The sequence below is a fragment of the Mus musculus genome, chromosome 5, assembly GCF_000001635.26.
Source record: "Mus musculus strain C57BL/6J chromosome 5, GRCm38.p6 C57BL/6J".
NCBI lineage: Eukaryota > Metazoa > Chordata > Mammalia > Rodentia > Muridae > Mus > Mus musculus.
The window spans coordinates 35,891,906-36,016,928 of record NC_000071.6 but is presented as its reverse complement, the minus strand read 5'-3'; the positions used below and the strand labels follow the sequence as shown (position 1 = coordinate 36,016,928).

The 125,023-nt window shown below is 49.0% G+C and overlaps 1 protein-coding gene and 1 pseudogene across 4 annotated transcripts; both read right to left on the bottom strand.

Moving 5' to 3' along the window:
* Positions 1-13,005: 13,005 nt before the first annotated feature.
* Positions 13,006-123,610, bottom strand: Afap1 (actin filament associated protein 1). 4 transcript variants are annotated; one of them, XM_006504098.3, is made up of 18 exons: positions 123,389-123,606; positions 81,249-81,377; positions 80,797-80,891; positions 71,633-71,741; positions 68,683-68,894; positions 65,895-66,074; positions 55,082-55,183; positions 54,643-54,724; positions 48,210-48,359; positions 42,330-42,541; positions 40,292-40,437; positions 32,623-32,740; positions 29,608-29,874; positions 27,261-27,375; positions 23,224-23,388; positions 20,782-20,972; positions 19,247-19,411; positions 13,006-17,230 (listed from the first exon to the last, which is right to left on the bottom strand). In XM_006504098.3, exons 2-18 carry the CDS (start codon positions 81,373-81,375, stop codon positions 17,204-17,206), a joined length of 2,463 nt encoding a protein of 820 aa, XP_006504161.1. In that variant the 5' UTR covers positions 81,376-81,377; positions 123,389-123,606; the 3' UTR covers positions 13,006-17,203. The 4 variants fall into 4 exon arrangements, with proteins under 4 accessions (XP_006504161.1, XP_030110659.1, XP_030110660.1 ...); XM_030254799.1 differs by lacking the exon at positions 71,633-71,741 and having other exon boundaries at positions 123,389-123,607; NM_027373.2 differs by lacking the exon at positions 29,608-29,874 and having other exon boundaries at positions 13,007-17,230; positions 123,389-123,610.
* Positions 98,728-99,032, bottom strand: H2af-ps1 (H2A histone family, pseudogene 1; annotated as a pseudogene).
* Positions 123,611-125,023: the final 1,413 nt, after the last annotated feature.

Here is a 125,023-nt window from a genome sequence, read left to right as displayed (position 1 = left end):
ACACACACACACACACACACACACAAACATGGTCCATGTCTTAGTCAGGGTTTCTATTCCTGTACAAACATCATGACCAAGAAGCAAGTTGGGGAGGAAAGGGTTTATTTGGCTTACATTTCCATACTGCTGTTCATCACCAAAGGAAGTCAGGACAGGAACTCAAGCAGGTCAGGAAGCAGGAGCTGATGAAGAAGCCATGGAGGGATGTTACTTACTGGCTTGCTCAGCCTGCTCTCTTAAGAACCAAGACTACCAGCCCAGAGATGGTCCCACCCACAGGGGGCCTTTCCCCCTTGATCACTAATTGAGAAAATGCCTTACAATTGGATCTTATGGAAGCATTTCCTCAACTGAAGCTCCTTTCTCTGTGATAACTCCAGCTATGTCAAGTTGACACAAAACTAGACAGTACAATTGACCCCTTGTCAACTTGACACACAAACACACATCACTAGTAAGCCTCAACCCTTACATTCTTACTCATCCCCAAGGTCTAAATAACTTTAAACATCTCACAGTCTTTACATATTCTTAAATTTTCAATCTCTTTAAAATATCCATCTCTTTTAAAATCCAAAGTCTTTTTACAATTAAAAGTCTCTTAACTGTGGGGCTCCACTAAAATATTTTCTTCCTTCAAGAGGGAAAATATCAGGGCACAATCAAAAGCAAAAATCAATCTCCAACCATCCAATGTCTGGGATCCAACTCACGATCTTCTGGGCTCCTCCAAGGGCTTGGGTCACTTCTCCAGCCATGCCCTTTGTAGCACACATGTCGTCCTCTAGGCTCCAGATGTCTGTACTCCACTGCTGCTGCTCTTGGTGGTCATCTCATGGTACTGGCATCTCCAAAACACTGCATGACCCCTTCAGTCCTGGGCCATCAATTGCAACTGAGGCTGAACCTTCACCAATGGCCTTCCATGGCCTCTCACAGTGCCGAGCCTCAGCTGCTCTGCGTGACTCCTTCATGCCTTCAAAACCAGTACCACCTGGGTGACTCTTACACATTACCAAGTCCAGCCACAGCACAAGGTACAGTCTTGGCTATCTCTGGAACACAGCCTCTGTGCTCTCAGAAAACACTTCCCAGAAGATGTCACCTCAATGATGCTGGTCTCTTCTTAATCACCACTAATTTCTAAGCTCCAGCTAACCAGCATCAATAGTTCCAGTAATGCAAAGTTTTTGCTTTAGTAGTTCTGGTATCTTGTTAATCACAGATGATTCTTCAGCCCCAGCTAACCAGAACTACAGAATCTTCACAAAGTAACAATGGCCCTGAAAAGAGTCTTTTAATTTTCCCTCTGAAATTTCACAAGCCAGGCCTCCATCTTTTGCACTGTTCTCAACATTATCTTCCAAGCTCCTACACAACATCCCACAGAGCTCTTAACACCGAATGGATCCAAAGTCCTTCCACAGTCGTCCCCAAAACATGGCCAGGTTGTCACAGGAATACCCTATTCTGCTGGTACCAATTTGTCTTAGTCAGAGTTTCTATTCCTGCACAAACATCATGACCAAGAAGCAAGTTAGGGAGGAAAGGGTTTATTCAGCTTACACTTCCATACTGCTGTTCATCACCAAAGGAAGTCAGGACTGGAACTCACACAGGTCAGGAAGCAGGAGCTGATGCAGAGGCCATGGAGGGATGTTCTTTACTGGCTTGCTTCCCCTGGCTTGCTCAGCCTGCTCTCTTAAGAACCAAGACTACCAGCCCAGAGATGGTCCCACCCACAAGGGGCCTTTCCCCCTTGATCACTAATTGAGAAAATGCCTTACAGTTGGATCTCATGGAGGCATTTCCTCAATTGAAGCTCCTTTCTCTGTGATAACTCCAGCTGTGTCAAGTTGACAAAAAACTAGCCAGTACAGTCCATATCTACCTTAGTGTGAAGACGTGGTTAGTTCCTCTATACCACATGTACCACAACCTCACTACACATATACCATACCATACACCCATGCATCAGGGAAAATGCCAGCCTAGGGGGTTTCTGGGTTCGTTCCCTGGCACAGACAGATAACGGAACTCATCAGAGAGCAGAAGAGCATGCCATGGAGAGAGTGAATGTACCTTGTGAGGGGAAAGACCTAGGGCTGGGAGTCCCTAAACAAACACTGAGTTGGGTGTTTTCTAGGCCCCTTGGTTACTCCCGTTTACTTATTGGTCCTCCTGTGCCTTCCCAATGTTTCTTCTCACAATGAATTCTGGGAACAAGAAGCTGCCATCCCAGAGAGCCTGCTCTTGATTTATCAGTTTACTTCTGGCCCTTTAACTCTCTTTCATTTCCCGCCTCTCAGAGATGTTCAACAAACGTTGGCGTGGTGGGAGAGCAAGGACTTCTCTGCTTGCTTCACGCTGAGATGAGGTGTGCCTAAGGAGGTGTCAGTCCAAGAGAGAAAGGGTTTATGGCCTCCCTGAACAAGAGAGCAGGTGACTGACTCCCCACAGATATGCCTCACAGTCCCCTGAGACCTAGCTGGCCTTGGACAGGGGGAGTGGTATTCTCCTTTTAATCCCTCTGACCACAGTGTTCCCATAGACTCCAAGGATGGTCAGTAAACATCTATATCGTCACACCAGTCTGGCACTGTGAAATGTTCGGATAAAACTTGAGCAAAAAACCTAACATTTCAATAAGCTTGGATTAGACATCAAATTTTGTTTCTTAAGGCAGTCCTTGTAATTGTTACAGAAGTAGCCCAAGAACTTGATTGATTTAAGCAGAGGTTTGAACTGTGACATTTTAGATACACCTTATATAATGTTCTCAGACCATCATAACTTGCTTAAGCTTTCTTTCCTACTCTGGAAAAAAAAAAGGCATCTTCTGAGATGCAATGACATGAACAGAGAGAGCAGCAGGCAGCAAGCCCTTCTGTGACAGCCTTGCAAGGTGACACAGCCAATGTCATGGCAGTTACCTGGCGTAGAAGATAGTGTAGTTTAACAACCCCTTAGTAAAAGGCAGTAGGATCCAAACTGCATAGGTAATACATTCATGTTACCCGTGTATATACTATTAAACTATGGAGCGTGTTAAGTTCCCAGGTAAAGCCTATAGAAAACACAAGACAGTCTTCACACAATACTTAGAGTGCTCTGAATGAATGTAAGGGGCAGATAGAGCTAGAGTTTTATATTGTGAGACAAATAATAGGCACAATGCCTTCTCTCTTTGGCTTTTTGTGGTTCTCTATCCCTGGCACAGAGTTGGAGGGCCATCCCGACTCAGGAAAGGGGGTTTTAAAGGACATTGAAGTAAAACAAGCTTGTGTGCAGTGGGAACCCAGATTCCATCTCCAGAGGCAGATTGCAATGAGCTTAAACAGTGCACAGCCATTCAATGTAAATACAAAAGTCATTTGTTCTTAGATAGAGACTCGCTGTTGAATCCAGTAACAGCTGGTTGGACTCAAAGCACCAGTCTTCCTTATAACCGGTATAGAGCTACCCAGGTGAATTTTATCCACTGGGAGCAGAGGTTGACACGCTTTAATTTAGACTCTAAACTTTAGGGTCTTTAAATTGTATGAGCTTGTGGATTAGTGGCAGTGAGTACCCATACCCAAGAAGGAGGATCAAGCTGACAAAAATGTTTGCTGTTACCAGTGTCTAACTTAAGTCCCCGGCTAGACTTGGGGTCACCAACTGCTTGGAGACCTGTACGACCCTCTGTTTACCTTCAGGTTCCACAAACACAAAGGTTCTGTGAATATAAATAGGTCCAAATTCTCCCACCATCTCCTGCAAGGGAAGTACCTCAGGGGATATTTGGGGTCATGCCTATTGTACAAAATAAAATCAGGTTTTCTTGTTTGAGGATCTAAGAATCTAATTCTGCCCAGTATTTTGAGAAGGCAACTAAGTAGTAACTGTGGGCAAATCTTAGAAGCAATTTGTCCCATCTGCAGTTAGTTAGAAGAGAGGGAAGTTTGGGGTCAAGGTGGCCCTCTCTGTACCCTAGTCTGCCACCTGGTCCGCCACCAGGGAGCAGCTAGTGCAGTCTAGTCTGTCCCAGGAAGAGTCTGGACTCTGCAGTCCACACCAACCCACGATTCAGTCTGTGCCATCTCCTAGTTTATTCCTTTAGTTTTCAACAGGCTCATCCTGTCCCTCACAACAGGGACTTGGGCTCAAGTCCCTGTAGCTTCACTGGTATCCAAGACATCTGATGTCACCAGTTCCCAAGACACTTGATTTCCCATAAACCACCCAGGCTGCTAGAGGCCCAGAAGCCCCACCTACCACACCCAACAAGCAGCTGTTCACTCGTCCTGTCACCCATTGTCTTAGTCAGGTTTTCTATTCCTGCACAGACATCATAACCAAGGAGCAAGTTGGGGAGGAAAGGGTTTATTCAGCTTACACTTCCATATCTCTGTTCATCACCAAAGGAAGTCAGGACTGGAACTCACACAGGTCAGGAAGCAGGAGCTGATGCAGAGGCCATGGAGGGATGTTACTTACTGGCTTGCTCAGCTTGCTTTTTTATAGAACCCTAGACTACCAGCTCAGGGATGGTACCACCTACAGGGGGCCCTCCCACCCTTGATCACTAATTGAGAAAATGCCCACAGCTGAATCTCAGGGAGGCATTTTCTCAACTGAAGCTCCTTTCTCAGTGATAACTCCAGCTGTGTCAAGTTGACATAAAACAAGCCAGTACACCCACGGTGAAGACATTTCCAGTGATCACCAACTCAGTCATATTCACAGAAGTGGAGACAGAGCAAATGCAAAAGGAAGGCAGGGAGTCTCCAGCCCATTCTTGGACTTACCCATCTATCAAACACCGGTCATTTGCAGAAATCCGAGACACTATGAACATTGCCTATGTTCTGACTCTGGGAGGCTATTTTGCCATCTACTCTGCTCATTCCCCAGCAGAAACTGGCTATTGATGTCCACCTTCCCTATCACATCTCCAAAGAGAGGTTAGATCCTCAGCAAGGAGAGCCTAAAGCCACCTCTGATGGCACAAAGGTTATCTAAGTGGGAGGAAGAGTGGTCACAGTGATTCCCAAGAATCATCAGGATAGACAGGCCTACAACACTTAGTGGACATCTGAAGTGACAATATCCTCCAACCTCGACAGATCCCCTGCTGCAGTGACCAGGCCAGGGACCGGCTCAGAGCATGGTATCTGGGGTAATAAAGCACTGGGGGATACTGCCGGTGTGGACTTAGATGCTGCACTCACAGGGCCTAGAACCAGCCCAGATGCTCTGAGCTCTGCAGCCTGACTGCGGAGTCCCAGAGCCTAAGCCTTTCTTGTTCTCTTCGACTTTCTAGCACCTGTCGCACCTGCTCCCTTCTGCTGCCTCTGAAGGTGCTTCAGTTTTTGATAACACATGACAGAAACGGAAATACCTAAGCACAGGCCCTGGTAACAGGCTGGCCAGTTTAACTCAGTAAGCAACTGGTCCATCTAATTCTCAGTCCATGGCAGAACCTGCTTACAGCCCTGGGGACCTCCGACCGCTGGTTGATATCTCCCATTAAAGGCCACGGCTTTATCCTCCAGTTTATATTTAGACCAGGTCTCTGTGCAGAAAACTATCAGGTGTTCTTTTCTTTAGGCCCGTGGAATGAAGAGTTCCTAGTGTAAGGGGGCCTCTGCTGCTTCTGACCCACCTGTAGACATATTGAACCATCTTCCAGATCTTCTTTGTCGCCCTCACCAGGCTGTGTCCTCTGGAGATTTTACCAACACGGACGTGGGCACCTGTATTCCTGGCTTCCTTATTAATGACCATATTCAGACTGACTGTCCTCACAGATGTGCCCCTTACTAGCCGTGCCCTTAATGAATTATTAATCTCATCTTGTCTGCATAAGCTGCCTTAAAAGTTTTGAAGTGTTTGACCCCTTTCCTTAAATTTATAATCTATAAGAAAGCAAGACGAATTCCTAGTGAACAGTTTGCACATAGTCTGGAGAATACCGAAGGCTCTTTTTCCCCAGACTGTTTATGCCATAGCAACTGGAACGTGAAAACATCAGTAAGTGCCCAGTGCATGATGGGGCAGAAACCAAAGCAAGTAGCAAGGAGGAGAGAAGAGAAGAAAACAGACTTGGAGAGTCTGGGCTCAGAGAGAGGCACGGAGACCTAGGGGAGCCCTTGTCTTCAGTGGGTTGATCCTTCTTTGCCTTAGCTCATACCACACCACACATTACACCACAGCCACACTCCATATGCCATTTACATCATTGCAAACACTACACACCACACAAACAACCACACCAAACACCTTGTTCCAAAATAGAATACATATACTACAACACAACACAATACACACACAAGCACAAACACACACACACTCAACACTCACACCATACTGAAACATACATACCATACCAAACACTACACACTAAAATACAACACACACATGCTACAACACAACACACACATATACTGCAACACATCCACACCATATACACCACACCAAGCATAACAGGCACACCACACACACCATAAGACACATACAACACTATACATATAGCACCACCCACACCACACCAAACACACTACACACCACACACCACAACACATATACACACCCCAAATGCCTCGAAAATTGTGGCCCCAGGGCAATGTGTCCCCCAGTGGGTACCTGAGCGGAAATAAGACAGGTGGAGGCCTGGCACACGTTCATGTACACACACTGCCTCTCATGTTCTCTGGGTCGCAGACATTCTCTTCTGAAGAGTTCGAGGAGAGCGGGGTAGGGTTCAGATCAAAGTCTTCAAAATGTCCTCCAGGACGCCTCTGACCTTGAGTTGCCCCTCTGTCTGGGTGCCAGGCTAGAGCAGGGCCAGTGTGAGACCAAAGCCCTGACCTTGAAGGTAACCTCAGGCTGGGGAACAGGTTCAGGAACAGGTGCTGGTCCCGCAGAGGAGCTGTGTTTGTGCTGGGTGGGAGCTTAGGGCTGAACTTGTAAGGAGGCCAAAGGCCAGAGGGGCTTGTGTGTGTGGTGTAGGTGCTGAAGAGGGAAAAGGGGTGCTTTCCAGCACATCCTCTCCCGCCTGGACTACAGCCGCAGCCCCTGGGCTACACACTGATAAGGAGCTTCCTGAAGGTGTGCCATGGGCCCAGGGTAGGCTGCGGGTGTTCCATAGGTATGTCCCCTGGGAGACATTGCTTCCTGAGAAGCAATGCTTGGCAGAATGTGCCACTGTCCCAGTCATCTCCCGCAGTCTTTTGAGGTGCACTCAGAATGTGTGTGGGGGAGGAGTGGGGACCAGCTCCCGGAAGAGGCAGCAACACATGGACAGATCTGTGGACAGAGTGGCTGCTTGTTTTTGCTGAATCAGCACTTCAAGCATCACTCCGTCCTGAATGCTTAGTCACTAAGTCCAAAAACTGGTGGCCTCCAGCTTGGTATCAAAAGCACATAGGTAACGGAAAGGCAGAAACTTGCAGTGTCATGAACAGATTATACTAGAGCCAAAGCCTATCCTTGGAGGCCCAGGTTCTGACAAGTCAGGTAAGTTTGCCCAGTAGGAACACAAGCTGTACTCAAGGGCTGCTGGCTTCCTTCTAAAAGGTGAGTTGACCAGCCAGGACTGTCTGGAAGACCATTTGAAGGCTTGTCAGATGCCAGAGAAGTGCCTAGACTTGGTCCCAGAGCCATCGTTTCTACACCTCATGCTGTGAAGCCTCCGGAAGATGCTATTGCCAGACCTAGGGGTGTGAAGGCACACTTATGAACACTGCTTGTAAGGAAGATAGTTCCACCACCTGCCTCCAAGGGGAATCGTGGAAAGCTGGCCACAATGGCCCTTATTCCAGGATAAGAGAGCAGTGTCTGTAAACACCTGGGCCATGGAGCGAGACTGGTAACAGCCACCAGCAGAGGACAAAGTCACTGTATGAGCATGACAGGAGGAAATGAAATACATCAGTAGAGATCAATGTTCAGACCCACTGGCTGGCCTGGTCCGGTCTGAGAGTAGGAACCTGCTACTTACCCACCCTGTCACCTTCTGTCACCATTCTTCCTCCTGGATACAAGATGAAGCTGTATTGCAGGTGACCAACTCCCAACTGCACACCCCTGGGCCACTCAGCCTCTCACAGCTCCTCCAGCTCTCACACCTTGCTGTCATAGTCAGGGTTTGTATCTGCACAAGACATCATGACCAAGAAGCAAGTTGGGGAGGAAAGGTTACACTTCCACATTGCTGTTCATCACCAAAGGAAGTCAGGAGAGGAACTCACACTGGGCAGGAAGCAGAAGCTGATGCAGAGGCCATGGAGAGATGCTACTTACTGGCTTGCTTCCCCTGGCTTGCTCAGCCTGTTCTCTTATAGAACCCAGGACTACCAGCCCAGGGATGGCACCACCTACAATGGGCCTCCCAACCTTGCTCACTAATTGAGAAAATGCCTTACTGCTGGATCTCATGGAGGCATTTCCTCAAGTGAAGCTCCTTTCTCTTTGATAACTCCAGCTTGGGTCAGGTTGACACACAAAACCAGCCAGTACACTTGCCTGGGCCCTTGCAGCTCTAGCCTAGGTGCCCAGGGCTCAGGTGCCACAGGGCTTCCTACCCATTTCTAACTGTGCTCCCAGGTCTTAGACGAGGCCTGGTAACTTACTGAGGGACAGGGTTCACAGGGAAGGGAGATTCTGTGTGGGGGCATCTGTAGGCACTCAGTACCTATACCACCATGCAGACCTGTACCACCATGCTCCTTCTGTGAGAGCTGTGAGATGCTCATCTCCACAGAGAGGCATCCATGATTGCTCTGCCTCATATCAGGATCACTAATCATGGAGGTTCCTCAGGGACAGCAGCCACGTGTGGTTATGTTCAGTGGAACTTGGTGGTGATGTTCCCTCGTCTATCACAGGTATCCCAGGCTCAGCATGCCTATGGCAGTTGGCCCAGGCCAGGACTTTCTGGCTTGCCACTGGGCTAATGGCCGCATTGGCAGCCTGCAGCTGGTGTCACTGTGGCCCACACGTTCAGCTCTGCTAATGACTTGCCCAGATTTTGGCAGTATTGGGCTCAGGAGGCAGTATTGAGCTGTGCCTGCCAGCATGACAATGACCGGGGCAATGACAAATCAGCCATAATGACAGCGTCAGTCTTGGCTGCGCATCAACTCCAGCACATGGCGCACCTCACAGCTCACAGGACAGTTCTGGCAGTGGCCCTGAAGCAGATGTGCAAGCCATTCCACGGTGGAGCGAGACCCTTAGCCACGGTGCCAGCCAGATCTAAGAATGCTCAGACCACCCATGACCACAGCGGGTGACTGGCATGGTCACAGCAGGGACCAGCATGGGAAACAAGTCCTCACGTCATAGTAAGAGCACCAGAGACTCCGAGTAGTGAAGGTGACGCAGTTAATTTTATGACCTTACAGAGTTGTGGGTCAGCCTAGAGAAAGGGCTAGAGTGGCTGGTGCACAGATTTAGTGAAAAAAAAAAAATGGTAGTCTTTATGTTTCTCATCACAGTTCCCTGCCCCTGTGAATGCATTAGCCGAGTTCTTCAGAGAGGTACAAACTTCAGTGATCTAACATAATCCCTACCCCAAACTCCCAATCCTCCTGAATCCCACGATTCCCTTGTTTCTGCTCCATCCCATAGCTGCCTGTGACTTTCCAACCTTGGATAAACTGAGAGCAGAGCCAGGCAAGCAGGCACCAGCTGGGAGCTAAGGAGGACAGCGCCCAGCGCCTCCTGTTCCTGCAGCTGCCTCCTGGGCTCTGGGCTCTAGATATGCCTCAATCTTAAAGTGGACCAGGAGGAGTTGGTCCTTACATTGGTGGGACCAGGGGAGGTAAGAGATGAGAAGGGAGAGAGAGCCCTGGGCAAGAACTAGATCAGGTGAGGGACATGGTCCCATAGGCCCTCAGGTCAAGATGGGAAACTAGGAAAGGAGCCAGGACCTTGTGGCTGCAGTGAGAGTGTGCTCTGAAGACAAAACCACTGGGACTCACTTCTGGCTGAAGAAAAATGTCACTGAGTGCCTAGTTTGGGGCCTGTCAGGGTGCTGAGTAAGAGACAGGCACGGTCAAGCTCAAGAGAACAGACAGTGTGGAAGTGGAGTATAAAATGCTGGAGCCCCACCAGTGCCTAATGGGCCCATGTGCTGCTCCTGGGGAGAGGGGTAGGCTGGGACAGGACAGCAGCCAGCTTACGAGTGAGTCACACCACAGTGAGGCCACGGAGATCAAGTGTGGTGGAGCCCAGAGCAGAAGGTACCCATCTGCAGGACAGGGCAACACAGGCAGATGTGCTGGGCCCATTCCCAGGACAGGGCAACGCAGCCAGATGTGCTGGGCACGCTGTATTCTTAGGAAAGTCAGAAGTGAGGTGGGGATACTGAGGAAGCAGAAGACAGGAAATTATCTGGGGAAGAGAGAAAAATGGCCATGGGGGTGGGGCAAGCAGGAAAGTCGGCAAAGGGAGGAGGGCCTCTACAGATTTGGATCACAGAACCGAGTGGAGACCACCCTAACTATGGTGTTCTGAGCTGACAGAGTGGTGTATGTGTGTCCTCAGGCTACTGAAAGGCTGCAGCACCTCCAGACTCCATGCCTTCTTCCCGTGAGGTCTAGAGGGTTTGATCAGATCACGTGGCCAGCACAGGAAGCCCTTTGGTGTGTTTTGGTGCCTTCTGCTCCGCCTGTCAGCTATAAAGCAGGAGTACTGCCTCCAAATATAGACATAAGAGACAAGATGGCCAGCGCACCCGTAGACAAGAACTACCAAGGGTCCCCGCATCTGGTACAAGAGACAACCAGAGATGTTGTCATGGTACAGTGTGCCTGGACCATGCAGGGTCAGCAGCAAGCATCGGGTGGAGTGGTCCAACCTTAGTTCTAGGATGCAGGCAGTGGGCTATGATAATGAATTGCAGTTTTCCAGGCTGTGTGAGTTCTTTGCCCTCCCTGTGTGTCAGCAGTCCTTGTCCCACCCTAGCCATGTATCTCAGGTGGACATACCTGCAACCAATTGTGCACTCTGTAAGCCCACTAGAGGGACAGACTGTGATCTCAAGGCTGCTGGGCATTAGACATCACCGCTTTGTAGGTCCCCTACGGGGTGTGATATGAGCTTGGCCCAGTGACATTCTAAGGCAAGCCTATGCTGTGTAGCAAAGGGGATAGAAGCCTCTCTCATGCGTATAGATTTGGGAGTGGTTTCCCTGAGCTGTGCTGTCAGCCATTCAGGTGCCTCCATGATCCCTTAATCTCCCTTTTCAATCATTCCAGATACAGCAAACGGATTGGGCATATTGGTCTTATTAGACCCCCACTTTGCTCCTCAGAGATCCAACCAGCAGTATGTCTTATGTGTAGCACTCAGCATCACATCTGGCAGACCGCTGAGGCAAACATCCCTTAGAAGCAGGGGGCACAGGCTCTGGATTGGCCAGTCTGCACAAGAACAGTCACTTGGCATTTCTAGAGACAGGTGGGCCTGAAGAGAGCCACACTGTGGGCCAGCTAGACTCCTAGAGGGGAGGCTTGCACCCTAGGCAGGAAACAGCTGCTCTGCTCTGCCTGGTGCTTACGAAGGGTCCTTGTTGGGGCATTCACCATGTTCCTGTACTGCCTGGCTCCCACCTTCAGCTCAGGAGGAATGCATACCTGTCTCCTCCCATGGAGCCTCTATCCCAGATGTGCCTCCCACCTGAGCTCTTGACTGCCTTCCCATGAGGAGAGAGGTGTTTTTAAACAGCCTTATAAAACCCATGTCTCTGTCACAAACTTCCCAAGTCACAGACATCTAATAGTGTTTCCTGCGGAGGCTCCTGCTGTGCACCTAATAGGCTCTGTGACAGCGGGTTACAGACTATAAGCCACAGCACAAGTACCCTAGGGGGCTCTGTGGCCAAGCACTCAGTCATCCTCTGCTTTAAATGACACTGAGGAGACCCCTCATTCTCATCCAGCCCACCGGGACTCCAAAACCAAAGACATCACTTAAAAACTGGCTCAGTGACACTTGGCCAATGCTTAGGTCTCAATGGATGACCCTGGACAAGTGAGGGTAGGTTCTTCCTTCTCAGAGCCCCAGGGGCCCCCACAAACTGAATTTCTCTGATGAATAGCTCTGTGACCTCACAGTTGCCCTGAAGTCTGGGTCCCATCTCCAGATCCAATGCAGTAAGATCCTCCATCACCTGTGATCAATGGCTGGGCTGCGCCCATTACCCAGTACCTAAGCCATGAGTGGCTCGAATGGACCTCCAGGTTAACCCATGCCCCTGAACACCACCAACACATACATCCCTTACCACACTCCCCAGAAACTCAGACCCAATGGCTCTCCATCCAGATGCCAAGCCCAGTAGTAGGTCCTAGACTCAGCTCCTGCTGGACCTATCATGCTCTCTCCTCTGGGCATCCTTCAGGGTAGCAGTCCCCAGTGTGGGCAGGACCTCCCTGGGCAGGTTCCCACCTCTGCTCTGATGCTTGATCCACCAGCCAGCCATCAGCTGGCATGTGCCCGTGGAAGCCCTGAGAAACCATAAAGGCTCCTCTCCACTTGACAGGACGTCCCACAACTTCCCCAGGTCCACCCCAGTCCACCTCAACCCTCTTCTTATGGTCTCCCTGTCTCATGTTGGGCTGTAAGCAGTCATAGCCTTTATTTAAATGCCACTGCCTAACTCAAAGAACCCCCCCACACACACAGAACTCTACTAGGCTTCAAAGCTGCTGCCTCATCTACAGTTTCTCAAATCTCCATGCAACGTTGCCCACCAGAGTGCATCTGTGTCTGCTGGTACCCTGAGAGCAGGCATCCAGGGGATTCATTCTGTTTCCAGCGCTTGGCACCAAGTTGGGAGGTGAGGAGGCAGTGATGGTGTCTACTGAGTTAAATACTCAGGTCTCAAACCACTCGGAGAAATCCCCAAGGTCCTCTAAGACAGAGGGTTTCCTGTGTGTTACCCTCCCTGTGCACCGGTGAGATGCAGCCCCTCCCACCTGTCGAGCGATCAGAAGTGACGACTCAGACAACTACGGACATCTCCTGTGCCATGAGCCACTGTCAGGAGGACATGAGGCTGGGCCACACAGCACAGTTTTATTAATACACAAACAAGTTCCGCCAATGGGCGCCAGTCAATGGGTACACAGTTAAACAACAGTAGAAAAAAATCAGTTTGTAGAGCAGAAAGGTCGGGTGAAGGGACTATGAGATGGGGGACGTGGACTGAAAACTAGGATCTTTCATTGCAAGTCTCTTTACATAAAAAAAAATTTTACTTTCTGAATTAAATACATTGAGCTACACAATCAAGATATATTTACAGTCATTTCAAATGGGCTACCAACATAGTTAACTAAAACAAACAAACAAACAAAAAAACCCCAAAAAACAAACTTTCTCTTTTCTTTGCCTGTGTCTTTCCAAGATTATTTTAAATATGATTTTAGTTTTTTTTTAAAAATACATTAAGGAAATAATTACATTCATAACGTGAAAACATTTTACAACTTAGAGCCACGAGCAATTGATTTGGAATATCTAGAATGTAAAAAAAAAAAACAAAAAACTGGTGTTAGAATGTAGAGTAAACCTTTGTTAGAAAATCAATTATCATATTAAAAACAGCTTTGGTCCCTATGAATTATGAACTAAAGACACCACTTTGAAAGGCTAATCCAATCTGGCGTGTGGGAAACCCAGGTTTCCAGAGACCACAGTGGTGTGTCCCCCCCTACTGGCAAAGGGTATTCCTCAAAACTGAGGAGTGGGCTTCCCACGCCAGGACCATGGCCATGGGGCTGGGCGGTGTGCGTACAGCACAGGGGGGTTATTTTCAGTTTATTTCACAGTAGAAACCCAGCTCTCTGGTGTGACTAGTAGTAAGTCAGTGGGAAGAAGACCCAGACATTCAATTGCTTCTATAAAAACTATGTCATGAATTTGAAATGTTTCTGACTCAAAATTACTTTAGAAAAGAAAAATGGAGAGGAAGATCACTCATTTTGATGTTGCCTCACCCATAGAATGGACCTTGCAGGTGCTGGTGAGAGTAGATGTAAATGACTTGGCTCAAGTATCCCCAGAGCACAGGGTGGAGGTCAGTGACAGGGGAGGCTGTCCCTGGCCTTTGGGAGGAGAGGCCAGAGACACCCCTGCTGCTGCCTGCTGGTGAATTCTACCTGGGAACTGCAGTCCCCCACATAGCAGAAACCTTCCTCCATGGCCTCAGGGCCTGGGACATTGCTTTCCAAAGCAGATTTTCTAAAAGTCCCATCAGCATGGACATGCGGACACAGAAACAGCCAAAATTGGGGTAGTGGACAGATGAGGAGGAAGGGTGGGTGAGGCAGGACCAAGGCATGCATGGGGAAGGGACTGGACACTGACACACGAGGCAGGGGAGCAGCAAGCATTCTGGAAGAGTCCATGTGACCCAAGCTCATCATTGCAAGAACACTGGTAAATGAGATTGTGTGACACTGAGGGTCCCACCCCCATGCCCAAGATAGGGACCATAGCAAGTCCCCAGGCCAGCAGGATATTTGTAAGCAAATGGTTAGTTAGTAAACGGGCATAAAAGTAGAGGGGTTTGCCTGACGGTGGTGGTGCACGCCTTTAATCCCAGCACTTGGGAGGCAGAGGCAGGCGGATTTTTGAGTTTGAGGCTAGCTTGGTCTACAGAGTGAGTTCCAGGACAGCCGGGACTACACAGAGAAACCCTTTGTGTGTGTGTGGGGTGGGGGGATAAATAAATAAAAAAAAAGTAGAGGGGTTTGTGAAAGCTGATGACAACTTGCCAAATTGTAACAAAAAGTAGACCCCTAGAAACATTGTGGCCTCAGACAAAGAGAGGAGGAGCAACTCCCATGATCCAGAGGACCTGATTGCTCACAAAAAGGGTTCAGCCCTCTGCTTACCGGGCTCCACACAAGGCAAACCTGTGTCATCGATGGCTGGGGTCATGCTAGTGGCTTTGGGAGGGTCATAGAATGAGAACACTGAGAATCCTGACAGGATCATGGGTGCCTAATATGTACATATATAAATTAAAACTCTATTTATTGAACATATACAAATAAATAACTTATTTTGAAACAAATGCTCTCTCAACTAGCTTTCTGACCAAATCTAAGAACATTAATGGGAGCCCAGGATGTTGGAGCCCTGTGTTGGGAGCCTTACCTTCCCCGGGACCTACTTTATATGGCGCTGAGGAACTTACAGTTCCTCCACAGTTGAATGGATGACAAGGCTGGGTTTTTCAGCACAAATTAGGAACACCAGGAGCCTAGAACCTGCTGTGTCTTCATCAGGATAAACTCATCTGAGGCTTATTTGCTGGACATGATACTTCACTGTGTCCCTCTATGCTGGCCAGGGTTGGCTGTTAAACTGGACATTTTCTCCTTGTTTTGGTAACAATCAAAGCCTGGAACAGCTTTCCTGGCAAAGCAGGCTGCTATCAGAGTGGCCAAAAGCACTGCTCTGAGACCCAAAGCAGCAGAAGTCTACGGCACATTAACGTCTCTTCCCTTTCAGAGCATGGAATGGTCACAGCTCCCTGTGATGACCCAAGGGGCTCCATGAACAGGCTGGCGTGTGTGGAGGCTGCATCCCTCATCCTGGTCCTACACAGTTTCCTGGCAGAAACTAGCCCACACAGATGCTGGTATGAGGAATCCTAACTGCCCTTTGGAGGAAGGCACTAGAGCAAAGCACCATTAGACAGCTGGCAAGTGTCTTACACTGGGCTAGTCTGGGACAGACTTTCAGCTAAGCAGCTTCCATGTACACTGTGATGTCCCTATACCCTGGTGGCCACCTTGCTGCTCTTTGGTGACTCCAAGGTAGCTGCTTCAGGGCTCAAGCACAGAGCATCAATCATGGCCATGAAGGCTGCCCAGAGAAGACCCTAAAGGCACCACTACGGAGAGCCTGGGAGACTCCTTATGTGTGTGCTAAGGACATTCTGGGCTGTGATGGGAAGGCGTGCCCTTGGTACAGCATCACCAGGTTCTCACCCATGTATAACTGGTCCTGTACAAGTCTGCAGAGATGCCTAACTTCCAGGTCACTGCCTGCATCTACCCATGGTGGAAAGGTTTGGACTGTTACAGGGAAGTCCAAAACGCCAGTTTGACACTCAACCCCCTAGGGTAGAGGCTAGCCCCATGAGCTGTAGACAGCACATCCTAAGCAGCTGAACTGTCCTACCAAGTGCACAGGGGTGAGCGCAGGAGAGTGGGAGGGCCCGCACAATCCGAACCTCAGCATGGGAGTGCATCCATGATGCACAGCTTCAACTGTAACTGGAGGAAGGTGCTCTGGAAGGATCGTCTCTGTTCAAAGATGGCCCAGGTTAAACTATAGGTTCTAGACCCCACTCTGTTAAATCCACAGGCAGATGGTGGCCAATGTGCTTCCTGGGCTGAGGAGTTCCTGCCCGGCAACCCAGGAAGCTGGGGTCTCAGGCCAGGAGAAAGGGGCACATGCTACCCAACGACTGAAAGCTCTGTGCTGACTCTCAAAGTACATCATAAACTGGGAGGAAACAGGGTCTCTGAAAAGTCCCTAATGTCCAAGCATAGCACATGAAGAAAAAAAAAGAAAAAAAAAAAAAAAGGAGGAGGGGAGAGGCATTTTCTTTAAAAGCAAACATGAAAAAACACTGGTAAAAAGAATGACAACTTCTCTATCCTGGTGACAAAAGATTTTTGTCCAAAACCAAAACTGAATCTTCACAGCCCTATTTCTCATGGCTTCACCTCCATTGACAGGGGACAGGCGGGAGGGGGCGGGGTGTGCAGAGACACAGGAGCTCATGCTGCTGCAGAGTAGGACCCTCTGGCAAACAGGGTGAGGTACGCAGCTCTGACCGCACACGGGGAAGGCTCAGGCCACCCTGTCTCACAGGGGTGCACGGTCCATGGGCTGGAGCTGAGCTGAGATCCCCAGAACCGCCCCATCTGCTAGAGGGCACCTCAAAACAGCTTGTCAACCCCTTTCATTTCTGCTTCTTAACAAGTAAATTTGGACACCAAAGTTTTAAAGTAAACTTTCCTAAAGGGCACCGTCATACAGTAGAAAGCGTGCACGCAAGCCAGCCAAGGGTCAGCGTCAGACTCGTCCAAACTTCTGTGGTCATGTTCAGGCCACTCTGGGAGGCACACGTGTCACACGCGAGGCTGGTGGCAGTACACAGTCTCTGGGCGTGGCTGGGCTCCCTCTATGTCCCATTCTTCAGCTCCCACTCCTGGAGAAGAGAGATGTGTGAACGCAGACAGTTTGATCCTGGCTACCACGAGTTGCTATGGCCCATGAGCCTTTGAGAGCTACACAATGTCCGGGCTCAGCCACAGAGAACAGAATGTAGTAGCCAGCCAGAGAGAAACCCAATCCAAATACCCAACAGGAGTAAGTAGGTTAAGTGTGGCCCCTCCAGACATGGGACACTTAGCAGGCAGAACCGGGAAGGGAGAGCTGACTGCTGGGATATCATGTGAGTAAGGACTACATATCCTCTGAGTCTATTAACATGGAAGCCCGAGGCAGTCAAGTTCACAGAAACAAACAGAATCATAGTATGCATCTGGGACAAGGGAAGAATGTGGTATTGGTGTTTTGGTGTTTCATCTAGCAAAATGAAGTTCCCGAGGTGGGACACGCATGGGGATGCCCTATTAATAGGTCAGGTTAGTTTTGCTTCTTTTACCACCAGAAAGTGGGGGACGGGTGGCTGGATGGGTGAAGTGGACACAGCCACTGCAGGGGGCGGGGGTGCAGCATCAGGGTAGTGGGCCTTGCACACTGCCCTCAGACATGGGGCTCTCAGCACCTATTCTCAGGAGGTGTCTGGGGAGGATGAGACGGGGACCTGGCCAGGCATTTTCCTCTGCAGAGACAAGCCACCAGTCCAGAGCTGTGGCACGTCCCTCCCTCCCTGTCCCAATGTTCCTGATTCTGCCAGCTGCTCCATTAGGCTTCTTATTTCTGCCAGTGCGATACCATTAGCCATTAATTACCCGTGAACTTTTGATTCTAGAAAAGTCAGGAGAATGTTTAGCCTAGTCAATATGTCCCCCACCCCAAACTCACGGGGCCCCTCTGACACTAGGGCCATTCATTCTTCTCAGGTCCACTCCTGAGGCTGTGTCAGAGATCAGCTGCAGTGACAAGAACCTCCACACCTCTTGTCTGTGGACTGGCGACAGCTGGGACCAGACGCCCTCCTGTGCTGTATGGGAACTGCATGAAGCTGTCTGTCTCGAACTGACAGTCATAGGCTTCGTGTTCTCCATCAGAAGGGGACAAAGCTGAACAGCCAGAGCCAAGGGAGCTTTTCTTTCATAGCATAGCTCAGCTTCTCACCCCTCTTCTCTGATGGTAAAGATACCGGGAGGGGACTCATGCAGCTCCTTTCTAGCATGGCTTAGACAAAATGGTCCTCTACATAGGAGAGTCTGACTATAGACTAAGAAGCCTGCGGGATGTGCAGAAAAGCCACTGGAATGTCAGCTCAGTAGCCTTCTCCCAGTCAACGTGAAGCCTTCCAGAAAGCACACTTGCTGGGGAAGCACACACACTGTGGGGCTGGGCTAGCACAATAGCTAGCAGGATCCCAGGACACCCTAAGAGCATCGCAGAGTCCTTCCCCTACATGCAATTTGTCCAGGGAGGGGCTGGGACTGCTGAACGCTCAACACATCAATGTCAGCACTACAAGGCCTGGAAGTCCCCTCCCCAGGCCAGCTCAGTTCCACCTGCTGCTGCTTCCATTCCATTCCACCCCATTACAGCCGCTTCCGTTACCATGGGCAAGAAGCGCTGGCTCTGGCCATCTAGAAATTATGCTTTGAGAATCCCTAGGGTTTGATCGTGACAAAAGTTGTTGGTGGCTCCTCTTCCTGACTGCAGGGAGTAAAGGGACCCTGGGTTGACAGCCAGGGTGCTGGGGACAGCCTAGAAAAAAAAATGTTTTTTTTCTGGCTTTTTCTTTCCTTGTTGGAGAATCACAGTAGGTAAGTGCTAGAAAGGATATCGGGGTCACTTGCCCAGTCTGTATTGCCCAAAGAAGACAAGCCCAGGGAGTGGGAATCTTGCTCATTTCTGAGGTGACCTAGAGCTTTGGGGGGCTCAGATTTGGTGGCTATCTTTGAACCCCAGCCTCTGAGGCTGTTGGGGGACAGCTGGAGGAGTACTTGCTCAGTACCTCTGGCAGGAGACTGAGTGCCAAGTGCAGTGGGGTACCTGGCCCTGCCAGGGGTCTCACCTTGGCCTTCTGCAGCACGTGGCCACGGCAAGGGGAGCTGCCTGAGGACGGCTGGCTCTTCTTCAGGACGGCTGCACTGTTCACAGGCAAAGGCCCCTCAGCATCGCTTGTATCACAGCTGGAGATGGGAGAATTTTCCAGAGTCCGATGCCGAAACACAGGAGACTGTTAATGAGAGGAGAGCCCTGTGTGAGGGGCGTTCTCAGCCACTGGCAGTTCTTGGGGAGAAATAGTTTAGTAAAACAGAAATAGATTTGGAAATGGGCAAAACTAGGAAGAACCAGCACAAGTTGCGCCTGATCCCAGGGGCACTTTCAGAGGGATGGAAGACTGAGAGGCCAGATTCCAGCCCACACTCCTATCCTCACCTCCTCTCTCACCTGTCCATCGATGTGGTGCTTCCTAAGTTTGTCAATGTTTCCTGGAGCTGCCTGCCACTGAAAGGGTCAGGCCTGGTAGCAGAAGCTGCCAGTAGCAGGCAGCATTAGCCTGGCATCCCAGGACGATGAGCAGCCCCAAATGACACTGGGACTGTGACCACTCCCACTGTGGCAGATGCTGGAGAGAAATTTTTGGAAACCTCAAAATGAAAACAACTTATCACCTTGGCTGCCTTGGGTCTGATTTGGCTTGCAGGCTCTCCCCCATAGGATCGCAAATGATCCTTTGAGAAAGCGCGGTGCTGTGGAGACCCTGTTATCATCATATGACTCAGAATGTCGGAAACACACTTGGGATGTGCAGGGTGTTGTTTCAGAGCAATATCAGCCCAGAGTTCCTGTGAGGGCCCCTGACTGGAGTGCTCCCAGCTCAATGTTTTGGCAGCACAGGCCTTTCCTTAGACATCTTCAGAGGCCATGGCGACTCTGGGTGGGTATGGTCACTAGTGTAATGACAGAATAAAGACCCATGTCTCTGGAGAGGGGAAGGGCAGAAGGTGTCTGCAGCAGCAGAAGGACCTGTCTAACAAGCCACTCCTCCGAGGATGTGGTCTGCCTACAATTATACGTAATGCTGTCACCAATGCAGAAGGCAACCCCACTGCACAGAGAGGAGTCTCAGGAGATACAGGAGGCATGGGCAACCATTCCTGAGCTCCTGAAGGCCATGGGACAGATAGGGACAACAGCAAGTCTCAGTGGCTGAGTCAGGTGACAATGAGGAGCCATGACTAAAAGTGAGAGCTCAGACTTGACAGGTGACTCCCTCATGCCCCATTTGGGGTACAGATTATTATGTTGCAGTCTGCAGCTTCCAGACACCGGCAGCGCTGTCAGGGTGAGAGCAAGTTCCTGCCTGACAAACTGGTGTCGAGTCAGACCAGACCAAAAGGTAAGAGAGTTGGCCTTTGTCACCTGACCATGCAGAGGAGGTCTCAGTACTGGCCTTTAAATACTCTGACAAACACATGAGACATCAGTGCCTCCAAATACTCAACATAGTGGAAACATTAGGCTGATACCATGCACAGTGGTGAACATGCTGTCTGAGAGAGCATGGAGCACTTCTGTGGGCTGTGCCTTCAGGACACTCACCTGTGGACTGGATGTCCCTGACCTGGGCTCGATGGCCAGTCCTAGGGTGACGCCACCCGCCAAGGCCTTCTTCAGGCTCTCCTTGACCTCGGTCAGCTCCAGCTCCAGGCTGACACGCTCCGCCTCCCTCTGCTTGCACTCTTCCTCCAGCCTCTTCAACTTGTCCTCCAGAGCTGCCTGGGTCTTCCTGCCTGAAATTCCGAGGACACATGGTCACCTCAGAGGGACCAACCTAGCTGAGTTCTGCTAGGCTTCCCCACAGTACTCCAGTCCAGCTGTTCCCTGCAGAACCCGGACCCTTTCCTATTAACCGGTTACTGTATGAGATTAGGGCCAGGGGTCAAACATAATCCTACACAGCCCAAGGGGCCTCATGACACTCACTTAAATTCTACCAGTTACTTGTGGACTATTGTGATGGTTTGAATACGCTTGGCCCAGGGAATGGCCCTATTTGAAGATGTAACTTTGTTAGAGGAAGTGTGTCCCTGTGGGGGTGGCTTTTTTTTTTTGCACATTTTTTATTAGATATTTTCTTTATATACATTTCAAATTTCAAGTGCTATCCTGAAAGTTCCCTATACCCTCCCTCCACCCTGCTCCCCTACCCACCCACTCCCGCTTCTTGGCCGTGGCATTCCCCTGTACTGGGGCATATAAAGTTTGCAAAACCAAGGGGCCTCTCTTCCCAGTGATGGCTGACTAGGCCATCTTCTGCTACATATGCAGCTAGAGACACGAGCTCTGGGGGTACTGGTTAGTTCATATTGTTGTTCTACCTATAGGGTTGCAGACCCCTTCAGCTCCTTGGGTGCTTTCTCTAGCTTCTCCATTGGGGGCCCTGTGTTCCATATTATACATGACTGTGAGCATCCACTTTTTTTGGTTTTTCGAGATAGGGTTTTTCTGTGTAGCCCTGGCTGTCCTGGAACTCACTTTGTAGACCAAGCTGGCCTCAAACTCAGAAATCCGCCTGCCTCTGCCTCCTGAGTGCTGGGATTAAAGGTGTGTGCCACCACGCCCAGCTGGGGGTGGGCTTTTAAGGCCCTTGTCCTAGCAGCCTGGAAGTCAGTCTTCTCTTGCTTGCCTTTTGAAGAAGATGTTAAACTCTCAACTCTTCCTGCACCATACCTGCCTGAGCACTGCTATGCTCCCACTTTGATGATAGTGGACTGAACCTGTTAGCCAGCCTCAATTAAATGTTGCCTTTATAAGAGTTGCCTTGGTCATGGTGTCTGTTCCCAGCAGTAAAAACCTAAGACAATTATTTATGCTGCCATGGTCACAAAACATTGCCCATATCTCTGCAGGCCTTGGCATATAGTTCTCCAAGATTTGGCAGTAAACTTGTCTCTTTGAAATTTGTTGTGATGACCAACATGGGCAGGAAATGCACAGAGATGGACAGAAAAGACAACTGAGTCAGGGAAGTGGGCAAACCAGAGGACACAGGAAGCCTGGCTCCCACAGATGCCTTTCTGCTTCTCTGTCCTGTGACTCGACACAGGCAGGTAGAAAAGCTGCCATTACACACCATGCTCCCTCCCTGTCATAGATCTGGCCACCCCTCTCAGGCAGCCTGTTATGGACACCTTGCCCAACCCACTCCCACAGATTATCCTAGTGGACCCATCTTCACCTCTCTTCTTGTTCTCTGTCCCCTAACTCACTTTCCTGAACAGCCACAATTCAGACAGAGTTCAGTTCTGGTTAACTATGATGGGCATATGCACCAGCCTCAGCCCACACTGAAGCCTTCTGGAAGCCAGTGACCCCTCTGGGCTCCCCCATCCACTGCATAGCCCCCCTTCTCCTCAGCTAGTAGAAGTTAAATACGAAAAGCCTTGCCCCAGTGGGGGCACTGGCCAGGACCAGAGGGAGGTGTTAGCTTCCATCCTGGATCAGGAAGTCTGGTAGGAGCAAGGCCTAGCCTGTGCCTGGGCACTTCCCGTCTCTAGGCACCGCTACCCCAACAGCTGTCCTTGCTCACTGCCCCTCTTTTGTGATCACTACCATAGACCTTTCCTCTGGTTCTCAAACCCAGGTACAGCCTTGCTCTCCCCAGGCCCGTCTGAGAATAGAGAGCTGCTTGACCTTGGCAGAGCTCTGAGAAAACGCCTCAGCTCCCTTGGCTGCTTCCTCCACAGAAGCCCCACTGAGTCACCTCAGGCAAGGAACAAAACCTACCAGCCTTGGCTGTCAGTACCTGAGACTGGAATTGCTGGAATCTCACTGTGCAGCTGGGGTCAGGGCACAGTCCCTGACTATGGTGGCATCACTGAATCAACCCTGTGCTACCCTGGGCTCCCCCTACAAGGCTAACACCCCAGGAGGCAAGGCTAAAAAGGCAGCCTTGGCCCATGGAGCTGAGGGTGAGCTGAATGGAATCTAGAACTCCAGCGGGCACAGGCACGTGGGCCATCAGGGCCAAGTCCCCCATACCTGCATTCACTTCGATGGCGGCCCTCAGGTCCTTCCTCTCTTTCCGCAGCTGTGCCAGCCTGTTCCGTAGGGCCTCTTTCCTCTTCAGCAGCTCTTCCTCTTTGGACTGTAACCGCTTGGCATCTGCTTCTACCCGGTTCTTCCCATATTTGTACTGCTCAGCATCTGAGCAAGGGAGCACAGGGTTAGCTCAACCAGAGGAGTCCGGGTGCCGATGCCTGTGAGCTGTCCCAGGCTAGTCCTAACAGCCTAGCAGGCTCGGAGCGGGAACTCTCGACTTGCCTCAACTCCTCTAATACTTTGATCTGCATGTTTACAGAGACAGAATACTGAGGAGTCCCTTCAGTGTTCCTCCCCATAAGGCGTCAGCCTTCAAATAATTGTCAATAAGGCTCAGAGTGGCGATTCTGGAACCTGGCAAGGCAGTGACCTGGATAGTTCTGTCAACCTGATACAATCTAGAACCATCTGGGAAGAGTGTCGTAAGGAGGAATTACCTAGAACAGCTTGGCGTGTCGCTATGTCCTTGAGGGAGTGTCTTGATTATTGCCCCCTGCATTTTGACACCCTGACTGTGGGTGGCACATATCACCAGGCCCTGGAATGTGTGCCAGGGCAGAGGACTGGCTGAGTGCTGGGCATCAGGGAGGTAACCATAGATTTCTTCTCTCCACTCTTGACTGTGGGTGAGAAGAGTCTGGCTGCTTTAAGCACCTGCCTTGACTTTCCCAGATTTCCCAGGTAACCTGTATCTGTAACCTGTATCTGTAACCTGTAACTGTAACCTGTAACTGTAACCTGTAACTGTAACCTGTAACTGTAACCTGTAACTGTAACCTGTATCTGTAACCTGTATCTGTAACCTGTATCTGTAACCTGTAACTGTAACCTGTAACTGTAACCTGTAACTGTAACCTGTAACTGTAACCTGTATCTGTAACCTGTATCTGTAACCTGTAACTCTAACCTGTAACTCTAACCTGTAACTCTAACCTGTAACTGTCAGCCAAAGAAACACTGTCTTGCCTACATTGCTTTTGTTGGAGTGTTTGTTACAGCAAAAGAAGTGAAGCTAGAACGGCAACCTGTTACTGTGGAAAACAACCTCTAGAGGGTCTGGAGGGATGGCTCCATGGCTAAGAGCACTGGCTGCTCTCCTAGAGAACCAGAATCCACGTCCCAGCACCCACGCCAGCTCACAACCACCTGTAACTCCAGTTCCAGGGCATCCCACACCCTCTTCTGCCCTCCTTGGTCACTAGGCATACCCATGGTGCACAGATATACATGTAAGCAAAACACACAGAAAAAAACAAAGCCTCCTAGGGTTCATGTAGTCCTCTCTATAAGCAACACCTCTCTTCACCCCATGTCTGTTCTTAGCCTACCCCTGGCCTGAGATTTTGGGGGAGGGGGAGCTTCTCCAGCAAACAAAATGACAGAAAGGCAGCACAAGTTGCTTGGAGACCCACTATTTAGAGGACAGTCTTGGAACCCCATAACCTAGAACGGATCTCTTCCTCAGTTTCTCCTCCTGTGAAATGGGGACAAGAGCAGGCTGTTCACAGGAGGCTGTAAAAATTCAATTAATATTTATAAAGCACTTAAAAGAACTACCCAAATGAGTCCTGTACAAGTAGCTGTTAAAATTTAATGACTGAACAGTGAATTCGTAAATAAGTAAATGCATTGTGGGAAATCCAGAGTCCTGGACACCAGCACATAGCGGTTCACACAGTATTGAACCCAGGCCCCACCCACAGTCTCTTCAGCCAGTGTGGGATGCCCTGGAACTGGATTATAGTTTCAGGTTGCAGTGTTATTGTGGGGAAGTCAAAGCAGGAACTCAGAGCAGTCAGATAGGAGTTTAGGAAAAACCTCCCTGGAAAAGATGGTGAGGTGCAGGAGATGCTCACATGACTGGCCAAGGCCTGCTGACCCCGAGGTTGCTTCTATCATCTCTATAGTCACTGTACACCCACCAGCTCTGAGGGTAGCTGGACCCTGCCTGCCAGTCTGTCGCTGCCTATGTGCATGTCTGTCTGTTTCAGAGTAGAAGCCATGGAGGGACAAGGACTGGTGTGTGTGTGTGTGTGTGTGTGTGTGTGTGTGTGTGTGCACTGCGCTGGTTGTACCATCTCTTCTTCAATAATGTGCCCTATTCATGGAGATGTGTGTTCTTCCCACATCCAGTCAGCACTCCTTCCCTCACCAAAAACACCTCCACAGAATGACATTGCCTGATCCTCAGCCCAAGAATTATCACCCTGTCCCGAGAAACCAAGGCACTCCCAGAAAATTCCATGCTAAACTGTGCAAACGCCACTGTCTAAACCAATATGTCCCCCAACAAACCTACAGACGGCAGCTTATAAATTTCCCCGTCATTTGGTCCCCATGCAATAAACTCTATACAACTGTAATGCGATCGGCTGAACTCTGCAGAAGCGAGGGATGCAATTATTTTTCTCTTTTGTTTCCATTAGATGTCACCAAAGTTAATAAAACATTCCCTACAGAAGGTCCCACCAGATACCAGGATAAATCATCCATAAAATAAAGCGAGCAGAGGGCCGTGAGAAACTCCAAGCTGACGGCGCCCGCGTGGGATTCAGATCTTGCTTAACAAGGCATTTTAAGCCGACGCATCCCTCTGGCTCCTGCACCTCCCTGAATGAACAACACTAAGAACAAGAGTGTGAGCACACCCAAGACATTGGGGAATGAAATTACAGAGAGAGAGGGCCAAGGGAAGTCGGTGACAATGAGGAGACCCAGCCTGATGGGCTCCTGACATGCTTATTTGAAATGCAGGTTTGAAAGCACAGGTGTAGACAAACTCCTCTTGAGAATTCACAGGTTCCCTGGGGCTGAAGCAGCCAAATGTCACAGAAGTCCCAAGGCTCATCCATGCTTTGACCATGGAAAAAGACAGCCTTTCTGTGCCCTTGTGCACTCAGACCCTAAAATGGATGCTAGTCCCATGTAGGTCTGAGGCCTTTTCTCTCCGTAGGAACGGAAGTTCCCAGGTGAAGTCTTATCCACGCTGTCACAGAAGGCGATCTGTTAACTGCATGGCTGCAGACTGGAAGGCTCAAGTAGGAATCCCAAGTAGCGGTGGCATGTCATGATTTGGCATGGACACTCGCTTGGCCCAGACTGATGGAGGAGCTCCAGGACCTGCAGAGCCCCAAGCAGTCCTTATGATGCCTGCTTTTCCAAGCTGGCATGCTCTCCTCACTGCATCCCCAGCAACAAGTGAGTACCCTGAATGATTAAGTCCCGTGGGCTGGCTGGCTGAGTGGTAGATCACCCAATGTACCTGGGCAGGGCAAATGCAAACTCAAGACATCAGCACACCCAGATCTCGCTGCTGTGATGGAGGGTGGCTGCTGAACTCTCAGGCAGGCTGTGTCTCTCTCTGCCTGCTCTGTATAGCTGGCTCTGCAGTCTGAAAGCCTGGCTCACGTCCTAGCTCAGTGGCTGGCCTGTGGTGAGACCTCTGGCTTTCCTGCACTACCTGGGGCTCATCCCTCATTTGCATAACAGGGTACACAGCATCTACACTGACTACACAGCTGCCAGAGACCAGCAGGAGTGGAAGGCGTTGGCTATGCACTGTGATCTGCATAGAAGTAGAAAGACCTCCTGTGCCCTAGAGCATTTGGGGGCTTTGGTTGAGGCGCCCAGCATCACCATCCCCACTGCATCAACCACAGCGGTTGACTACCTGCACATCTGACAGACGAAGGGGCTGTATTCACAGTTTACACGATTGGTCAATGGTGTTCTAGAGACACAAATAGAGTCTCCTGGACCAGTGCCTCATGGTTGAATGTCATCCCAGGAAGCCAGGCAACAGTTACAGAGGTTGGGCTAGAGATCCTGGCAGGTAAAGATGGGGGAGGGGGAGGAATGCATACTGTCCCACCTCCCAACCCAGCCCCAAGGCCGGCATCTTCTGCAGAAATGACTCAGTCAGCCTCAAGTCTACAAACTGCACCAAAGCGGAAAGAGGAGCCAGAGGGGAAACTCACTTGATGCTGTCCGTTTCACACCACCTGCAGTTTCCACCTTTTTTTGCTGACTGCTGGGAGCCTTCCCCTTTACAGGAACCCCATTAGATGACGCTGGCGGTTTTTTGTTCTTCAACTGTTGAAACACACAGAGAAAATGAAAAATAATCGAACAAAAGCACCCTGTTGCCCAAAGTTATTTCTTTTTAGTCTCTGACTCTTAAGTACAACCTGCTGGCATGGTCCCAGGACAAAGGAAACCAATTGGCTTTCTAGTCACTGTCACTGGACTTCCTTGTGGTCCCTTTGAGAGCTAGGATGCTTCCCAGCACTGAAGGCTGGGTACCCAGAGCTACCAGGAAGTCTGCAATGGGGGGGGGGGGATGCTGTGTTTCTACTGGGGTCTTAAGTGCTGATAAGAAAGCACCTCTGAGTGACCATGTACAGGCATGCAGCAATACCCTCTGAGAACCTGTGACCCTGTATTTCTAGAGCTAAGTCACTTTTCCATAAGAAGACTTTTCCTAGGGGAAAGGCGTGGTTCTGCAGGGAGGTTCTTGTCCTTAAATGAATGATATAATAATGAGATTCATAACCTCCTTCCAGATCAGATGGTTCTGAGGAAGGATGTAAGAGACACATATATAGAAATAGCATAGGGCTGGAGAGATGGCTCAGTGGTTAAGAGCACTGACTGCTCTTCCAGAGGTCCTGAGTTCAATTCCCAGCAACCACATGGTGGCTCACAACCATCTGTAATGGGATCTGATGCCCTCTACTGGTATGTCTGAAGACAGCTACAGTGTACTCACATACATAACATAAATAAATCTATAAAAAAGAGAAAAGAGATAGCATAAACATATACAATGTAAGCCTTCACCAGCTATAAGCTTTAAAAATATTCAGCAGTCCTCTGCTCACCCAACTTCTGCAAGCCACAGCTCCATATCCGGCAGGTGACACTGCATGATAGGCATTGAGCTCAACATAGAGGGAAACTTGACACCCAGGCCCTGTCAATCTCCTCCGTCCCCCTCCCACCGCCTGCCTCTCATGTTGGAGGTCCAGTGTAGAGCTGCATAAAGATCTAGCTGCAATTCTGGCTTGTCATTTAGGAGACCCTGAGCTAGCCCTTGGAAACTTTCTGAACCTCTGCTTGCTCACTTAAAAATATAAAGACTCTGGCACCTCCCACAGGGCTCTAAGTGGCACTGAACATCCATGCACAAGATGGCTTCCAGGTGCTCTCGGGATGTGTGTGCTCTCACAGCCGACAGGCTCCCAAAAGAATGGCCACACAAGGATGTGACATGCAAAGGCACTAGAATTCAGCCTGGGACCGTTTTCTATTTGAAACAGAGACTGGGGTAAGCAACAGTGAAAGCACCACCCCATGCATCACGTGATACCTGACCAGCAATGGGGCAACCCCAATGCACAGGTGGCAGGCTTACTAATAAGTTCACCAAAGACAACTACGCCACCAGCGAACAGATTGATACACGGGTAAGACACAATGGCTAGATCTGGGCAGGGATCCTTGGGAAACTGGTAGAGGCCAATGGTGCTCAAGCAGTCACTCAGCCGGGGGTCCACATCCCTCCCATTAGGAGTCAGACTCTCCTGGGGGTGGCATCTACATAACTCAAGCCTTCTGTGTCTGTTGTGACAAAACAATGTCTGGGGGTGTGATTGTGAGTCACTGCTACCCGGAGGCCTAGGACTTTAGCTGGTGTCTGCTATATTCTCAAAAATGCTCAAAGAGTATAGCAGAATGTAGAAAGCCTGGCCTCTTGCTCTCTGTTTTCAGAGTGTTCTTAAATGAGGCACCCAGGACTCCAGGAAGAGTATATAAATGAAGAGCATACATGGTTAAAAATTCATGGAGGGAGTTGATGTCGCCTCAGAAATGTTGGTGCATGCCAAAGAGTGGGCAAACAAGAGTTTGAACCTCAGGCCTATCTGCCACTCAGAATCAGACCCTTCCTGTCACACAGGTGCAGGGCACACGTCATCCTTTTCCTGACGACCCTCTGGCTGTCATCATGGTGCTGGTCATATTTACACACAGGAAGTAACCACTCCCTGGGGGCAGTCCTTGCTAACTTATACCCAAGGTAGAACATAGTAGAGAAACCTGGCATTCCAGAATTTTCTGGAAGTGACACGGCCTCTTTTTATAATCTCTGACATAATTCTCAAAATGTACTGGGGAAACTTGGAAGACAATCTGGGAGCCGGTCACACACGTTCCTCAGTGGCTAACTGTGAATTAGGCTATGGCTGATGACTATGTGACACTTTGGTGAGCACGTGGCCTCTGCAGGGCCACTGATGTCGGGGAGTTTGGGAACGTAGTCTGTACCTGGGAGTGCAGCCCGAGAGATGCCCTCCCCACAGAAGAGGTGTTAGTGACAGATGGGGAGCAGGGTGGGCTGCAGGAGGTGGGGGATTTGTAGTGGTTAGAGGACAGCCTGTCAGTGGGTGGCCGAGATGCCCTCCGGTCAGCAGGAGAGGAGCGAGCAAAGATTGTCGGCGATGGCAAGTTATCGTAGAGGCCCGCGTTATCATAAAGCACCTCTTCCACTGGGCCTCTGCTCACACAGCCAGGAAAGCCGCCATCCATGTCCCACTGCAACACACACAGCCTGTTTGTTAGTGGCCAGTGGAGAACAGAGATCAGCACAGCGAGATGTTAGCAGCACCCCACCCCCCAACACGCCTCATGACGTCGTGCGCACGCACGCGAATGCGCCTCAGCTGTGGGCAGCTTCGTTAAGAGTCCCTTTGCCTTTGGAGTCATAGGAAGTTTTCTCTGTGCTTAAATTGTTCCCAGAGTCATTGGATCATGATGTTTTCATTTTGTTTTTCAAAAGGAAGAGTGCCGAGCTGGCATTACCAGCTCTAGAGACCTGGGGTTTGAAAGTTCCCTAGTACATAGGAAGTGACATCAGGGCAGGGCCTGGAGCTCCGTGCTGCACAGGACGGTGTTTGAGATCATGGTCATGAGCCATTGTGCTCCGCACACACTGGCTGATTTATTACAGAGTCCGCTTGGCAATCAGGGGAAACTGAGGCAACAGCATCTCACACAACTAGGGAGAGGCAAAGCTGGCCAAAGTCAACATCATGGCCACACACTGCTCTCAGAGAGCCTCAGGCTCTGATAAAGGGACAGGACCAGAATAAAGAGCACCCCGGGCTGGTCCATGCTGCCCTGGGGGCCAGCAAAGTCACCGCCAAGGTCAGCACAATCTAAGTCCCTCACTTGAGCATCTGAAGAGAATGTCACAGCCCAAAGAGTGTGCTGATGGAGCCGGGCGTGGTGGTGCACGCCTTTAATCCCAGCACTCGGGAGGCAGAGGCAGGTGGATCTCTGAGTTCAAGGCCAGCCTGGTCTACAAAGTGAGTTCCAGGACAGCCAGGGCTATACAGAGAAACCCTATCTCGAAAAACCAAAAAAAAAAAAAAAAGACCATAAAAAAGAGTGTGCTGATGGAAGAAGCCAAAGCAACCCAGGATGCAGGGTGCCCCAGCCTTGCATGGGACAGTGGCACTGTGCTAGCAGATGACCTGAACAGAGAGTTAACCGCTCAAAGCCACGTCACAGGACCCAGGGATTCCAGAGCACAAGCATGGAAGTATAAAGAAACCCCACATAGCCAGTGCCAGATCCCTTTAGGCTTTAAAGGTCTTTGTAAATTGCCCTGCGATATAAAAAGAAATATTAATTCATAGATTCTGCCCATCTCAGCCTGTTCTTTATGCTCGCCTTGTGGCGCTCCCTCCTGCCAGACTATAATTACAGCTCTTTGTTATAAAAATAGGAAAGGCCTAAAACTCCCAGGGTGGGGGTGTCTCCTCTGCAGCCACATCAGTGTCTATTTTTGTGATGCTGGGGACAAATGAGCAGCCTAAAGCAACGTAGAGACGCCAGAACGAGGCGCTTCACGGTGACAGTCACACAGGTCCACAATGATCAGTACTTGACTCTCATTTTCCTAAAATAGCAAGGATGGAGTCACATGGAACACTTTGTAAACAGTGACAGAAATCCCACAGAAGTTTCTAGAACATGTGTGCAGAGCCCTTTCTTTAAAAAAAGAAAAGAAAAAGAAAGGGGACGCAGAATGAATTGAATTTTGGACACACTGAAGAAGAGGTCATAAAGCTTAGACTTTATGGAACCTGGAAATGAAGCCTCCAAAGTGAGGTCACGTGGTCGCAGAGGCCTGCACACAGGAAACAGGCTGAGGAAGCCTGAGCAGGGAAGCCCTGAGGACAGCAAAGGGCAGGACACAGGCACTATGTCTCAGCTCCCAAGGCCCAGAGCACACGTGGAAGGAGGATTCCTCAGTGTTGAGCTGTTTCTTTCCATGAAATAAACATGGAACCATGGGTGAGTCTGGGGAGAAGCACTGAGTGAACCTGAGCCAGCATGGTGTCTGGACTCTCCATGTGACAGGGACAAGTGGGCATGGGGTCCCCGCAGCATCGTTCATCTCATACTTGTGTGTGTGTGTGTGTGTGTGTGTGTGTGTGTGTACACGTGTGCATGTATGTGCATGCATGTGTGTGCGTGGTGCATGGATACGTGGGGGTGTCTGAGGCCACAGGCTGGGAGGGGCAGCTCACCCTTGAGGGAAGCCTACATGTTGGGGTACACAAACAGAACTGACCCAGTGCTGCTGGTATCTGCACAGTAAGGGGAGGCCATGCCCCACCTTGAAAATGATGCAATAGCCAGAATGGTATAGGTGGGGCTGGGGCTAGGGCCCACCATGACACAAAGGCAGGCTGAGAGTCCTGCTCACAACCCTCACCAGGCACAACCCCTCCCTAAGATCTGTCCACAGGACCAGTAAGGACGAAGTCTAAAACCTCACCTATGATGGAGGCACCCCTAAGAAGCACACTGGCTCCTCTCAGCACAAGGCTCCCAATGCACGCTGCCCCACACCTGCTCACTGCACAGGCATAGCCAGGAGCCAAGCGAGGGCACAGCAGGCAGCCACTGTGCGGCACTGCTTCCGGGTGATGGCGGCTGCAGCTGTGTTGGGTGAAACTAATCAGGGTCACTCACACTGCACTATATCTGACTTAGTCACGCTGTAAACTGCAATATTCTTCCAGCTCCATCTATTATTCTAATTTCATCCACTGTCCTCTAGCCAGCCTCTTGCGTACTGAGATGTAACTATTGATGATAGATGAGCTGTCTACGAGGGGTCACAAGACCTGATGCTCATGTCAGAGACCAAGGTTTGGGAGGAAAGTGGTTTAAAGTGGTTTAATTCCCCATCTCATTGGATAGAAAGTAGACACCCCAGGACAGACTCAACCAACCAAAACTGACCATTGGCTCTTGAAGGACACTCACCGAGCCGTTGACACAGGGGACGTCATCATAGTGTAGTGCTGTCCCACTGGGATGGGCGTAGCCGTTGGAGAGGCTCCCCAGGTATGGGCTAGTGGACACTGCCCGCCTGTTCATAAAGCTGAGAGAAAGAAACAAGACATGTCAGTTATCCAGCAAGGCCTCTCTGTACACTGATGCAACCAAAGGCTATGTCAGGCTCAGGGGCAGAACGCTTAGGCAGCGGCATCTTAAAGGGACTGGGGCCAATCCTCACCCAGAGCAAAGACAGGCCCCAGCATTGACTATGGATACCATGTATAGGGACATACAGCAGCACCTACAAGTGGAGGGAACTGGACAGCCACCATTGTTTTCCTATTTCATCATGGCGGGGAACGCTCAACACAGGGAGGGCACAGCAGTTCTTTCTGACAAGTGTGGGCCAGGTTTGTTCTGTCTGCAGTCTGGCCATTCCCAAAGGCAGGGGAGGGCATGGTCTACACCACTACCTGGCCATCTCTGGGATGTTTGCGGCTGTTCAGCAAGCACTCGTGGTCTCTGGCAGCCACACAGCGTACCTTCAGCTGGTCCTGGATCTGCTGCGAACACTGTGAGTACCCAGGCTAGGGCTTCAGAAGCCCATGCTGCCGGGATACGCGAGATACATGATTGGGTTCCTGTTCTTGGCCAGAGCCCCTACATCCTTGGAATTCCCTAATGGTAACAAGCCACCTCCGCCCATCATAACGAGCGGCCGTCCGTCCTGGTAAGCCACAAGGATTTGGGGATAGAGGTGCCGGTGGCCGAGGAGACAGCCCTATGATCACAGTCTGGGACTTTCCACTACGATATGACAGGGCGGAAGAGCTTCTGCAATGAAGACAGCAGGAAGGAGATTCGCCCAGGGAAGGCACTATACACAGAAGGGTGCACCCAGAGAGAAGATGTACCCAGGAAAGGTGTTCACTCTGGGAGCGCACTGTACTCAGGGAAAGCATTGTACCCAGGAAAGCCTCTGTACTCCAAGAAGGCGTGTACCCAAGGAAGGTGCTAGATCCAGGGAGAGGGCGCTGTACCCAGGGAAGAAGAGGAAGCCCTGGTCTTCCATAACTCACGCACTGCCCCTCCTACCCAAGAGCTCCACACTGGTGGATTCCTAACACACCAATGACCTAGCAAATGAACCACTTCCTGAGGTCTAGGGAGGTCCATGGGGTTGAGAGAACCTCAGGTTAACATCTGTTCTGTAATTGAGCATGGGTGACAAGCTGCATTTGTGAATGACATCTGAAGGGGACAGAGCTTTTGATCTTCAGGACAGGGTCAAAGCAGTGGCTCCCTGCTGGAGTCCACAGAGAACGAGGGTGTCACCTGCTGTGAGAAGACCCAGACCTGGTGGCCACAAGGGCAGAACAAGAGTCTGCACCTCAGAAAGGGGCAGTTTGCCTCTCTTCTCTGCCCTTGCTTCTCAGAGACTCAGAGCACACCAGCCTGATGCATATCACTACCTCACTACCCAGAGGAAGCTTCCAACGTCACCAAAACAATGAAGCAAAACACTGTCCAGGGCAGGCCACCTGAAGCAGACTCCAGCTCTGCCCCTGGCTCGTCCGGCTTCCTCCTTCCTTGCCTGCATGGGGTCAGGAAGGTGCTGGAGCTCTTCAGCCCCTTCTGCTTTTCACTCTGCCCACTCAGAGCATGGCTCCTCCCAACAGTGTGCCCCGGGGAGGTGGGATGAGGGTGCCCTTCCTTGCCGTCAAGAATCCCCTTCCCTCCGCAATGCTGACTTTCATTTGTGTCCCAACCTAGCCTATTCTGTCCCTGCTCCTTGCCTGCCTCTCCTCACTAGAACACAAGCTTCTGGGTGTACTGTCACCCCAATTTCCAGAGCACGAGGAGAGATGAGCTGGCCTCTTAGGAAGCTGGGCTTGTTTCGGGACAACTGTAAAACCCCAGGAAGAAATAAGCAAGATAGCATTTGCTCCTAACTAGGGAAACTAAAATCACAGAAACTTAACCAACAAATGTATTTCCCCCAAAATCGTTTCTCTGGGGAAAGTAGCTTAGGGCAACACGGCCACTCCTGTGGCTCTGCACACCCTAATGGCCACACTCTCTCACAGTGCATTGCTGCCCCCTGCTGGAAGAAGCTGGAAAGCATGGCTCCCCCAACCCTTTCTGCAGATACAGCATCTTACACTTCCTAGCTTATGAACATTGATTTAATTATTCTATGCTTAGTCTTTAGCAAATCAAGTGTAGGGAAGTTAAATGGACAGGAAGGAGGAAATTCAAGAAGAAGATATTCACTAGCCACTTAGGAGTTCCTGCGTGTTTCACATGCGCATTCAAGGCATTGACTGAATGTCTCAGTTGAGGACAGTCCGGGAACAGTTGTGAATGAGACGTGATACATGGAAGAATGGCAGGATACCAAGTGTGCCTTCACCTGCCGGCACTGAGCACGGCTACTGCTGACCGCTCAGTGTGGCACGTGTGTGCACAGAACTCTTTCTCCTCCACATCGCAGGAACTACAACTTGCTCTGCAGCGTCAGGTTCTGGCAACCTGTCCAGTACTCACACTTATGCACAGATATCAGGAAGATCAAAGACAGTCAGCAGAGCCCGGGTCTCTAACTGGGCATATTTCTGATTCCGTCATTGGAGATGTTTGAAGGATTTGAGAATCATGACACACACACATCCTTGTTGGCAGAGGCCTTCTCCACTGGCCAGAATATTCCAACGTTTGAGGGCGGGGCACAGGCCAACTCACATGAAGCCAAGAATAATAAGCAGGGGCTTCCCACTCCCTTCTGGCACTTTTTCCAAAGTGACTTTCAGCCAAGTGTGTAAGTACAAATGAGTCTGACTCTAAAACATAAGGCCATCCCAGGGAATGCTATATGCAAATGCAGGGACCTGCAGATGGTGGCTGGAAGGTGGCTCTCCCCACCCTGTCCCGCTCCAGTCAGTCAAAAGCATATTACCACCACCATGCTCTGCTGGGCCTACAGTGGGCAACACTTGGGAGAGCTTCAGGGGATGATGTCCTTCTGTCACATGACCCATGGCCTTTGGTCAGCCTCGGTGTCCAGCACCATTTACACCCCAGCATGCCCATCTCCCAGGACAATCCCACAAGATGTTTTTTTCTCTGTTTCTTGTCCCTTTTCAATACCTTATTTTTCTCTTCCCTTCAGTCAGACACAATTGCTGATAATTCTTATAATCATTTGGCAAAGATTCACCACACAGATGCCAAGTTATAAAAAGCGAAAAATTAACTAAATCCTGGGCTATCTATCGCTGGCAAGCCACCATATTTTGAAGGCCGTTTCCTTGTTCAGTCTCCTCTCTATTAAGTTTTACGGGAATGTTTGGCTAGAAAACTAAAACATGAAAATTAACTTTATTGCTAGCTGACATCCCTAAAAAGATTTTAATGAGGTAAAAAAAAAAAATTCCTAGGCTAAGTTTATGGCATGTGCCTTTTTAATGAAGAGTGTTCGTTTCGATACAGTGACTTGCATTCCTTTCTCCAAGATGTGACCACCCTACATTTGGTTTAAATTAAAATTCTGGTCAGTTATAAAGGAAAAACTGAGCCGTGTGCGGAGGCAAATACTTTTTCACTGAGGGCTTCTCCTAAATGTGGTAATGTTTGCTAGTTAGAGTTAACATTCTGTGAGTTTTGTTTTGAGGATTTTAGTAATTTCCACATAAGTACAGCTAACAGCTTAATCTATCAGGCTGTGGAGACATCACAGGATGGAGTTGCCCGCTCGAGTGCCTGCCTTGACATCCATGGTCAACTGTGAGGTGAGACTCCAGGCTGAAACAAACCCCTTCCTTCTAAAGCCGCGTTTGGACATGTTTTATCATAGAAACCCTGAGATAGTTCTACATCCCAGTTTTTTAAAACTGGCTTATTTGTGTTCCTGGCGTTCAGATTTCTTTTAGATCTATGCATACTCTAATATGCCTTTTGTCAAATGTTTAATTGATAAAGTTTCCCCCCCCCCATTCTGTAGGCTGCTACTTTGATGGAGTCCTTTGCCATACAGAATCTTTCTCATTTAAAATATCTACAGGAGTTAAGTAGCTTTCGAGGGACTGGGGGTGGGGGAAGGAACTATCCCCAAAAGGGGGGGGGGACAGGATATAGAGCTATAAAGTGGCACTAGAAAAAAAGAATTAAACAGGGAGGGGGAAGGGAGGGGGAAAGGAGGGAATATGGGAGAGATTATTAACACTAAAGCCTTTTGAAAAGCCACATGGAAACCTACTACCATAGAAGGTCCCTGAACTATAAAAGGAATTTAAATGGAGACACCATAGAGAGACAATGCACCAACTACACATTTTATGCCACCAAGTAAAACCCCCATTTGCAGGAATGGGTCACATCTTACTGAGTCATTGGCCAATGGGGTCCCATAGCCACCCCAATGTTAGAGGCTATTGTCAATGTTATCGGTTCCCTCCACAACCCAATGGTAAGACACTATTGCTGAAGATACCACTGACTTAGCCCATCAAAGCCAGAGAAACAGAACTGGTGCCCAACAAGAATTTTTACTGCCACTGACTAGTGTCTGTAGTGCTGGGAGGTACTATACACTACAGGAGGAGAAAAATTAACCATTAATATAACCCCGTTACAAACCCTATGACCCACAATAGCAATTATGCTATATAGTATAATATATGATTATATATTATGCAAAGACATAACAGTGCAATAGTGGCACAAATGTTATGGTCGAAGCCAGCCATTCTTTGCCTGACACTAAGGCACACTCCAAGAGATGGGACTCATACCTAACACTGCTAATGTGGCTAAAAACCTGAGACTAAATAGGCAGTAGGGGGAGACCTACTACTATTATTCTGATAAAGAAACATAGCAGTAAAATGATTCCTAATGACATAGTGCTGTTCTCAAAGACCAGAGCATTGCTCAACCCTCGTCAGAGAGGCCGCTTCTTACAGTAGATGATAATGAGCACAGATCTACAACCACATATGTAAGGAACAAGAGACTTTGGAGACTCAATCCTAGCCCCTCCCCTCAAGGTTCAGGGATCTATGAGGGAAAGGAGGCAGAAAGATTACAGGAGCCAGAAGTGGTAGGTGACTCCAAGGAAAGAGTGTATTCCAGACACAACAGAATGGATACACATATGAACTCGCAGAGACTGTGTCAGCCCGCACAAGATCTGCACACGTTGCCAGTGACAAGATCCCAGTACTGAGAGGGGGAAATAGACACAAAGTCCCACCACAAACCAAGAAGCTATTTGTGCCAGGCATAGTGGTGCATACCTCTGATTTCAGCACTCGGGAGAGAGAGGCAGTTGGATCTCTGTGAGTTTGAGACCAACCTGGTCTACATAGTGAGTTCTAGGGCAGCCAAAGATATATAGACTCTGTTTCAATCTCCATCTTCCCAAAAGAAGCTATTTGCAACTAATACCTGTTAGAAAGGGCAGCGTCCACTTTCTCCAGGGGAGAGTCAGCAGGTACATCAGCCACAGTCTGGGCCTCGCCCTATGCCCAGGAGTGGCTGCCAACACAAACGGATCTTAGGCTTTTTCATGTGTGCTTTTTGTTGTTGTTATTGTTATTGTTGTTGTTATGGTTTTGTGTTTTTTGTCTTTTGGGGGTTTATTTTCTTAGTTAAAAAATTATGTTGAGGTGGGGGAGGATCTGGGAAGAGTTGGGGGAGAGGAAAGGATACAATAAAAATATATTGCATAAAAATATTTTTTTAGTATTTTTTTAAAGGGGGGGCAGATACAGGGAGTGACCTAAGTGTCTGGGTGCATGCTGGCATGTCACAGCTGGGCCCAGGATGTACTGTTCAGACTTCCTAGTATCAGGGACTCGTGTCTGGCCCCAGCTCTTCCATGAAGAGTTCCTGCCCACTACCTACTGAATTTATAGAAAATGTGAGAAATGTACTCATTTAAAAACAATAATCACGAGTCTATCATATTTCATCACAGTTAATGCATACTTGTGTGTGCCTGTATTTGAGAAGCCTTCCCAACATAAATAAAAAAGGTGCCACTGATTTTTCTGGTGGTGAACATCTCTCTGAGATTGGTAACTGGGTTCCTACTTCTGCTTCTGCACCCAGCGGTCACGCTGTGCTACCTGGGTGACATATGCGGGGAAATGCAGTCTACAGGGATGTGAAGCTGAGAGGGAGGGGCACATACCCACAGCCTCCCAGGTGGCCGCAAACAGTCTTAAGAAGTAACAGTCCCCTAGTTAGACTCTCTGACACGGAGGCCACAGGCTGACACTGCCCTGGGAACGGGCCTCCACCTGTCACCGTCACCACTGTGTATACCAGTGATTCCACTGTGTGATTCTGCCACTCTATCATCAGTAGGAAGCCATTGAGTGCACGGTGCTGGTACAAATGTGGAATCCACCTTCTGAGTAACCCTCCCTTCACTGGCTCAGAATTTGCTAATTGCTAGGGGCAGTGGGTCCATTCAAAGGTAATGTGTGTCTGGAAGGCCCAAAGACTATCAGTTACCCTATTTCCTTGAGACGTGGTCTCATGTATTCCACGATAGTCTTGAACTCACCATGTAGCCAAAGATGAACTTGAACTTCAGCTCTTCCTACCTCCACTTCCCATATGCTCAAATTAGAGATGTGCACCAGTTTATCTGGTGCTCGGGACTGAACTCAGGGCCTTGGGCATGCTTAGGCAACTACCATACTGACTAAACTACATCCCTAGCCCATTGGTTCTCTTTCAAGGTAAGCACTAGGCTGTTGGGAATGTCCACCAGGTGCACTGGAACTCTTCCTTGTGCCTGACACGTGGCTCTGCACCCCTGGGTCATGTGGGGCTCACTGTGGCACACTGTGGCCACTGGAGTTCTCTAGCCCAAGGCCACCCCAAATATAGTCAACATGCCCTACTTCCATTGTGTGTAAAGGGAAACTCCGGAGACACAGGGCTGTGCAGAGGCCTGTTCACCACCACAGCCCGGACAGCAGTCTGTCAAAGCGGTGAGAAAGGAGAACACATCTCAGGTGACCATGGAGAGAACTTTCACCTTAGAGCACAGCTGGCGATGCTGAATGTCCACATGGGCTGTGGACCCCACGGGATCTGCTGCTACAAACCCCTCATGATTACTGGGCTCCTGGAAGTGTCCTGGCTCAAAAATATGCTTTTGCCCAAAGTAGAATTATTTGTCACAACTTAAATTTAGAAAGTGCTGCCCTGACCGCTTTTGCAATCTTGGGCCTTGTTTCAGCAGCATTCAGAATCTTCTCTGCTTTCTAGAAGACGCCTGTCACCAGTGGGTGGGAGACCACAGCTGCCCACGGGACAAAATCAGGACTACCCACTCATTGGTGTAAATAAAACTGCCATGATCCCTTATAGTCTCTGGCTGCAAGGGCAGAGCTAGGCAGATGTCGCAGGAGTCCTGGGGTCCATGAAGCCATCTTCAGACAAGTTAGCCAAGGCCACTCTAGCAGAAATTCCAGAGGGCTGAAATGACCAACATCAGGGTCATCAGGACCAGCACCCCACCAAGGAAAAGTCCCTGGGTGAGCTTCTGGTCTGCGTGGTCACTGAGCACCTACTGTCAAACAGAACAAGAGGAATGTGACCGAGTTCAGGCCTGCCGCAGGCCGTGCGTGAGTCTTACCAGAAGGTCTGTTTCGCCGTCTGGATGACATTTGCTGACATCTCCACATCGATGTAGTCGTAGTGCAGCGCTCCTGGGTCCGTGGAGGACCCCGTCTCAGCCAGCAAGATGCCAATCCACCTGCCCATGTCTTCAGACGATGATGCCTGTCACGGGGAAGAGAGACAGAGATGCGTGACGGGAAGGGAAAGAGAACACAGAGTACCTGGGAGAGAGTGCCAGAAAAGAGATTCATAAGAGTAATTACATCGGAGCCACAGCAAGTTACAAAGTGTGCTGGCTGCCTGGCCTGGAGACCATGCAGGTGGGCGCTCTACCCCATGACTCCCAGAGGTCCTAGCCCAGCCTGTGCTGCAGCGGGTGTGGTATGTGGCGGCAAGCTTGCTTCTCTTATCTGGATACTATTGAAGACAGCTTATCTTCAAGTCCACTGCATCTTTGCAGGTGTGACACTTTTCTGTAGTTTTGACTAGCTCTGTGTTTACTGTTTTAAAGACATCTGTAGGTGCCAGACCTTATAGCTTCTTTAAAGTTTTTTTTCCATACTACCTTTAAAATTATCCTTATTAAAATTTTAATCCATCCTTGTTAAGTGTTTTTGTAGGCAGGTAACAGCCCAAGAGAAAAAAAAATAGACTTGGCTGCTTGCTGTCGGATCAGTGAGAGCTAGGGTAGATACAGCATCCCAGAACTGGATGAGATATGCATTTTTGCACGGCAGCCACCAGGGGGCAGTCATCCTCCTCGTCCCTGAGACTATCTGGGCCAGTGAGTCCTATAGAGATAATATAAGGTCCGAGACAAACCAAAAATAAGCCAAACAAAAACCTACTATGAAAACAATTTTGGAAATAAGTACCCACATGCTGAAATTCAAGATGTTGGCTGCGTGCCTGGACACCTTGACACTGCTCAGAGTCCCATACCCACACCACAGCCATTTAAGATTGGGCTCTGCGTCTGGTGGATGGCATGTATGTCAGCCGCTGATACAAGCCTAACACAGCCTCACTTCTGCTGACCTTGTGGCACGAACATACTGACATGAACCCTGGAAAACATAATTCTTCACGTCTGTGAATGTATGACATGTGTGTGTATCTTAATCATAAGAAGGAGAAAGGAGAAAAGGGGAAAAATAAGTCTGGATTACTGTCAAGTAGAAAAGACCAAAATGGAAGACTGGTGAACTATCCTATAAAGCAGCCAAGCAGACAATAAAGGACATAAGTAGCCACAGGCTTGCTCCTCACAGACCCTACCACAGGGTGTCAGGGGCCCTAACATGTGGAGAGCTTTCCAAAGGACAAGCGAAGGAAACAGTCCTATGTACCTGAGTAGCCTATGCTTAGAAGAAGTATTTTAATGGAGATTTTTTTTCCCCCACAAGGTATTGCCTGCCTAGGCACTTTGAAAAAGTGGGCTCAACGGTTAACGGTTAAGGTGGTTAAGGTGGTGAGTTCAAATCCCAGCAACCACATGATGGCTCACAACCATCCATAATGAAATCTGATGCCCTCTTCTGGGGTGTCAGAAGTCAGCTATAGGGAGCAAGCAGGGCCAGAGTGAGAAGAAAAAGTGTCTGAAGACAGCTACAGTGTACTTACATATAATAAATAAATAAAAATAAATAAATCAGAAAGAAAGAAAGAAAGAAAGAAAGAAAGAAAGAAAGGAAGGAAGGAAGGAAGGAAGGAAGGAAGGAAGGAAGGAAGGAAGGAAGGAAGAAAGAAAGAAAGAAAGAAAGAAAGAAAGAAAGAAAGAAAGAAGAGAAAAGGTGGCCTGTTATTTGGAGCTAGGCATTTAGCTGTGGCAAGCAAAGTTGTCATGCATGATGCTCTTGGAAGCCTGTATCATCCATGACTCTCCAAAAGAGAAACCCTGAAGACAACGTAAAACAGAATTAGCCAAGGGAGGGAAGGGGCTGGATCAAAATCAGTCCCTACAGGGAGCTAGGGTCTTCTGCAGAAGACCTAATCATGCTGTTGACAGAATCTGTGTACACCTCTCTGGATAGCAGCCCCAGGGAAGCCCATACCTCTAGAACAGCCACCTCCTGTCCGTTTCGAAGCAGCCGGAAGGTCAACGGGTGCTTAGAATCCAGGCCCGGGATCACCTCGCAGCCACGGAGGGGGATGGAGACGAGGTGGGTCTTCAGGTCAGCCCTGTCCTTGTGGAGAATGAGTTTGCTGTCCTTCACTCTGCACCAGCGCTCCCGCCAGCGGCTGTTAGAGAGCACATTCAGGTAGCCTGCAAGGAGAGGATGCCACAGCTCAGGCTCCCGAGGAAGCCACGTCCCTTGTCTGTGGTCTTTTACAGAGTGCACGAAACACACGCTCACATCCAGGTTTTAAATGCTCATAAAGAGATAAGAGTCATTATTACACAGCTGCCTTTCAACGGGACCTGGAGGCTCTTCCCCGGACAGAACCCACTGCACGGTATCAGGACCAGTTTCATCTCCTTGGTGTCTACACGGGAACCAGGAAACCGCCTTGAGACAGTGACAGTGGACATGGGGTGGCGAGGAGGGGCTGACAGCTGCCTGCACATAACGGAAGAGAAATCACATGCAAGACGACCCAGCTGCAAACGCTGTAAGCAGAGCACGGGAGACAGAAATAAAAGTATCAGAAGATGAAAACTCTCCAGGAAGTGGGAGGCCCGGGGAGTGGTAAACTCCCCAGCGCTGGATATGTTCCAGCAAATGACGGAACGTGGCTGGTATGAGCTCCCCACCCACAGCCCAAGGCCTCCTCCTGGTCTCTATGTCCCATCCCTGCTTGGGGAAGCCAGAGTTTCATCTCCTGGAGAGACTAACCCAGATGAAAGCTGACTGTGGCATCTGTGGCAGTTGTCCTACTATGGCCTCCAACTGTCCCACTGTGCGCACACCATCTCTCCGAGACTAAGAAAGGATTAGACAGGGAAAGGGTGGCCAGCGGGTAAAAAGGAGGATAGTGGAGAAGGCTAGGTGTCGCTCAGCTTCTTCCAGGTCTTGCACACATACGTACTCAGACCCTCAGTGCTCAGATGAAGGTTTGCACACCTCTGATGAGTTTTTCTTCAAGATATATTCCCAGTGAGTACCCACATATGCAAAATGTGAGTCCTTCTCTGGCTGGGGGCCTCCTGAGTCCACACACTCTTAACACTCTAACATGCATCTCTTGCCTCGTGAGGCGAAGAATCTCTGATGTCACAGACACCAAGACAGAAGCCTGTGAGCACCAGAAAAGGGGACTCTTGTGTTCAGGCAGCTTCTAGACATTTTTCTTCAAGGGCCATCTAGGAAGGAGAAGGAAGGCATCTTCAGATGTGGGGTGCCCTACCAGAGGCCATAGCCAGACCTGATGCCTACATAAAATCAAAGACAGATAAGGGGGATTGTTCCCAGTACAGCTGCAGGTTTCGCTTGAGAAACCGCAGCTAAATGATATTATTCTTTTTAAAGGCTTTTAATGTATAGATGGGACTGTTCTGATTCATTACTGTTTTAAAAGGAAGAAGGAAAGCCCTGCTTTAAAACGCAGTCAGACGAACATCTTACTAGAACTGTTTTGAAGGCTATCAACAGCAATCAATCACGCAGAGAGCCAGGCACTAGACCTCTCTGAGTAGACGTCACCTGTATCAACAGAGCCTAAGTGTTTTCTGAGCGCACGCCCACAAACAGGATGGCAGGAAGGCCTGAAGTAACTTGATCTATTCTGGAGACATGGATCACATGTGCATGGGCTCTTTAGCCACTGTTACAGAGCCACTCTGGACGGGGAGTGGAGGCACATGCCTGTGAGCCCAGCATGCAGCAGGGAGGCTCAGAGAGATCATGAGTTCAAAGCCAACCTGGGCTATATAATAAGACCCTGTCTCAACAACAACCAAAACCAGAAACAAACAAACAAACAAAAAACTAACCAGTGTGGTAACATATATTTTCAGTACTCGGGAAGTTGGATGCAGGACATGAGTTCAAGATGAATCTGTATGACACATGATGACCTTGCCTTTAAAAACAAAAAAAGCTCTGAACTCTAGGGCATATGGGCTTCATGAAGCTGCCAGATAGGGAAAAGATGCATCGTGTGTGAGTCGGCTGAGTTGTCTGTGACTGGGCCTAAGCAAGGATTAGAGATCTAGTGGCACAAGACCCTCCAGTGACCGCACTGTAGAGAGCCTCAAGCAGATAGTCTCAGACGCCAGCCTGGACAGAACTGACAGCAGCACCAGCCCACTCCTCGCTCCTCACTCCGGATGGAGTCTGCCCACAGTCATCAGATGCTGCCGCTTTCCCAACATTTCAGCCATAGAAGGATGATTGCATGAGACAGGTCCTCCCTTAAGTTAAAGCATGACTTCATGGGACATTACCATATTTTAATACATTCTTGGGATTTAAGTTTCAGAGAGAGAGAGAAGCAGGAAACTCAGACATGTTCACAGCTGTGTTTGTCAACAGGCCCCCATGGCACCTCACTTTCTCAAGAAGTGATTCCCAAGTTTTCATTTTCTTGGGGAGGGAACACAGAGGTGAATAAGGTCAGGCGGGGATCTGCCAGATCTTCCAGCTAAAGCAGACATCTGCCACCAGAGGGCGGCAGAGTGCAGCCAGGACCTTAAGACCTGGATGTGGACGGGCTTGGAGGCTTCTGGGGAACAATTAGATGAGGGATTTGTTGTTTGATTTTTCCACTGGTTTTTATTCTTTTTCTATTTTTATAACCCCACTTATATTATAGTAATGTGCTAATATATCTTTAAAACTGGGTAATTTCAGTTTAATATTTTGAGATTCTTTCCACTCCAAATTCTACAGAAAGAAAGGCAAGATTAAACAAGGTCTCGTTTGAATTCTAAAGTTAACTCTACAGGCCTCAGAGTCTACCTTTTTCACCCGAGCCTGGGCAGGGCTGAGTGTGCAGATGTGTTTCGTTGACTTTAAAGCACAGCAGGTAAAGAATAGACAGTGGTGGTAACACAGACCCTTAGCCCCTGCCCAGTTCACCTCCCATGTTCACAGAAACCAAGGAACCGTTGGAACCCACATCCCAGACAAGCAGCCCGAATCCCCAAAGCAATGAGTGGCCTTGCCAGCATCTTCTGGGCCCTGCGCTGAGTGATGGTGACACTGCAGAGCAGTGTCATAATCTAGCAATGCAATGAGGCTTGGACCAGTCTGAGCTCCCAGGTGGACAGCAAGAGGAGGCCTTTGTGCTTGTACCTAGGATGATGTGACTAGTATAAGGCACCTGTGTGGGGCAGAGAGAGGGTAGACAGACAGGAGGAGGGCTGGAGGGAGGGTACATTTCCAGGTCTCACGGCTTTGCTTATAGAATAACAAGAACCCTGGGACTTTGTCAGACCATGGAAGGCCAGGAAAAAAAAATCATCTTGGGTTTGGAGTCTTGGTGTGTCTCTTGGGTACATTACCCGGAGGGCTGCAAACAAGCTGCCCAGACCAACACTAATGCATCCCTCAAAGGCCTCTCAAGGGATGAAGATGGCACCTAGGGCCACCCAGCTACCTCTGCAGCTCTGCTCCCCACCCACGAAAGCCCTGCAAGAGCACCCCAGGAAACCACAGCACCCCGTCTAGCTTAACCAGACTGCAGTGCACAGGTGTGCACCAAGCTCAGCTCAGTAATTCCCGGGACCCTTTTCTGCCTGCTCAGCTGCTCTGCCCTTCTGGCCCCATCAGCTTAGCACTGTCTCCCAGCAGCTGCAGGGGCTCAGCTTGGCAGGGTCAGTCCCCCCGGGCCCCAGTCCAGCTCCCTTCCTCTGCTGAGAGCCCTGCAGCTGCTCTGAAAGGCTGAAAATGGCCATTGTTCCCTGTTCCCCTAGAGACACGTACCCTTACCTCTGGTCTGGCAGAGAGCTGCGTGTCCATTTTAGAGTTGTGCGGACAGAGGCCATTGTCTCGGCAGAAGCCAGAGCTGTGACCAGCAAAGTCTCAGGCCCCTGCTCTCAGGATCACCCAAGCTCTCAAGAAACTGACTAGCATGGAGACAGTAATGCTGTGGGCATCTGTGGGCAGGCCTGCAACGCTGTGCTCTTCTGATAAGGAAGTGCCATGACTTACAGGGAGTCAGAGAGTATTGAGGAGTGGAGTCACCCGCTTGTGAGGGCAGGGGCCACCAATTCTGCTGAGGCCCGAGACTCATGACTTCTCTGAGGCACGCCATTCTCCTCTGCAAGAGGAGGGCCCAGACTGTGACCTCTGACCTGCCTTGCCATGTTAATTAATACACAACCATTCCTCCTTAAAGCATTTCTACCTCTAGTCTTGAATCCCGGCGCTCAGGAGACAGATGCAGCAGGCAGATCTCTGTGAGTTCAAGACCTGCCTGGTGTATATGGTGAGACCGTGTCTCAAAAACAATAATTTCTTATTATCTCTAACCTAGATCAGTTGAAAAAAAAAGCAGAAGCTAAACTCTCCTTAACTCCAGACTGCTGTCATCTCAAGGGCTGATGACAAAGGCAGGAAGAAAGACTATGTCCCCAAGAGCTCCAGGAAGATGGAGAGGTTGGCCAGGAGCAGTGTGGCAGTGTCCCCAGCCTCTCCCAACTCGGTCACAGCTTTGTCCAGCTGTCTGCACTCCAGCCAAGTTCTCTCCTCATAGAAAGGAATATGACATGGAGACCTTCATTACCAGCTGACCTGAGTCTGTCCTGTTCCCAGCAACTACTTGATGATAAATAGTCCAGGGATCTGGGGTGCACGTAGCTCCTGGTACCTATGGATGCTATTATTCTTTCCTGACTCGGAACCCAAGGAGGGGAATCAGTAGGAAAGAGGGGACTGTAAACAGAATGACTCTGAAGGAAGCGTGTGTTCACACTGATGGGAAGCAGGCTCTGAATAGTAATCTACAAGGGCGTATTCCTGGTCTTGTTTTGTTCTGGTATAGGGTCTTACTATGTTGCTGTGGCTGGTTAGTACTCAGTACATAGCCCAGGATAGCCCAGACTAGTCCAGTCTAGCCCAGAATAGCCCAGGCTGGCCTTATTGGCAATAACCCTCTATGCTTCTGCCCCCTTGGTACTAGGATTACAGGCATGTACCCTCATACCAGGTTCCATTCTTGGTACTAGGATTACAGGCATGTACCCCCCATACCAGGCTCCATTCTTGATATTTTTAAGGAAGGAAAGGGCCTGGAGGTAGGACACTAGCCTAGAGCATCTCTAGTACTATAAACAAATCAAAATCGAAAGGCGAACATTCCTTTGCATTTATGAAGTTTTCCTCCTTGAAAGAGCTACTCAGTTCCCCTAAATGTGGCTACTAGGACTGTTACAGTGTGGTGTTGTTACCATTCTTGTGGACGCTGTACCCAACAGCCTGCCCACAGCCTAACTTAGGTGCCATGATAGCACCCTCCACTGCTTTGCTCTCCACATGGTGGGCACAGCTGGCTGTTACATACGCATTCCTCTGGTTCGTGTCCCTGGTTGGTTCCTCTCTTTAGCCCCTAGCCTAGACACCAGGCAGGCAAGACTGGCTTGGTGACTGCTATAGACCATATGCTTTACCCAATCTCTGACAAAATAGCATCACACACACATACATACACACACACTGGGGGTGGGGGACAGAGACAGACAGACAGAAGACAACACTGTGAACATGAGATGACCACACAGCTCTGTCTGCAACTTAAGTTCTAGGTGTGACCCAAAGGAGACTCAGTTCTAGAGCTTTGGCCTGTTTGGTGCCTGTGTCCAAGTCTGGAAACACTGGCGAGAACTCGGGGAAGAGACAGAGAACATTGGTATTTACCTTGAAAAAACCATGGACCAGCATCACAAGCCCTTGGAGATACTTCTATTACTAAAGGCTGAAACTGCTCTCCACACTTCAGACAGCCCCAGAGCACACCCAGGGATAGTCTGCTGACACATGGCAGGGTCTTACCACAAGTGGGCACATCCTCCTCTGCTGATGATGTCTGCTCATCTGTGGATGGCTTCTTCTTTCCCAGACCGATGATCTTGGTAATTTTCTTCCCAGTGACCTTGGACACAGTCCCCTTGGCCTCTGACTTGGAAGGTTTCTTCCTCTTTGCTGTCAACACAAAAGTGTGTCTTAACCATTGGTGTTAAGTGGGAATGTCACAGCGCTGATCGCCAGGCATTTCCTCCTCTCCAAACTGTCACTCATCGTACACATGAACACCTGTGACGAGCCAGCTGGGGATCCAGATGCTGGGGCAGCAGAAGGATATGGCTATACTCAGGAAGCCCGCACTGCAGAGAGGATCAGGTATGAACACATGTGCATACAGGCATGTGAGCATTACCATCCATACATGACGTACTCACGGCAACAAAGGATGGCAAAACCCACATGGAGATACGAGTTACTTGGAGAACGGATGAACGGGTGAATGGTCACACAGAGCCTGCCCAGGGCAGAGTTGACTGCTCAGATGTAAAGAATGAGATATGCCTGTCTCAGAGGAAGCAACTCCCAGGCTGACACAGATCATCAGTGTGTTAAGATGCAGGGGCCCAAGGAACCAAGGGGAGCTAGTACCACTGCCGCAGTAGCATGGTTGACAAGGGGCAGGTCCTTAAGAAAGGGAGAGGAATGTGGGTCCTCATTGGTGGTCTATCCTGTCCATTTTGGACACTACGCTGAGCTTCTCTGTGCAGAGCTCTCAGACGAGAGCCTACCTTTCGATCCATCACCTCACATTTTAATCAGGACAGTGATGGCTAGGAATGATCTGTTAGCATATAAACCTAGAAACATGCTGTACAATAAGAACTTTTGTCTTCTGCAAAAACCAGAAGACCTGAAAATCCTGGACTCCCATATGCAGTATCTTGGTGCAGAGTCCATGCCAGTGATAATGACTCCTGGTTCTGGCACAGGGCAGTTCTCATCTCTCTAGACCAGGCCACAGAGGGAAGCTGACTGTGAGCTGGTTTCCTGAATTTGCTCTTACTCAGACATGTGTAGCCCTCTCCTCCCCTCAAGGTTTCATCCATGAGTTGAGCTGAATCACAGGATGAGACTCAGACAAGTCAGAATGGATGCATAAGGGCCCACTCGGAGCTGAGGGACCTGATCCTTCTACTCGAGAGCAACTCCGGGCAAAGGCTAGTCAGCCCATCTCGGTCTCTTAAGAATGTCAGTCACATGCTAGAGCTGGGTGTGAGGCTTTCCCAAGGGTCTCCTCCACTGGAACACAGCCTCCCTGGGCTGCAGTTCTACATCAAGACCCATGCAGCATCACCTCGCTCACTACACACCTAGTGCAACCCTTCAGTCCTTTGGGACAACACACAAACCCTTTTAGAATGCAATGGGCATCCAGGCTCCTTTTCCAGGAACAAGTGAACCCAGCAGGTCCCATGGAATCCTTCCAGAGACAGAACACCTAGGAGCATGGATTAAGTTTCAGAAGAATTCCCCAACTCCTCCCCTAAACAAACGTGCTCACTCTCAAGGAGGCCCCCAGTCCTCTTTGGCGAAGAGGAGAAAACAGTCCCCGTTTCTACTTCCACCCTGCCCGCCCTCTGAAGTCAGTTGGTGAAATCCTTGCCTCCCCCTTGGTATAAAGGTAAGGAGCAGTGCCTGAGTGAGGAAAGAGCTGCCTGCCATACTGCAGCTAAAATAGGAGGCCATGAAGAACTGGGGGGGGGGGGCGGGGGGGGGGCAAACCTAACATTCCATGCTCAACGTTCCTGCCCTGGCCCCACAATACTGACCCGAGGGGTGACGGTATTTGGAGACAGGAGTCCTAATGAGGAAGCTTTGAAGTGGAAACTTCTGGTTTCTTTGGAAAGTTAGTTATGTCAAATGATGCTTTGCTGGGGCACACAGGTAAAAGGATGTGTTGCTAAAGCAAACATGTGAAAGACTGTTTTCCTGAATCAGACACAGGTAATAGGATGTTTGGATACAGCAGACACATGAAGGGACCCTTGACGAAGGAGTATAAACATGACCCCACAGACAGTGGGAGACGAGCACTAAGCATTGGTTTGGTTTGCCCTGCCTCACTTTTCTTCACTAATGACACACATGTATTGGTTCGCCTTGCATAGTCTTGTTGAGCTCAACTTACTTGTAAGACTGCCATTGAGAGAAACTTGCCTAAGAACTGCTCCTGAGGTTCTTGCAGCAGCTTGCTGCTTCTGTGGTCTCGCCTCAGGCCAGTTGGTGAGCCTGGCAGTTTCTTCAGGACTGAACTACAGCTGCCTGGGGTCTGCTTGCTAAAAGGACTGGACTGTAGCTGCTGGTTCATGCCTGGTGTCTGCCTGCCTTGAGGACGGGTCTGCAGCTGCTGAATTGTATTTGGTGTTTGCTACAGGACTGAATTGCTGCCCAAGCAGATCAAGCTTGGCCCCAAAGAATCTAATGGGGAATGGGTCCACTTCCCCCGTATCCTAGTAACTTTTCTCTTCCACTAACTCTGCTGGGTGGTGGGCTAGAGAAGAGATTGAACCCTTATTAAAAGTAGGTTGCAAAAACTTCATGCCTACAGAGGTTAAATGAGGCCTCATGTCAATGACTGATCCAAAACATAGCACCCTTTTGTAGACTATGTGTGCACAGAACACTTGAGGACACAAGCCAGGAAGAAAGGCCCCCAGGGAGTGAGTAGCTCTGCCTGTGGCCTTCATCTTGAGCCTCTGTGGTGTGCACCCCAGCCTTCTCCCTGTGTCTTTACAACACAGATATTTTTGACTTATTTTAAATAAATCAGATTAAGGTTCCCTGAGCTCTTAGGGAAATACCCATGGGAATGTCTGCGCACTGCCTTTTCCTCGCTCTAAGACACACATCTACTTACTAAGTAATGAGAACCTAGCCAAGGTCTTGGTGGGAAGACACAGGCCTTCCCCCTCCACTAGACAGAAGCCTGGGGCCAGAGATTTGGATTATTTCTCCTTCAGTCCAGCCAAGCCACAGTGGGCAGAAGAGACAGTGTTTGGCTCCATCAGCGGATCCCCAGGAACCTGCAGATGAACAACGTCATTGCCTCCCACATCCAAGTGAGGTGACCAGAGACACTCTCCACAGGCTCTGCCCCAGGGTAACCCTTCCGCTCAGGCAGCAGGTGAGAGTGGGATTCACACTCACCAGAACTGACACCAGCTCCTGCCAGCAAAGCTCCTGCCTCCAACTCCTAAGGCAGAGAATAATCATAGCCTAAGCCTTCCTTGGAAGAAAGGCCTCTATGTAGGGATAGGACAGAAAGGCCATCGAGGACCCTTTGGAAGAAAGGCCTCTATGTAGGGATAGAACAGAAAAGCCATCGAGGACCCTTTGAAGGGAAAGGGGCAGGATTTAGCACATGATTAAATCCAAGAGTCAATAGAGAACTCTCAAGTCAGTGAGGTTACACGGCAGAACAGTGGAAGGGGTCAAAGGGCACAGATGGCCAAGACTAATGCCCTAGTGATGAAGACATACATCAGTGTGTGAATGTCACAAACCTAGCCAGCCTGCTTTTTCCTACGGAGATGGAAATGAAATGATTTTCTGTCTAGTCTAGGGGTAGTAAGGGGAGGGAGAGGTGACATCATCAGACCTCTGGTTCAACAAGTCCACCCACAGACACCCCCACCGAGGGCTTTGTCTCAAAGCCACACAAGCACTGGCTAGGGCAGTGAAGTTTCTACAGCCTGGGACTTCCGTCATCTTTCCCTATATCTGCTATAGGGCTCCCCGGTGTCTATAGTGGGGCTCATCATGGAAAAAAAAAAAGAATGTCTCAGAGGAGAGCTATAGCTTTGACCACAGCCTTCTCCAGTGAGGCCATAGCATGGAGGGGTGCAGGCTTCCTGTCTGTAACCACCACAAACTATCACAAAGGACCAAACTAAAGAGAGCTCCACTCACATTCCTCCACTGCGAAGCAGAGAGCAGTCAGGGTCAAGAACAAGGGTACAAGGTGCTTAGGGTGCATCTGGACCAGGAAGCTCCCTTGTCATCTTTGACAAGCAAGCAAGGTGTCAGACAAAAGGAAAATGTGTGAGCCAGGTCACCTGTGCATTCCCAAACTCGCAGCGCTGTTCTTGTTAAACAGTATGGGAGGGGCTGCGGAGACAGCTTCCTGCTCATCAGTGTGTATGGCTCCTCTGGAGAATCTGAGTTCAGATCCAACACTGAGGACACATACCTCACTTCTAATTCCAGATCCAAAGCTATTATCTGGCCTCTACACAGGCACCTGAAAACACACTCATGCCTACAAAATAAAGACTTTTCTTTTTAAAAGAGCGAACAGTAGATTCCTGGGGGCAAAATCAAAACCTACATGACCATCCAACAGGCACACTACTCCATAGGAATGAAGCAATCACAGGGGATCATGGGGCCTGGGGAATAGTAAGAAAACTGAGCTGTCAACCATGTCTGTCCCACCTCAGCAGTGAAACAGTCACCTGGTGTGTGTGGCACCTCTGAGGTCCTAGTTTAGAAGGCTGAGGTTGGACAACAAACAGCTTGAATCCATGAAGTTGAGATCAGCCTGGATGAAAAGGCCATCTCACAACAAAAAAAGAACAACAACAACAACAAAAAATAGCCAAAAGGGAAGAAAGGAGCCAGACAGCAAAGCTGGAGCCCAGAGAGCACAGGGTGTCCCACCTCAGAGCAGAAGTTAAAGATAGCTTCTGGCTCCGAGGTCTTCATTATATATGACATGACTGGTAGTAGCTCCCAGGGGACAGGACTAAAATTACATTCAGACCGGACTGTGTTAGAAAACCGCAGTGAAGAAAGAGACAGTGTGACCTTCCGGGGTGAACTGTCGCATTGTCTGGCTCCAGAATTCTCAGGGCTGGGACAGCTGCCGGCGCAGCACATGATTCATTCCTAGGTGGGAGCACTCATCACACGTGAGCGGCACAGATGAGGGCACAAGCACTTAGGTCCACAGAGCTCCAGCTCCCTCCACCTACCTGCACTTCAACACACACTCAGGAGTAAAATGTCCAGCCACACAGATGGGGACAGTCCATAGGAAACACATTTTATAAATGGCACACAGGAAGAGTATGCAGAGGCCTCCAAAAGCTCAATAACAACTCCACAGAAATATGGGCAAAGTATCTGAGGAGACATTCTACCAGAGAATGTCTACCTCACCCACTGGGGAGGCCACAGCTGCACACCATCACACATCTGTGCAATACCAGGGAAAGACTGCAGGCCAGCCAGGGGCAGCGATCCTACGAGAAGGTTCAACCTTGCAACCCCACTTCTGGTTAGGTTCCTGGGAGACATGGAGTCACATGTCCATGCAAAGTCCTACCCGGGAGTCAGAATGTCCCCAGCCACTGTGTGTCCTGGCATTGGCCAGTGGGTGACCAGCAGAGTTTATCTCCACAGGGAAGGCTGAGCAGCGGCTCTCACACTGCAAGTCAAGGTGCACTGAGATACAGAAAGGAAACTCCCAATAGGCAATGCACCCCAGATCCCAAGTGCAAGCTGGAAACAGCAGCGGCTACCTGGGGTAGCTTGGGGCAGCAGTGACAAAGAGGAATGTGAAGGAACAGTGGGGTGACAGACATGCAGGCTGTCTCTTGTGGTGATGGTGACTCGCTGTAGGGGTATATTAAAGTTCATAGATCAGTTAAGTCAAAGTTGGCAGGTTTTACTGAACATCATCTGCCTTGCTATAAAGTCAAGTTTAAAAACAAGACTATAACCCTGCACATCCATGTTCAAAGCTGTTCTGCTATCAATAGCCAATGGCTAGAAGCAACACAAGTACCACTCACTGGCAGATGAATGGGTAAGAAGTGGCCCATAGAATGGAATGTTATTCAGTCTTGAAAAGGAAGGAAAGGCTGACACACAGTACAATATGGATGAACCTTGAAGACATCATACCGGGTGAAATGAGCCAGCTGCCACCGGACAAGTAGCACAGCACTGCACTTGCATGAGGCCCCCAGCGTGTAGAATGCAGAGAGACAGAAAGCAGAACACTGATTGCCAGGGCTAAGGAGGGGATGAGGGACTTAGGTTTCATGAAAACTAGGTTTTGATTTGTGAAGACAGAAAGTTCCAGAGACAGATGCAAGTGATGGCTACACAGCTCTGTATGTGTATAGTTAATGTCTACAGAACACTTTGAGACGGTCGAGGATTATAAAGTCTGTGGCATATGTACTTTTTTTATGGTTTAACAATAATTTAAATGAAGCTGGGAAGAAAGGAAGGGTCTAGGCTGCTGCAAATGAAGAGGCCTTCCTTGTGTCCTTGGGGACAGAGGGCAGTGGCACCTGCACGGCCAAAGCACAGAGGTTTCCCACACAGTCACACCTAGCACAGCAACCCGATTTGTGACTTCAGATATTCTTGGCACGTGTTAGAGTCTCACCTTGTTCTTTTCCATTACACGTGGTGACTCCGTTTTCCACACCACCTTCTCCATCAGAGCTGGGCCTCTCTGAAGACAATTTCTATAAGGACATAAGGATCACATTATTCCCACAGTGGTCATGCAGACCTGGTGAGGTACAGTGGAAAGCGAAATGTTATCTCCAAAGTTAAAGGGTGCATGGGCTGAGAGAGTGCTCAACACTCCGCAGAAGAAGTGCTACGGCTCTCACAGAACGTTATTAAACTGGCAATTCCAGATGAAAGGATTGAGGTCTGAGGTGGCAGGCATGAGGGACACCCTGGCTAGACAATAAACTGAACACATGCACTGAAATGTCTCAACAATTCCCCATAAATACATATAGTTCATCTGTATGCACAGGGGAGGAGACACCATGAAGGAGACAAAGAGCTGAGTGAGAACTGGCGTCCCTCACCTTCTCCAGTTCTGCCTTGTTCACGGGGGCGCTGGTGCTGGGTGGTGGAGAACATTCCGGATCCACGGGCCCGCTACAGCCACTGTAGGCTTCTTTGATTACCTGAGGAAGTGAGACACAGTCTGAGCCTGACCAGAGGCAGGGGGATCCAGGTGATGGGTGTAGTCCTATGTGGGCAGACAGACGCCTACGGTGTGGCAGGAGAACTCGAGGGGTCAACAGCACATACACATAATTAAAAATTAAATAAAAAAATAAACCTTTTCTCAGGAAGGTGATGTCTGACAGATGACGGAGCTATAAGAATAAAAAGTACTCCTTTCACAGGAAATTGTTAGCTACTGCAGAGCCAGGGCACTGTGCCAGGATGACACACGGGCTATGTTAGCTGAGGGCCACGTGAACTGAGGACAGAAAGGCTTTTAGGCAGAGGGGACAGTGGTGCAAAGGCCCTGCAGCAGGTGACAAGTGTTTAAGGAGCCCCTAGAGTGTTGTGTGGCTGGGGAGAACAGGGCAGGGAAGAAGAAACTGGACGACAGGTGTAGGGGCCCAGTCACACGGCCCTCTTGGGTCTGAGGGGGAGACTGAACTTGGTCATTGTAAGGAGAGACAGATGAGCAGGACGACTACAGCATGAGGAGGGAGGGGCTCCACAACCAGGGCTAATGGCTCTGCTGCCTGGCTTTCACCTTGGCAGAATAATGAACTGTTCTGACCTGAGCCTCCTCCTTCTCCAAGGAACACAAATATCATGTTCTAGATGCTTCTGTTCCTCCAAATTCATGTTGAAAATTAAACCCCACAGCAGCAGCCTTGGAATTGGGGGTGGGGCGGGTTAGAAGATAACAGGGACAGGGGAGCTAAGCCTCTGTGAATGGCTCAGACCTCAGAGAGCTCCCATGCCCTGTGTGTATCGGACACAGCGACTAAGAACTATCTGCCAGGGGGAGCACAGGCCATCACAGCTTCCTCAGTCAGCCAGCACCTGGATCAGGGACTTCCCACCCTTAGAACTGTAAATAAATAAATAAATAAATAAATAAATAAATAAATAAGAAAGAGCAGGACTATCCTTTCTCTGGGAAAGAAACACACTTGGAGCAGGGGAGTTCTGAGCTCCTGTGGTTCAAGTCCAGCTCCCCGGCTCACCACCTGAGCAAGGCAGAGCCTCTTACAAAGACTTACACACTTTAGCTAAACTCCATAAAGCAACACCCGATGCCACTGAGAAAGGCCGTGGTGGGCACCCCTGTGGTGGGCAACCACGAAGCGCCCCAGCCCACACTTCTCCTGCACCAGGCCTCCGGGAACCTCAGCTTGTAATTGTAGCTTTAACTAAGAAAATTGGCTGCCATTACACACACAACCGTGAACTTGATGAGGTCTTCATTCTTACCAAAGCCCGCGCTCCAAACCGTGGCTGCAAAGGCGTGGTCTGGGGAAGCTTAGCTGTCTTCCTTCCCTTTGCTGTTCCCTGGCCTTGGGGGAAGCATGTGGTCGTGTGGTTGCACTTATTCCTACCAGCCCTGGTGGAGGCAGGTGCTGTGTGTGTATGTGCACATGTCTGCCAGTGTGTGTGTGTGTGTGTGTGTGTGTGTGTGTGTGTGTGTGTGTGTCTGCGTGTGTGTGTGTGTGTGTGTGTGTATGTCAGTGTGTTTGTGTGTGTGCCTGCCTGTCTGTGTGACTCTGTGCATGTATGTCTGTGTGGCCCTGTGTGTGTATGTGTCTGTCTGTGTGTCCATATGTCAGTGCGTTTGTGTGTGTGTGTCTGCGTGTCTATGTGACTCTGTGTATGTGTGTTTGTCTGTGTGGCCCTGCATATGTATGTGTCTGTCTGTGTGTCTGTATGTCAGTGTATATCTGCCTGTCTTTTGACTTTGTCTATTTGTCTGTGTGTCTGTATGTCAGTGTGTTTGTATGTGTGTCTGCCTGTCTGTGTGACTCTGTGCATGTGTGTTTGTCTGTGTGGCCCTGTGTGTGTCTGTCTGTCTGCCTGACTCTGTGTGTGTGTGTGTGTGTGTGTGTGTGTGTGTGTATGTATGTCAGTGTGTTTGTGTGTGTGTCTGCCTGTCTATGTGACTCTGTGCATGTGTGTTTGTCTGTGTGGCCCTGTGTGTGTCTGTCTGTCTGCCTGACTCTGTGTGTGTGTGTGTGTGTGTGTGTGTGTGTGTGTGTGTGTGTGTATGTCAGTGTGTTTGTGTGTGTGTCTGCCTGTCTATGTGACTCTGTGTATGTGTGTTTGTCTGTGTGGCCCTGCATATGTATGTGTCTGTCTGTGTGTCTGTATGTCAGTGTATATCTGCCTGTCTTTTGACTTTGTCTATTTGTCTGTGTGTCTGTATGTCAGTGTGTTTGTATGTGTGTCTGCCTGTCTGTGTGACTCTGTGCATGTGTGTTTGTCTGTGTGGCCCTGTGTGTGTCTGTCTGTCTGCCTGACTCTGTGTGTGTGTGTGTGTGTGTGTGTATGTATGTCAGTGTGTTTGTGTGTGTGTCTGCCTGTCTATGTGACTCTGTGCATGTGTGTTTGTCTGTGTGGCCCTGTGTGTGTCTGTCTGTCTGCCTGACTCTGTGTGTGTGTGTGTGTGTGTGTGTGTGTGTGTATGTCAGTGTGTTTGTGTGTGTGTCTGCCTGTCTATGTGACTCTGTGTATGTGTGTTTGTCTGTGTGGCCCTGCATATGTATGTGTCTGTCTGTGTGTCTGTATGTCAGTGTATATCTGCCTGACTTTTGACTTTGTCTATTTGTCTGTGTGTCTGTATGTCAGTGCGTTTGTGTGTGTGTGTGTGTCTGCCTGTCTGTGTGACTCTGTGCATGTGTGTTTGTCTGTGTGGCCCTGTATGTGTGTCTGTCTGCCTGTCTGCCTCTCTCTGTGTGTGTGTGTGTGTGTGTGTGTGTGTGTGTGTGTGTGCCTCTGTGTGTGTGTGCCTCTGTGTGCCTCCAGCCTGTTTGGCTCTGGGTATACTGCCCCCTGGAGGGCATTGTGTTCTCTTGACTGAGCACAGCTCATCCTCACAGAGATGCATAACTTCCTCTGCTTCCCACATGCAGAGGTGCCATTAACGGTGTGTGCCACTATGCCCAGCAGCAACATCTTTTGCAGGTCTTTATGAAACGGAAAAATATACAACAAGGACAAACTGGCCTTGAGATTTTCTATAAATATTTTTTTTTAACTGAGCCAATAAAAACATAGAAAAGAGACAGGATTAAGTAAAAGCCATGTGGCCAAATCCTCTGCACCGATGACACAAATCACAAAAGCATAGAGAAGAATGGCACCGGGCATATGCACACCTCTTTCTTCCCAGACCAGGCCTTCTGGAGGGAGAAGATGACACCTGGCCATCAGAGCTCGCTCATGACAGCCTCTTCCGAAGCTCCCAGGAGTTTACCTCACACACTTGCAACACTCAGGGGGCCATACTTGCTTCTCTGGTGACTCACTTCTCTCTCACCTAGAACTCAGCTCCCTTGTGGATCAGAGCCATGTGTTGTGCAGTGCTGGGATGGGCACGAGGCAACCCAGAGAGACCCAGACACCCACCTGGGACAGGCCAAGAGCAGAGAAGTCACCTTGGCATTGTGAGACTGTCTTTCCCTGTCCAGACCACAGACAAAGCACCCTGTGGGACAGTGAGCCCAGGTGGTCTCACTAGTGGAAGAAATCAGGCTGCTTCGTTCACTGACCTCTGCATCTCCCAAAGGCACCTGCAGGGTCCATTCCAAAATGATAAAGGAAGGCCCTGCCACTCGAGGTATATGTCTATGTAAAGTATAGTGTGAGAAGGTCAAAGTGCACTTAAAAGAATGACATTGGAATTGAAAACTCACGACTCCTCCACACAACCAAATACTCTGTGGCATTTTTGTTTGCTTTTAACTTAAGCCCTCCACCCCAGAAGCACAGTCTCTGCACATTTTTATGGAAACCTGATCACACTGCTTCTGGGAATGCTAGCTCGTGTCTTGTGTTTGACCTCTGCAGAGAGGCTCATGTCTGCAGCTTCTGTACACACATGAACATTCATGTGGATAGACACATGCATGCACGCATAGAGACGGGCTTCTGGCAAGGGCTGAGGGTAGTGGATGTAACAGGCAGACAAGACACATTCATGGCTCTGGTGGGTACTTTTGGCAGAAGGGCAAATAGCATTGCATGCTGGTCAAATGCTGCCTTGTGTATATCCTGCTTTGCAAGGGTAAGTGAGTTCTAACTGAAGGATTTTTAATTGTTCTATTAAAACTATTTCTAAATATCTACGGCTGGATCATAAACCCTAAACAAGCCTTGATAACAGTAGTCTTCGGTGATGAGATACTTGCCTTTATTTATAAAACAATTCCCAGTAGAGAGTGGAAAAGCACTTCCTTAGCGACTCACAGTGACAATGAGATCACTCAGCAGAAGAGTGTCCCTAGCATATATGAGACCTGAACTCAATGCCCTGGGTTCCTGGGGCACCAGGGTTACTTATTAAGACACTGTCTTTAAAAAAAAAAAAGAATTTTTAAAACTAAAATAATAAAGCAGAAAGTCATATTGTAGAAAAATCAGCTGAGCCCAAAGTTTATTACATAACTGACAAAACCAAGACCTTCTGCCGAGACAATGAACAGGGCACGTGGTATCTCACTGTCACCACACAGAACAGCACATCAAACCACCACCCTGACAACACAAAACAAGCTGGAGAAACCGAAAACCCAAAAGCAAAGTCGTAGCACTTTTCAAAGTCATCTGAGTGTGGAGATGCTGAGAAGCCACAGAGAAGGGAACCCTAAAGATGAAGGGGCCTTGGGAGAAAAGGGCTCCCCCTGCCTGGAGAAAAGAGGCTCTCCACAGCTGCCCTCTTGGCTGGCCACAAATGGAGCCAGAGATGACAGAGTAGCCAAACAAAACTTAGGTGTCCGAGGGCCTGCAGGAGCCAGTTCTCACCCCTCAGCCCTCCCATCATTTTGGAGGTGATAAGGAGGCTGAAAGGCAGGCAGGGAGGAGACAGGGTCCCGAGATGAGGAGCACTTCATCCAGCACAAGGTGTCTGCTTTGCCAAGGAAGTTCAGTTGCACGGCAAGTGCCCATCAGGAAGGTTCCAGCTTCCAGGGTCAAAGGGATACCATAGTCTCGAGAGAGCGGAGGCTGAGCCCAGAACAGAGAGTCTGGCAGGCTAGACCTAAAGAGATCCCTAGGCTGCTTCAGAAAGCTGGCCACCTGGTCCACTGTCCATGGAGACCTCAGGCCTCTTGCCAGCTTTCTGGTCCCCTGCCATACTCCTGTGAAAACACAGCACCCATTCTGAAGGCAGGAGTAATATGAAGCAAAGCAACATGGCCACAGTCTATGGTGCCTAACAACGAGGGACTGTTGGGAACAGGGCTACACCTGGCTCTTGGGAAATAGCAGAGGGTAGTCTCTGTGGTTTCCTCCCACACATCCCAAAGCCTGTGCAGACTCCTGGGGCAAATTCAGAAGCAATACAAAGATGACCCCAGTGCTGAATGACCAGACACTAAAACAGCTGTAACAGAGATGCCTGTTATATATATTAAACAGCCAATGAAGTGGAGGGTGGTGGACAGACTGATGGGATTTCAGACAGACATGATGACAAAGGACAACCAGAAAGTTCTAGAATGGAAACCAAGATTAAAGTGCACATGAGGGCACGCTGGACCAGAGCTCCCAAAGTGGAGAGGACACGCCACAAAGAGCATGCAGCCAGAGGGCCACAGGGGTGAAGAGCTGGCCCAAGTGCTTCAAGCCAACGAAAGACAGCGTCTTTTGGATAGATGGCATTGGATAGATGACAGACAAAGACCAAGAAGGCTGCCCCCTCTGCACCAGTACTGCACCATCATCCGCTGGAAGCCACTTAAACATTCCAGTGACAGTGACACCAAACCCGAGAACCATGGCGGTGGGCAGGCCTGGCTTCTCAGAAAGCAGAGTAAGATGGTGGTTCTACACTTCCTGGAAGTCCATTTTCAGAAGGCCTGTGCTAGAGGAAATGGGCTTTCAATTTTTTCTATTTAATTTTAAAAAAAGACTTAGTTTATCTTACTTGTATGTATTGTGTGTGCCTGTGTGTGTGTATGCATGTGAGTGCAGAGGTCTGTGGAGGTCAAAGGTGTCATTTCCCAATGGAGCTGGAGTTACAGGCAGCTGTGAGCCACGTATATAGGTGCTTCCAGCTGAACCTGGGTCCTCTGCCAGAGCAGCGTACACGCCTAACCGAGCCATCTCTCCAGCCCCTCCCCTGTTAAAACAACAAAACACCCACTTCTATGATGTAAAAGGAAATGAAGGATGGAGGCTCATACCCATCATCCCATCCCCCTCCGCTTCTCCTTGTCCCTTCAAGAGAATCAGGAGTTCGTGGTTCTAGACACCAAAACAGAAGTTCCCTGAGCAGGGAGAGTTAGCAAGGGCATGTCTCAATCCTATCAGCATAGGGCAGCATTTAGAAAAATACAAAGCAAAAATAAATAAATAAATAAAGTCTTTCAGGTTCCCAACAAATACGAATGATTCAGAGTCGTGTTTTTAAAACCTCCAGCCCCTCTGCAGCTCGGCAGGGAAAAGCACCCACTGTACAGACCTGACAAACTGGGTTCAAGCCCAGGGTCCCACAGTGGAAGAAGAGAAATTACGTTGTCCTCTGCCCTTCAGCATGCCCACCACCACATATGAACACACACAATATAATAATAATAATTACAATAGTTAAAATCACGGTTCTGATAAAGTAACTTGTCCAGTGGTGGATGTGGAAGGAGCTAGACTATCTTAGGCTCTGCTAGGCTGAGACAATTAGGATCCTATGGCTGATACCTTTTTGTCATTGACTCATTAGCATATATTAATGTTAATGATACACAATAGATTTCTTAGTGAGCGCGTGTCACACATGTAGATAATTTTTGCCATAGTCACCCTGTTGCCTCCTCTTCCCCTCCCCAGCTGGCCCTTCTCTTCCTAACTTGCCCCACATCTGTTTTTTACCTTGGGACCTAGTGAGTTTTATCAGGGTTAGTTACAGAAGCTTGCATAGTGACTCACAGGCGCAGAGGCATGGGACCAGTGGCTCATCACTGAAGAAAATGTCCCTCCCTCCTGGGGCAACCATTAACTGCTTAAAGATCCTCAGAAAAAAAAGAGTTCGGTACCACACCCTTCCCATGGGCAGACCTTAACTATAATCCCTCAAGGGGGAGTGGGGCCTTGTGAGCCCCCCACCCTACTTCTGGATTATCCAGTCTTCCCACCCACTCCTCCACAATGCTCCCTGAGTTTGGGGGGAGCACTCCTTAGGGCTGAGTGCTGGGTAATCATTTTGACTTTCATGGGTAGACCTCCTCAAGCTCTGCTACTGCAGGAGTAAAAGAGCAAACATTAAAACAGAGCAATCAATTCAAACTCCTCAGAAAAAGATCTCTCTCGCCTGGTATCATTTACATCCCTTGTAAGAAATACACTAAAATTAAACTCCTCGCAATTAACTACCATTCATGAGTGGAGTCGTCATGCTGTAATTAGCTAAGCGCCTCTGTTTGCAAGTAGCTCGCACAGGGGGGAGGGAGGATATGAGGTCATTTCAGTCCATCAGCATCTTGAAACGTGTTGTTTCTCTGGTCTGTTCGCCAGCTGCTCAAGGCCTCGGAGTGACTTCATGTCAGATGTGAAGCAGTTAGAAGGGAGCTGGGAGTTTAGCACGCTGCAGACCAGAGGGTGAGCGGGAGCCACCATGGTTCAAGCCATTCCTACCCAGCGCTCCTTAAGGAACAGAGAACACCAAGCATGGAAGGAGAGTCCAGGCAGCCAGGAGAGGAACCCAGAGAAAGAAAGAGCCACCAGGAAGGCCGCCCACTGCACAACTGCCCCCTCTCTCCTTTAGTGAACGGACAGGCTAAGACCACAGGAGGGGGTAGAGGGAGCGATGAGGCGGACTGGGGAGCATGATACGAGGTTCACAAAGAACCAATAAAAAGGTTTTAAAAATTAGTTTTAAAAAACAAATTACAGGAGGAAGGATAAAAAGAGGGAAGGGCCAGCTGTCCATCACTCAAAAGCGAAGCCTCCATCAAGCCAGAAAACCGACCTTGATGCCTAGATGGACCACGGTAGATCATCACAATGAGCTACACAATGGCCTAAGACTCGACCTCTTGGGCATCAAATGAAACTACAAGCAGTGTCAGGATGAGGAAGCACGAGTGTCTGGGGTGAGAAGGGTGAGGACCCACATAAAAAAAGCTGGGTGCAACATCGTGTGCTTGTAACCCCAGCTCTGGGGAGGCAGTGAGATGGATCCCTGAGGCTCACTGGCCAGCCAGCCTAACTATCTCTGTGAGCTAGGGCAGTGGCAAGGAGGAGGCCCTGTCTCAGAAAAGTGAGGCAGATGGCACCTGAGGAACAGGAACAGCATCTGAGATTGTCCTCTGCTGCCGCCATATGTGTGTGCATTTCTCTCTCTCTCTCTCTCTCTCTCTCTCTCTCTCTCTCTCTCTCTCTCTTCTCTTCTCTTCTCTCCCTCCCTCCCTGTCTCTGTGTATATCTCTCTCACACATACAGGCACACACACACATGCACACGCACACGCACATGCACATACACAGAGGCAGCATGAGTCAATCAGACGCCCATGCCTCTGTAAACCTCAAAGGCTCTGGAGGGCCTGCATTGATATGGATCAGCCTGCAGCACAGTGAGGCTCTCCTTCTCACAAACTCCCAGAAGAGATTCCGGAGCCTGAGGCTTACATGGGAGGAACCCAGAAAAAAAATCCTCCCCAGCCTGAATGTCACAATTTCAGGCAAGCCACAGGCCACTGCTGACACCACAGCCGCTGCTGACAGAGTGGAACAGGCCACCTCTGTGTGGTTCTCTGGGCGGCCCACAAAGCATCATTGTGGGCCTGGAGTCTGACTGTGTGCTCCTGGGGGCCATGGGGAATCGAGGTTCACGGTTCCCCAGATACAGTGGATGACAGTTCACCTTGCCAGATTTTACAATCAGCTGGGACACAACTGTGGGCATCTGTGTGGGATGTTTCCAGAGAGGCTTAGCTGAAGAGGGGGGACTCACTCTAAATGTGCTGAAGGCCTGGCTGATGAAGCAGAAGTGGACTGAGCTCCAACCAACACACCTCTTTGCTTCCTGGCTACAGGCGCACCTCATGCCCATCGCCCCACCCTCACCACCAAGGAGAATTTCAAACAGTGAGCTGAGACAGGCCCTTCCTTCCCTAAGTCCCTTTGGCCAGGTTGTTTTGTTACAGCAGTGAAGGAGTGGCCCATAAACTGCAAGTCACAGACACCATGGTCATAGATGCCCAAGTAGATGGCATCTTCTTCCAGCCCTGCCCTCACTGCAGGACGTCGTGAACTAAAACCTTGGGAAGATGAGCAGACACCACGCACAGCTTCTTCCAAAAGGCAGGAGGAGCAGCTATAGTTACAGAATTACTTCCAAGAGCCGTGGAAACCCAAAAGCATCATAGAATTGTATTTGTGGTTATGTGAGCTATACCCAATATTGTTGCTGTAAGAATTATTTCAATGTATTTTCTTTCCAAATACCATGACCAGCATGGGTGTCGAACAAACACAATAGACAAGAGAGTAAGTTCCAAGCTCCAGCAAAACTCAGGGTCAGAGCCACCATGCTCTTCCTGTTCAGGTCAAAATCAGGGTCAGAGTCACCATACCTGTCCTGTTCAGAGGTAAAAGCTAGACCAGTATTTTATGAGAAATTTAAACCTGTAAAAGAGACAATTCCAGATTAAAAAAGAAACATCTAGAAATTCTAGGGCTTAAAACTATGGGCCCCTCAGCTCCAACACAGTCACAGTAGGAGGTCCAACACTTGAGCTGTGATGAGGTCACAGGGTAGAGCCCTACTGTCTGCTATCAGTGCCTGCATAAAAGAGACTGCAGGTGGCCACCACCCTCTTTACACAGGAGGACAGTGAGGACATCTCATCAGAGACCAAATCCCCAGGCACCCTGACTTGCAATTTCCAGCCTCCAGAGCTCAGAAATAAACTGCTGCTTTTCAAGGCCACCCCACCTGGGGCATCTTGGGGAGCAGCCTGGGCAGAATAAGATGGATCCCAAAGCCAAAATTAGAACACAGCAGCAGAGGGACCAAACAAATCAGAAACGAGGACGACACGGGGAACTGGAGGGGACCGAGAAAGAAAGAAGCCAGACCAAAGGGGAAGAAGGGCAACAGCACAAAGTGAGAAGGTCTCACATCTAAATATTGTTTCTGGAAATGGAGGAGGGATCAAAGCAATACTAAGAACAATAACAACTACAACCACAGGGCAGACGGACAGCTTCCGGGGACAGACAGTTGCCTGCAGCTGGAAGTCAGGTGAGTGAAATTCTAGCAATGAGTGCTCAGTATCAAAAATAAACAAGGACTGGAGAGAGAGCTCTATTGTTCAAGGCTAAAACTCACAACCAAAGCTTCAAAACAAACAACAACAATGAAAGGATGTCTCAGTAGGTAAAGGCATTTACTACCAAGTCTGACAAGTTAGGTTTAATCCCAGAGGCCTACACCATGGGTGGGGGAATAGAGAGCCAGTTTTCACAAGGTGTCTGCTGACCTCCACATGCCAGTCATGTCATGTGTGCGTGCATGTCTGTGTATGCATGTGTGTATGGGGGCAGGGCAAAATTAACATGTAACTCAATTATTAAAAAAAGATAAAACTCCTAGATTCATTGATCTGTCTGGGTTTTAGACAACTTATCAATTAAATGAGTCTGGAAGTGTGTCTCAGAGTCATGTCAGATGTCCTACCTTCAACCACTGCTCAGCCTGTTCCTTGCTCTGAACAGCTAGAACCAGAGGGTCTGTGCCTTGCTGGGTGATTTTCAGCTCGTGTTTCTTCTTCTTGCTGTCTCTCGGGATGTATGTGATACTGCAGCCCTGCAGCGGCAGCTCCATCTGAGGCTGCTGGTCCTTGGAACTTTTATAGCACTGCGGGGAACACAACAGACCAATTAATGCCTTGAGGAAGTGCGACCAGAAACAATGATGAAACCCAGCATAACCAAACCTCTAGTGCTAGCCAGGCTTTGGGGGGGGGTGGCTCAGCAGCCAGCGAACAGGTGTGACACCGTCTGCTGCCTACCCACACTCCTTCCACATCTGCCACACACAGGTGTATGCTAAGTCGGCTGAGGCATATGGAATGTCTAAGACTCGACTGAGCAGGCACTGATCTGTCCTGTGTTCTATTGGAGCACAGTTCATGTGAATATAACATACATGAAAGGGTTACTAGATCTGTTGCAACTGCATAGAGCTACTGTGGGCAGACTAGGTAATGATAACGACACTTGGTGCTGGAGAAATGGCTCAGCACTTAAAAGTGCGCACTGCCCTTGTAGCGAGCCTAAGCCCTGTCCCCAGCACCCACAGCAGTTGGCTCACAACCACCTGGAATGCTAGTACTGTCTGGAGATCCTGGGAGGCAAGCCCAGGCCACCTCCAAACAGGAGTCCCCCAAGGCTGCTGCAAAGAGCCTGAGGAAGGAAGACCAGGCAGGACTCAGTTCAAGCGAAATTCATAGAGAGCCCAGGGCCCTGGAGCTGGAAGCCCGCTGGCTCTGCCCCTTGACTCCCTCAGCACTAGGTACAGGCAGACCCCAGGAAGAAAGGTGACTTGGCCTCAGAGTCCATCCAGTGGAGAGGCTCTTCCAGTGATACCCACCAGCTAGGAGACAGATACTTCAGTGAGTGGGCAGAGTGTCTGGGGGTGACTGGGTAGGTCTGGAATTGCCTGGGCATGGAAATAAAAGGTCTAGAGATGGAGTCAATAGAGTAGGTAGCGTGACACCCACAGGGGGAGGCCAGGCAAGGTGTTCCAGGAAAGAAAAGTATGCTTTCTCTCATCTGAGTAGTTGATCATGGGTTAATTATGAAGGAAGATAATGCATACACACATATACATAAAAATACATACATACATACATATACATACATACACACACACATACATACATACACACACATACATACATACATACACACAGCACAACAACAAACAAACAAACAAAACAACAATTACTACTACTACTACTTTAAGCCAAATGTGTGTAGTACTTGCTCATAATCTCATCATTCAGGAGATGGAAGAGAAAGGATTCAGAGCTCAAGACTAGCCTGGGCTACATAGTGAATTTGAGGCTAACCTGAGCTATCTAGCAAGATTCTGTCATAACAAAGCCAAAATCAAATAAAAGGCCAAGTTTCACCTTGCATTTTGTCTTACATGATGTTTTCCCTCATTTTCCATTTATTCCTTCAACAATTTAAAGGTAGGCTCTATGAAAGCTATGAAAGCTCTCACCATCATAGAGCAGGGAGAGGGCTCTCACTGCAGAGAAAAGCAAGAGAGGAGGAAGAGGACCAACGGGTGTGGGGCCAGGAACCTGGGCCCCAAACTGCTGACTCTGCATCAGCCCTCCCGCTGTCTGCACTGGAAATAAAACGGCTCTTTCTCATGAGTGTGGAGTACATTTTAAATCACTGCATATAGCATATCACCATCTTGCAGCGATTGCATCAGATTATAAAGAAGGGCTATGTTAATATTTTTCATGCTTTAAAATCCCCAATGGCATCATTTTTGGCATATTCTATATTTGGAAGAAATTCAGGCCACACATGTGGAAAAAATATGCACTTCGTTTAAAAAGGCTGAACAAAAAAAAAAAGAAGAAGAAGAAGAAGAAGAAGAAGAAGAAGAAGAAGAAGAAGAAGAAGAAGAAGAAGAAGAAGAAGAAGAAGCACATCCAGTGATCTAAGAGCCAATGCGAGCAAGACTCCCATAATTCACTGGGGGCCATGGTCTCTCTTACAGTGTTATCTGCTCCATCACGTGGGGAAAGGAGAAACCCAGATTTTCTCCTTTAAGGACTCACTTTTGAGCAATTGCTTCCTGAGGTTAATTTGAAAGACAAAAGGCAAAAAGCAGACAGTAAAACTCCTGACCCAGTGACCAGCCTTGGTTTTTACCGGAAGTGGCCTTGGGAGCTGGGGGGACTGGGGGCAGGAATGCCGCCTCCAAGGCTCCTCTCCTTGGAACCCCCAAGGGGACAGCACCTGTAGCCAGAGTCCTGAATCTTCTACGCCCTGCTTCTGGATGTACTCCACCTTCCTGTTTTGCCTCCAAAACAAAACAAAACAAAACAAAAAAACCCACCCTTCTTTTTGGAAAGCTTTTGACTTTCCAAAAGAATGTCCTTTCCCTCTGCCCTCCCCTAGGCGCCTCCACAGGCTCCGGCCTCTGCTGTGACCTGGCTGGGAGGAATTTACTGACTCGCTACAAATGAGAAAGTCTATCTTGCAGTTTCTGGCAAGTCTCAACACTGCTCATTTCCACTGACACAAGCCACAGGCCCCGCGGGGTGGAAGGACTTGGGTGTGGGGGAACCATGAGCCCTCCCTGAAGAGGTGCCAGCGGGCTGGGCTGAGCTGGGCTGGGCCGTCGCTTGCCTCCCCTGTGGTAGCGTCTGCATGTACCAGTTGTGGTCCTGTACTTCGGACTGCCAATGGCGGCACAGCCCCACTGGGCTCCTCACCAGCAGCTTGGTGTCTTTGATGACGCAGAGCAGCTTGGTCCACTGGCCAAAGCGTTTCTTGCGCAGCAGGAAGGCACAGATCTTGGCGTCTTTCACCAGGTCCATAGAGGCCTCCTCTGACGGCCACTGATGCCGAGTTTTCTTCCCCTTCCCGTCCTCTTCCTCTTCATCATATGACTCATAGGAACTGCTCATGGCATCAGAGTCATAATCTGTGGAGGAGAAAAGGGTAGAGGTGAGAGGCCGACCCTCCAGCTCACCTCACCTGGCCTTATTTCCAGCCACCGTAGGCTTCAGTGAGAAAGGGCTTCCGCCCTGGCACTGGGGATAAAACTTGCACAAGTCAGGCACTGAGAACACATCAAAATGCTTCAAATGCAACGACTAAAACATTGAGATTCATTTTTTTTTAAATCTCTAGATTCGTTCACATCAACAGGATGATGTCACCCCAATGGCAGCATTAACTGTGCCCTGCCTTGGGTGGTCACTCGGGAACCATGTCCGTGAAGAGTCCTCTGCTCCTCTTTATCTGGCCTTGATTAAATCCACCCCCACCCCAGTCTTCTTGTTGACACTACCACCCACAGACCCTTCAGTACACTTGGGATCCACCAGAGGCCACCTCTTCCCACTGGCTTGCCTTGGATCTGGGCAGGACTGGTCCCATCTCTCTAACAGAACAAATCTCACTCAAGGACACCCCAGTTCTTACACTTTCTCCACACATAGCCTGCTCCCTCTTCCTCTGGGCTCTCTGTACACACCCGAGCTGCCCCATCTCCCTCCTCTCTCCTGGGATAATGTGTGTTCATGTCTAGCATTAAGCTATGGCTCCCTCTGGCCAGTACCATGGGCTCAAGATTCCCTGAGACTCTCATGCTGAGTGAGGTCTTTAGGCTAACATGACTGCATCTGATGGAGCTTTTGGATTACGATTCAGATGAAATCTGTTACCAATACGACCATAAGGTAGAGTCCTAATCCAATGGGAGTGGTGAGAGAAAGGGACAAGAGGAAAGAGGGGGGAAGAAGGGAGGGGGTGAGGACATGTCCAGAAGGCACACCTCTAAGACAGGCCATCTGTAAGATAAAGCACTGGTACGATAACTCTAGCATGGCCCAAGAATTTCAGCATTCCAGCCTCTGAGCTGAGAGTGATTTGAGGCAGCAGCCTGAGCAGGCCAACAGCACACTGTGTCATAGGCCCTTGTGACACACTGTACACACTCCAACAGACTCCTCACTGTGTGCACAGGTCAGCTCTTTACGCCAAGCTGGGAACCCTGGGAAGAGAGCATCCTGTTGTATGTGGTAGCTCTCCCAGCCAGCACCTAGCAAAGCTCCTATTGCAGGAACATGGCCAGTGCACTGTCAGGGAAGGATCCTTCAGAGGGACAATGGCACATTCAGGCCTGGGGTGGCTGGGAAGAGAAGTAACAGACAGAGCACTTGAGGCAGTGGTAACCTGAGAGTGTGAGAGCTGCCAGTCTGAAGTGCTGAGGATGCAGACAGGAGGTTGCAGTAGAATAACTTGTCAGTCAGGCCAGGCTCCTGCCATCTTCAGATCAGCAGCCTCTCTTTCTCCTCTCCCCTCCTACACACCAGCACGTGGCTATCCCAGTGTCTGCATCTGCCTAACACCCCCTCTTTACATGGCAGCCTCAAAGGAACTTTTCAACCTTCATTTTCATGAAGGAATTAAGTCACACATGGTTCCAGGGCCCCAAAGCCTATGGCTGTGTGGATACCATACAGCAAGGCAAAGACAGAAGGCAGGCTCTGACTGGAGGGGCAGATGGGGGGAGCATACCATCAGAGAGGCTCATGCTGTCAAACAGGGACCTAAGAGCCAGAAATGCCAGACCCTGGGAGAAGGAGATTGTCACCTGGCCCCTGGAGAAGATGCTGGCAGCCCGCCACAGGTCTAAGAAAAGTGCTATAAGCCAATGCACTCTGGGAAACCAGCTTCCAGAGCATGTGGACACTCGGTGTTGGCAATGGTATGGAAGCCGGTGAGCATCACAGGGGAGTGGATAGCACTGTTAGCCCGTGCTCTACTCTGCCCTAGCAGCCTGTCACAAAGACTGACACTTACAACGCTTTAAACAACTATTTTGCGGAGGCACGTGTGTCGTGGTACATGCGTGGAGGTTAGAGGACAGCTTGGGGGGTTGATTCGCTCTTTCCACTATGTGGGTCCTGGTGAACCAATTCAGATCATCAGACTGGAGAACAAGTGTCCTACAGTGACACTTTTTCCACGACACTCTTTTTAATGAGAAAGTACTTGACAATGAGAGGAGTTTCAGAGCTGAGCACAGAAACACAGGATTCCACAGCTTGACGTGACATCCTGCTGAGAGGTGAAAGGGCCTGACACTCAGGGGACAGAATAGCATCAGTAATGAATCTGAATCCCAGGGGCAGTAAGAGGAGGTCCTGGGCATCAGTGTGCATCTCAGTTTAAAAGAAGGATTTCTGAGGTCGGCACCGGGAGCTGGTGGATCATGACTTCAGCAGAAACTGTTCAGTGAAGCCTGCCCTCTTCACAGAAGAGAAGCCTGCACCCAACAGGCATTTCTGCAGAAACCTCAACCTGCAGGACTGTGCTCTGTAGAGGCCAGGAGGGGACAGGGTAGAGCGTGCACCAATGAACTACAGAACAGTTTCTCTCCCGACCTCAGAGAATCACATCATTTACCCACACCTGGCTCTGTGGCTCCAGGTACCTCTGAACCCGACTCAACAGAAGCTGGAAGAAAGGACTCTGGGGGTCTCAGCCTTTCCCCAGACCCCTCCTGTATTAAATGCCTTCCTTAGATCCCAGACACATTGCTCCTACATTTCTGTGGTGATGTTTAGCCCTGCCTCCTCCACACCAGTGCCTTGGCTCACCACCATTCCTGAGAATGAAGGAACCACCCTGATGTGGGCAGCTGCCACTCACTTGAGGTGATGTACTCTGGAGCTTTCCCAGGGCTCAGCGGCACGGCTTCCTCATAGTAACCCTCTGGGAGAGAGGACGTTGGTAAAGGCGGAGGCCCGCTGTCAGGAGGCTGAAGGCGAAAGGAAAACCGTGCTAGATTAGAGTGGCTGCTAGAGACTCAAAGTCACCAGGACCTGGACCACGTTCTCTGCTCATGTCCATCCCTCAGCCTCACCCTGGCTGGTCATAGATCACTCAGCTCCTACTGGTACCTGTTAGGGAGTCGCACCTTCACACATGGGCATCTCACCTACTATTTGGCTCACACTCTGAGCCATTAGAAACCTCTCCCCCCCAGTCCATCTGGGCTGACTTGCATCTCCTCCTGAGCCCCATCTCCAGCAGAGACAGGGTCTATGTGTTCCTCTTCATCCTCATAGTGACCCCCTGTGATGGTTTGTATATCCTTGGACCAGGGAGTGGCACCATCTGGAGGTGTGGCCTTGTTGGAATAGGTGTGACCTGGTTGGAATAGGTGTGTCACTGTGGGTGTGAGCATAAGATCCTCACCCTAGTTGCCTGGAAGTCAGTCTTCCACTAGAAGTCTTTGAATGAAGACGTAGAACTCTCAGCTCTGCCTGCGCCATGTCTGAATGGATACTGCCATGCTCCCACCTTGATGATAATGGACTTAACCTCTGAACCTGTAAGCCAGCCCCAATTAAATGTTTTTATAAGATTTGCCTTGGTCACGGTGTCTGTTCACAACAGTAAAACCCTAAGAACTGCCCCCCCCCTCCCGCCCCAACACACTCCATGGCCAAGCGCCCCTACAGGCAGCACCAAGAACAGAAAAAGTGTGTGTATTCCCTCTCAGTGTTGGGCTGAGCAGTAGGGTCCATGAGCCATCCTGGCCTGCCACTCTTTGGAAGCAGGGTCTGCTCTTAAGCCATTCCATCAGAATTCCCTACAAACACAGGCTGTGCAGCAACCATTAGAGGTAGCAGTGCCTTAGCCTCAGACCAAACCAGATCCTACCAGCCTGCAAGATGCAGCTCAGGTCTCCTCTTACTGAACTTTCCTGACAACTAGTCCATGCCAGCCTCTTCTCTGACATCTGTGGGACCCTGCCGGTGATTGTCCTTGCTGGTCCTCTGCCACTAGAAAAGGATGAAGGGAATGAGGTCTGATGCACCAGGGCCCCTGCTCCTTGCCTGGCAATGTATCATGGGAGCCCTGCGGGAAGGCTAGCATGGATAGCCTCATACCATACAGGCGCAGAGAGCAAGGCCCAGAATCTAAAGCACGCTGCTCAAAATCAGACTTGTTCCTGCCATGGTTGGGTTTCCAGACATCCCGGCATCTATTAAAGACCTTCTTTAATGATCTCTCCCCCTCTGTGCATAGCGAATTCACACTATCTAGATTCTGTAAATAACCAGGAAGTGACAGGGTAGAAGTGACAAGCTCCATCCTGCCCGAACACTGCTCCACTGACATCATGGCCTTTGTGTTTATCCTTCTGCAAATCCTCCAGAATGTGACTCCGTCATTTTCCCTAACTCTGAGTCCAAGAAGTCCTTTGTGAGTGACTAAGGGCCATTGCACACCCACTCTGCTTCCTCCTCCTGCAGCTGGGGAGAGGCTTGAATCCCAGTTCAGCTAGCGGAATGCTATTACCCAACTGCCCAGGCCTGTTCCCTGCAGAAACCAGCTTCCATTCCCTCCTATGCATGTACCTAGTCCCCTGGTGGTCGCCATCCTCCTACATGATAAAGGACCAGCTTTGTAGGCAGCCAGCACTCACTGGAGGGGATGTCCTCTAAAGCTGCCCCAGGGCCCATGCTGGCTCAGCCAAGGCTCTCCTGTCCTAAGAAGAGACCTGATATGCTGTGCTTGGCACCGGGTGACACTAAACATCCAGCCTGGAATCGGAGGCTGCTTCAGGGGGAGCCATTTGATTCACTGAGTGCTTGAAGGTATATGAGAAAGCAGGGATTCCCCCTTCCTCTGAGTGCCGGAAAACTGACTGCTCACGCCTTGGACTGGAGCTAAGTCTCTGTCTGTATCCAGGTCAGGCCTCCCTCCGGGGAGCTGCGAATAGGGAAGAGGGGAAAAGGCTAGTGTGTACTGAGGGGTTTGTGAACAGACACAGTCAAGCCAGCAAGGACATAGCCTGCAGACCTCAGGGTTTCATCTCTACAAGCACAACAGGAAGGTCCTTTGGGCAGATGAGGAGAAAAAAAAAAAAAAACTCAAGAAACTCAGCAAAAGTTTCTGGGAAAATATAAACAAGCGTCAGAAGAACTGGCCAGCAAGCTGGCCCAGCAGGTAGAAGGGCCTGGGAGGCATCTTGGTCTGCTTTCTGCTGTGCGATAATCACCATGGCCAAAAGCAACTCTGAGAGGTTGCTGATTCTATCCACAGCCTACAGTTCACCAGGAAGAAAAGGCGGGGCGGGAGCCTGGGGGCAGCAGCTAACACAACCCCCCCCCCCCCTGCAAAGGCCCCGGAGGAAGGTGGCTTGCAGGCTTGCTCAGCCTGCTTTATCCTTCTCAGGTCCTCCTACCCAGGAGTGGCACCGGTGTACGGTGTAGGCTGAGATCATCCACTTCCATCATCAGTCAAGGAGGCCTGCCTACAAGCTGATCTTCAAGTTAACAACAACAACAAAACCCTAACCAGGCCACTGTGCAAGTCCGACTGCCTGAGTGTGATCCCCGGATCCCCAGAGGAGAGACCTTGTCCTCTGACTTCCCCCATGCATGCTGTGGTACCTCTGCCACACTCACACACAAAAATAATAATAAATAGAAATTAATGTTTTAGCCGGGCTAGCACTCGGGAGGCAGATGTAGGCGGATTTCTGAGTTCAAGGCCAGCTGGGTCTACAAAGTGAGTTCCAGGACAGCCAGGGCTATACAGAGAAACCCTGTCTCAAAAAAAAAACAAAAAAAAAGGAAGAAATTAATGTTTAAAAAAAACAAGAATGCTCAGATGTGCTGCCACACACAGCAGCACAGCCTGGAGCTGCTGACTTTAAAAAAACCCTAGTCAGCACCACTAAGTGAAAGAACACTGCGGCCCCAACCTCTGTCTAGATTTCTTGAGTGTCTCTGCTAAAGCTGACTGCTTACCAAAAGTGTTAGCACAAAGTTGCCTTTCCTACCTATATCTGCATAGCTTACATTTTTAATACTACCACTTTTAAAAAAAAAAATTGTTTTTTGATAGTGTGAGCGCATGCGCATATGTGCACACATGCACACCTGTATGTGTTATAAATGTCAGTGCCTGCAGAGAGAACAGGACATCGGACCCTGAGCTAGAGTTACAGGTGGATGAGCCCCTCGGTATCATCATTGTGATGTTAAGCAGAGAAGGGCTGTGGGAGTAGGGAGGGGGCTACAGAGTCCATATCACCACATCCAGACCTCCTGCTTCCTAAGGAGAGGCATACCTCCCCACCCCCATCTTACACAACACCATTACACCCAAACACTTCTCAGAGCTGGAGCTCTCCCTCCCCCACCATCCCCCTGTCTATGACATGACCTCACACATCACAGAAGTCTTTGCATAAGAAACACTGGAGAAGCCCCCAAACTGACTATAGCTGAGAAACCACGTTCTGACTCCAATTCTACACATCCAGGGATGCATCCATATTGCTTTCCTGGCTCAAAAAAAAAAATCAATGTATTTATAGAATAACAGACAACAATTATCCAATCTGAAATAAGAAAATCAGAGTTCTGGGGAGATCTGCCCCACACCAGCAGCAGGGATGCTTGGCAGCACAGAGAAACATGTCAAAGTCTGAGTTTCCCCGGCCAAGGGGATTAGAGTCCAGGAATTTTCTCCCATGGGCTATAAAACTGAAGATAGATCAATAGATTGATAGATTGGTAGATCAGTAGATAGATAGATAGATAGATAGATAGATAGATAGATAGATAGATAGATAGATTGCATCCTAACACCAAGAATTCTAGTCTTGACAGACAGTCCTTAGACAGAGTTCACCAGTCCGCCCACTCTCTGATCTGCATGCAACAGTGACTACCCAGCAAGACCCAGCACGCATTTTCTTATGCTTTCTCAGCCTTAACCTATGACAGTGCAGAAGCAGAGCCATTAGGAGGTAGCATCCGAGTAGAAAAGCAGAGGAGACTGAAGGCATGGGATCCAGGTGCATGCCTAAAATTCCACAGGTTGAATGCAAAGGAAAGATGCCACCAGACCACATGGAGATGGCATGCTGAGACGCTGGAAAGACAAGAGAGGTAGGGGATGGTAAGGTCACACAGAGAATCTATGTGTCCACACACAGAATCAGTAGCTCCAGGCCTGACTCTGACTGCCAAGGCCTAACTCTAACACATCATAACAACGCGTTCTCTAATCCCATCTGTCAGACAAAATAAGGGTGCCACGGGGATTCAGCAACCAACTGCACACTTAAGAATGGCTGAGAAAGCAGGGTGTGGTGACAACCTCAGGCAGGGGAAGGTGGATCTCTGTGAGTCAGGTTATAAGCTCTCAAAGCCCACACTCAGTGACACATTTCCTTTAGCAAGGATGTCCCCAACCAAGCCTCCCCAAACAGCACCCCCAACTGGAGACATTGTCTTCAAATATCAGAGCTGTGGTGGTTTGAATAGGAATGGCCCTATAAGTCCATAGATTAGAATGCTTGGTCATTGAGTAGGTGTGACTCAAGGCAGACCCAATGGCTCTCACTCTCTTCTGCCAATCCATATTTAGAACTCTTTTTTTTTTTGCTGGTTTTTTGTTTGTTTGTTTGTTTGTTTTTCGAGACAGGGTTTCTCTTAGCTACCTCTCCAGCACCACGTCTGCCTGTGTGGCACCATGCGTCCTATTAGGACAAAAATGGTCTAAACCTCTGAACTGTAAGCCAGAGACTGGTAAGTTAAGACTTGCCAGGAAGGAGTGGGGTTGTCATGGTGGTGGTGTCTCTTTACGTCAGGAAAACATTAACCAGCTTGGGGGAACATTCTCATCCAAATAACAGACACCACCAGCCCACCCCACCCCACAGACAGGCACTGAGCCGGGGTTGTCGTGAAGAACTGAAGCAGAAGTCAGTCAACATCCGCACACGTGGGGAATCCACTTCCAGTGAAGTGCCCACTAGTCCAAACCTCTCAGCTCTCTCTACAAACCAAGTACAACTAGCTCAAGAGCTGTAGGCCTCAGTGAGAAACAAACCCAAGAGCTGTCCAGACAGCCCAGCTCTCCACAGAACTGGTTCTGTTACACCTATGTCTGCTTTGGTCTGTAGCCCCCCTGAGGGGGACGGCATGAGGGCCAAGCATGCTGCACACTGCCTGGTGCTCACAGAGCTTCCCACGTCCCCACCCCCACCTCACAACCCCCAATCCCTCAGGAACATTAGCACTAGCTGAGGAAGCATGGTCGGCGTGCACAAATCTCCAGTTCACACAGCCCACCCTGGCAGCAGGCATGTTCACTTGGGGGCAATTTGAGAAGAGTCGAACATTCCCTTGGTTTCTGAGAGCAGCATCTATGTCACAAAGCTAACCCTTGGCCGCCATTAGTAAGCAATGTAAAACAAAACAAAACAAAACAAAACAAAACAAAACAAAACAAAACAAAGAAGCTGGGTGTGGTGGCAGCACACACTTTTAATCCCAGCACTGGAGAGGCAGAGGCAGGCGGATTTCTGTGAGCTTAAGGCCAGCCTGGTCTATATTGTGAGCCTGTCTGAAAAGGAAGGAAGGAAGGAAGGGAGGGAGGGAGGGAGGGAGGGAGGGAGGGAGTGAGGGAGGGAGGAAGGAAGGAAGGAAGGAAGGAAGGAAGGAAGGAAGGAAGGAAAGAAGGAAGGAAGGACACATAAAGCCATCTTCAAATGCTTTAATTTTAATTTACTTGAAAAATGACAAGAGATATAACTTCAGAAAGCTGGTGTACTAGAACAACCAAAAGGAATAAACAGATAATTCTTATTTAAATGATCTTAAGCAGTAATGAGTTTCACTTCTGTTGCTGTGGTTAAACTATCCTGATAAAATAATAATCTAGAGAAGAAAGGGTTTCCATTTGGCTCAACTCCAGATTCCAGCCCATCACTGGGGAGAGTAGAGACTGCCTTCCTGCTCCTTCTTCAGCCCCAGCATGATCAACACACACAGATTCTTAGTCAAAATATCACTCCACTGGCCCCTGAACCAATTCCTGATCAAGTAATTGCTTGTCTCTGAAACACAGCTGGAATCTCCACTGTCCTAATTCTCCCACCGTCTAAGCCCTGGCAGGAATGACCCAGTAAGCTCAGAGCATCCAATGGCTTTCCAGCAGAAAATTCCAAAGCCTTCCAGGTTCTTCCCGAAAAGCAACATGGTCATTTTTATCACAGCAACAAGTATTTATAGCAACAGACAGAAGGCGGTATTCGATGCTATAAGCCACAAAAAGACAAAAACCAGAGCACAGAATCAGTTTGCAAACATGGAAAATAATTGTAGCTGTTATAAGTCACAGACGCTGTGCTGTGATTTTTGTTCTTTTTTTTTTTTTCCCATCAGTGAGCAGGACACATAAGCCAGAGAAACCCTTCCCCCACTAAATCAGCCGTTGTGTTTATCACCACAACCGAAAGCAAACTAGGACTGATGCCATGTTTTTTTTTTTCATGACAGGCTCACAGTTCCCACCCATCAGCCTGCCCAGCACTGCCCCCTCCTCTGGGCATGACCCACCCAAATCCTAGGATTTGGATCTACCACTCACGTGGTTCTGGGTACATCTGGCTCACTCTTGGGTTTGTGCCTTCATTTGGGGGTCCCTCTGCCCAGTGTGGTCTCCTTCCCAATCCATCCTTACAAGAAGCAAACTCGCCATAAAGTCAGCCTTCAAAATCAATGGCCAAAAGCCAGGCCAAAGGCAAACTGACCCGAATTTACAGACTCACCAGCTCACTTGACAAACTCAGTCTTCACTAAAAACCCTGAGAAAGACAGGCATGACAGAGTACATCTGTGATCCCAGAACTGGGGGGGAAGAGGCAGGAGGATTACAAATTCCAGTCCAGCCTGGCATATACAATTAATTCCAAGTCAACCTAGACTACATACAGAGAGACCTATCTCCCCACTACCCTCAAAAAGCCCTCATGAAAATGTAGTAGAGTAGCTTGGCCAATTGTTGAACTGTCATATGTTGCCAGTTATCCTCCAGTCCCTCTGCAAAATGACCAGATTGGTGGCCGCACAATGTTATATGCTCATAGCCCGCAGGCTCTTCTCTAAGTATTGACTAACTTGTCATTGGGTGAACTAGATAGGAAGGAAAGTCCACAGAAATGCAATGGGACAAAGTGAGGACTCTTATTCTGAAACTGGCATCCAAAAGGGCACCTCTGTCCCTCCAGGTGGCCCTGCAGGATGTACACAGGAGGAAAGACCAGCTGGAGGCTGGAGCCACATAATCCCTACAACCTCCACCCCCACCCCCGCTTCTAGGTATCCATTCCTCCCCCTGAATCCTGAGACACTCCCAAGATACAGCATGTTGATGATGGAATAGAAGGTACCAAATAAATGTTGGTCTGCCACAAAATACCATGGGTTCAAGACTAGTCTAGAGTAATCCATTTAAACCAGGAAATAATGGATGATTTCCATCCAGTCCATATTTTGGAAAATCAATTTTCCAGTAGAAAGTACTAATGTTGCTGAATGAAATACTTTTGGAATATGATTTCATGTAGCTAAGAAAAGCAAGTGATATAATAATAATAATAATAATAATAATAATAATAATAATAATAAACAGTTTCTACAACCAGAAAAGAAAAGAAACCAATGATTAAAAATAAATTTATGGCTGGGCAGTGGTGGCGCACGCCTTTAATCCCAGCACTTGGGAGGCAGAGGCAGGCAGATTTCTGAGTTCGAGGCCAGCCTGGTCTACAAAGTGAGTTCCAGGACAGCCAGGGTTATACAGAGAAACCCTGTTTCCAAAACAAAAACAAAAACAAAAAACAAAGCCAAAACAAACAAACAAACAAACAAACAAATAACTGTAATCTGGTACTACCATAAATTATAATATAGCTGTATTTTCTGACGGTCTTAGATGACCCCTGTGAAAGGGTCGTTTGACACTCCCCAGGAGTCTTGACCTACAGGCTGAGAACCTCGGCTATAAAGTGTTCAACGGTTTTTAAAAGCCACACCATGAGGATTACATAAAATAACAGCTGTCCCCCCCTACGCCCCCCATCTGTGGCTATCACATTCTACAGTCTTCGTTGTCTCTAGTCAATCAAAAGCATTATGTGGAAAGTTCTATAAATAAGCACCAAGCTTGAAATCCCTTTTACTACAACGCACTGTTATAATTATGGCTTTATTATTAGTACTCGTTACTGCCGCTAACATCTCCCTCTGCGCAATCGCAGACTGAGCCTTTTCAATGTCTGTCCCAACAGAACAAAGTAAAGTCTGAGAACGGTGCAGTGCTCTGCAAGAGGCACCATGGACGAGGGGGCCACAGCACGAGAACACACAGGGCTGCGGAGACAGATGGGGCATAACCCTGCCTCTTCCGGTTCAGACCCCAACCTGACAAAGCAAATGAGGAAAGAGTAGCCGAGGGATGGTTTTACCCTCATCTGAGTGAAAGCCAGTTCTCCTGGTAGAGCAAGCTGCACGCTATGAAGATACAGGAAGAGCTGAAGGGGGTTAGCAATGGCATTCGGGGCATCTCCAGTTGAAAAAGACAGCAAAAAGAGACCCCTGAGCCCACTTGAAATACATCAACTCAACTGAAACGTACATTTCTGTAATGTGCACATTCTTTCTCTCTTGAGAGAGAAAAAAATCCACCCTTGAACACAGCAATGAATATCAGAGGTCACAAGCAAGTAGAGTCCTCAGACTCCTTGGACAAGACTCTGACCGCGGACTCCCCGTCACCTGTCCTAACAGATTTCCAAGAACCTGCATTTCCAGGACTCTACAGAGAAACTTGAGCTCCTTCTGTTTTCAGCAGCTTCGGGACCCTAGGAGCACACTCCAGGGAGCACGTCAGGCAGAGAGAAGCCTTTCACCCCTGCCTTCCATCACAGGTCTGACAGGAACGTGAGTAGCCCAGACCTCCGGTTAGCAGTGAGGGGTAGTGGGTGGATGCCAACTCACCAGCCATGGCTGAGGGATCTCCGGCAGAGGCATCTGGGGTGGTGCCGGCAGGTTGTTGGCCTCTGCCTTCTGAGCATGGTCCTTCACTTCAAAGCCTGTAGGGAATTAAGCAAAACCACAGATCTGGGTGAGGAGGAGACCAGGAGTGGCCTTTCCTGAGCCCTCTGGAGAATGGCGCAAATATTTATCCTCTCTGATCCTTTACAGCAATCCCGCAAATGGGGGGTGGGGGTGGGGGGTGGTGGGAGGGGGCATCATGGTTCTCTGCTTAACTGTGAAAAGTCTACCTGAGACCAGACCAGACAGCAAGGAGGGAGAAGACTGAAGAAAGAATTCATGGATGGGATAGTGTCAGAGGATGCATGGGAAGAGAACAAATCAAGTTTAGAAACAGGTGGGGTAATGAGAATTTGGAACCCTGGGAATCTGGACCAAGGACCTGTGGGACTCACCCTTGGATGACTGCAGGCGCAGCAGGATGTTGGTGAGCACAGCCTTTTTCTCTCTGACAGTTGATGTGAGGTACTCGTGGTCCAGGAGCTCCAGAAAGAGGCGGAGTTCAACTATTAACTCTTCCATTGCTGGAAAGAAAGGAGAGAGGAAGAAGGAGACCGATCGTCAGTCAGGCTGAGGGTTTGCAGATGACAGAACAGGACTGTGAGCTTCCCTTCAGTGGCTCACGTTCAGTCCGATCACACGATGACATATTGTACATTTGAACACAAGAAGCCAGAATGCTAAGTCAGGCCCTCTGCACGCTCATGATCTTCCTAACACATGTATGGCTCCTTCATCCTTACTTCCAGGCAGCAAAGCTCAACGGGAGAAGAGTTAGAGCCAAAGCCAACAGATGGAGGGGCCTCAAAGTAGATAGCATTCCATGTCAGTGGGTGACACTGAATCTCAGTGTCCACAAAGAGATCCGAGATTAAAACATCAGTTTTCTTTTTTCTTTTTTTTTTTTTGTTAACAAATTTCTTTTTTTTTAAAGATTTATTTATTTATTTATTTATTTATTATATGTAAGTACACTGTAGCTGTCTTCAGACACTCCAAAAGAGGGAGTCAGATCTCGTTACAGATGGTTGTGAGCCACCATGTGGTTGCTGGGATTTGAACTTGGAACCTTCGGAAGAGCAGTCAGGTGCTCTTACCCACTGAGCCATCTCACCAGCCCAAAACATCAGTTTTTAAATAACCACCAGCACACAGATTCCAAGGCTCATCCCCAACCTGCTCTTTGAGCTGCACCCAACACCAGGATGACAGGGGTACTATACACACCCCAGTAAGGATAACGGGGTGTCAGGACAGCCAAGATTCCAGTTCAGGTGGTGACCTCCCTCATGTCTTTCCTGCTCAAATGATGGCACACACTGACAGTTTGTACGAGTCTGGAATGCAGGGTTATATCAACAACTCTAACTGATGGTGTGAGCTGCAGGGCAGTCTAAACCCTTTGCAGTGTTGGCAGGTCCACAGTAGTTTCATAGCAGTGAGACCCTATCTTCCCACTGCTTTGATGATGGAGCAAATAAACACAAGAGCAAAACTGCATGCATGAACACACCAAGCCTTGGCACCCAGGCTCAAGCACTGGCACCAAGCTTCAAGTACTGGCACCTAGCCTCAAGCACTGGCACAAAGCTTCAAGTAGTAGCACCTAGCCTCAAGCACTGGCACCAAGCTTCAAGTACTGGCACCTAGCGTTATTAAAGGCATGGTGTTCCCCACATCTGAGAGCCACTCTTCCTCAAGAGTGCCCTTGATACCTCCCTGACATTACTCAGGTAGCAAAACCATTGCCCTTATCAAGTCTCGACACTTCAGACTGGCCCTTTCCTCTGCTGGAGCTCTGGAAGCCCTTCTGCAGAGAGCAGCATGCTAGTCCAGGGAAGGAGCCACAGAGCCTGGAGCCATCTGTGTCACCTGACTTGAATGAACAAGTACAGCTACAACTATTCATTCATGCTTTCTTTTTTTCTCAGCCACAAGCCAGAGCATCCTGTGTGCTGGACATGGCATAGAGCTACACCCCAAAACTAACTATATTCATCACTTCTAAGGAAAGAGCTCAAAGGTTTTTTTTGGGGGGTGGTTAATGATCTTTTTGAGGTTCCATTGAGTATTCTGGAGTCTGAGTCAGTCAGTGGGAGCCCAACAGTCCCCAAAACTATGCTTTCTAACAAGGTCAAGAGTGCCTCTCAGAAACATCACTTTTGGGTACAACAAATGTCACCTAGCCACAGTGAACGATCCGTACAGCTCAGGTACTATACAGCAAGTGTGAGCAACAGACCCCCTGAAATGCCAAAGGACCTGACATCATCTCCTGTGTGCCAGAGCCAGACAGCACCAGAAACAGCAATGCTGCTTACAGTGCAAAGAAAGTGGTCACCATTTTTCTATAGAGGCCATTAAAACTCCCTTCTTCCTAGCTACTTATCCAAGTGAGGGCACTTGGTCCTTACATAGATAAGAATGAATGTAGACGAGAACACAGTTGTCTTCCTGCCGTCAAACATGCCAGCAAAAGTAGCCAGCAATGTCTCTTTCTACTTGCCTTGTTTTGGTAAATGAAGATATTTTTCATAAACTATCTAATACGCATTAATATGTAATGTTGACTGTTGTTTCCTAAGTTTAACAAACGCCATTAGACTGCTAGCTCTGCATCAGTGACATGGCCTAGTGGCAAAGCCTCATCAGCTGGTGAGAACAACAATCCACACAGAAAGCCCTGGAATATCACCGCAGGAATGACATAGGACATTAACTGACAGCAACTTACAGAAAAGGCAAACTGTGCCCACCCAACCACGTCACTGTGAGGGCGGCTGGCTTGCTTAGCTCACAGAAAGTACTCGGTGTGTCTGCGTTATCTATAAGACGCCAGGGCGTGGGGAACACAGTACTTTAGAGGGACAACAGTCAGCTCTCACGATGAAGGGAGACTGGGCTGGAACAGTCAGGGGGCACGGATGAAGCAAGAGTCCCACTGTGACCTAGAGAAGCTACCTGTGTATGGACAGTGGGAGGGGAAAGTAATTGAGGTGACTCCGGATCAAACCCTGAGAAGGGCCCTCTCAGAACACAGACGCTAAACACCTGCACCGCTGCAGCCTCGAGGCCGGCCTGGCTCCCTGGGAGAGGCAATGGCTCTGGAAAGATGGGGGAATGGGAATGGCCCTGCTTGCTGGGGCCACCCTGCTTCCATCCTGAGGCAGGCACTGCCTCACCTTCTAGATGTGGTAACAGAGGTCCTGGGCAAAGCCACTGACAGAAATCAAAGCCTAACCAGGAGTCACAGCAGGCAGGCTGGGGAGGAACCCTTCCAACTCTCCTCTCATATTTGACACTGCAGTCTGCTCTCCATATAAGAAGCGTCAACTCCTCTGAGACAGCATTCAAAGGACCCCCTCACCACAGCACAGAGGGGCTAGCCGAGCACCACAGTCTAATCCTGCCAGGCTAAGCTTCCAGCTGAGCTCTGCTCCTGCTTGCTTTCTGCCGTTGTGATAAACACCATGACCATAAGCAACTCAGGGAGGAAAGACAGGGTTTACTTCATCTTCTGCCTCCCAGTCCATCACCAAGGGAAGCCAAGGCAAGACCTGAAGACTAAGGAGGAACCCTGCTTACCTGCTCGCTCTCTTTGGCTTACCCAACTACCTTTCTTAAGGTTCACTGGCCTAGGAATGGCACCTCCCACAGTGGGTTGTCCCCCCTGCCCCCGCCCCGCCCCAATTAGCAATTAAGGAAAAGCCCTATAGACATGGTCAAGGGTCAATCTGATCTGGACAACTAATTCTTCAGTTGAGGATGTTTCCCTTCCAGGACTAAAAGCGTGGCTCAAGGCCGCAGTTCACTCTCCCTGCTGGACCCTGGTCCGAGGACTGCACACACACTAACTTGTGGCCTCCTAACACATGAACATTTTTCCATGCTCTTTTCTCATTGGTCCCTCGTGATCTTATCATCTCCAAAACAAGTGACAGAAATGGGATTATGAACAGTAGGTGCCTAGCCTGTGGCAGCAGGCTGAGGAAGAAATCTTTGTACAGGGAGCCCCTCCTTTGTCAGCCCTGGCATCCAGCACCCCACGCTGGATGAAATGCCAGTCACTGAACACAGACTGGGGCCAAGGTTGCAAGAATTGCTAATAACCTCCCCACAAAAAATTCCCCCGAATACTCTCATTCCATCCTACTTGACACTGTACCAAGAGGAAGTCTGTCTCTCCCACCAGGCAGGAGCCGATCTGCAGTCAGGAACCACAGTGAGCGTCTCTGAAGGAATATCTAGCACAATGCCAGCAGGCACCTGCTCTGGGTGGTAAACCAATGAACTCACTAGGGAATGTCTGCTTTCCTTAACAGGCAGGATCCTTGAGATGTGTCTTAAAAAGAAAATTCCAGAGATTTAAAAAAAAAATGTTGTCCCTGAATAGCAATTGCGTCTTCTGTGACATCTTTAGAACAGAAGAAAAGTGAGGCAGAAGACCAGGGCCCCTTGGGCAGCTACCACATCTGACAGGGCCTTGTTTGCTTGGAGCTCATTCTTGGGCAAATACTGAAGGGATCCGGCACTCCAGCTGTAAGGAAGTGAAGCAGCTACCACCCGAGTAAGTCCATGCATATTTTCCCTTATAGGGTTACAGTTCAGGCTCCTCCAGCGAATTCTTCCAAACATCTCCCCCCTGGCCTCGGCAGATAATCCAAGGAGGCAGCTGAAAGGTTGGTCACTGAGTTCCCAGAAGTAGCAGCCAAAGTTTGAGGCTGCTGGGTCTTTAAGTTTCCCTTGGCAGGGCAGCATCTGATGGTCTTAATAACTGGACAGCCATCATCTGGGAGGCTGGGTGACTGTAGACATGACTATTTAACCTGTGACGTCTGAATCATTAAGTCCCAGAAGAAGACCCAGAGGCTGTACATAAGATCCTCAGCACAGACATTGATGGGAGCCTAACCTGAATCTCTTCTTAGCAAGCTCCTGTGTCAACAGAACCAGTGGCGATTTGCTGGGCTACAGGAAGATGCTGCGAGAATCTTGGGAATATTCATCCATGCCAGGAAGAAAGTCTTTAAGAGCATGGGAATGGGGGCTGGTGAGATGGCTCAGTGGTTAAGAGCACTGACTGCTCTTCTGGAGGTCATGAGTTCAAATCCCAGCAACCACATGGTGGCTCACAATCATCCTCATTGAGAAAAAAAAAAAAAAAAAAAAAAAAAAAAAACCTATGGGCTGGAGTGAGCGGGACTGGAGCCAAAGGGAAGGGGGAAGGGGGAGGTGGGAAAGAGCATGGGAATGGTTCTGAGCATCCTTGCTAACTGAGTTAGAGGCAGGTTAGGAGGAGTTCCTGAGGACAGGTATAAGAATCCCCAGAAACAATCATTTCCAGAACCTATGATGATCCTTGAAGTTAGACTCATTCAAGGAAGCCCCAAGTGAGGACACCCTTCCATTGGTTTGTAGGATGCTAAGGCAGGCAGGATCTGGATGTGATTTTTGCTGTCAGAGTGCGAGTCATCAACAGCATCACAGGGCAGGAGTTCCAGGTTCACATGAAGAGCTCGCTGAAAGGAAGCTCATAGGTCACTTAGAAAGTAGAGTTCAGACATGACATGGGAAGCATGGTATCCCCGCCCCCACCTACATCAGTCCAGTTTAATTCAACTCAATTTGATTAACTAGTTGTCTGGCACTATGTTCAAAAGAAATGTATTCAAAATTTAAAGAAGGGTAATATTCAATGCTGGACATCCTTGCTCCCATATTCCAGAGCCATGAACAACACAAGGACCCATAGCACCAAGAACAGATGTGGGAAACGTTTTTTTTTTGTTTGTTTGTTTGTTTGGTTGGTTGGTTGGTTTGGTTTTTTATTTTGGGGGGGTGTTGTTGTTGCTTAAAGAAAAAGTGGTCTTGATTTCTCTCCATTCTGAAAAGATAATTCCAGAATGAGCACCAAGGCAGAGCCGGGATGGTGAAAGCCAGATGAGGGGAAGAGACGATTATTAACCTACAGGCAGAGGGAGGCGCTATGCTGCTTTTCCCCTACTTTCACGTGGGCGGATGTTTGCATGTATGTGGGCACACACGTGTGGGGATGTGTGCATGTGTGAGTTTATGTGCACGTGGAGATTGGTGTCCAGTCTCCTCCTTGATCGATCTCCACCTTATTCATTTGATTCATTCAATCAAACCCAGATCTCACCTATTTAGCTAATACCACTAGCAATTTAGTCCGGAACCCGTTCTCCACCTTCCCAGGCTGGAATTAAAGGTGGCTGCCTCATCTACCTGGCCTTTTCATCGGCTCTGGGGATCCTAACTCAGGACCTCACATCTGTAGGGCAAGTGCTTTAATCACTGAAGCATCTCCACAGCCCTGGGAAGAACACATTTATCCTTCATTCATTGTAAGAAAATGTGAACATTACATAACCAGAAACTCATTGTGGAAATATCTGGGTACCACGAAGGGCAGAGTGGACAGTGACAAGAAAATAAATACAATGCCATCATCTTACTCAAATGAAGAAATAAGCAAACAGTACACACACACCAGAATCTTGACAACTATGAAACAGCCAGTGGGCCAGAGTATGGATCAGTGCTAGAAGGCTTGTCTCAAATGCTCCAGGCACTAGGATTAATAGCCAGCACCACAAAAACCAACGCAAACGTCATCTAGCCAACACTCTGTGTCAGCTCTCCAAGAGCACTTTTACTGTAATAACTTAAGGTAAGTGAATCACATTTGAAAAAAGGCCATCTCCATAGTGTTGCAAACTCTTCAGATGAAAAAGCAAACCAACGGAAACAGAAAGTGGATGGCAGTCACCTGCAGGCACCACTGCTGAGGGTGCCAAGCTATTCTACTTCAAGGGGCATGGCTCCCAGTTCCATACTTACTGGGGATAGCAGCTTGTACATACCTTGGCAACTCCCCAGTTTCCCTGGCTTTTCAGATACAGAGTGAGCGCTTTGTATCATCTCTGGCTAATGGGGTTATAGTTGGATTCATTGTTACACTATTTGTTTCCATGCAAATAAAAAAAGTTATTAGCCAGGCGGTGGTGGCACAGGCCTATAATCCCAGCACTTGGGAGGCAGAGGCAGGCAGATTTCTGGGTTTCAGGTCAGCCTGGTCTACAGAGTGAGTTCCAGGACAGCTAGGGCTACACAGAGAAACCCTGTCTCGAAAAAAAAAAAAAAGTTATTAATTTCAGGAAAACTGTGCTTCAATGGATAAACTTTGAATTTCCAAAATCTAAGTTACAATCTTCAGGATCAAGTTGCTTACCATAAAGGGTTTACATTATGGGTCACCTAAATGCACCAAGAACTTCACATCAAATCCCCCAGACCAGCCACGTATCCCTGGCAGCCTCAGTCCTACATCTAAGTGAGGTCAGGTCCCATCTGACCTGGCCTGGTCACGAGCCAGAGGGTCCTGAGCCCCATCTTTCCAACATCAGCAAAGAAAGAGCACAAGGGTCGGAGAGTGGGTCTGGGCAAGATGGGGAGGGCATCAGTGACAACCTCCGGAGGCAGAGTCCCTGAAAGACTGCCTAGAGGCAACAGGCAATATGGACCACAGCATGTCAGGGAATCCAGAGATCCTCTAATGAGCCCTGTCAATCACAACAAAGCCTCCACAAACTCTCATATCTGAGCACATAAAATATAAACTTAGCAAAGACTAAAGAGGGAAGCATAAAACACCTAGGAGGAAACGTAATTTTAGCCTCAGATTTCCACGAACACTAAAAGTACCGATATATGTTTAAAAAACAGAACTCTTCAAAGAAATTATTTTTTAAAATGGGAGTACATAGAATAGATGTGTCTGACAAAGTTTTTCTGCCAGCACCCTCAACACCAAGAACATACAGAGGCAAACAACCCAGCAATGAACAGGCCAAGGAGCTATGGCAGTTGACCATAAAGAATCATAAAATGTCACCAAATGAATAGGAAGACTCTGCAGTCACTCATGCAGATGCACAAACCAAACCATCATGGCATTCACCAGCTGACTAAGGTTTAAACAATAGAAACACATTGCCTCAGTGGGAGGGGATGTGGGACCTTATCCCACCCCTAATCCTCAAAGGACAGTGTGACAGCATCCTAAAGTTTAAAGATGCCCTCACCATGGGCCCAGAAACCCATGCCCACAGATTTACATAAGACACACTACTGTAGACAGCCACACAGAACTGCCAAAGCCCAAGCTCAAACTAAAGGACCATTAACAATGCCAGGGGTAAATACATTACATTGTGTTCGGTTCAGAGTAATCCCCAGCAATAAAAAGAAATAAAGTATGCACACATAAACCCAGGTAAATCTCTCAAAAGAGCTACATAAAGGGAACGCCCATCTATAAAGCAGATGAAATCCCAGGGCCAGCAGTGGCACCTGGTCACAAAGCCAATCAGGGCTATCCCAAATCAGGATGTGAGAGTCTGGGCCTCTGACTCCAGGGCTAGGGAGGAGCTCTAAAGTCAGAGACTGGGGCTCTGTGAGCCACAGTAGCAGAGATCTGGAGAAACGCAACAGGTTAAGGTGAACAAGTTAAGTAGGAAACACTATTTTATCTGGTAATATGAGAGCTGCATAAATAAGCGTTTAAGAAAAGACTACTGGTTGGCAGCAAATAAACGAATTAGGAGCAGGGGCGGGGAGCTTCCTTGGCTTCCCACAGGAGGAAGGCAGGCTCTACCTTCCTGCATCACCACCACCACCACCACCACTCAGGGCGTGCCATTTGCCACTCGAGACATGGGGTTCTTCCAAGCAGAGGGAGTGAGAAAGAACACATGCAAACACAAAGGAAAGCAAGGAACCAAATAAAACAATCGTGAGTGGACTTTCTCATCTTGGTGGTGAGAAAAAGTGAAGTTTAGAGAAACCAACAGCTCACACAGATTGAAAGAACAGGAGTCATCAGGCCAAACCAGTTCTGTCTTCATCCCCAGATCCTGATGAAATGCAGCTGGCCAGGTCAGGGAAGAGCGCACCAAGCACTGCCCACAGGGAGCACGTTCGGAGGGAGGAGTAACTGCCTAGCCTTGGGCATGGTGTAGGCTACAGAGGTCAGATGTTAGGGTATTACTTCCTTTGTGATCCTTTCAAATCCGGATGACTAGCATCTTTCACAGCGACAGGGCTTCCAAGTCTCGGGGACAACCAGGAGGTGTGTACAGTGCACCATGCTATCGTCGCAACCATGCAGACACTAATGCCCAGGGATAAAAGCATGTTCAACGGCACAAGGCTCAACAATGGCATAAAGAACTACTCACACTCTGTCTTCCTGCAGGGACATGGCAGATGGGCACAGTGGCCCTGGAACCACCTCTAAACATAGGAACAATGACGGCAAAAGCCACAAGGGAGAAATAAATGAACAATCGTGCATCCTGCCAGCCTGTGCCACAGCCCCTGTGTCTTGCCTGCCTGTGCCACAGCCCCTGTGCTAAACCCACACTACTGCCGGCGCCACCTGACTATGGAGAGAGACAGCAGGCTCCACGCAGGAGGAACCCTGGCTGGCAACTTCCACAGACCCTCAGCCATCTCCAAGGGGGACAACCAGACAGCTAGCTGGCCCCCAACCTGATCCTGTGACTCTTCACTACTTTATTAAATAAAAAGCCTGCCCCAATTAAGTTCTGAAAACTGTAACTTTGGAGATTGTTGAAATGGCTCCGTGAGTAAAGACATCTGTCACCAAGTTGAATGACCTAGGTTCCATCCCCAGGACCCAAACATAGAGGGAGAGAACTAACTCCTGCAAGTTGTGCTGACCTCCACATACGAGGTAGCATGCATGACACATGGATTTCCCTAACATCTCTGATGAGTCCATACTTCTTTGCGCCTCCTTGCACTATTCCATAATAGTCTGAGGCATGTTCATAAAGGACAACTCATACTCTGCATCCCTGTAGGGACATGGCAGATGGGCGCAATTTGCCCCAGCATCCTCTTTCTATGAGGAACCTAACATCCGATCGTGTTGGGAAGAAACCAGCTGCCTTCTAGACTCTGTGCAGGCTCAGTCACACTTCCACTGTAGGAAAGCCAGGGCAAAGGCATGGGCAGCCTGGCCCCTAAGAAGGCTAGAGCTGCCACAGGAGAGAAGGGGCCATCAGAGAGGGGCCACCTCCGTTTCCATTCCACACCCACCCAATAGAAAATCCCACCAGCCCCAGAACCATTGGGTCATTTGTAAACCAACAAACGAGCCTACACAACATCCAAGCTTCCCTGCGTCTGCTCTGTGCTCAGAGAAATAAGTAAAACTCCAAAAGGAAGTCCTGAAAGCCACGGCAAAGCACACTATTCTGACACCGTGGAAATACTGGGAAGGTAGCACAGACTCGGAAAGCAATACAGCCCTGGGGGCACTGGGAAGTCTGGATGGCGGTGAGAACAGCAGCTTTCTCAAAGAGCCTGCACCAGGCCTTTTACAGGAAGTCCATCCCTCGTAAATCGCAGAGCCTTCTCCTCACTGGCCCCTGCAATCCAGCTGTCCACAGAGCCCGCAGCTGGGCTTCTGTATCCCGGGCTCCTCTCATCCGGTCATCTGAAGACACTGAGGCCAGGGACTGTGTCATCAAGTCTCTTCTGTTAGCTAGAAGAAATAGCCTCAGGGCTCCCAACAGCAGGCCTGAGACAGCCTTAAAACTCCAAGGAGGAAGGGCCACGGCTCTCCAGGGAGTGGAGGCTGCAAGGCTGGCGTCTGTCTCTCCTCCTGGATCTCCTGGCAGATGGTTTTCTTTCCCCCTGAGCATGTGGGAACAGGAGGCGAGGCGGTGGGCACCTCAAGCTGAGTAACATATGCCAGGGTGTTAATGGAAGCAAATTAGAGGCAAGGCGTATCACACAGGCTGCGCTTCAGGGGCTGGAGCTGCCACACTCGCAGGATGGGCAAGAGCCAGGTTCCTCGGGGACATGAGACTCGGGGCCCTGGAAGTTCTGCTGACAGCAGTTTGGTAGCCTTGAGTGTGCTCTGTAAAGCCAGGGTGGCTAGAGGTTTGACTATGAATGTTCTATGCCCTATGTGGAGCGCTTGGCACAGTCTTTGACACAGATAAAGCTCTCAATAACTCCTGGCCACTGCCACTTTCATTATCAGTATAATCTACTACACAAAAGAAGTTTATCAAGGGTTCCTCTCCGACCCAAAGAATGGTTGGAAAACTTAGACCGATAACATGCAGCTTCACCCCTCCCTGGCGGGACAGCAGTCAGTGCTCACCAAGCCACCGCTATAGCTGCCTCCGTGGAACCCACAAGAGCCTCCCGTGTGCTTTTCAAGGGAGCTGTTCCTCCAAGCAAGTGCCTCTTTTGTTAACAGTAACGAACTGTATTGAGAGGGACGCCACTTCATAGGTGAGAAAACAGCTGTCAAGACGGTAAGGAAACTTCATAAAGTATTCAGGATCGGAGTGTGAGTGTGTGTGTGTGTGTGTGTGTGTGTGTGTAATATAAATACATATGCAAATACACACATGCACAGTTCAATCCCATCTACACAATAGTCCTTCCCAGATGTTTGACTCAGTTGAGACCCCCGCTCCAGATCCCATCTTATATTTCCCAGGGCCTTCTGTGGAGAACTCATAACCTCTGTGGAATGCTGGTGGCAATGACTAATCCCAGGTGCAAGACAAACTGGGCAGCCTCAGGCAGTGCTCAAGGATTATAGAAGTAAGCCCTCCATGGGATTAGGATCTTTAGGGAAAACAGGGTTTGCAAGTGAGATACTTCTGGATTACTCAGAGCAGGATGTGGACAGTGACAAAGCGGAGCTCAGGGCAGCCCTGGCTACTATCGCCACCATCATCCAACCCAGAAACAAACAGAAACAAACCTCCCTAGGCTCTCCTTCCAGATGCAGTCACCTCCCCTGGCTCCTCACCACTGCTCTAGATTAGCCCGCTATACCTGCCCCCTCAGGTCACTCTTAAAAACATCCTCTTCTCCTCCCACCTCTGCACTCTGGCTTCACACTCACACACCTAAAAAAATGCACACAAAGAGAAAGGGCCACATTTGGGGGACCCAGAATGAAAGGCAAACAGACTCCTTTGAGACTTTTCCACAGGTTTGAATTATTTTAGAATAAACAAAGAGGGGAACCCATCCGTCAGGCTCTCCCCATTAAGTATGTGATATGTATGTGTGTTTGTGTGTGTGTACACATACATATACACTTACACATATACATATATGAAATGCTAAGAAGCCTTTATCTGCTCTAGCTTGGGTAAGGTTCAAGGGTGGCCCCAGGGGTTCTTGTGTTGTGAGCTCTGTCTTCTGCATGGCTGAGAAAAGAGGTGATAGATAGGACCTTTATGAAGCAGAGCCCAGTGGAAGATATTTCTGGCTCCTCCCTGATCTTTCCCTGGCTTCCTGTCTCGTCCAAGTTATCCTCCATGTTCTCATGATGCCATTTGCTAGGAATTCAAGGTCACATGGTCACCAACCTTTAGCCACAATACTGTGAGCTAAGAAAACTCCATAAGGGATCCAGGATTGACAGTGTTGGCAATATAAGGACGGACGGACACACACACAAATGCTCTCACCACGTTTTAAGGATATATCCCCCTTCGTTGTCCCCCCACTCTCCGCTCAGTTTATCCCTCCCATAGTCTCAATTTCATGTCAATAAAATCCACATAAATGGAGACTTTTGAAGAAACATTCAGAGTACCTTGATGCTGGGATGGAGGGTGGAGCATGCTGAGAAGATATGGCCCTCCCTGACAGAGGAGGCATGAGTCAAGTTTTACACCTGGTGCTCCCACTCTTGCCCACACATGATTTCCACAGTGCAGATATGTGCCTTCCCTGGACCTGCAGATCTCTGAGGGTCAATCCAGGAAGGCTATACTAAACACAGGCTCCCGTGTGCTGCCTGATAACTACTGTCTGAGTGGGGAGTGACCTTCATCTGTCAACAATTCATCACAGAAAATGCACTATGGCAACCTGAAATGTTCCTGTTGGTAACAGGATGGGACCAGAAGTTGTCTTTCTCCAAGACGGGCAGATATCACAAAGGCCTTCATCCCGGAGCCCAAGACGTCATCTTTATCAATGGCCTGAGAACTCATGAGTCTCTGCTCCTTCTGCACCCCCAGAGAAGTATGTTGCAGCTTCTGCTTATCTGTCTAGAACCCCACAGGATCTAAGAGCAGAGAGCAGAAGGTAAGCTAAGGAGCAGGTAACTGGGCCTAGCATCCTGAGTACCAGGAAGGAGTGAGTAGTGGGGAGGGTGAGACAAGAAGTTCAACAGGTTTCAACCTACCTAAGACGCCAGCTGATTGATTGGTAGTGGCCATAGGAGAGGCTGGAATCTCAAAGGTAAACAAACGGCACAGGCATAGGCTTGGGAGAGCCAGGTTCCAGAGCTCATCATCACCTCCATGATTAATAATGAACATGGCAAAAAAAAACCCAGATATGTTTTCATCCTCAGTGGTTGGAATGATCTTCACACTCACACACCTCCCTTCGACCAGACAACAGCCACAGCCCCACGCATCTATTCGGCTGGGAGCTTAGCTGTGTCAACTAAAGTGGCACTGAAGAAATCCTGCAAGAATAACATTCTTAGTGATTCCAATTATCACTAAACCCTGAAAACCTGCGATCTGAGAGAAGCAGGCGATAACTCAGTCACGTGTCCAGAATGCACCCGTCCAGCCCACCACCACAGAAAATCGTTTATGGTCTTCTCCTGTCTAAACTGTCCATTCTTTTTCAGGGCCCGAAACTGAATGTCAAAATGGCCAAGGACACCAAAGAAAGACGGAATGTGCAGATGGGAGGGAAAGGGACCAGGCTGCGGAGGAGGGAGTGGTAAGGGCTGCAGTGCAGAGGCAGTCTCCACATGCGGAAGACAGCTGTCACCAACTGCCACTGGCCCCTTGACTTGACCCTATCCACACCAGCCTAACCGGCACTCAGTGTGCACCTCATACAAGTATGCATGCCTCACACAGATGCCTTCTGAAACAAGACCTTCAGCCAACAGGGCCCAGAGCCCAACCCCTAAGAACATCTAAAAACCCAGGAAAGCCAGGAGCTGTGGTCTCCGTCCCAGCTAATGCAAGGATCCACTGAAGCACAGGAGTGGACGGCAGGGGCGCAGGGCACAGCAGCCAGGAGAATCATGAGGCCCGGGCAGAGAAAAAGACTCTGCCAGGTAGCTTGGCTCAAAAGCCAAAACCACCAGCAGCGCCCCTGAGGAGTCTCGGCTCCCAGCTCTGCTATCATTGGTCAACCGCTTTGCCTGAGTGAAGCCTTGCTGCAGTCAGGCTCCATAGCTGGGAGTCCATCCCAGACCTTAGCAGTGCCCTCCCCCTTGATAGCGAAAGTATTCTCTTTATACCAAGAATAGTTTCTGAGAGGAATGCAGTTTGAGGCCCACTGCTGAGAAGAGTGCTGGAAGCCTGCTCACAAGCTACTGACTGACTAGGAAGGATGCATGTAGAGTGTGCCCAACAGGGTGCAAAGTAAAACTTGATAAAGCTAAGAGGCCTCTGCACCCCAACTTCTCCAAATTCCTGTTGATTCAAACTGGGGGTGTCATGTGTCTGTACTTTCCACCAGAATACTCTGGCTAGGTCATGGCTGGAGACATTATTTTCAGCTCTCATTTGTACAAGCACAGGCAATGCCTCTCTCTGTCACCCCAGTCCCAGAACTGTAGAAAGCTCCTTCTGGAGTCACCCACCCTGATGCCACATGGGTGTGCGGGAAGGAGTGGGAAAGGACCAAGAAGATAATGTCAGCCAGGAAAGACTCAGGCGGGGGCTGTGAGAGCCGATTCACCCCAGGTAGGCAGCATGCCTCCACGAGACCCTGGATGGCTAGACTGGGTGAGCAAGAACGTTCCTTCAAGTTCTGTCATTTCCCTAGACATGGCTGAAAAAAAAATAAAGGCTGGAACTCCGAAGCCTGAAATGTTCCCGGATCCTAAACTTTCTAACTTTGTGCAGCTCCACTGTGGAGTTCTGGATTAGGAATGTTTGACCAGTGACATCCACACACTTCAAAACCCAAAACAAAACCACTACATTCTGAGGTACTCTGGCCCCAAGCACTTTGGTGAAAAGAGGTTCCACCTTTAAAGACACAAATTCTGAACTCTCAACATTAAACAGAGACACTAAGGTCCAGAGCTCAGAATCCTGCCAGTACCATCCTTCTCTGGCCTCTCTTGTCCCAGCATCCTGGAGATGCTGCAAGGGAAACCACCTTCTCAACCACCCTCTCATTCTGTCAAAAACTACTTGGCTCAGGGCTTAAGAGCACCTTCTGCTCTGGCAAAGGGGCCCAAGTTTGGTTCCCAGCATCCAAGACCAGGTGACTCATAACTGCCTGTAACTGTAGTTCCAGGGCATCTGATGTTCCTTCTGGCTTACACACACACACACACACACACACACACACACACACACACTTTTTAGACTTACAAACTACTCACTCATAAAGAAGATCTCAACTGACTTATACACTTAAAAAAAGAAAATAAAAGAAAACCTAGGTTTTTAAAAAGAACACAGAGGACCATCTTTGGACAGTTCTACTTCTAAAGTTTGGGGTAGAATAAGTAAAATTTTCATGATTCCAAGATAATCAACAATGCACTTCACTAGCTGTAAAAAAGAGCAATCTTTCTGAGCCAGGCATGAAGAGAACCCAGCTGGCTGGGATAGATGATAATCAGGTCTCAGCAAGCTCTTGGTCCCAACTCCCAGGGTGATGCGTGGAAGGAAAAAGCTATCAATGACCTGACATCTGACCAGTCCCTCACCACGCCATCTGCTTCTCCCTCATGCAAATTTAAAATGATTATGCCCTGTCTTGAGACAGAGCATGGGCTGCATCTGTCTGTCTAAGGCCACCAGTAACCGTTGCCCACACCACGATAACTAATGGATTCAAGTTGCACTTTAGAGGGGAGCCTACTGTACCTTGATTCCAGACTATGAATAAGCACACACTCTAATGCTCTGTACTGATTAATTATCCTTTTCTGTAAAATTCTTTCTACGTTTTATTTCTTGATAAGATGTACATAAAAAGTGGACTTGGAGGACTGCAAAAATAACTGCTTTCTTGAGACCCAAAACGTGTGGCCATTTCTAGCCGGCAGGTTTCCTTTCTGCATCTATGGCCCACCACTCAATGCACAATCAGGGAAGTGTGGGGGAAGCCAAGAGGCTGAGCAGCTTCAGGGGCTGAGGACATGGCTCAGTGGTAAACAAAACAAACAAACAAAACAAAAAACAAAACAAAAACAAACAAACAAACAAACAAAAACCCAGAACTGTACCCAGGTGACCTGCAGCAAAGCTGGGCCTTGATTGTCGTCACTCTGTGAGTACAGAGACCTACACCCATGGCTGCAGGCTGTGACTCCCACCCATATGCCATGTCTCCTGTGACCCACAGCTTCCTCTCTGAGGGTGATATCTTCAGATTTCTACTCTAGGGCCACACATTGCAGCTAAGCACCTGAGGAGAGTCATCTACCCAGAGTGACCTGGGGCCTCAACTTGCTAGAGTCCCTGATCACATGACAGCACCTGTCAAAAGGGACAGAAGAAAGGACAAGCCCCTTCCCGTCCATTCAGGAAATCATCCAACAAATGGTTATTAAGTATTCTCTGTGCCAGGCGGTGGCTATATAGTGAGAAATCTCTTTTTCAAGTGAAGACAGACCAACCAAAATACATAATCGGGGCTCAAGGCTACAGAGAAATACACAGTAGGGAAGAAAGTCCCTGCCTGTCCTGGATAATGGATGTTAACAAGGGAAGTGGGGCTGGAGAGAGAGCTCTGCGGTTGGCTGCAGGAACTGCCTTGCAGAGGGTCTGAATTCAGTTCCTAGCACCTATATCCAGTGCATCCTGACTGCCTGGAACTCTAGCTCCAAAGGGGAATCTGATGCCTCTGACCTTCACAAGCCCCTGCACACTCACGCACACACACACACACACACACACACACACACACACACACACACACAGAATCTAAAATAAAAATAATATTCCTTTAATAAATAGAAGGACGTTGGAAGATCACTTCCTGAAGTCTTTTAAGGTGACACCTTTTTCCCTCCATCTTGGACTCCCCATAAGTGGCCCGGAAGGTTGGGGAAACATCACAGTGACTGTTTTATGACAGCTCAGGTTCCTGGTATCGGATAGACACACTGCTGCCCTTTTAGGACAAGGCTCTGTAAACCATCTGGCCAATACCAGAATGTCACTTCTTAAAGCGGAAACTTTAAATGTGAGCGAGCGTGTGTGTTTATTTAAGTGCTTTGTGCTCACACACGAGCAGGCTGCACTAACAGATTTCTCTGAGTTTGGCTGACGTTGCCAGCTTGCCATAAACAGGCTTCCGCATCTTTTCTTAATTGTTTATAAATAGCACCAACACCCGAAAATGTAAATCAAGGCAAGCTGTGCCTTATACTTGGCTCTGCTGTGCCAGCAATACGTGACAGCTGCCAAATCGAGGAGAGGAGATCCAGGGCTTACAGTGGATGCCACAAAGCCTTGCACTCTTCCTGTGACAGCCAAGGAGACAGAAGGAATTTGCTCCCCACAAAGACAGGCGAGTCCTTTGTTAGGCATATAGATGCAGACGCTTGCTGGCTAGGAGTTGGTCTGTCCTGTCACATTCAGTGAGATTTCATGTTAGCTCGCATCCTCGAATCCCCAACAGCAACATTAAAGTGCTAGCCAGCTCATTCTACAGACTAGGAACACAAAAAATGGAGAAGAGAATCCACTGCCCAAGATGGCAGGCCCCAAAGAGGCCTGCAGCAAAGGCAAAGCCCCAAGCACCTTCCACATGACACTGTCAAGTCCCTTTCAAGCATCCTCACTTGCCCTTCACCTTAGGGTAGCTCTGTCTTTGGGGGGGGGGGCAGCAGCAGCTGGATGTTGAGCAGGACACCGCCCTGCGCAAGCCTCACTTTGCCCAGCAGCTTCTTAAGCTCCTCGTCCTTGCTGATAGCCAGCTCCAGGATCTCAGCTGGCCGTCAGGTGCTCCAGCATGGCTGCCATGTACCCGGGGACACCTGCACCCATACACTGCAAGCAGCTGCCCTTGCGCAGCAGTGGGTGCACAAGCCCCACCGGGAACTACAGGCTGCTGGCATGAGACAACCGAGACTTGGCCTTGGCACAAGTCTAGGGACAAGGGTCCTTGTTTGCTTTTCAAGCTCACAGATCGCAATCCATCTTCAGGGAGGAGCTCAAGGCAGAAGAAACGCAAGCAGAGACCAGCCAGGGCCCTTTACCACGGGGCCAGCTCTTAGCCTGCTTTCTTAAAACACCCCAGGTCCACCTTCCCCAGGTGGCACCACTCACAGTGGGCAGGGGAGGGTCCTCCCACATCGATTAGCAATTCAGAAAGGGCCTCACAGACAATGGTCCCAGGGTCCCTCTTCCCACCTGTGTTGAACTGACCACCAAGATCAGCCGTCACAGACAGACACACTACTTGAACTCCCAAAGACCAGTGTTCTGTTCCTCTGACAATGCTGAAATAGACACGCCAGGCTGCACTCCCCGTGCCTGGCTCAGCACTCCATCACCCTCGATTCTCACCAGGATTCTGTGACAGTGCTGCATTTCATTCCCCATTTACAGATGAGAAAACTGAGGCCCATAAAAAAAAAATCCTCTATGTACACCTGTTAGGATCTTTTGAAAAACATTCAAAAGCAAATATTCCTTTAACTATAAATGTTAACTAAACATAAAGGTAACTACCACCAGGGGCTGGAGAGATAAAGAGAACTGACTGTTCTTCCAGAGGACAAAGGTTCAATTCACAGCATTCACATTTTGGATCACGACTCGCTATAACTCCAGTTCCTGGGAACTGACAGCTTTTATGGCCTGCAGGGGCACCAGGCACATAAGTGGTGCACCAGCATACACACAGGCAAAACTCCCATCTTAGGTCTCACATCGGTTCAGGTCAGGCCTGGGGGACTCAGGAGACTGGAGACTGGGTGAAGCAAACGGGCCTGCTGTGTCTTAGAGGATCCGGGAGGCAGGAATGGTAGGTGAGGAGGAGGCTGCTTCAGTGATGGAGACAACTGGGGCCAGAAGTCTGGCTCTGACTCCCAGAACTACTGCTTGAGGGTTCTGGGACAGCAGCGTTGATAACAATCAACTTAGCATTTGAAAGCAGCCAAGCAGAAGGTTTTGAGTGTTCTCAACACAAAGAAGTGGCATGTCCATCATACAGACCAGCTGGCCGTGCAGACCTGATTGTTATACACATGTGCTGCAATGTCACTGTGCCCCACGTGCACCTAAAATTACCATGTGTTCTTTACAAATAAGATGGAAGGACAGGTGTAGTGGCCTCTGCCTGTAATCCTAGAACTTGAAAAGCAGAGAGGCACGAAGATCAGGAGTTCGAGACCAGCCTTAGCTCCTTAGCAATAGAAGCCCAAACTGGACTACATGGTACTGCTGTCTCAAAACTGTCAAACTAAATGAATACATAATTGTTTAAAAAGTATTCTGTGGCCTTGGGCAAAGTGCTTGACTGTCCTGGGCCTCCGGCTCCTTACCTGTAAAGCAAGGCTAATGACAGTAGGTTAAAGTTCTCATGGCATAGAATGCCATTAAACCAGTTAAAACATCACAGTGCAGGGCTTGATCATACCGAAAAAGGCTTCAAAGGCGCAAGTAGGTTTGGAATTTTCCAGAGTGAAAAGTACAAAGCACCGTCGTGGACATTATCTTTTTGACCCTTGGAACCCCTCTCCTAAAAAAGCCCAGCAATCAGGGCCTTGGAGACCCTGTGACGTCCCAGCCGTGAGAGAGCCAGCTCCCTCCTCCACCCTCCTCACACCAGCTTTGCTCCTAAATGTTGGAAGAAACCGCAACCTAGACTGGCCTAGACTCAGGATAAGGACCTAGAACCACAGGCCCACAAAACTGAGCCGCTTCACTCACAGCCCTAAGTAAGAGGCTCTCTCCTCTGCAGTGCCAAGGCAAGAATCCAAGGCCGGGAGCCTGGAGCACCGTGTTCAGCCGCTGGCAGGTCATCTTTTGAGAGATCATCCCATAAAATTAGTGTCATACTTTTCAAAAAGACAGTGTGACTTTTATAGAACCATCCACTCCACTTGGAAAGATGGGCTAATAAAGCCACAGAAGGAGCGCACACTCGCACAACTACAAATTAGGTTCATCTGTCTGGGGCTCACGTCCCAGAGCCCTCTGGGCACACAGCTGCTCTTCTGAGCTGAAATTGAATTGCAAGGGACAAACAGGTCAGCTTGCTGAAAGAAGGATTTTTGTTTTGTTTTGTTTTCTTTTCTTTTCTTTTCTTTCCTCCAAAATGTCTGGTGTAAAAAATCCCTTTAACTAAGTTGTTTGTTTGTTTGTGGATTGAACGCTACAGCCGGCTAAGACAGCTTGTTCTGATGACACATCCACCTTGGTGGGCCCAAGCCAGGCCCTAAGGCAAATGAATGCAAAGGACTACAGAGCCTGCCTTTAAGAAGAACCTCATGCTCTAGGAGGGCTGAGTACGGATGGATCACTACAATCCCAGCCCACAGGGTCACTGCTTAAAGCACTGGTTCTTAACCTGTGGGTCATGAGGGGGTTGAACAACCCTTTCCCAGGGGTCACACATCAGTAGGCCTGCATACCAGATGTTTACATAGCAAAATCACAGTTATGAAGTAGCACTGAGCATATTTCTTTGTTTGGGGGAGGGGGGGTCACCACAACATGAAGAACTGTATTCAAGGTTGCAGCATTGGGAAGGTTGAGAACCTCTGGCTCACAGCAATACCAGCTTTGGCTCTTAGAAGCTGGGCCCTAGGAATTCAGGCCAAATCTAAGCCCTGTTCCAAGCACCCCAAGACAGCTTCTGGCAGCTGCTGTGAGGCACAGGAAAACCATGTTGAAAGGAGAGGCCTGTCCTGCCTCCTTGAGGGACAGAAGATAAGATCTTGGGTTTTAAAAATCTGTAAGAAATCACCATTGCCATTAATAGCAACAGGGCGAGACAAGATCAGAGTGGTTCATGAGAGGCCTGGAGGACTCCAACACCCACTTCCTCCACTGCCTCCTCACCCCTCCAAGCAGCCACTCTGAAAAGAGAGATTCAGCAGAAGAGCCATCCTTTTTCTAATGCCTTTGATATTGTAAGAAATAGATAGCGTGGGCTGGTGAAATAGCTCAGCGGTTAAGAGCACTGAATGTTGTTCCCAAGGTCCTGAGTTCAAATCCCAGCAACCATATGATGGCTCACAACCATCTGTAATGTGATCTGACACCCTCTTCTGGTGTGTCTGAAGACAGCTACAGTGTACGTACGTATAACAATAAATAAATCTTTGGGCCAGAGCAAGCTGGGCTGGAGCGAGCAGAGGTCCTGAGTTCAATTCCCAGCAACCACATGATGGCTCCCAACCATCTGTACAGCTACAGTGTATTCATATACATAAAAATAAATAAATAAATCTTTTTTAAAAAGAAAAGGAAATAGCGCTTTCTTAGCATGGGATGCTCTTAGAGCTCATCAGATTCACAGACAAGCAAGAGGCACTGCGTCCCTCCACCTGGGGGACTCTGAGACTGGAAAGTTATAAGTCATCTGCCAATTGACTGAGCCCAAATTCAGAGAAAGAGACAGTCCTGAGCCTTGCCACATAGTCATAAGATCAGGCTGTGTCCTAAGCCAATAGGATATGGAATTGGGGGATGGGGCAAGTCCTGCCTGTGGAGGACGAGCCAGGACTTCCTTCCTCCATATTCAGCACACTGGCCATTTGATCCTTTTCTTTCAGCTGGTGTCTCTTTCTGCAGAATGGTGCACTAAAAACTGCTTCATTTTCATGAGTCTCTTAAATTTGTTTTTATCATATTCCCCACAATGTCACCCAAACATATCACACTGTGAAGCAAGAAGGGTTTCACCATTAAAAGCCTTTAGCCCCTAGCAAAGGTCAAAAAACATCAAGATGTCACATGATGGCATTACATTTCCTGAGGGTAACCAGAGACACTGAGGGCTGAAATTCTTTTTTAAAATCTACCATAAAAAGACTCAGCGACCTCGCTTCAGATGCACTGGATGCACAGTGTGGCTCTTCTTTCCAGATCACCTCATTCAACTGCACCCTACAGGACACACTCAACTGATACCAGGTGCCTTAGTACAACCAGATAGGCCACAATGCACCAGACCGCCAACACCTGCCTCCAACTTGCTGAAGATGATCTTGTCCTAGTGTGGGCTGCCAAGTCCAGGAAGTAAATGCAGAAAACAACTCTCTGGTCATTCTATCCTTTGTCCTTTCTGAGGGGAGATAGAAATCCGTCTCAGTGGTAAAAAAAAAAAAAAAAAAAAGCCGGTGTGGTGGCGCACGCCTTTAATTCCAGCACTCGGAAGGCAGAGGCAGGAGGATTTTTTAGTTCGAGGCCAGCCTGTTCTACAGAGTGAGTTCCAGGACAGCCAGGGCTACACAGAGAAACCCTGTCTCAAAAAAACAAAAACAGAACAAAAACAAAAAAAAAAAGACTGGGGGAGCTGGAAAAATAGCTTAATGCCAAAGAGCACTTGCTCTTGTAGAGGACTGGGGTTCTGTTCCCAGCATCCACATCAGGGGACTCACAACCACCCATAACCCCAGATCCAGGAGAACTGATACTCTCTTCAGCTTCCATGGTGTCCTAGTGACAATTCCTATTGCTGTGATAAAACAATGACCAAAAGCAACTTGGGGAGGAAAGGGATAATTTCAGCTTAGATATCCTGATCACAGTCCCTCCGGAAGGGAAGTCAGGGCAGGAACTCAGGGAAAGAACCTAGAGCTGATACAGAGGTCATGGAAGAGTGCTACCTACTGGCTTGCTTTGACCAATGGTCTCTCCTGGGTCCACTTCATGAACTACACACAGTACCAAACCTCAGCCTTTCTCCAAGATCCCTTCCATCCTAGGCCTTCTACTGCAACTGAGGCTGCACTTTCACCAACAGCCTCTCCTGGGTTCTCTTCGTGGGTTCCAGCCTATCACATAGTGGCAAGCCTCAGTTGTTCCCCATGAGCCTCATGCCTTGAAAACCAGCACCACCTGGGTGATTCTTCCACTACCAAGTTCAGCTGCCGAACAAGGTACAACCTTGGCCAACAATGGACCCCTTAAGTTATTGGTGTGATAACTTAAGAAAATTCTTTACAGATGCTTCAATGATGCTTGTCTCTTAAGCACAGCCTTACTTCAACCCCAGCTGACCAGCACAGATTGTCCCAATGAAGCGAAGATTTCACTTTAGTGGTTCTTAATTCAAATTATTACATGAAATTTGTGAATCGTTGCTTCCCTCTGAGACTTCACGAGGCAGGCCTTCATCGTCTGCGCTGCTCTCAGCAACCTTTCCAAACCCCCACAACAGCTCATTAAGCTCCAATATTCAGGGCTTCGCCAGCTCAATGTCCCCTAGTCCTCCCAAAAACGTGATCAGGTCTGTCACATCAGTACCCCACTTCTGGTATCAATTTACGTCTTAGTTAGAATTTCTGTTGCTATTATAAAACACTGTGACCAAAAGCAACTTGAGGGAAGGAAAGGGCTTATTTCATCTTACAGCTTGTAGTCCATCATCCAGGGAAGTCAGGGTAGAAACCTGGAGGCAGAAACTGGTGAAGAAGCCCTGGAGGAGTCCTGCTCCATGGCTTTGCTCAGCCTTCCTTCTTATAGCACCCAAGAGCACTAGCCCAGGAGTAGCACTGCCCACGGTGAGCAGGTGAGCCCACTACCCACATCAATCATCAGTCAGGGATACGTACTACAGACTTGTGTGTAGGCAAATCTTCTAGTATCATTGTTCCAATTAGGAGACTCTTTCCCAAAATGACTTGAGGTTGTGGCAAAGTTAATATAAAACCAGTCAGGACACATGGGGACACGCATGCTGTGCTCACATACATGCAGGCAAACATTCATATACATAAACTACAAGTAACTCTTTAAAGGGACAGGGAAGCTGAAAAGATGGCTCATTAGTTAAGAGCACTTGCTGTTCTTGCAGAGGAATTTGATTGGTTCCAAGCACCCACATGGCAGCCCACAATCATCTATAACTCCAGTTTCAGGGAATTCTTCTGGCCTTCACAGGCCCCAGGCACATATGTGTACATACATGTAAGCAGATACTCATACACATAATATAAAAATAAGTAAAGCTTTTTGTAGAAAAAAAATAAAGAACAAAAAGAGCCTTGACTATCACACACACACACACACACACACACACACAACTTCTCCCTTCACAGCTGAGTATACGGTGTCCACATAATAAAGGCAACAGCCTGGCTTCAGGATAGACCCAACTCAACAGTGGGGCAAGAGTCTGGCTTGGAGCATATGTCATCATACTGTACTACTTCTAATGAAGGAGGGAAGAAGCCAGACACAGGCCATCCCACCCACACCATAGTCATTCAGCAGGTCACATGGCACCTGTGAAGAGACTTATGCTTCCCAAATACTGTAATTGGCTACATTTTATCACTGTAGACTTCACAGTCTAACTTGAGGCTTTCCCTAGAGTCTGCTAGAATATAGTGTTAGACATGTAGCAAGCATATAATATATGCTGGCCATTGCTAGGTGCTGGGGACTCAGCACTGCCAAGAACAGCAATCCCTGTTGAAGAAGAGACGATGTGCTAAGGAGGACTAGAAAGAGAAAGAAGCTGATGAGACAGTTAATAGACTGTAGGAGTGGGGCATCTCTGCTGGGCGGTGCAGAGAACACCCTCTGAGGGCTGCAGAGAAGCATGTCCCCGAGGTGCTGAGGAGGCTGTTGTCAGTTGACTCCCTTGGTTCCAGGAATCATGATTGTAGTGGTTTCAATGGAAATGGCCCCCATAGGTCCATAGATCTAAATACTTGGTCACTACAGAGTGGTGCAACTTGTGAGGGATTAAGAGGTGTGGCCTAGTGGGAGGAAGTACATCACTGGGGGGTGGGCTCTGGGGTTTAAAATGCTCATGCCAGATCCAGAGTCTGTCTGTCTTCTCTCTCCCTTCCTCTCCCTCTCCCTCTCTCTCTTTCCCTCCCTCCCTCCTTCCCTCTCTCTTTCCCCAGTCTCCCTTGACTGACAATCCAGATATAGAACTCTCAGTTACCTCTCCAGCACCATGTCTGCCTTCAAGCCACCATGCTTCCCACCATGCTAATAATGGAATAAACCTCTGAACTGTGAGCCAGCCTCAATTACTTGCCTTGCTATGGTCATGGTGTCTCTTTGCAGCAGTAGAACATTGGCTAAGACAATGGTCAACGAGCTTACAGCCATGAAGTTCGGGAGAAGAAAGCAAAGCAATGAACCAAGTGTCAGACTGTCCATTCATGAAGGTTAAATTGGGTTTTAGTAGCAATGGCCCAATTATAAAATCCTTGGATATATTCATTTGTAATTCAAGGTATTCCAGGATATATTAACTTTAGTAGTAAGTTAATGCGACCAGTTAAAATTTAAAATAAAAACATTCAGTGTTCAAGAGATGATAAGGATGTGTTATCTTTAACGAGTTTACTTCCTCTGCCCTGTTTAGTTTTTCTTGTCGACTTGATGCAACCTAGAGTCATCATGGAAGAAGGAACATCATTTGTCTGCATTAATCTAATTGGTTTATTGCTGTGTCTGTGAGAGGCTGTCTTGATTAATGACAGACATGGGAGAGCCCAACCTGTGGGTAGTGCCATCCCTAGGCAGGTGGGTCTGGGCTGTGTAAGAAAGCAGGCTGATCCTGAGCCACTGAGCGAGCCAGTAAACAATCTTTCCGTGCTCTCTGTTCTAAGTTCCCGCCTGAGTTTCTGCTCTCACTTCCCTAGTGATGAATTTTAACCTAGAAATGTAAGCCAAACAAACCCTCTTCCTCCTCAGGTTGCCTTCTGCTCATGGTGTTCATCACAGCAATAGAAAGCAAGCTAAAAACAAATTCTCAAGATGTATATTGGAAAAATGACAAGGGTGATGAAGGTGGCGGTGCCATGACGCTCTTGCTGAGTGTTTCTAGTGTTGGCACCACTGAGTTGAGCAGTTCATACACATTTGCAGGTAAATCCTCAGACAATCCTGTTGGGCAGCAACAGCCCGTTATCCATTTCATAACTGAAGTCAATCAGGGGTGGACAAGCTTAAACAATTGCCTATGGTTACACTGCATTTGGTGAGGCTCAGGACCAGCTCTTGCTAAGGACGTTACTTATAAACCACCTCACACAGTTCTCAGGGGACAAGACTGCAATAAACACCTTCTGGGGACTTCATACTCGAGGCTCTCCTGTGCCACTGAAATGAGATGTATGGTGATCTTGCAAAATTACCTATCAGCTTTCTGCTCCATGGAGAGATGGGAGGGGGTCAGAACAGAGTGAAGGCCGGTAAGTGTGCTCATGGGAGATTCCAGCCAGATGGAGTGTCAAGTTGTTCCCTGTTGTCTGCAGGAAGCAAGGCTCAGTAGAGGGGAAGCCTCGGCACTGCTCCTACCTGCAACACCGCAACACCTCAGACCAGGGGTTCTCAGCCTCTGCTGTACACAGGAACAATCAAGAGATCCCTAAAAGCAACATCTCCCTGCACTCCACTCTCAGAGATTCTATCGCAGCTGGCCTGCTTGTCTCAAAAATCCCCTGTGCAGCCAGGGTTGCAAAGCCCTTGTCCCAGACACTCACACACTTGGCTCAGGTCAACACACTCATTGGGATTCTGAGCACTAGAAACAGGTTGAGACAGGGCAGCCTCTACCCTGTGACCACAGACCTGTCTACCCTGTGACAACAGACGAGCACTTACTCTCTGTTTTAGGAAAAAGAAACTGGGATCCCAGATTTATTTCAGGCCAAACCAAATAAACTTGCAGGTGAAGAGAGATTTGGGTGTAGGCTTCTACACAAAATACTTCCTGTTGCTCCCTGCCAGAAGCCTGGGGACTAACTGAGCCCGGGGAATTCTGGGAGGAAATTCATGCCTGAACCACAGTGAAAGTGTACTGCCTACACACACCCCTCAGCACAGCGACGCTTCAGATCGGGGTGCAAATGGAGGACACAGCAGCACAAAAGAAGCCAGCTCTGCGGCCTCTGCTCCCTCCGTGTCACTACTGGTTCTGCTCTGAGCCCCGGGGACAGATAAATAACTAACAGCACAGAAACTCGGAGGACAGAGATACCATTGAAGGAATTCAGCCACCAGCCAGGAAAGGAGCCATAGGGCCCTGTTTCCATCCCTAGGAGATGGAAAGGAAAATGAGAACACACACACAGGCACACACACGCACACTAGCTGAAGGAACACACATACACGCATACGCACAAACAGGCACATGCACATACATACACACATAAGCTGGAGGAACATTTAAAGTGTTTCACACCTACAGGCCTTCCACTAATAGCAATTCAAGCAAGCCTTCAGTTTCTTGCAAACCTTGCAACTCCTCCTGCATCACTAATCTTCCTAGAAGCCCTTTGCTGTCAGGGTTAGTAATGGATGAGGCCTGAGTTGGCTAAGACATATTAATATAAGAAGAGCACACTCTGGTGTCCCCCACCCCTGCCCTGTACCCCCCACCCCCCTGCTCCCAGCAGTCACTCTCAGCACAGTGAAAAGTGACCTGTGTTCTTTTCACTGTCTCAGCCTCTCCTCTGACCCGGCATTCCCCGGAAAGCTAGCAAGCTGGCAGCCCTGTCTCTGACTGCTCTGAGGCCACAAAAGCCGTAAAGCACTGAGCAGACACGGTCCATCTGTCTCTCACTGTCTTCTACTTGTCATGCGGGTCACTCTGTAGGCAGACCGGCTGCGGAAGGTTTGGCAGGTTACCAGAAAGTGACTCCTCACTCCTGCCCTCCCTCCTTGGCACAGACTACCCGAAGTACAGGAAGACCAGAAGGCTTTTTTTCTGAGCCACATGATGTGCATTCCTGTCCTGCTCCACTGGAGACACCCCACCCATCGCATGCAGGCAGGAGGAGCACATGCCTCCTTCCCATGGTGGGGCAGGTGTCCTAGGTTAGCGCGGCTTGTCATAAGACCTAAGGGGGCTGTCTCAGGCTCGACCTCACCCAGGGCTCACGGGCATAAACCATGCATGCTGTCCCTTTCAGGTTTTCGGGCAGAATTACAGATGTGCTTTCTTCAAGTTCCAGAGAAGTTGTTTACACAGCTGTATTCCCAGTAGACATGATGCCTTACAGGCTGCTGAGCCATGCCACAGTATAGCTCACCTGCTCTCGGGACACACTGCTTCCTTAGCTCATTTCATCAAGGAAACAAACCAAGAGGGATAGAGAGATGACTCCACAGTTAAGAGCACTTCCTGCTTTTGTGGAATACCTGAGCTCAGGTCCCAGCACCCACAGCTGATGCCTCCCAACTGCTTGGAACTCTAGCTCCAGGAGGACCTGACACCCTCTTCTTGCCTCTGAAGGCATTGCACTCATATGCAATGTGTGCAAGCAAGTGCGAGTGCACACACACACACACATACACACACACAGTTAAAAATACAATAACTTTAAAAAATAAAAAACACCAATCTCACAAAAATTCAGTGAGTTTTCCAATAATCCCCCTCCCATCCCCTCTTACTGAAGCAGGACATAAAGATCTTTTGACTCTGAAACCAATACTTTGGCCAATGTGCCGCACAGTCCCTGTGGGGCTGGGAGTCCCCCCTGACCTTAAAACTGCAAACAGAAGCCTCTCACATGTCTTCCAGCTTCCTAACAGTAAGCAATTTATACATTTCCAACTGTATTTGGGAAAGTGCACAGGCCGTTGTCCAAGGTTCCTTCATTTGTGTCTTGGACAGATCATACCAATGCAGTGAGCAGAGGGGTGTGGGAAGTGTCTGCTGAGGTGGAGAGACAGCAAGGTCAGCTGTCACAGGCATATGCAGCCCTTAAAGGTGTATCGAAGGAAAGATAACACGAAGTCCCATCAAACACAGACAGAAAAGGAGACAAAATTACCAAGGGCCTTCTGGGGCTGGAGAGATGGCTCAGAGGCGAACAGCACACACAGGGGACCCATGTCAGGTAACACATAACCATCTAACTCCAGCTCCACGGGCTCTGACAGCTCTGGCCTCCTCAGATGTGGAACTCAACTCTCATCTCCCAAGTCCGTGGACCATGGACCACAGTTGTTTTGCCTCACCATTCCCCTTGAATGTCATCCTGAATGCTTCCAGAATACAATTGCTATGTCTCTACCTGCACAGGCTTTCGAGTTACCGTAACTTCTTTTCTCTGAGATAAATGCCCTCAAGGGCAATGGCACATGCTTGTGTTTCCTGGTTTAGATTTCTAAGAGACTGTCACCATGCCTTTGGGGGCCTGCCCCTTTTTTCCTTCCCCACCAGTGCCTGTGACCCAACCTCCCACAACATTTTCTGTTATGAACTTTTCATTTTAAGGGTATCTTACTGTGAAGGGTTTTGTTATTGTTGTAGGTTTTGTTTTTTTGCTGTATTTTCAACCCAGGGCCTCACACATACTAGGCAGGGTCTGTCCCACTGAGACACATCCTCAGCCCATGATGGGTGTCTTCTGTGTGCTTACTGGTTATACAATCAGCTCTTCCTGGTTTATTTGATTGATTTTGATGGTGGTGGTGGTGTTTTGTTTTGTTTTGTTTTGTTTTGTGTTTTACATTTTCCACTTGAATGGTTTGTTTTCCTGTTGAATTTTGGGAGTTCTTTATATACTGTACCTACTAAACCTCTATCCCATATGTTATTTACATTTTTTCTCCCAACTTGTATTTGCCCTTGTAGTCTCTTAACAAGCATGTCTATTTATTGGGGTTTAATTGCCTACTTAACCCATAGAGTCATCACTATGAGCTGCTGCCAGAAGGCCATTCTTATTATGAAGTGTACAGCTGAACCCTGAAAATCCAGGAGCTTCACCCTCTCTGAGTGGCTTGGTGTCAGCCTGAAGAAGAAAAGGTCAGAGGAAGGCAGGGAACAGGACGCAATTATCAAGTGTCAAGAGTGATGTGCATTGCAGCCTGCCTCACAGCCAGTGCAGCCTCCACCTGCATGGGAGGAGAGCCCATTTGGGAGCAGGACCTATGGGATTCCACGCTTCTGGGCTTGATCTACTGTGTCACTTGCTGACCATGGGACTGGTAAGTTCCTTTAACCACAAGGGTACACTGCCTCAATTGTTAGCAGGACAAATGTCACCTGCCTCAGGCTGATGGGAGGACTGGCAGAGAGACCAACAAGATATCATGATTTTAGCTGTCAGTGTCTTAACTGGGGCCACATAACAGCTTCTGTACTTCCTATTCAAATAATCAGCAAAGAATGGCAAACTAAACAGCCAAACGGTTGTTTGATTTTTAATTTTTAAACAAACAAACAAACAAACAAACAAACGATGCTTTTTAAAGCATGGAAAGAGATGGTCAGAGAGACAGCAGCCTTCCTGGACCCCTTGACCAGCAATCACCCAGTGTGGTCTGGACAGGAGAGCTGCAGACAAATTCCCCCAAGAAACCACAAGCAACCCATGGAGGAGTCTCTGGCGGCTATAAATACTCAGTGGCCAAAACTGATGTCATGCCTTTCAGGCAGGGGCTGCCACATGAAGCCAGGCGGGCAAGCAGCACACAGCAGTGCAGGCACAGCAAATCGTGTTGACTCAAAAAGACGTCTCAGAGTTGGGGAGCCCTAGGCACTGATCCCCACGGACTGACAATAGCTCAGCCCGTCCTGCTCCTTAGCGGAAGTGCATTTGCTTTTCAGATCTATACAAAACATTTATTTAAAAAAAATTCTCTACATCTTAAATTGCTTTCCAGAAAAGAAAAAAGTTTGCACCGTAGGAGAGGAGCTGGGGGACGGCTCAGCCAGTGAAGGGCTTGCCAGGCACGCCTGGGAGGTAGGGGACGGCACAGGTCCATCTCCAGCACCCATGTAGAGGGGTCAGGTGATGGCGCACTCTCACAACGGCAAGGCAGGGTGATTATAGCTCAGTGCTTGGGGTAGAGACAGAAGGATCTCGGGGCTCAAAGGCCAGGCAGCCTGTCCTAATTGGAGCTCCAGGTTTAATGAGAGAGACTTTGTCTCCAAAAGTAAGTTAGATGATTCCTGAGAAGCACCTGGGGTTGACCGCTGGTCTCTACATATGTGCACTCGGGAGCATGCACGTGCACACACACACACACACACACAATCAATCGTTAAATAAATCAATGAGACAATCTAGGAGAGGAGCTAAACTCAGGAGTTACTGGCCCATCTCAGCAATGTATCCACTTCTCCACAGCACGCAGGAGGCAAACAAATTCTGAAATTATAAAACAAGCTCTGGGCCTAGTCTAACACGTCCTAGGAGACCCAGCAAAGTGTTGTACTATCTAATTTTTCCACCTGCCTGTAGCATGGCAGAGAATAAAACATTTGGTCAAGGAATAGTGAACATGCGGTTGCACATTCTGAGAATAAAAACCTGATAAAGAGAATCCGCCATGCCAATCGATATTGTGCATGTGTGCACCCTTTGATGAACAGTCCCATCCTTAGGAATTCAGTCCATGGTCATAGCCATGGAAATCCATGAGAACTACAAACAAGACAGAACAGTTGCTGGCCATTCCAGAAGACTAGGGATGGGCTTTCCAGGGGTGGTCCAGGGAAACGGTGCAACTCTATGGTAACACTATGAATGAACATGCTCTTCCACGATGCTCAACGCAGCCTCCTGGATGCATCCAGAAGGAAGTGGCAAGGGTTCTGGGGCAGCCTTGAGAATAAAGCTGCACAAGACTCGATGCTTTATCACAAGTTGCAAAACCTAATGACACTGCCTAACAAGCATGAGTGCTGCCCTAGTCAAGCTCAGGGGTAAGTGTTGTCCAAAAAGGCACAGTTGAAGGCGTGAGGATGCGCTCAGGGGCAGCTCCAACTTGGACATCAGAGAGCAATGCTGAAAGGCAGCCCTTGAAGGCTTGAACATGACAGGGGGTGAAAGAGCAGAAGCAGCAGATGCCAGGACAAGGACACTGACAAGAACAAGCCACCAAGTGCCACTCTCAGACTGAGAAGTTGATGAGGGTGACTCAGAAGCTGAACACTGACTTGGAGTCCACACACAGATTATGAGCCTTGAAGCAGGCCAGCAACGCCACGCTGCACCTTAACAAAAGGAAAGACAAGGAGTGCTAGAGGCCCAAAGAAAATCACGGCACGTGTAACTTAGCTGTAGGTCATCAATGAGAAAAGAAGATAGGAAGTCGTCAGACACAGGCAGCCTGATTCCACTCCACCATCTTTACATACAAAGGAATGTATCTATTTTTAGGGCACTATCAATATTCTAGAACCCTGTCTATATCCGTCCGCCAGCTGCTGTAACAAAATCTCGCACTCTGGGTGGCTTAACGGAAATCTATTTCTCATCATCTGGAGGCTGGGATGTCCCAGACCTGACCACTAGAGAAGCTATTCTTTCTTCCCTGCAGACAGTCCCTGTTCTCACATGTCAAGGACGGAGGCAGAGAATGCTTTCTTGTGTCCCTTCCTGTCAGGGAACTGACCTCATCAGAAACCCCACCACCTTCATCTAGACCTTGATTAGCAGAGTCCCCACCTGCTAGTAACATCCATCACACCAGTGCTAGGGATTCACCCTTCGTATGGGGGGACACACGAGGTTCAGTCCCCTCCTCTCAATAATGCCTAAAACAGGGGGGGGGGAAGATATGCACCTGTAAGTGGACAACACATTGATCCTTTTAGTATGTTAGGACAACTTGCAGTAGAGGATGCAGGCTCTCAGCTTCCTGCTCCAGCCTCCGTGCCTGTCACCTACTACCCTGTTTCCCTGCTAGAATGGTCTCTTAGCCCTCTAGACCCATAAGCCCAAACACGCCTTTCTTCTAGAAGCTGCCTTGGCCACGGTGCTTTATCACAGCCACAGAAAAGTACTAAAACTGCACAGTTCGCCTGTGCATTGTGTGTATGCCATGAACGGCAGAGGCCACAACGGGTCTCCAAGTAGTTACATGTGGTTGTGAGCTGCCATGCGGTGCTGGGGACTGAACGTAGGTCCTCTGCAAGAGCCCCTAACCGTTGAGCCATCTCTCCGGCCCCAAAGAACACTGTGTTCTGTCTCCAACATCTCTGAATCCCAGACTGTCCACATACACACCAGCAGTGTCCCTTCCAAGTCACAAACTTCACAGAAACCTCTGTATCAACAACAAAGGTCGATCATCACAAAAGGAACTGCACTGGAGAGGTGACAATCCTAAGGCTGACATTTAAAAACGCATACATTTTACATGCAAGTTAGAAAATAACATAGCCGTTGGGGGCTGGTGAGATGGCTCAGCGGTTAAGAGCACCGACTGCTCTTCCAAAGGTCCTGAGTTCAAATCCCAGCAACCACATGGTGGTTCACAACTATCCATAACGAAATCTGATGCCCTCTTCTGGAGTGTCTGAAGACAGCTACAGTGTACTCACATATAATAAATAAATAAATCTTAAAGAGAGAAAGAGAGAGAGAGAGAAAGAAAAAAAGAAAAGAAAAAAGAAAATAACATAGCTGTTTAAGAAAATCTAACGAAGAAGTGGGAACAAAACACCCTTGGAAGGAGTTACAGAGACAAAGTTTGGAGCTGAGATGAAAGGATGGACCATGTAGAGACTGCCTTATCCAGGGATCCACCCCATAATCAGCATCCAAACGCTGACACCATTGCATACACTAGCAAGATTTTATCGAAAGGACCCAGATGTAGCTGTCTCTTGTGAGACTATGCCGGGGCCTAGCAAACACAGAAGTGGATGCCCACAGTCAGCTAATGGATGGATCACAGGGCTCCCAATGGAGGAGCTAGAGAAAGTACCCAAGGAGCTAAAGGGATCTGCAACCCTATAGGTGGATCAACATTATGAACTAACCAGTACCCCGGAGCTCTTGACTCTAGCTGCATATGTATCAAAAGATGGCCTAGTCGGCCATCACTGGAAAGAGAGGCCCATTGCACACACAAACTTTATATGCCCCAGAACAGGGGAACGCCAGGGCCAAAAAGGGGGAGTGGGCGGGTAGGGGAGTGGGGGTGGGTGGGTATGGGGGACTTTTGGTATAGCATTGGAAATGTAAATGAGCTAAATACCTAATAAAAAATGGAAAGAAAAAAAAAATCTAACGAAATCCTCGAACACAGGATGTGTGCCTTCATGAGCAAGTGTGCGTGCGTGCGTGTGTTTGTGTGTGTGCGTGCTACATATCTCCTCCCTACAAAAACTATAAAGGATTTTTTGAAATTTAAAACAATGATAAAAACTTCATACAAGGATCTAGAGGAAAAAGTTGGGAGAATCTTTGCAAAAGGGCATGGAGCTTCAAGGGCGCCATGGGCACAGCTGCCCCCTCCCTCCCCTTATCTCCAGACAGCCACAGCAGCAGGTGAGCTTGGTAAACCCATTGTTCCCAGCTCTTGTGAAGGTTCCATCATGGAGGCTGGCTGACTGCTTACAACCCTGGCCTTTGCCGATTAGCTCAGCCTCTAGCCCCCATGCTCCCCAGCCGCTGGGGGTGGAGCTGAGATTCTCCACCCTCATCCTGCCCCCGGAGCTCCTGGCTGGGGGGGGGGGGGGGGCCCTAGCCTGAGGCCTCCAGGCATCTAGCTGTTACGCAATGCTATCGAAATGCAATGCTATCGAAATGCAATGCTATCTCTCGCTCTCTCGGGTGAAGTGATGGTGCAGAGGGAAGATGTTCCTAACACCTCCAGTGTTTAGAGGGCTATGCTTCAGGCATTCCAAACCAAGAATCAAAACTAGAACCAAGTCTGTGCTTTCTTACTCTGTAGAACTATCTCACAAGACTATTGGGAAGCTGGAGGGCAGAGAAATGGGCATTGGGAGTTGGGGGCAGAGTGGGTGACCCCAACCCCACCCCTTCCACAGTCCCACTCTCTCAGTGTTCTCCCTCTCCCACCCTGCTCCCACTTCCTGCTTCTCTCCTCCCCTCCCCCTCTTCACCCACCCACCCCCACACACACACTACTTCTCCTCCCCTCTCCCCTCCTCTTTCCTCCCCCCGACACCCCCCCATCCCCCCACCCTCCACCCCTGCCTTCTCAGCTAAAACCTTCAAAGTGTTGGCCCCTTGGGAGCAGAGCTGGCATGGAGAAGGACAGGGTTGATTGCTCTGTTTTTGTTTCAAGCTCTGAAGAACTTTTGACTCCTAAAACCGTGCTCTTGTGTAACTGTGTTTAAGATGGGTATTTAATGTTTAAACAAAATCTGAGCCTTGACCGAGAAGAAGACCCGTACGGAGTGTGCATTCCTAAGCTTTAGGGAGCCCAGCCACTTTGAAGACATGGGGAAAGCTGTAAATCCCTCTCCCAGGAAAAACACACCCCCACGCAAAGCATCCGCACAGGAGATCAGGGCATTCCGAAGTCCACCCAGCCCGGGTGGGTCCTATCTTAAAAGGAAAGGTTCTAGGTGTTTTGTTTGTGTTTGTTTGTGTTTCCTTACAGAGGTGAGGGTGAACCCCAGGGCATCCTGCACCCTAGGCAAACACTCTGCTGCTGAGCTACACCCCAGCCCAGATTCTGGGTCGTCATAAAATTCCTTTCAGAGCAAAGCTAACCTTTCCTACACAGGGATGGGGGCTGTCTGCCTTGAAACAGTAGGTGTCCTGACCCTTGAGAATGTGACTGTCAGCTGAGCTGACTCATTCCAGCTGAGTCTATTCCAGAAACAAGGGGTCCTCCATCTAAGCCTTGAGAAGGCAAGGTCCCAAACTCCCCCACCTGGGTGTTTCTTCCACCAGCAGAATCTCAGAGGATTTCTTGGCAAAACTCTACTCTCAGCAGGCCACTTCAAGGCTCCAAAACCAGCTGCTTGAGGCTGACCTGTCTCCAGTACTGTAAACCTCCACAGAAAGTCAGAGCAATACATCTTTGTTTTTGAAACAGGGTCTCCCTCTGCAGCCTGGCCTCAAGCTCTCAATATGGCCCAGGTTGGCCTAGAACTCACTGGCATCCTGCCTCTGCCTCTCAGGTAAAAAGGTTTGCCACAAAATCCTGACATCCTAGGTTTGATTCTCTATGACTAGGCTCAGTGTCCGGAAAGGGCAAACCAGCTCTTGAAGTCATGAAAGTTGTCTTCTGTGTGAGCAAAGATACTCACACAACACACATGTTCACACACAGCACACATGCCCATACAGACAAACAGAAGGGAATCTTCATACCCCTGGTGATAGGTTTAATCCATTGGTGCCCCAGTTTACATGTCCATGAATGGAAAATAACAAAGCAACCTCACAGGATGTGGCAGTAAGGGGATCAGGTGACGTCAGTGGACACAATGGCTGATCCCCATAGACACTTGTGCCCAAACCCTAGACCCGAGGCTGTCATAGTGCATGACAAACCGTCTCTTCCTCTCTTATCTAGGTGGTCAAGTAAACACATCTGCCTTCAAACCAACTTTGGAACTTTCTCTGAGTAGAAAAGCAACATGTGTAAGGGGTATCTTACATTTAACAGGAGGCTCTATCTGAAGGTCACATGGAAGGGAAGGAGGGAGGGAGGGAGGGAGGGAGGGAGGGAGGAAGGAAGGAAGGAAGGAAGGAAGGAAGGAAGGAAGGAAGGAAGGAAGGAAGGAAGGAAGGCAGGCAGGCAGGCAGGCAGGCAGGCAGGCAGGCAGGCAGGCAGGCAGGCAGGCAGGCAGGCAGGCTGGCCTTTCAGAGTCCCTAGCTTGTAGGGAAAATGGGAACCTGGTTCTATGGTCACAAGAAACTCCTCATGGCCAATGAGACACTGAGCCTGAAGCAACTCCTTCTAGAGCTGAACAACACTACCTTGCCGCTTTCTGCCCAGCAACAGTGTGGGCTGGTGTGTGTATGTTAGTTGAGGAAGTTAAGTGTGTGGTAGAAAGAAACGAATACAGTGAATTAACAAGAGTAGCCAGCAGCGTGGCATTCAGCAACTCCCTTAAAGCTAGAGGCAGGGCTGAGGACTGGAATTCTTTCCCCTTCCTTTCTTTTTTTCTATCTTTTTTTTTTCCAAGACAGAGTTTCTCCCTCGGCTGTTCTAGAACTCACTTTGTAGATCAGGCTGGCCTCTAACTCACAGAGATCTGCCTACCTCTGCCTCCAAGTGCTGGGATTAAAGGCTGTGTGTGCCACTACCACCTGGTAGGATTTCATTTAATAGAAAAGCAAAACACTTGCCTTGCAAGCCCAGGGTCCTGGGTTCAGTCACACATGCACACACACACACACAACCACAAAAGAGAAGGATGGCCACATTTCATCCAAAACAATAGATCACAGTTTTCATTACAGTCACAGATTTCAGGCATTCTAATTTGTCCAGAAGACGACAAAATTTATGTTTCCCATAATACACTGCCTTACCTTTACCAGTCCAGCAATACCAGTGTTGCAGGAAATTCAACCATCAAACGTCCCTAGGAACGTTTGCTGGCTTTCCCACACCACAGGAACTCTGTATGTCTGTTGATGCCACATAGGATGTTGTATATTAATATCTGCATTTCTCAACAGGCATTCGTTGAGACCCACTGCTGAGTTTGTGAGCCTCTGTGCTCTCCTGTTGCAACATTAGAGCAACAAAAGTGTTCAGTAGAAATTGGTGAGGAAATGGGGGCAGGACTGACATCTGGCCCTGGGACAGTCAACATAGGGCTGCCAAGATGGCTTGGGGAGAGAATGATCCAAGCAACCCTCCTGCTGCAAGAGCTGGACTCACCCTGACACTTGCCCCTCACGAGTAGGATACCGAATTACAACAAGTGGCTGCCTTCCTGGCCTTGACCTCTGAACTTTGCCTTCCCGAATCTCCAGTCAGGTCCCTTAGGAGCCAAAACATCAAGAAAGAAATTATAAATGGAAGGTGCTTGTGGCTCTGAACTGTTTCTGAAACCATCAGAAGCTCAGATAGACAGATAGATAGACAGACAGACAGACACACACACACACACACACACACACACATTTTCATATAAACCATATAAAACCGGAATTCGAACTTGATGATTTCCCCGAAACGCCCACCAAATGATACTGATCGTTCAGGATATAAAACAATGCTAAGTTTCCTGGCACCGCATCCAGGACTCTTGAGTGTGTATAGAAAAGCAGAGAAAAATCGACTATTAATGTTGCATCTTTTTATAACTTTGGCAGCATAGGATTTTACAACTTAAAAAAAAAAAACTCTTCTCTTTGTAATTGCATTGAATCTTCCAAATAATAATAACATTTTAAAGGCATTACTAAGAACTAACGCACTTGTGCAGATCAAGGAACTGAGGCTGAGAGAACCTGATTAAAAAGCCAAACTCTAACTCAAGACCCCTCCTAGAGAACTGTCGGACGCGATCCTTAACCTCATTCACATCTACATCCTGTCGACACACGGAACGGTTCTGGGTCCCAGTGCAATAACAGACATAGGAACCTGAGAGTGGAAAGGGTGGCCTGGGAAGCCCTGAGTGGTAGTGACACAATAGCCGTAGACATACAGTCTGAAAAGAGCAATCCTCCACTGTTATGTGAGGGCTACATGGTGACTTACAGAGGTATCAAGCTGTAGAATAAAGGAAGTGACATCATGGTTTAAAGCCCTCATGGCAGCCACAGAAATCTCCAGACATGGTTGGGAGCAGACAGATGGCACCTAACCAACCTGATGTGTTCAGTGATGTGTGAATACGGGCAAGAGGACAATAGTGGAGATCAACCCCTATCCCTGTGCAGAAACCCCTGTCACTTCATCTGGACAGAAATCAAGGCAGCTACAAATGAAACCGAGGAAAGAAACTCAAATTGAACAAATTGAAACCGAGGAAAGAAACTCAAATTGAAAGGGGATGTGTCGCAGTAAAGAACGTCAACCCTAGGCAGAGCTGCCATCATCAACTTTCAATCCCTGTCGTTATCTAGATAGCAGGGAGAACTGTGTCCTTTCTACACACAGACACCCGGCCAGAAGAAACTCTGCACACCGAATTCCCACCTCACCACAGACACACAGATGAGCACGGAAGGGTTGGCTTCTGCTCCTTAGAGCTGAACTCCTCTGCCAACCCTTTAACACATGATGTTTTTAGCACTAAGATCAGATGAGCCTTTCAACATTTAGGCAGAGCCCAGGGCATCTACTTGGGGTACTCTTAAGATTCCACTTGTTTCAGAGTCTCTCAAGTAAAATCCTGGCTATAGATTGGGACCTGGAAATGCGCAGTTGGCAGACTCCATCCGACAACACACCAACAGATGCTCTTGAAAACAGATCTGCACCCAACGGCTTCATTAAGGGAGGAATGTGATATAGTGGAGATGCAAACAGAATACAATTATAAAGGGTTCAAAGGGGCTGGAGCGGTGCTTTGTGGGTAAGAGAGTGTAAGGGCTGAGAGACAGTTCATGGTCAAGGATGCTTGCTGCTGTGCTCAGGGAATCTGGTTTTCAGCACTCACATCAGGAGGCTCCCATCTGCCTGCAACTCCAGACCCAGCATATCTGATGCCCTCTTCTGACCTCCCAAGGCATTCCATGTGTATGTGCACATACACATGCACACGCACATCTCTCTGGTGGGGGTGTAAATCTTCAAAAAGGCCAAAATCAAATTTAATTTTAATTTTTCAAAAAGCATGCAAGACAACACCAAAAAGTGCAAGTTTCCATTGCACACACTTGTCCCAAACACTGATGATCTACCCAACCTTTATAAATTTCAATTTTATTTTACTTAATGACTATGGGCGTTTTGCCTCCATATGTCTGTCATATCACATGCACACAGTGTCCGCAGAGGCCAGAGATGGCATTGGGTGCCCTGGAGCTAGACCATGTGGGTATAGGACCGCCCCAGGTCCTCTGCACAAGCAGCCAGCAACCTTGACCACGAGCCATCTCTCAGTCCTTGGATAAACCTTTGTAAAAAGAAACTGAGAAGCAAGGAAGTAGCTTGCTCTTTAGACTACATTTTTCAAATATCTCCTTTATATCTTTGCCATAGGCCAACTTCCTTCTGCTATATTTGGTTAAAAGAATGAAGGGTTTAGGGCCAAGAATGTTCCTTAAAATTGTCTACTTGAAGACTTTCAAAGGTGAGACTGCTAAAACCTAGAGGAGAAACTACCCAGGAAGGACAGTAAATCAACTTCAGGGCCAAAATTAGACTCAATGAACTCTGTTCGAGTACTCTACATCATAAAACACACTCAGTCAGACAGGTTAAAAAAAATCTTTACTATCTTTGGTGGGTTGAGGCTTTGTACCTGGATTCATGGTGTAGACAAAGGCTCTCTCATTTGGGCCCCACCTCCTCCCTGCTCTGGGGTACAAACTGGGTCTGTGGCTTTCAGAGTGTTGGTTTTTTTGTTTGTTTGTTTGTTTGTTTGTTTGTTTTAACAAGCTATGATAGGTACTTTTGGCCCAAACTCACAATGTCTAAAGGACAGAACTAACATAAGGAAGGCTCAGAGAGAACATTTGATGAGGCAGAAGCTTGCCAGAGCTCAGCACCCAGAGCTGAGCTGGTGCAAGCACAGAAGTAGGAGATGGCAGAGACTAAGTGTGCATCTTATAGCAGGACAAGGATGGCTCCTAGCTGTTTCATATCCTATCCTGCTATTAGAGTTGGGCTCTCTTTTAGGACAAACTGTGGGTTGCTTATTGAAACTCCTAGTTCCAAATGCTGCCTGCCTTCTCCCCACAGAAAGACACTGGCTTGATTTCTTTCTCTCTCTCTTTCTCTCTCTCTCTCTCTCTCTCTCTCTCTCTCTCTCTCTCTCTCTCTCACACACACACACACACACACACACACACACACACACCATCCTGGATACATGACAAGTGATTTTGAAATGCTCAAAGAAGCAGTATCTAATGAATGGTCTCCACATTAGTTAGTAGCTGAGGAGGGCCCAGCCTGAGGGGCAGCATCAGGTCCCCTCCCTGGACCTCACCCCAGGGCTGCCTTCATAAATCTGATCTCCAACTGTAACTGCTTTGGCTTGGTTCCCTGGGTGTAGATTTTCTTGATTCAAACTCATTCTGCAGCACGCCAAGTTCTTGGGAGAGTTTCTTCCACTTGCCAGGCGCTGACTGGGAGTTACAAAGTCAACTCTCTGGCTTTCCAGATTTTTTTTTTCTTCCCAACGGAAGAAATCAAGAAGCTGAGGGCAGAGAGGCTCTGCTCCCTCCAATCAGCACCGGCCTCTGGGTCGCCAGGCCTAAGTCAGGAGTAAGAAACTCCATGGCTGGACTTGCAGCTTCCAGCACAGTGACAGCCCCACGCTCCCCAGAGACCCGCAGGGTGAGGGGCACGTTCTCAGACGGGCTACTCCAGAGCCCGTGTAGCGCCCCCCACCCCGCCCGCTCCCCGCTTCAACTCACTGAATAAAGACAATACCAAAGTCCGGTCCACACCACCTTAGGCTAACTGCGCCCAGCACGCACAGGGCTTCGCTCACCTCACCGAAACTCCAGTGCCCAATGCACACCCAAAGCGGGGGCCAGGACTGAATGGGCAAAGCCTGGGTCGACAAGCCATGGGACACAGGACCAGGATCCCATGCGCGCGTGTCCACGCTGTCACCTTCACTGACACACGAAATCGTACCAATACAGGGACAGAAACAGCCTTTCCACCCGCCAAGCCTCCCCACACACTTAAGTCCACGTAGTTACCTCCGGAGCCATCCACACCACATAGGGAAACAGGAAGGCTCCCTCACACAAGGGTCCCCCAACCCCCGGTCCCTCTTGGTGACAATCAACTAGCTACACCCAAGAAGGAGGGCCGGAAAAGAGCCCACTCGTGGGGTGGCCAGGACCTGGAGGTGCAGAGCCCTCTGTGCCACCCGGCGGCGAGACAATGCCAGGGCGCACAGACTCCTGAGTGCTCGGGTCCATCCAGGCCAGCCCTCTCGGTGTTCCTGTCCCTCTAGAGGAGAAGGCAGCTGCCACCAACCGGGCAGCACACTCTCCGACCCATTTCAGCCGACTGCCAAGCCGGGAACCCCAGTTCAGCCTTAGCGATCGTCCTGCAAGTCCAAATATGCGGTCTGTCCTTTAGGTCTCGGATGACCGGATCTTCGAACAGTTCTTGGAAAACCATCCCAGCCCGCTGACCCTGCCCAGCCCTGTCTGGGGACCCTGAAGGGCCTCGGGGACCCTACCTGGCCCTGGGGACTCTGACCTCCAGGGATCCAACTTAGCCCTGGAGACCCCGTCCACCCCTGTATAGGGACCATGCCCTGTCCGGAGACGCTGCCCTGTCAGGAGTCCCTGGTCAGTCCTGTCTAACACCCTGAAGGGCCTCGATGACCCTACCCGGCCCTGGAGATCCTGCCCAGCCTTGTCTGGGGACCCTGCCCGGCCCAGGGCATCCAGCTTGGGGACCTTGCCCGAGGACATCGTGGGACACCTGGCCCCGCTACGGGTTCAAAGTCGCCGCCGCCTCACCTCAGGATTCAGTGGCTCGTGAGCACTGGACGGCCGAGAGGAGCGCAGCCCGCGGAGCGCCCGCTGCCTCAACAATGGAGCCCGGGGCGGGGCCCTGCGCAGCTCAGCGATCTCTCAGTCGGGACCTGGAGCCCAGACACCGCCGGTGCGAGCTGTGGCCGGAGGATTCTGCGCAGGCGCGACAGGCCCCGCCTGCCTCCATAGCCCCGCCCCCTGAACAGCAAGAACCCGCCCTCTAGCCAATGGTTAGGGAGTTGGGCGGAGGGGGCGGGGCCAGGAGGAACAAAGAGAGGCTGGGCGGGGCCGTGGGTCCGAGCCGGCACCCGGGACTCTGCGCTGATCTGATTTCGCTTCGGGCTCAGCGCCCACGTGGACTAAGCTCAGTGGTACTCGGTGCTCACCCCAAAGCTAGAATTGGTTCTAAAGGAAAACTGATGGTTCTTGCCATCCGAATTGCGATCCTCATAGCCTTGTCCGTCTTCTGGTCGAAGGGTGTTGGTATCATTAAGGGTGGAAAGAAAGAGAAAACTCCCTTTAGGTGCTGTGCCAAGCAGATCCATTTCGCTGTCCTACTTCAGGATCCAATTATTAATCTCATCCCTTTCCTGCTCAGAGCCTTGTTTTTGTTTTTTGTTTTTCCATTCCCCCACCAGGCATGACTCCTATCTACCTACTACCATTTCCATTTATCCATATCTCAATTATCTTTAAAATTCGCCCAAGCCTTAGAGGACTGTTCTGGAATGTATCTCTACAACATTCGTGGATTTCCCTCTATTTCACAACCTGTCCCTCTTCTCCAAGACTTCCCTTCTGCCTCTGACGAGAGCCTTTGTGATCATGGCTGGAGACAGCATGCTTCTCTTGGGATGGATACCCTCATCAGAAGCCCTATCCACATACATGATCACTGCAGGATCCAATCCAGTCAGCAGTGATCACCAGACCTCAGTTGGACTCCCCCCAAATTACAAATAGCTTACTTCCAGAGACAGGCCAGCCTGCCGCTCCTCAGTGAGTCCTGGAGTCCATGCAGAGCCTCAATCCTCCTGTCTGACTCCCCAAGCCAACAGATGATCTGCTTGCCCAGGCACTGGGGCCTCTTGGTACAGCCCCTTATTCGAGAAGAGCTATTCTTGGGAATGGGTTTGATTGGTGTGGTTAGTGTTAATTGTTAACTTGTTGTGAAGGATTACCTCATCGCTGAGCATGCATGTACAAAGTAGTTACCTAGATTTGGTTGAGGTGGGAAGACTAACACTGAAGGTGGGTAGCACTTGTCACTGGGCTCAAGTCCTGGTCTGTTTTAAAAGGAGCCATCTAGTTGAGTTCAGGTATTAATTGGCCTCAGCTTCTTGAAGGTGAGTGTGGTAGGACCAGCAGCCTTCAGCTCCTGACACTGTGACTTCCTTACAGTCAAGGACTGGACCACAGCTGGAGAGCCGTGGGCCAACAGAAACCGTTCTTTCCTAACTTGCTTTTGTCCAGGTATTATCAGGACAACAGAAAAGCGAGACATTCTGGGACACCGTCCTGCTGTACGAGCTGTGCTGGGACACAGAGGCAGGATGGTGGGCTGCTTTGCTCAAAAATGAGAGCAGCTGTGCTTGGGGAAGGCCAGAGAAGGAGACAAAT

Excerpts from the sequence above, each read along its gene's own strand:
- Afap1 (XM_006504098.3), bottom strand. The coding sequence starts at position 81,375 with ATGGAAGAGTTAATAGTTGAACTCCGCCTCTTTCTGGAGCTCCTGGAC. Across the intron at positions 29,875-32,622 it reads TCCCCTGTGTCAACGGCTCG|TGGGACATGGATGGCGGCTT; the intron begins GTGAGTGTCCTT and ends TGTGTGTTGCAG. Across the intron at positions 17,231-19,246 it reads ACGTGCTGCAGAAGGCCAAG|GAGTGGGAGCTGAAGAATGG; the intron begins GTGAGACCCCTG and ends TCTCTTCTCCAG.